The sequence below is a fragment of the Myripristis murdjan genome, chromosome 7 (assembly GCF_902150065.1).
Source record: "Myripristis murdjan chromosome 7, fMyrMur1.1, whole genome shotgun sequence".
NCBI lineage: Eukaryota > Metazoa > Chordata > Actinopteri > Holocentriformes > Holocentridae > Myripristis > Myripristis murdjan.
Window position 1 is genome coordinate 24,400,602 of NC_043986.1, and position 122,405 is coordinate 24,523,006.

Genomic DNA, 122,405 nt, shown 5'->3' on the forward strand with positions numbered 1-122,405 from the left:
TCTGCATTGCCCGGGGGCTCTGCAGCCTCGTAGCACCTGTCTGTGTTTGGAATTGGTCGAGCAGTAATGTGGATCTTTTTAGATCAGGCCGGTGTACTCCAATATCCCATCACCTCCTTTTTCTCCATATTGATCGCTCCCCCTCCTGCTCCTCCACTCGTAATCACTGGCTGGCAGTGAGGGGGAATGACAGCAGTATACCGCTTGCATTCTGCATATGGATGAGATGCAATCTGTCTGCCATCTCCAGCTGGAAGTGCTATCTGGTGGCTGCGGGGCACAGGAGGGGAAATAACTGTGTTCTGTTCAGTCACTGTTTCCTTTTAGACCAGGTCTTTTGGACAGCGCGAAGAGCTGTGCAATTCTCCTTGCACATACAGAAGCAGGTTCCTGTCGTTTAGATGAGCAGGATCCATTTGGCGTGTAGAGTTTCAGGTGACAGTCTGAGTGACCGCTGGCCTCTTAGTGTCCATCAGTGGTCTGGAGCGGACAGGGTTTCTACTCCTCAACGCTAAAGATAACACTCAAAAGTTTTCAGCGGCCAGATTACTCCTGAAACTGCAGTCCGTGCTGTCGATATTCGCACTCAAATTGGTAATCTGCAGAGAGCAGCAATGATGAAAGCGGTTTAAACTCAGATGTGACACCGCGTGTGTTCGCTGACGCAGGATCTAATGTAGTGTATCTCTCAGTTTCCAGCGAGACTGAGAGGCTTGTTAAATTAGCTTTTCTGAGGGAGCTCCATTGAAGATTCAGACTGTTTGCCATGTACATTTAAGATTCTGTCTGAGTGGCTCAGCTTCAAAAAGAAATTCAGAGCCAATTCTCAGCACACCCACCAGTCCCTGTCAAAGCCTCCCATGCTTCTCTGTTTGCCTGACAGCTTTGGAGATCTCCATCTCCCTCTCAAATGCTGATGGCATTGTGATTATGGCCTGTTCTGAGTGGCAGCATCAATTTTAAAACACTGGGGATTCAGAGCGGATGGAGATTAATTGTTCGTTTTCCCCTCGTGCTAGCTTTCCCTCACATTTTCGGTTTCTTGCGATTTCGGATTTGTGGCGTCTCATTGATGTCAAGACAAGAATCTCTTGATAATGTTACAACAGAGCTTTTCTCAATTGGTTTCCACAACATTGCCATTCGTTTTTTATAATTGTTGAGTGATAAAATAAAGTTTAATTAGTTGTCCTAAACCCGGCATCTTATTCAGGGATATATGTGGATGTTTTTCCTCTGTGCATCACGTTATTTGGAGTGAAACCACTTGAAAGACTCCAGACAGTCCACCCTGAGAGATGTACAACCACGGTGCTGCCTCTGTTGTGCCTGTGTTGTGCTGTGTTGTGCTTTGCTGTCTTGCAAAACTTCCAAAATCCCAGCCAGAACAGAGAGGAGCTTTTGGGATGTGTGTTATTAAAGTAAAAGGATTGACAGTTATTCACATCTAAACGGGACAGCCCTCATGGCTAGTTAGAAACACGCTGTCAACCCTGATGGATTCTGATGTTTTTGTTTTATCCCCTCGCCTCGTCCTCTCCCTCACCGACTCTCCGTCTCTCATTCCCCCCCTCGCACGTCCTCCACCGGCACCCCAAATGTTCTCTCTCCCACCATCTGACAGCCACAATCCAAGCGAGACACAAGTGTAACTTCTGTTTCATCGAGTTATAAATTAGCGCTGATGCTTGCTTATAATAAGCTTTCACAGTTTGGTTCAGACTAGGCCATCGCATTATCCGCACATTAGTTTAGTAAAAACTCATGGCAGGCGGCGCTTCTGCAAAACAGTGCAAGCAGGAACCGTGGCTATGCATAAAGCAAGTTCAAGATGTTTTCACAAGCGAGGTTATCTTGTTACTAGTGGGTAAGTGGGTAGGGGGAGCATGTCAATGTGTGTCAGTGGGCTCCAATCTGCAGCTAGAGGGGGGGTTATCAGCCATATCTTCTCCACAGAACAAAGCACTCCTTCCCTTTGATGGCAGTCCTAAGTTAGGAAACATGATTAAAGTGCTCTAGTTTCTGCTAATCCTCTAAGGGGAAACTTGATAAATCTACTCAGCACTAAAAAGGACATAGAATGGGACGGAGGCAAAAAAGATAAAAGAGGATGGAAATAGTGCTTTTAGGATTGTGTCTTGTCACTCATTCTTTACACGTGAAAAGTCAATAACCAAAGGATGCATGTGGCACGCTAATTAACGGAGGAGCAAGTTCAATCAAATGTTTTCAACAGCCCATCCACATAGCCTCCTCCTGAATTGTTTCGTCTTCACTGTCGAGGGGATGAAAAGAGAGATGACACACATCACATCTCTCCTTTATATTTTCAGATCCACAGTAAATGTCTTTCATGGAAACTGAAGCGCTGTTCTTTGCAATCACCATCCTCATCCCGCTTCTCAACTCCAATAATCCCCCGCTCTTTTCCTGCACCTGAAGCTGCTTGGGGCTGTTTCCGACTGACATTTTGCATCGCGCTCCAGCTCCAAACTCTTCTGTGCCTGTTTCTCACCCCTTTCCAAAGTGGGCTAATTATTTATGTTGTGGCTAAGCAGATGTCTTTTGTTGCAGGATTTGCCTGTTACATAATGAAGATAATCTCCCGCATCTGAGTGGCATTCAGCATGATGAGGTACACCTGCCGGCTCCCAAATCACAAAGGTACTGGCGTGAACGTGATGTAAGACAAGGTGCACGGCGGTTCACTTTAAAATGCTGCATTTGTGGTTCAGAGGTGAAAGAAGCAGGATGGCAAGCCCAATTACATATAGTTGGGATGTATTACATCATCTGTGTTTATGCCCCTGCTCCCTGAGATGATGTATCATTTCTTGCTCTTGTCACCCAGTACGATATTAAACTCCATAAATGTCAGTGGTTTTTAATGTACATTGGTGCTCTCCCAGGTGTGCACTGCCATAACTGGCAGGACTTTGCATTTGAGCTATTCATCTCCATTTAGTCTCAATCCAACCCTACTCGATGAGCAGAGGAAACAAATGGGCCCATTTTAGCGGTAATGGATTTTAGAGCTGACTGTCTGTAAACCTCAGAGAATGTCGTCCGAATTATGAGATGAGACAAGTATTAAACGGGCTCTTCTGTCCTCTACAACTAGGATCTATGACTTATTTGCTGTCCCAGCTAATGGTTCACTTTGTCTCAGTTTTGTAGGCTGCCATGACAATTGACTCTTGAGTGCTGTTTTTTGTATAATCGAAGTAGTCTGAACTCAAGAGTCTAGTTCAATCATTCGGCATACTCATTATCCTGTGGATCTATACTCCTGTGCCGCACTGATAAGACTGGTATCTGCTCCAGTGCCCGGTGGTATCTAATGCACTGATCAACAATGCTGTTACTGTGAAAAGCTGCTATAAATCACATAATCCCTGACTGCAAAAACAATGCAACTCTGAACGAGGAATCACAGGGGTTCTTAACTTTAATTCCCTGTGTCCATTGATTTAAAAAAATATGAAAGAAAAAAGGCAGTTTCGGAGTATAGCACTAATTGTTTTCTAAAATTTCAAAGTCATAATTCAGTCTATGCCTCTGAGCCAATCATTCCATCTTTGCCAAACGCTGAGCCAGCCTGTGCATATTTTACACATGCTGGCTGTCCCAGATTCACGAAAAAGCCTCCTGGCCTATGCCATGTCAAAGAATTATGGAGAAAAATTGAGAAAAATAAAGTGCATGCATCTCCGCGGGGCTGGAGGACAGAGAAAGGGAGCGGCAGCAGAAAGCGTCTGTTTGAGAGGCTGAATGGCTCTTTGGTTTTGAGAGGAGAGAAGCACAGGAGAAGCAGGTCACGTTTCCTCTCAGCTTCTGTCATGCCTCAGAGGTTCCTGGCAAGCCGCTGAACTTGAACAACTGAGTCACCTGGCCGCCAAGAGTCAGAGCCATGACCATACAGAGAAGTAGTGGGCCAAGAAGATACAGACTTTACCTCATTTTATCTCTCTCTGGCCGTGTTCCTCTCCTCCATTCCAGCTGCAGCACAGCCTGCACCAGACTGCACACGTAGACCGTCCACAAATAAAGCCATTCATGATTGTGCTGCCTTTAGTACATTCATAATTACAAAAAAAGTTGTAGAGGTTTAATTCCCAGACATTACACTTTACAGGATGGGCTTATTATGACCAAAGAAGGAAGAGGGGGAATTATCAGCATGCCTGCACTGTATGTGTTGTTTTTGCAACCCGCATGCTTTAATGATCAAATGCCCCCTAGTGGTTTGATGAGGTCATCGACAGATGAAATCCCCTGTTACCTTCTTTCAAAAACCACTTCTTCATCAAGAAAACTCCACATCAGTTTTTGTCCTATCTGTTAAAAATGCATTCATATTCAAATAAAGAGATAAAAACATATCACAAAACTGATCACCGCACCAACCTTTACTGTTTGTGCGCCGCCCCCAATACTTCAGATCTATGTCAAAGGCATTCATGTAAATGTCATTCTTCAAATGAAGGTGAGATCTGGAAAATAATGGATGTTGTTGTCCTGGTTTTATGAGGCAATCCCCTCTCCCTTTAAAAAAAAAAAAAAACAACAACTACTATACAACATGCTTTGTCTTCCCAGCCACAAAACACAGTCCCCCGGGGGGCTCTGTCCAGGGAATGCTCACATTATGTGTGCGCCAGAATTGATACTACGGAGCATCACACACTCAAAAACAAGGACATTTCCCCATTCCTTTGGAAAAATTAAGGCTCTGTCCAAAATGTGTTAGTTACAAGTAAAGACATTTTGAATTTGTGTATGCTTGGACTGTCTCACTAAGCTGTCTGCCATCATAATTTTTTCATTGTCCCATGCCTTTGTAACCAATGAGCATATGGAGAACTCTGGATCAGCCATGTCAGGTGATATACCCTGACACTCCCTAAAGAGGCCTTGTGATGGCAGAACAATGAGAGCCCGCCTTTATGTAACCAACCCTTTAAAATCAGAGCCATGAAAGCCAAGAAATACATCAATCACACAAGACGCTGACACACCCTTCATCACAGAGCAGCGGGGCCGGGCAGAGAAACCCGAGATCCCCCTAAAGTAGGCCATCAACTATTCATTCTGTTGTGATGCGCCTAGTCCTATCAGGTGTGACGCAGTCTGTTACAGATTTCACTTGGCCGGGTGCAGTCCCCGCTTTGCCTTACAGTAATCAGTGCTGAATTTGGCAGGGCTCGTCCTTCCACCGTGCTGGTGAGGAGGAAGGAGTCGAGCAGCGCCTCCCAGCCATTACAGAGATTGCTCTGAGGGAAGACTGGCTCCATGCATATTTCATGAAGGTATTCCACTTTTGGGATAATTCATCAGCTGTTCTACTAAGGCTGGTGCGAGGCAAACAGAGCGGCCGTGGTATCTAGACCAAGAGCAACACTCCATATCATTAAGGATTGCTGTACCTTTTAAAAAATTAATCAAAGCGCTGAATTTTTTTTTTTTTAATTATCTGAGAAGTTGCAGCATGTTTCCCTGTTAATGACTCCACTGACTTGATGCAGACGTAAATACTGCACGAAAGCGGACTCTCAAAGCAAACTATCTGTGCAGACAGCTTGTGTAATCTGTTGTTAATGTCTCCACTCTGAAGCGGAGAACAGTGACAAGCTTCCAAGCTGTGATATTGGCACTGCGAATGCAAACAGTGACATCAGCCATGAAATTGGATGAAAACAGCCACGAGACTGAATTGTTAGTGCTTTATTATATAAAACAAGGAAAAGCACACATGTCACGGCATCGTTTTACACACTCACAATTTCAGTCTGTTTTGCTTCATTCTGTGCGTTCACTCAGCTCTCAAACTTCAAGGTGCTTTATGCATAGTGCTTAATAACACTACTAGTCCATAAATAAACCACATTAAATTGGCAGTGATCATAAACTTATTAATTAAACTTTCCTCTGGGGGGCAAGGACGTGTGCAGACTTACTGAGGCGCAGCTGTGGCCCAAAAAGGACACCTCCTCCAAACACACACACACACACACACACACACACACACACACACACACACACACACACACAAACACACACACACATTAATTATATAAAATCTACTCCTTTTCCACTATTGTCTGTGGTAATATTACATTTTAATATTGCACTCAGTATTTTAGTATTGCTACTGTGTGAGCATTATATGCCAGAATTTGGATTTAGTGAAGCATCGCAGTTGTAAATTGACCCAAAATGTGGCCGTGTGTCTATGCAGAAGAATTCAATCTATGTGCAGACTTGTCCTAAGGAAAACGTGAAAATATAAATCAATAAAATTCAAAGCATCTTATATGTCATTTACTGGTCTTTCTATCCCTGATTTACCTTGTGGTCCTGAGGGTTGCAGTGATCGTAATCCAAGAGAGAGAATGTAGGGATTATGGAAGAACAGGGGAGGAGAGTCAGAAATAGGCCAAAAAAGGCAATATAACAGGGGAAAGGAAGGACTTCCTGAGGCAGCAGTAATCTCAGTGTTCATTTGACAGAGATATAAGTTGGCTGTTAAATGATAAGAAGTCTTTCTACTGATGTCAAAAGTGCACTGAATGTTCATAGGATTCTTGAAATTGCAACTTTAATCATTACCACCAAAGGGCTATATTCCCTGCTATATTCCCTGTCTGAATTTCTGAAGAAATTGAGTCTCTGTTAGACCCATGCATGTGCTTAGTCAGACTATTTTCTTTATTAGGCTAATAATCATGTGTGATATCCTCCAGCATCAGGTTGTTAAAAAAAAACATGCAATTTAATATCAAGAGTTCTCAGTCGTAGGTGGCAGGTTGCCGCCCTGAATCTTTTTCATTCTGACTTTTATTTCTTCATGAGGCTTTGTGAGTTTGACTTTGAAAAATATTAGCAGCAATATGGCACATCAGCTACATGTAACGGAAATTTATCACCTATTTTTCCATGCTGTGAGAAGGCATTGTGGGTTAGTCCATTAACTGTCTCAAAAAAACAGTTAAACAGTTCATCTATAAGTGAAGATAAATATTCAAGCTTGAAAGTTTAGTATGATAAAATAAAATCAAATGTGCACAAATGGTAAAAAGGAAATAGATAAAACAAGAAATGCTACATTGAAACAGGGAACCTCTGGTCCCCGAGTTTGAAGGGTACCGATATGTTTCACGTTCAGGGTCAGAGTGGTGTCTGGTCTGAGAAACACTGTGTTCTAATTCTTGGTGCACCTGCTGTAGTAGCTGAATATGGTGTTGTCTATCCAACTGCGGAACTTGGACACAGCCGTGTAGACTCCAGGATACCGAGCATCAGCGCAACCTTTTCCCCAGGACACCAAGCCATAGACCCGGCCCTCACATACTAGTGGACCACCGGAGTCCCCCTGGAACAGCAGGACAAGGGAGTCAGAGAGCCTGCAAGGCTTTATACTAAAATCAGTATTACTGACTAATAATAAGCTTGCACCATAGAATTTCAGTTTCTATGATTTGCATATGCAATGAATCTGCCTTTTATACTCATAAATACACTTAAAAAGTAGAATTTTAGGAAAGAGATTGTTTTAGAAGTACTATGAAAAAAGTAGTATTTAAGTACAGGAAGCTGATAAAACATGTGTACATAGACATTTAAATAACAGCTTATAGGAAGGAATATGTCAGTTTCTGGGAGGTATCCAACAGAGCCTGACTAACAGCAATGTGGGGCAACTATATCCATAGCTCACATAATAACTATGGTATACAGTCACTGCAATGGTAAAGGGACTAAGCATTTAAGATCTGAGTGAAAGAAGTTTAGGGGTTTTTCAATCACACCTGAAAAGTCACTGCAATCCACATAGTTAAAATAATAATAATAATAAATAAAAAGAAGAAAAGCATCATATCCTGAAGCAGAACAAACAACTTTACATATGAACAGGCCATGGCCTTACCCTACAGGCATCCTTTCCACCAGCACTATAACCGGCACAGAGCATGTTGGCTGTGATGTTGCCATTGAAGGAGTCAGTGCCATTGCATTTCTCTGTGGAGACGATGGGGAGCTTGACTGTTTGGAGAGAGGAGGGGATCTGGCCTCCACTGGAGCTTGTGAATCCCCAGCCTGACACCCGACACACTCTACCCTCCGCTAGGGAGGCGCCCTGCCTGGGCAGCGGGACAGTGGTCACGTAACTGTTGAGGTAAACTGGGGCCCTGAGCTGCAGAGATGCACAGCAAAGTGACGGCAGTTTTTACCCACATCAACAACATCAGACAAACAACTGCAACAAAACCAGTTTGTCCAGTTATTACAATGTGTGCTGACATCTTTTTGAGTACTGTACCTTTATAAGCATGATATCATTGTTGTTGGTGATGCTGTTGTACTGAGGATGTGGTATCAAAAGATGGGGGATGAAGAATTGCTCTGTCCCCTCATATCTGCTCAGAGAGAAGTCACCAGCCACGATTACCATTTCATTTACCCTGAGGATGACAGAAGGAAATAGCAGTCACTGTGGATATAATAATTTAAAGTTTAAAATAGAAACATTTCAGTTTAGGTCATTTTAAAGGCAGAATGAGTAGTTTTCCTTAAAAAAAAAAAAAAAAAAAAAAAGTATAAATGAAGACAAAATTCATCCCTCTCAGTCATCACTTATGAGCCACTAGAAGTGTGTGTTGGTGTGTGTATTTGCAGAGACCCTGCCCTCTGCCAGGATTTTCTTGCTGTGCTGAGATCAGGTCTCTTCTGGGCATCAGCCTTTGGGCAGCAGGTGTGCAGCTTCCAGCCAATAACAGTGCACAGTGCCAGATCAGTAGCACCACATCCAAAAGGAAGCTACGAAAACCGTGAAAGTCGAAACGTCAAGTGGAGAAAGCTCGTTCCACAGCGAGAGTGAATCTGGGGTTGGCTTTCACCCGCTGGCGGGCACTGAGGGGGAGGATGAGGATGAAGAGCAACACACTGTTGGCCTGTTTCCTGTTGGACAGGTAGGTGCCAGCTTGCCAAAACGAAAACTGGCCCCCGGCGGTTACCTTAGCCAGGCACAAGGGCCAGCTTTGAATGTTGTGTTTTCCAAATCCCTACAGACAAATCTTACTCATTCTGCCTTTAATCTTATTATCAAAAGTACGATAACTGAAGCTGCAGATACATTAGACTCTTTTAATGCCATAAATATTACGATTCCTTCACATTTTCCTTGAAAAGGCCTCAGAAGCAGCATTTGTACCACTGATCTATAATATCCTAAAGATATTATATACTATAGGTACACTATACGACACAATAAGATATACTTTATTTTCCCCATAGGAAAATTGGTCTTAGACTTAAATGCTGCACACATGATACATGACATCGTCTTATGATATAACTGCCTCCATAGTGGTTGTAAGAAAAAACGATATATAAACACAGCAACACATGCTGTTGCACATCACAACCACAAATTACACATATTACACACACAGATAAGATAAGGGCCAGCAACATATCACACAACTTCTTGCATCATACCATGAATTTATATATGATAGATATAGATCAGGGATTTATGCCAGGGGTTTTCAAAGTCTGACACTTTGGCCGTCACCTGGAACAAAGCTTGAGGGTATCCCTCTTAGCGTAGATCGATTCCTGAGTATCTGTGGGATCATATAGCAGCTACTTGATCCCACATTCATCCAACAATTGAGCTAAGATAGTCTTATATTGCTGCTTGACATAACTTTGAGCTGCACACAAATACATGACAAAGGCTGACTCTGTGTTCATAAATTTACCCAGAACTATCTATGAACTATCTCTTTAACTGAATGACAGAAATTGAGGCAGCGCGGTGCCTTTTGATAACTAATAGATTAGAAGTTTATTAGCAATTCTTCATGAAATGCTTTTTTTTTATACCCTCTGTCTCTGAGCCTGCCTCCCACTTTGAAAATCTCTGATTTATAGCATCATGGGAGACAAAATTAAAATTACATTTTGCGTTATCAGATTCTTCTAATGCAGGACACATCACATTTATTCAGTGATGGAGGAAATTCTGAGATACATCCAACATTTAAGTGAAGAATATTCATATACAAAAATCCACCTGAACAACAAAATTATATAATTAAACAGCAATACATATTATGAAAGTGTGCTCAGTGATTAATGTCCATCTTAGTGGAAGTAGACAACATCGACTGGTCTGTATCCAATATTTAATAAAAGGCCAATATCAATTGACTGATACATCAGTTTAAGCCCAATTGAATGAAAAAGAAACCCCATGCATTCAGATCACTAATATTGAATATCCAGTCATTTTGTTCATAGGATTGCTTCCTTCTAGGCAATGTTGTTTCTGTTTTGCACTCTGTATGAGTGTATGTCGACAATTAGCCCTGAGGCCATCAGACGCCTGAGTCAGATTCCTGTGCCACTGAGCCCCACACACAATGACTCTCATTGTGAGCTGTGCACCTGTATCATTTTCATGTACTTTCTCTCAGCCTTGATAAGTTACAGAATTGACAATATGATATGGCTTGATGACCTCCTGGATCTGCTAATGACACCCTACGTATACACACTTTCGTGCTGTGTTGTCAATTTGAGGTCACCTAATGTCAGTGGGCCTATTATTGTTGCCTACTGCTTCCTTAAAGTTTATATGGATAGTGTTCTACAAACAAAGCTTACAGTAAATCAGGATGAGTAAAAGGATAAAGAGTATATTGGGTGTGCTCCAACGCAGGTGTGACTTAGCATCTTTTATCAACCCTACATCAAATCTGAGCTTGTGACTGAGCCCAGATAATATATTATTTTTTTTATAATAACACTCAAAGCAAATTTTAACTCACCCCATATTACAATGTGCTGCTGTGAGTACCCAGTATTTGTTTACCAAAGAGCCCCCACAGAAGTGCTGACCCATGGTTTTCTGTATTGACACAATGTACTTGATAGAGTGTGGAGCCGGTGTGTATCCCCCCACTATACGGCCCTGCTGCATCAGCTGTTGACCTGGGACACACAGAGAGAGTAAAATAACAAATGAGACTGGATTTGATCTTGGAGGAACACATGCAGTCGGCCATATGTTTTTTTTTTTTTTGCACAAACCACACAGGGCCGACACACTGACAAATTGCAATGTTATTACTGCCGTGGCAAGCAGCAGCATAAGCACAACACAAGTCATAAAGAAAGCACCAGAGGACTTTGCCGCACAGATGCGCCTTGCTTTACAGATCAATAAAAAACAATCTCCGGGGTAGATGGGATCACAGTGAGAATCAGTCTGCCTCAACTGTGGCTATCATCATCGGGCTGATGTTAACACAGAGCTGGGGGATGACAAACTGATCTGACTTTGCTTTCTGTTCTCTAAGGAGCAGCATGTGTCCAAGATAGATTTCCTTAGGGTTAACCCTTTATTAGAGGACTAGATGATTGGTTATGCTCACAATCAAAAGAGACATTTGAGAGTATCTAGAGTGAGTGAATGCTTTGAAACATCCTGATTATGGGGCCCTAAAGATGAGATGTGAGCTTGGATTGGATTTCTGCAGCCCCCATCACACCTGAGAGGTGAATCAACGTATGAAACTATAGAGTGACTGAGAAAAAACCCTCCATTACCGTCTCAGATATAGATCCTTTGCTATAATTAGCAGCTGTGGTTTGTGTGAAGGGATAAAAGGTAATTCTATACAATACACACTGCATCTCTTGGGTGTGTATGGAATCAATGAACACAGTGAGGGGCATTTAAAAGCATTATGCAACAGTCTATTGAATCTACTTTTGATCCTCATGGGGCTGAAAGGCTATGAAATTAAAATTTCGCCACAGGGTGTTCTTTGCAGTAACTGGATATGCATTTTATATGCACTGAACATGGAAAAATGATAGTTCAGAAAGTAATTTAATTATGTATTCAGGGTAGAAATCTTGTTTTTCTGACATTAACTGGAATAATCTGACAATGACGTGAGATAACATCTCTTGTTACAATAGAAAGTGAATAAATTTGATCTGGATATTGTCACTTTTTGCAAAACAAGCAAAAACAGTGTTGTATACAAGAGAGCTCATCCCACTACATTAGAATTTTTTTTTACTTGTTGCAGTCAAAGTAAGACTCAATACTACGTTATATAACTTATTCAGCTGAAATATTTTTGCAGTGCATTCAACCATTATGAATGGTTTTGAGTAGCCTACAGCCTGTAGCGGAGTCTCCACTGAAAATTAGCAGCCATATTCAGACCCGGATTCTAGACCTGCTCGACATGTTTATCAGACTCTCATTTTTCATTTTATCTCTGTCATAACTGCAGTTCATAAAAGGGGGTGTTGGCCACAATTACTTATTGTTATTAGCTCTCATGTGTTGTTGCTGAGGTTTCAAATTCTGTTTTTCATTGACTTTTAATTTCTAAGGGCCTCTCTTTATCTAGTTTCTATTCTACTTTGCCATTATGGGAGTTTTACTGGAATTCTCAGTGTGATTTAATCTATTATTGATTATGTGCTATTTAACTTTTTTACAAAAAGCAACAATAGCCAGATCCTCCTTTAAGTTATTCTCAACTTTTCATAACACATAAAATATGTAATTGGTGATTTATATATCCCCCAATACCCTCTGTCCTTATCGCTGTGCTTGTGTGATTCATGATTCGAGGCAAACAAGATGCTCCGTCATGTCCGAATAAAATTGGCCCTGAGTCAACAAGAGCAACACTATTTTGTCAAAAGACCATCTCAAGGGAGAAGCAGCAGTGACTACTATAGAGCACCGCCAGTGGGGATGTTTTTAAGAGTTCATGGAAGGAATAATAATCACAAACTTTTTGGACGCACACTCACTGTGAATAACGAGCAAACACTACATCACTGTATATTAGAGTGCTGGATTTTGTCATGTTCTGATTATAACAATAAAAAGCTGAGACAGCAGTAAACATCAGTAAACATCCTCAGTCTGTTGCCAGTTGCAGTTTACAGTTCTAGTTAAAACCTCAACAAACAGGTGTCTTGACTTAGTTGCTCTGCTGTCACACAAAACCCTGTCCTGCATGCATAAATAAGCTTTAAAATGCAGATAGCGAGGGAAGGTTACTTACAGCTCACAGCCAGGACTTCCAGCAGTATACACAGTAGCAGAGAGGGCAGATCCATGGTGAGACAATGGGACGAGCAGTTTACACTGAGCGAGACCTTACCTGTGTGCTACGGTCGTCTAATTTTAAGAGGAAGGCATCTCCCCCAGCACTCTCGGGTTTCTTATAGTTCTAATTTCCGTTTCCATGGTCACCTTCTCGTCCTGAAACAATACATAATTGAGGCTTGCACAGCACACCCCCTTGCCTCACCACTTCCTTGACCTTAGTTTTACTGTACTTTGTTTGTTGGTCATATCATAATCCAGGATATTGTCGGTGTATTTACTGTCATATAAAAGGTAAGCGATACACTGTGCTTACTTGAGCTGTGGTAGAACTATAATTCAAGTCCTTCCCTTGTAGAGTTTTATTATATAACCACTCTGGTGTACTATGATATGATATGACCAATATTTGGCATGGATCACCAGATCCAGTGTATTATAAATGGGCCTCTGTCACACTAAGTAATAAAGAAAAGATATGGAAAGGGTCTCAGCAGCTTTTTATCATGGTCCCCGTCTCTCCTCATTGATTTTACCAGAGAGGATAAATGAGGCTTTTTTGACTGATGAGCAGCTGCACTTGTATCAGATCTGGTCGGGACGTAGCCGCTTCACATCTATTCTCAGGCTGGGTGTCATTAAAAATGGAGCATGGCTCTGGCAGGTCTCATCAGTGCCACTGTCCCTCTGTGGACTTCCTGACCTCAGCTGGCTAATGGCCCTCTCTGCGCCTGATACGGCGAGCGAGCTCATCTCTCTGTAGCTGTCTCATACCCCCGGGTGCTGACCATTGCCTTTTTTCCACATGACCCGCTCCTCAGTCCCAGCGCTGTCATCACTGCACATGGCCGGCGCCTCCCCGGCTCTCACATTCCTCTGTCTGGCACTCGAGTGAAAAGTCGATGTATATCAGACACTTCGGGCTCTGACCCCTGAACTCTCCTCTTTGTTTCAATACATTGATTAACTCTGAGATTTAAGGACAATTAAAAATAGAAGGAGTCCCTCTTTAAGTGGGACTTCTGCAGAGAGAGGCCTGATGTGAATCCTTTTGGGGCTGGCCTCAGAGAGATGTCTTAAAATACACCAGGAGGACTCTTTAATCTGGATTTAAGTGTCCTCCACCAGCAGCCCTTGATTTGTTACTTCTGTAATTATAGGCTATCATAGGTTTCCTCAGTAGCCTGAAATGTACTTGACATACAAATAGTCCACTCTGTGTTGTTTCATTGTGAATGGCATACACTATGCACACTAATCCCATAAATGTATAGACATTAGATAGATATTTTTAAGTCACTTAAAAAAAAAAAATTAGTCATGATTCTGTAAAACAGATTTTTTCCTTAGATAGGCTTAGGAAATGAGAACATCCTGGGATAATCTTGGTTTACTCTTTCTGATCAGAGATAGCGCTAAGCCTCATCACTGTTATTCTCCAGCAGCTGCAACAGTTAATTAAATGAGCATTCAATTTGCTACCAGTGGATCATTTTTAATCAGTTTACAGGTGGAAAAAAAAAATGCGAGAGTGTGGGTTTCTGGCTTAACAGACCACAGCTCAACTTATGGAGTTATGTTGGTAACTTTAGTATGTGGGTATCCAGATCCATCAGGGGGCTCAATAAGAAGCAGTAATGACTGAAGGTTCAGTTTCAAGTCCAGTCTTTCTATGATCTGGTGCAGTGATTAAACATAAATGTATGTAGGTAGGTGTGGGTTATAAATCATTCACGGATACATTTGGAAATTTGAAGGAAGGAGACAGAAGAGGAAGGAGTGTATGGACTGAATGAATGGCATGAAATACAGATATGATGGACCTTTCAGAAGAATAACAGAGGGGGAATGCTGAACAACCTCCAGTCTTAAAAGGTTGGGAGTTATCGCTGCATCTCCAGCATGTTCAATAACTCTCTGGTTAAATCTGCTTGAGTTAACCAGCATGAACAAAACCTTGTTTCAAACTAAGACTAAGACTGATTTTCAACCCAAACTTAAACATGTTGCAATTGCTCACAAGACTGCCATTGTTTTAGCCAATTAGTCTTATTTCTTGCAAATTTTACCTTGTTCAATATCAAATAGTAACCACTGTATGCTTATGAGGAACAAATTTCAGTAATGCACTAAATAAATGAATAAATGAATAAATTATGCCACATACGTGTAGTAACTTTGTCCATGAAGTTTAATCACAATATAATTATTATACTGTCCCTCATCTCCTTCATGTTTATGTTTTATCTAATATCCTTGAAGCTACACAATTTTTGAATTTTGACATTTTATGAAATTTTGTGAATCAATTATGGACTTCACTCCACCACTGAATACTGAAGCCATATTAACTTTAGGTATATCTAGCCAATAAATGGCATGACTTGGTGAGGTGATGTAATAACATTGTATAACTCACTCACTGCAGGTGTGGTACAATAGGAGCATGGTGTGGGTACAGCAGATGAGCCACTGGTCTGCAGTATCATAGGGAACAACAGTGAAACCTATTCGTCTGACCCTGAGAAGTCAAGTAACCTGACACTTTCCAGGCAGGAAGACATCAAAGTGACCTGAATCTATTCCTGTCAAAAGTCATTTGACACTAATGTACGCAGACTGTAAAACCTCATCAACATACTCTCACCATTTTTTTTAGGTCAGCCTCACACACAACGCAAAAATACACAAAGGCAGAGACGGAAAGCTTTGGATATACAGTTGAGAAGCACACGCAAAATACAAAACACCGGGAACACCTTCCTTTTGCACAATCTACATTTTAATTGTCTCTGAACTTAAATTCTGACTTGGCTGGTTCCCTTATTTACGTCTCCTCCTTTGTGACTGCAATCGATTTAAGAAGAAGAAGAAACTAGCAGTGGCGTAAAGATTACCACAAATTGCAACTCAGGTAGAAGCAATGTTGCTTTGCTGATATTTTACTTACATCGGTATAAGTATTAGTAGAAGTACTGCAGAAAGTAAAAAGTAGCACATTTGAAATGTACTGGGAGTAAAAGTTGCTGAGCCATTTTTTCGATATGGTAACTGTATTAGATGTGATCTTTTCCATGCAGTTTTGAAGGGAGGAGAGTACACACTTCAAGCTACATTCTTTTAAAGGGGCAATATAATAGACTGCTGAGGGTTGATTGAAGTGAGAACCCTTTAGTCTGATAAATGTGGAATAATCATATAATATGACAGCTGAGTCCATAGTTATTCCACATTTTTGAGTCTAAATGGAAGAGCAGAATAGAAGAAATAGAAATAGAAGCAGGTTCCTCCTCTCATCTTAGCTGACTGAGCTTTTATTGTGAAAGGTTCCACAAGATGTCATTGATCACTTGTTCTCTATAATGGATCTGATTTAAAATGTAGTGAAGTACTATACTCAACCAAAATGCATTAAATTAATAATAAATTAAAAAAAAAAAAAAAAATACAATATAAGTACACATAAAAGAAACTCAGTTACAGTAACATGAGTAAATGTTACTAGCTACTTCCACCTCTGGAAACTAGTACGTGAAAAGGGCTTTGTCATAGACTCACATGATCACTATGTAATGAAAAATACATAAGTAAGTGTCCTTGTATTTTTTTCCAGTCGCTCACTGATTAATATCAGTCATCAGTAGTAATGGTTGTGGTTTTTTGTTGTGCATTGGTAAATTGTGGGCCAACATCTCAGCATGACGTCTTTCTGAGCTGTGAGGTATAGTTAAATGTAGCATTATAAAGAAAAAAAGGGTACGTGTATTGTCCAGCAAGAGCTTTACATAGAAGGCCAATCACAAAACTGAAGGGAAATGCTGTTCTTTTGCTGTAAAACATCGAGCTGACTTCCTCAAAAAAAAGCCATCGCAAGCTACCGTCATCACAGCAGCAACGCCACGGCCCATCACTCCAACCCCTTATTTTGCTTGTGATGAGGTGTTCAATTTCCAGCTAACTTCACGTCCCAAGGTGCAGGTAGAGAAGTAAAGCCTAGAAACTCACATAATATGAGAGGACACCATTGCTTTGTCATGTACTAGGTCAGTTTCATTGTTGTGCTGTGGGATAGCCCCAGCAGAAAACTGGACAACAGTGTCAACAAAAGGAATAGGCAAGGATACAATTACACTATAAAAGGAAAGGAAGGACAGTTTTGGTCCCACCAGTTGGAGATATCCCATAAGTCACTGTGTGTTTGGGGTTTTATGGTGAGTACTGACTAAACTTAACTCTTTTCATTTGCATTAAATAATTAATAACCCTAACTAGTGATAAGTAATTCTCTTTGGTCTTTGTTGGATTGATATGATCCAGTAATTCAGCTATTGTTATAACAATTTTGCAGCTATTTAAAGTCATCTTGATTAGTTGCAAAATCCTTGAACATTAGCTTTAACTGTAAAATACCATTAGCTGTCATTGGATAGTCCACTAAACAGTGTGGATATCTCTGTGTTAGGACGTGTTCGTATTCCATTTCACACAAGGTAATCTGAGAAATCAATTGTTTTGGCAAAGCTATGAATCTGTAATCAGCTGGTATCATTCATTTTTCCACATTACAGGTGAAAAATAAAAAAGTAAAATGATTCAGCTGGTAAGGTTTTCCATGTTGCTACTTTTGGCTCGTTCAGTAACAGGTAAGCTTAAGCATGCTTTTTATCCCAAACTGAAAGCTTTGAGTTCACAGATTTGGTTTAGATTGCTGAGGAAAAAAAGCAAAGCAATGTCCAGTGTTTGCGTTTTTGTGTGATTTTATGAGAAACACAACTTTTACTGATTGGATAACAAAGTCACTAAGCTGGTAAGTAGTTTCTCTATAGCACAGCCACTAAAGCAAGAGAAAGCAACAAATTCACACTAGTACAGGTGTTCTTGAAAACAATGTCATAGGATACCATGATATTGGATATGAAAACATGTCAAAAGGGTTTTTACAGAGCATGACAGCAAACTGAAATGTACAAGGTGTGGGACATGAAACAAAAGGTTTAGTGTATGTGTCGTGGTCTTTTTTTTTCACACATCCTCCATCTCAAACCACTGTCAATTTAATGAATACTATTTAAACAAAAGTCATACATTGTAGATTTTTGTCTTATGTAGCTCATGGGGGATTCTGGGTAACATTCTGTAGACTAAGCCCCCAAAAAAGCTCACATAAAACTGGGGGCAGTCCATGTGCCTGATGCACAGCATGTCCCCGCTGTTCTACAGAGACATTTGCAAAGAGGATTATCGGGGGCCAGGAGGTTCAGCGATACTCCATCAAATACCAAGCCTCCCTGCAGGATAACAACAGGGACCACTACTGTGGAGGAACTCTGGTCCACCCACAGTGGGTGGTGTCTGCTGCCCACTGCTGGAGGCCGTAAGTACTGACACTGGATGCAACATGCACTGGGTAAAAAATGCTATGTGCAAGGATTTTTACCCAGAGTTATGAGTGTGTCTCAGAGAGAGACAGGGAAAAGGAGATCTGTCATGGCTTTCCAACTGAAAACTGCACTGTATATAGCAAATGTGTAACAAATTTGTACGAAATCCTATAAGGATGAGGTGTCATAAGCATCATACTTGTTCTTACAGGAGTTCTCTGATGAGAGTGGTGTTGAGTGAACACAACCTAGCCGTAAACGAGGGTTTTGAGCAGGTCTTCAATGTCTCCAGGATATTTGTCCACAACTATAACTACAAAACATTCAACAATGACATCATGCTCATCAAGGTAGGCGAACACTGAGTAGAAATATTGGGTACGGTTGATGCACCACTACTGCACAAACAACACACCCATTTGATTCAAATTGCACATGTAATCCCGCGATGTGGTTGGTTGGTGACTTGGTTGGCATCTGGAAGCTTGATGTCCTGTGCTTTGGTTTGTGTTGCAGCTGAGTGAGCCGGCACAGCTCAATGCCAACGTCCAGCCGGCCATGCTGCCTGATGACAATACCCCTGAGCTCATGACTGACACCTGCACAGTGAGCGGCTGGGGTGTGACACAGATCTACAGTTACTACCTCTCCCCTGTGCTACGTGCTGTGGACGTGCAAATCATCCCCTACTGCTACTATTACTACTGGGGCAGGATCAGTAATAACATGCTGTGTGCTGGATCCCGACTAGGTGGCAAAGACTCCTGCCAGGTACAGACAGGACACATAAAAATAGTTTGTGTATGATCAGTCTGATTAATTATGCACAACCACATGCTGTCCTGTCAGTGACATTAAAAATTCAATGTGATGCAGCAAATACTGCCATCCCACAATTAAAATGCGATATAAGATTCAACACAGGAATAGCAGGAATCTCGCAGGAGCACCAAAAGGATCTTGTTTGTTCATCACCAGTCTTTTCTCTTTGTGCTCCACAGGGCGACTCAGGTGGTCCCCTCATCTGCAACGGCCATTTCGAGGGCATCGTCTCATGGGGTATCAGCTGTGCCAACCCATACTTCCCCGGGGTCTACACTAAAGTGAGGAACTACGTCAAGTGGATCGACTGGATTATCGAAAATCACTAATCCTAAACAGTCAGTGGCACCCTGGCAGAGCGGCTGGCAGAGAGGGGCTTACTGATTCATTCTTTTAGGTTGCTCCTGAAAACACACTTTGCTAAATTTGTACTCCTTCCATTTCTTTTTGTCTTTTGTATCAATATGTAAATGTTATGTTGTTGTCATCTTTATAGTAGTCTGAGGTGATTTCTGATTTCTGCTGCAGAGGTACAAACAAGGCCAGCGGCATCATTCAAACCTAACTCTTGCTTAGGCAAATCCTATGATCTCCCTGTTTTCTGTGTAATGCTTCATGTTATGTTAATTTTACTTACTGTACTTACTGTATAGTTTAGTGATGATTTCTCAAACTGTTGAGGAAGGCTTGGAGCCGGAGTTGAAAGTCATCTCTAGGTTCAGGCGTTCTGGAAATATGTTAATATGTTTATAATTCAAACTGCTCATTGCTTCATAAGAATTAATATTTGTTCTGATGTTTAGGGACAATGTATACATCTTAGAGGGAAAGTGCTACAGAAATAAAGCCATCTTTATTGTTATGATTAGTAGCTGCAACATTGTTAACTGCTGAAGTTGAGGAGCACCAAGGTAAAAAGACAAGTACCTGCATCTCTCTGCACCCACTTTTATTATTCTGAGTGTAAAAAAAAACCCTCCATATGGAATGAGCCTATGAAGAGGTCAAAGCTGAAGAGCAATCGTAAGAAGTAGCTTGTTGGCCAGAAATGGCAACTACGGGATGAACCACATCTACCAGGAAATTGGCTTTCCTTGCTTGGGATGCTAGTGAGGCCTTTACAGAAATCACGTTAGTAAATCATGTTGGACAAATGATCTGTCGAATGCCAGTGTAAAGACAGGACCCATGTACTTTATATGGCTATTATATAAAGAAAATGACAGGTGATGTTTTATTTTTTTAATCTTGCCCAAGCACTGAATGAGTCAATTATTCTTCACTGATTAAATACAAGAATAACATTCATGACAACCAGTAGTGTGCACAGACTTTTCTGTGGGTAAGGTGGGAGGAGGAAGGTTGGGAGGGTGGTGTTCAGTCATAAGAAGAAGAAGAAGAAGAAGAAGAAGAAGAAGAAGAAGAAGAAGACTTGTACAAATATGTTTTCTCAGTCACTGAAATGTGTAAATTAAATGCAAATAGTGACTTGTTCTGTAGGTTTACCTCAGGCAAGCACATACATATCACTCATCAGACAATGCAACACAGTCTCTCTAAAAACTGTGAAACTAACGAACTAGCTAACCTGGTGGAGACTCGGTAAGTCTATCCATTAAATATAATGACGCTTGTGCAGCCAAATAGGGCCCCCAGTCATTCTGAGCCGAGTAACAGCAGAGTAATTCAACTATTTACCGCTATGAGTTTTGCAGCAGACGTCTCACACACACACACACACACACACACATGCACACACGCACCATTTCAAGTGTGTAACAAGAGACCCTCAAATATGTCCTGTGATCTGCAGATATGTATCTGAATCTGCAAATAGGCCTATGTACTGGGATTTGTAAACGTATACTCATATTTGCAAATTTGTGCAGATTTGTAAATAGCTTATATATGCAGCCTTGAAATTATAGAGTACAAAGCTCATGCCTCATTTAACTTGGTTTTGCAATGTGGCATCAAGCTATTTGTGAATTTCTTTCCTTCTTCTGGTGCATTCAAATTTGTATTGAAATTTGTGTGTGTAGAGCTGTGTAGCGACACCCGAACAGGAGTGGGAGCTGATGGCTGGTGGACAGGCCTCTGAGTAATATTAAGAGCAGTAAACTATGCAAAAGATTTTGGTCCACTCTCACTGGGCATACATGTACTTGTATCTGAAAAAAAAAGAAACAAAGTCTTTCTGAGCCATTTCACAGAGCAGTTTTACGTTTAGATCAAGTTAAACACTTACAAATACAGAAACAAAAGAGTGATAGTTTTATGCTGTTATTATTATTCATTGCTTACCCATGGTTCACTGTCATTCTGGGGATAGACACCATGGTTCACTGGAAATCTGGGGATAGACACCACTTCACAAATTACAGACCTGTTTCTTTACTTCCACAATTCTCCAAAATTTTAGAAAAGTTATTCAATAACAGATTAGAAATTCATATATAAATATAAATTACTCTCTGACAGTCAATACAGTTTTAGATCAAACAGCTCAACATCACTGGCTTTAATTGAATCAATTGAGGAAATTACAAACGCTATAGACCATAAACGGCATGCAGTTGGAGTATTCATTGACCTCAAAAAAGCTTTCGACACAATCAATCACAATGTTTTAATCAAAAAACTGGGACGGTATGGGATTTGGGGTTTAGTTTTGCACTGGGTGAAAAGTTACTTACATGGCAGGAAACAATTTGTGAAGCTGGCAGAATTCATCATCATGCTTGGACATTGCTTGTGGAGTCCCCCAGGTGTCAGTATTGGGACCAAAATTATTTACTTTGTATATAAATGATATTTGCAATGTATCAAAAATACTGAAGTTAGTATTATTTGCAGATGATACCAGTATCTTTTTTTCTGGGGGTGATTTACAAGGGCTTCTTGAAATGATAGCTTCAGAACTGTGTAAATTAAAAAAAGGGGTTTGACAGAAATAAATCATCATTAAACTTAAGTAAAACTAAAATCATGTTATTTGTCACTGTAAAAGAAACAGTCAATTGCAGATACAGATAGATGGTGTCGACATTGAAAGAGTCTATGAAAACAAGTTTCATGGTGTGATAATACATGATAAAATAAGCTGGAAATCTCACATAAAACATCTACAAAATAAACTATCAAGAAGCATTTTAATACTGAGCAAGGCAAAACACATTCTGGACCACAAATCACTCCACATTCTCTACTGTTCACTGGTCTTACCATATTTAAATTACTGTGTCGAAGTTTGGGGCAACACTTATAAATGTACACTAAAACCACTATCCATACAGCAAAAAAGAGCCATAAGAATAGTTTACAATACCGGTTATAGAGAGAGCACACAAATCCACTATTCTTGAAATCAAAAGCATTAAAACTCACTGACCTGGTTCACTTTCAAACAGCACAAATAATATATAAAGCAATAAATAACTCACAGCCTGGAAACATCCAAATATTGTTTTTTAATAGACAGGGAGTGATCATTTCAGGGGAGAGTTAAATTTAAAACATCCGCATGTACGTACAACCTTGAAAAGCTTTTGTGTTTCTGTGTGTGGAGTGAAGCGGTGGAACAGACTTAATTGGGAGCTAAAGCAATGCCCAAGCATGATCCAGTTCAAACAGCGGTACAAACATATGGTTTTCATGGGGTACAGAGAGGAAGAAGGGTTGTGACAATCACCAGGTGTTCTCACAGATTATTTATTTATTTATTTATGTCTATTTTGCTTTGTTATTTCTTTTGTTTATTCACATTATTTATTTTTACTATGGGTAAAGTAAACTGAAGTAAACTGATACAGTAGTTACCGAGTAGTGGAGAAGGGATAGAATTTAAATAAGCATATGCTTCTTTCTACTCCTTTTTGGACATGTTTTGTTGTTTCAACTATTCTGTATTGTTTGTTTTTTTTGCATTGTGTTTTTTTTTTTTTCACACGTTCAAAATAAAGCCTTCATTCATTCATTCATTCATTCATTCATTCATTCATTGCAACTACCAAGCGACAGCCCCCAGGGTTGAAAAATGAAGTCAATGCAAAAGTGCCATAAACTGCAGTTGGTTGAATGTCCGCTTGAGGCTGGCCCCAGAAGCAAATCAGAACAATAATGTTCCTGCAGCTCCAGGGTCACATTTCTAGGACTACGGCATTTGTCTTTGCGATGAGAGGAAATGGGCTTTCTCGCTTTCATGGCAATGGAAAATTTAAGTTCGTTGAAAATTTTGGGGACAATTAAAGCTTCTATGGCTTCTATGGCTGACATCCACCTTGAACACATCACGTCACATCGACTGCCTTCCTAGGGCCCTGAAATTGCAGCCTCCTCTACTGCAGGAGGATGCTACTCAGTCACTCATTTATTTCCTTATTTGGCATTTCTGCTTTATTTGATAGTTACAGTAAAGAGAGACAGGAAAGGCAGGGGAGAGAGAGGGGACGCCATGTAGCAAAGGTCAGACTGGAACCCAGGCCAGGAGGACCCAGTCTCAGTAAGTGGTTTGCTCTCTACCATGTGAGCCACCGGGACGCCCCTCCTCAGTTTCCCATTTAAAGTATATTAAGCATTAAAGTTATGGATAACCAAGGGTGTGTCAATCTAGACTGGCAGGTTGGACATGTCACTCTTACAACAAAAATGACCTTAACCAGAATATTGACCCGAATCAGAATATGGTGTACATGTAAACGTATTACTTGTAAACCACCCAACTTTATGAGGCCATGGGAGAGCCCACAGTGCTAAGACACAAGATTCCCCTCCGACTGCCTTTCCGATTGTTCCGAAGTGTATCCAGCCGTATCTACTCACATCAAACGCCTTTGATATCATCGTGGGTATGTAACAATTGCTCACATTATTGTGTATGTTTGCAGATGAGTATTTTTGACTTAACATTGATTAGGTATATTTTATTGTATTTGTTTGTTTCAGTTTCACCTTCCTTTGATGTTGTTAAACCTGTGGACTGGAAACTACTGTCTTCAGAGTCATGGGGCTCTAGTTTCACAGACCAGGCAAGGAGGGGGCACAGTGCACCTGCGCTTCGCCAACTGGGTGTGGCCAGGTTGATTTTGCAAGTTTGGTACGTCGTGCACGCTGGCGCAAGTACTCCGCCGTTCCTCCTACTGGCGGAAGGGAGGAGAGAAGGCATGAAGTGGGTTTGACACAGCTGATTCACTTTAAACCAATCAAATGAGCCCCTGTCCTCGCCTTTAAAATGCGCTGCGCGAAGGCATAATGAATGTTTACACAATTGACATGGAGGAGGAGAGAAGCAGCAACACACACTCAGAACAATGAGGCCAGTCTTGGCTGCTGGAGTGTTGCTAGAGCTACCTGCCATCCATCCATCCATCCATGCATCAATCCTTACATTCGTCTTCCTCAGTCCCCTGTCTTTCCATTACCTACCTGCCTCGCATCTCTCTTTTTCCAGCTCTGTCACCGTCTGTTAGTTATTAATTTTTACAAGCAAATAAAAAATTTAACTGTGAAGCCCCCATTTTTAATGAATGTTTTTACCTCAAAGGATAATTCTTGCCATCTTCATATAAATACATGTTTGTTTTGCAACTTTTGACTCCATCACTTACGCGCACCTCGGTCTGCCAAACTACCAAACTGAGCGCGCCTCGGGTTGCGCTTCTCGAAACTAGTTCTGCAGGGAGTTCGCCTCCCTGCACCACCCCGCGCTGTGCCGGGAAACTAGAACCCTTAATGTCAAGGAGGAGTTTATCTAACTGTCAAGATATATAAGGCAACAACAACATATACCGAGGGCAGTATAGTGTGTCTTCTATTGACTGCCTTTTTTGTAAGATTTTGATTTGATTCCCCTTAATAGACTGTATTTATTTTGAGGAATAATTGCCCACTCAGAACTCATTGCACTCCTAACATACCTCAAAGTTTTTTTTGTTTTGTTTTGTTTTGTTTTGTTTTGTTTTGTTTTTTCAGGACAAGTTTTCTCTTCGCCAGTATTAGGGTTCACGTCCTGGGTTTTGAGTTGTTTTTGCTGCTTATTTTTGCTATAAACTGTGAGCCTGTGAACGCCTTTGTAAGGAAGGGTTTGAAATCAACTTAAACCGCGAGTTTCAGCCTGTCTAAACAAGACCACGTATGACACAGCTGCGGGGGCAGACACCAACCAGTGACCAGCGTCTCCTGAAAAACACGACTGTATCATCTTCTCATTCTCTGCCTTCACCTCTCTCACTCTCCCTCCCTGAAACGCCAACAAAGAGATCCAGTAAGGCTAAACTAAAATAGCTGAAAATGGCAAACCTGAACACTGGTGAGCGTTTGGTCTCTGAAGCAGCCACAGAAGCCAGGAAGCTCCCAACTGAGTCAGACAACTGGATCAAGCCTCTTCTTCACAAATCCCAGAAGGCCAAAGAGTTTGCTTACTGTCCTTACAGCAAATTCAGGGTAGGAGCAGCCCTTGTGGCACACGATGGAACAGTTTTCACAGGTACAGCACATTTCTGATTGTTCAATAATCGTAATCAGAATTAATTATGCAAGTACACACTGTTTACGCAATTCAAATATGCTAGAAATGCATGTATTTCCAGTTTATTTTGTTAAAAACAAAAAAATAGAACAACAGTTTAACTATTTTACCAAAAAAAAAAAAAAAAAAAAATACCATTGCTTATTTAGGCTCAGTGTGATAAAGCAAAACAGACTCACATGTTGATTCTGCTGTTGAAGACACTTTCAACACTGCACATTATGCGCAGTGTTGAAAGTGTTTTGGGCCACTAGGGACTACCTCCTAACCTCTTTTCTTATTGTTAACAGGCTGCAATGTGGAAAACGCATGCTACAACCTTGGTCTGTGTGCAGAGCGGACAGCCATAACCAAGGCTGTGTCTGAGGGATACAGGAGTTTTAAGGCTATAGCCATTGCCAGGTACTTTATCCATCACCTCTTGCCAGCATGCTTGTAGGTTACAGTAAATATTCTCTGATCAGTGTGTCTAGACATTTTTCTCTGCTTTCTCCATGAAACTTAATCCACAATATAATTTAGACACTGACACTAATCAGCTTCTTGCTATTTTTGCTGTTGCCTGGTGATAGGATCACAGTGTCAGTGAAGAAACAGATTTGATCGTGGATAGAATGGACTATCCTAAAAAAAAAAAAAAAAAAAAACATGACTCATCTGATTTTGGGTGTTAATTTGACAAGCTTGACATTTTGTCGGTGCTTGCTGCTGCTTAATGAGAGAGAACATGCTGTGGCATTAAAAAGTGTCACCTCTTGCAGTGACATGGAGGAGGAGTTCATCTCTACTTGCGGTGGTTGCCGACAGTTTATGAGAGAGGTAATGTAACCTGGGATTTATTCATCTGTTTTATTTCTTCTACATCTTGTCAGAAATGCTCAAGCCTGTAGAAATAACAAAAACCCTCTTATAAGACCATAAACACACACCCGCATACATACTGAATTTTGCCTTTTGCCTCTTTCCCTTCAGTTTAGTGGTAAGTGGTCTGTTTTCATGACCAAGCCGGATGGTTCCTACATCGACATGTTGGTGGAGGATCTGCTGCCAGTGTCATTTTGCACTGATGACCTGAAGAAAAAGAAAGCCTCCAGTGGATCAACATGAGGTACTGTCCAAAAAGGTACTGATTAAAAGCCATATGACGATGATGATTTAAATCAGTGTTTTCTAAAACAGTATTATAATGAACAAACTGGTAGACCTATTTTATTTATTTGAAGCTAAGCCAGTGAAAAAATGTTACACGAATGACTTTTGTAGTTTCACTTTCCACAGTTAGATACAAAATCATATCCAACAAAAACCCTGACAAATATACAAGGATGTGCACATTTTGACCTTTTTATCTTGCAGCCTGTGCATATCTAAATGACAGTGATGAAAAACACTGCTGACCCTTACAAATAACATAAAAAAAATTCCTCTCCTTTTAAAATCATGTATGAAGATCATGTATGAAAATTAAACTATCAGCATAATTTAATGTGCATGGATTTAGATTTAGAAGCCTCTTCTATGTGTATCACTAATGTGTAACCATACACCTATTACTGTTTCAGAGTTACAGATGACTTTGTGCATCTTGTTCAACTAACAGCTGGCGAGCAGAGGCATTTCTCTCCAAAATAACAGTGGCTAGATAACCTGGTAGATACTTTCTTGGCTTGTAATTCATTCAGTTTTTACATGTTTGTACTGCAGTTATTATGCATTTGTTCCCTGATCATGCAAACAATAGCCAGTAGCAACTAAATTTTCAGCATATATTATCATATATTATCATTCACTCATATTATATTCAGTTACATAAAACACTGTATCCATGCTATCTCTGGCCAATAGCCAATTCTGTATATATTAGCATGAATATTCTGAAAATATTATTAAATATTGAATATTCTGTAAAACTCCAACGAGGAGAGTCTGGCTCCTAAGCTGCAGGTTGAATAAACAGTCCAACAGCAATTCTTGTCCTGAGTTTTTCTTGAAAAGATGTGATGATCGTGAATTCCTTTTCTTCTTTCTCTGGTAGTAATATAACCAATCCTGAGCCATAACACTTTTATCTTTTTTCTTTCTTTCTTTCTTTTCATTAAATTACCAAAGGGTATGTGATGGCCATGGCCACACACGGTAACATTGCCCCACAACACCACACTTTTTCACCATATTAGTTCAGTTTAGTTTCATTACTTTGTTACTTGCACAGGTTTATTTCATTTGCAGTCAAACATACTTAAATAATTAACATCACACTGTCTGATTTAGAATTTGTTTATTTGCTTTAGCTTTACATTGTTTAAATGGAGTGCACACATTTTTACAGTGTAGAGTTAGACAGCAATCATTTGTTCTATTAATCTGTTCTTTGTTTGAGTTACCATGCTGCTTGGAAGGTCTCTGGCTGCTGAGGAAAAGGCATGGCTATGGGTGGAGAGCTGTTAAATACTGGAGCCAGGTGATTGGACTCATCCACTGCTGCAAATGTCATGGGGGGATTTCAGAGTTTAGTTAGGTTTCTTTGTGTTCAGTATAGTTTATGTTAATTGTGTTGACCCCATGTATGTTATTTGGTTTGGCAAAGCCACTATATAGGTTCCCTTGTGCGTCATTGTGTTAGGTCAGTTCGTTCAGTTCACATCTTGTTTAGTTGCTGTTATACTGAGTTCAGTTATGTTTTTTGACCTCTTTTATAGGCCTATTTTGTAAAAATTTGCTTGTGATTAAGTTTGCTTTCAGGGTGAATAAAAGTCAGTTTTCATTTAAAACTCCTGTTTCCTCAGGAACTCCTGTTTCCTTCAGTAGAGGCCAGGATTTTTTTCCCCTAATTTTTTGGATTTTTCTTTGATTTTCTTTCTTTGCTGCTCCCCCAACAAAAAAAAAAAAAAAAAAAAAAAAAAAAAAAAGAAAGAAAAAAAGAAAATGCAGCGTGGAGGAAAAAGTGGAAGGAAACCAGGAGGGCAGGGTTAGGGTTAGGGTTAGGGTTAGGCAGACAGCCCAGAAGGTGCAAGCCAGTGATGAGGAGCAAGGCAATGGAGCTTTTGAAGGGTAAAAAGCACTGAGGGTGAAGGTAAGGAGCCGACCCTGTCACAGCTGGTTGCCATTCTCCAGAGTCATATGGGGCAGCAGGAGGCCAGGGAGGCAAAGCGGGAGGAGGACACTGCGAGACAGGAACAACGGTTTAAAGCATTTCAACACCAGTTTCAGCTGTTGCAGTAAGAGGTGCAGGCCCGAACCTCTCCCCAACCAGATCCTCTGCTAGCAGATTCTGAGCCGTCAGACCTGGAGGGTCTACCAGCTATGCACCAGCCTCAGGCCCAAGCTGCGCCCATCACCATGACTGCCATTCCAGCCATGGCCTCAGCAGGTCGGTTTCGCTCACATTATGAGCCCAGACTGGAAAAATTAACTGATAATGATGACATTGAACACTTTCTCATTACCTTTGAAGGCATTGCTGTAGCATGCCAGTGGCAGAAATCAGACTGGGTTTTTCATTTAATACCGTTGTTGACTGGCAAGGCTAGAAGTGCTTATGTGCATATGGACACTGATGACTCTCTTGACTATGACCAGGTAAAAGCTGCCATTCTTTCCAAGTATGACATTAACACTGAGACCTACAGGCAGAGATTCCTCTCCCTAGAGGTCAATCCTGATGAAAGCCCCAAGGAGTTGCATGCAAGGCTCAAGGAGCTTTATGGGAAGTGGATCCAGCCAAAAGGTAAAACCACCTATGAAATTGGGGAAATGATCATATTGGAGCAATATTTGAGAATGCTTTCCCCTGAGCTTCAGGTGTGGATTTGAGAGCATGATCCAGGTTCAGCAATGGAGGCTGCTAAGCTGGCTGACGTCTTTGTGGCTGCTCGGAAGAGGGGACAACCCTGGAACTACAACTCATGGAAAACCACCAAGGACAGCCATAAATTAGCTCAACAGCCCCATCAGAGACCAGTGGCCGGTGGGGGTAAGCCACCCATGTGGGAAAACCAGCCAGCCAGTATGCCATCAAAACCCTCTGGTAAAAAGCCAATTTGCTATCTCTGTGGAGTAGAAGGTCATACAAAACCTATGTGCCCTAAAAATTCAGCTAAGATAACACAAATGTGCTTTGTACCACACCCTCATGTTGAGCCAGAGCTTAAGAATGACCAGCCTATTAGAACTGCACAGATTGAAGTTAATGGAACTAGTCTCAAGGCTCTAATTGATACTGGGAGTGATCAGACTCTTGTGCACAGGACATTTATACCACCCAACGTTGTCAATATCAGAGACACCATCCCAATCTGCTGTGTACATGGAGATGAGAAGAGTTATTCAACAGCTGACATGTACATAAAAGTAGAGGGGCAAACTTACCTCTTGAACGTTGGGGTTGCTGATAACTTGCCTTATCCGGCCATACTGGGGCGAAACCTCCCAGTGCTCTTTGATTTGTTGGAGCCAGAACAAGGCCGAAAGTGTAATGTGGCTGTCACCAGAGCGCAGGCCAAACAACCCAACCCAGTGAGTACTCTGAGACCCTCAGTGCCCTGCCCTTCTACAATGCTGAGTTGGAGACTACACCCGGGAAGTCTCGGAAAACCCGCAGACAGAGGAAGCAGGAGAAATTCCAACACACAGTTGTGAGACCACCAACCAATACTGAGCCAGAGTTACCTTTAGGTTTTCAAATGCCTGCCAATATCACTGATATGCAGAAAACTGATCCGTCTTTAGCATCTCTTTTTCAGAGGGCCAAGGGGAAGGAGTCAGGAGCTGAGCCGGACTTCAATGGAGAGGAGTACATTCTGCAAAACGGCATGCTGTATCGTCAACAGGAGTCAATGTTGCAGCCAGTGGTTCCCCAAGCAGCTAGAGACACCATACTCACCTTGGGGCACTCGGTTCCCTGGGCTGGCCACCTGGGTAAGCATAAAACCACAGCTCGCATTAGACAGCATTTCCACTGGCCTGGTCTGCGCAGAGATGTTGCTCAGTTCTGTCGAAGTTGCCCTCAGTGCCAAATGACATCTGCTAAAATACCCTCCAGAGCTCCACTCCAATCACTACCCATCATTGGCACCCCATTTGAACAGCTTGGGATGGACATTGTTGGGCCTGTTGAGAGAGGCAAGGCGGGGAACCGTTATATGCTTGTTATAACAGATTATGCCACAAAGTACCCAGAGGTCTTTCCGCTGAAATCCATAAAAGCAAAATCAGTTGCTTTCTGTTTGGTATAGTTCTTTGCCAGAGTGGGCTTCCCTCATGAAATATTGACAGATCAAGGAACTAACTTCATGTCCACTCTGCTGAAACAGGTGTACCAGTTGCTTGGCATTAGGAGCTTGAGGACCACACCGTATCATCCCCAAACTGATGGACTGACAGAGCGCTTCAATCAGACCCTGAAGCAGATGCTTCGGAAGTTTGTGAACAACAGTGGTACGGACTGGGATCAGTGGCTGCCATATATCCTCTTTGCATATAGGGAAGTACCCCAAGCCTCCACTGGTTTCTCTCCCTTTGAACTTTTGTATGGGTATGAAGTATGAGGGCCTCTCTCACTGCTGAGAGAGATCTGGGAGGGAGACAGAGAGAGGGGGCAATCTGTTAACATTGTATCTTATATTGTCTAGATGAGAGACCGATTGGAGAGAATGAGTGAGCTCGCCCAAGTACACATGGCGGAGGCACAGCAACAGCAGAAGGCCTGGTACGATCAGGCAGCCCGGCAGAGATCCTTCAACCCCGGACAGAAAGTGCTGGTGCTCCTCCCCAGTGATAACAACAAGCTGTTGGCACAGTGGCAAGGACCATTTGAGATCGTGAAGAAATTTGGGCCTACCACATACCAGGTGTCAACCCCAGGGCAACCACGCTCCAGTAGAGTGCTGCATATAAATCTCCTGAAGGAGTGGGTGCAGCGACCTGAGAGGAAGGCAGAAGTGATGCTCATCAGAGAGGTGCTAGAGGAAGAGGAAGTGGAAGAGCAGTACTTACCTCCTGCTGGTACTCCAGTAGATCTTGACCTCAGCCATCTCTCCGAGGACAAACAGCTTCAAGTGAGATCAATCTGCAATTCTGGAGTATTTTCAGAAAATCCTGGGAGAACAAATATTGTTGAACATGACATTGTTGTGAGAGAAGGTGCTTCTGTGAGACGACTCAGTAACAGGATTCCAGAACGACTGCTGGTCTCACTGAAAAAGGAGGTGGTCCTGATGCTGTCCCTGGGGATCATCAAGACGTCGGAAAGCGAGTGGTGTAACCCAGTGGTCCTGGTGCCAAAGAAGGATGGCAGCATCAGGTTCTGCATTGACTTCAGGTACCTGAACTCAATTTCTCTGTTTGATTCCTACCCAACACCAAGAATTGATGACCTGCTTGAATGGTTGGGAAAGGCAAAATACTTGACCACACTAGATTTGTACAAGGGTTACTGGCAGGTTCCACTCACTGAGCGGGCAAAGGAGCTGACAGCCTACAGGACACCATGGGGGCTCTTCCAGTTCAGGATCCTACCATTTGGGCTGCACTGCTCCGGCAACCTTCCAGAGGCTCATGGATGAGGTACTTTGGGGTCTCTCTGGTTTTGCCGCAGCATATTTGGATGACATTGTCATTTGAAGCGCCACCTGGGAGGAGCACCTGGAACATCTCCACACTGTGTTGGATTGTCTCCACTCTGCCGGGCTGACCGTGAACCCATCAAAGTGCGTCTTTGCAGCCGCAGAGACGGAGTACCTGGTCCACGTCATCGGGAATGGGGTGATACAGCCGCAGGTCAACAAGATCCAGGCCATTGAGGCATGTCCCTTACCACAAACCAGGAAGCAACTCAAATCCTTCCTGGGCATGGCGGGCTTCTATCACCGCTTCATTCCACGGTTCTCTGCCAGGGCAGCTCTACTCACAGACCTGATGGGATCCCGGTGTCCCAATCAGGTCCAGTGGACAGAGGAGTCAGTGGCGGCTTTGCTTGACATCCAGCAGTCACTGAGTAAGAAACCTGTTTTGTACAGTCCAAATTTTGATGAACATTTTATTCTGCAAACTGATGCTTACGACAGGGGACTGGGAGCAGTGCTTCTCCAGGGACCACAAGACTATCGCCATCCAGTTGCCTACATCAGCTGGAAGCTGTTCCCCAGGGAGGTTCGGTATTCAACGGTGGAGAAGGAGGCACTGGCCATCAAGTGGGCCCTGGACTCTTTCTGGTACTACCTCTTGGGTAGAGAGTTTACCCTGGAGACAGACCACAAAGCGCTTCAGTGGATGGAAAGGATGAAGGATACCAAGGGAAGAATCACCCGGTGGTACCTGGCCCTGCAGCCATTCCGCTTCAGCATTCAGCACATCTCAGGCAGGGACAACCTAACAGCTGACTATTGCCCCTTTTCCACTAGTACCTACTCAGCTCGACTCAGCTCGACTCGGCTCGACTCTACTCGGTTTAAGAGCTTTTCCATTAGGTGGTAGTACCTGCTAGCAGGTCCCATTTTAGCACCTACTCAGCCGGTGTTCCAAGCGAGCTGAGTCGAGCTGAGTCGAGCTGAAAATGTGACGTTAACGCCGTGCAGGCAACTGATTGTACAGGGAGTGACGAGAGCGACTCCTGCACGAAAAAAAAACCCGACATTAAAAAAAAAAAAAAAAAAAACGGCAACAGCGGCCGTGCACATTGATCGTCAGTGAAGTTGTCAAAGTCGGAAAATGGCAAGCACACCGCTACCGCAGTCAAATAAAGACGTGGAGACTTTTCTGAGCTTGGTGGCGGCCCAAAGAATCCAGAGGGAGCTGGACGGTGCGCCGCCTTGCTAACGACTCCACCCACGGCGAGGTGCTACTCAACTGTAATGGAAAACCACCTAAACCGTGTCAAGGCAAGTAGAGTCAAGCCGAGTCGAGCCGAGTCAAGCCGAGTAGATACTAATGGAAAAGGGCCATATCTCTCTCGCTGTTCCAGCGAGAGTCCTTGAAGAGGGGGAGTATGTGATGGCCACGACCACACAGGGTAACATTGCCCCGCAACACCACACTTTTTCACCATATTAGTTCAGTTTAGTTCCATTACTTTGTTACTTGCACAGGTTTATTTCATTTGCAGTCAAACATACTTAAATAATTAACGTCACAGAATGTTTATTTGCTTTAGCTTTACATTGTTTAAATGGAGTGCACACATTTTTACAGTGTAGAGTTAGTCAGCATTTGTTCTATTAATCTGTTCTTTGTTTGAGTTACCATGCTGCTTGGAAGGTCTCTGGCTGCTGAGGAAAAGGCGTGGCTATGGGTGGAGAGCTGTTAAATACTGGAGCCAGGTGATTGGACTCATCCACTGCTGCAAATGTCATGGGGGGGTTTCAGGGTTTAGTTAGGTTTCTTTGTGTTCAGTATAGTTTATGTTAATTGTGTTGACCCCTTGTGTGTTATTTGGTTTGGCCAAGCCACTATATAGGTTCCCTTGTGTGTCATTGTGTTAGGTCAGTTCGTTCAGTTCACATCTTGTTTAGTTGCTGTTATACTGAGTTCAGTTATGTTTTTTTGACCTCTTTTATAGGCCTATTTTGTAAAAATGTGCTTGTGATTAAGTTTGCTTTTGGGGTGAATAAAAGCCAGTTTTCATTTAAAACTCCTGTTTCCTCATTGCCTTACTGCTTGGTCCCTGACAAGGTACATCTCCAGACATATGATAGTTGGCTATAACAGAAGTCCCGGTTTCCAGCTGTCTCACAAAAACTTAAAAACGTCTGATAAAACCACACAGTTATCTGACTAGAAAATAACACTTGTGACTAGAGTTCTCATCGGGCCTGAAAATTAAGACCCTACCCTAACTGGGCCCTACTGGGCCAGCCCGAGGCCCTACCCTACCCTACTAATTAGCCGAACTTTAGGCCCAACAGCCCAATAAAGCCCGAAAAAAAAAAGAAAGGAGAGGGGAAAAAAAGATTCGCCATTATTTAGCAGCTCCGGTGGCTCAAATTCTAGAAGCAGTGAGAGAACGGACATAATAGTTGGTGAAAGGCAGCTTCACATTGTTCAGTTGTTCATAAAACATGCTAAGTTAGTAAAGTTACTGTAGTTCTGCACAAAATAGTTTAATTCAGCACTAAACTGTTATCCCCCTTCTTCTCTCTCTCTCTCTCCTTCTGCTTCATGCCTGCGTCATTTATATTTCGTCCTTCTACGGCGACAGTAAAATCTTTTGTAGATTGTAGATTTTGTAGATTGAATGGCTAAATTGGTGGAGAAATTGGCCACTCTGTCACTGTCTGATTTATGACTCTGCTGAGTCTGCCAGCACAGGATACTGCTGCAACTCTGTCTCTCACTTGTTCGCGCTGCGCTCGCGCAGCTGCCTGTCTGTCTGTCACTGAAAGTTTAGCCTCCAAATCCAATCCAGTCTCTCACTCTCTCCACCAGTCACATAAAAGTGAAACGCCATAATCAATAACACAACACATAATTATATTTTTTATATTAAAAAAAAACAAACTTTTTTTCCCCCACAGAACCAGAACCTGAAGCCCTACCCTACCCGACCAATTCACATACATTTTAGGCCCTACCCTACCCGAAAATGTCGGGTAGGGTCGGGTAGGGTCAGGTTCGGGCAGAATTTGAGGACTAATTGTGACTTCGCTACAATCAAAATATGATGTTCTGAATGGCATCGAGCTACAACAGTGTGGTCCATGAGCAAAGCTCATGATTCATTTAAGTATCGGTTCTTTTTTGTAATGGATTTTTTGATTTCTGAATTGATTAAAAAAACAAAAATCACAATAAATTGTAATATTGAATCACAGTGCTTAAGTACTTAAAGACATAAATACTTGATGTGCATTGTTTTTGGAAATATGATTCATTATTTACAGTCTCTAGAGGTATATGATTCGACTTTTTTCCATGGTCTGGCATTAAAAAAGGATACAAAATCATAACAAATGGCATCGAATTGCAATACTTGTAGAATCACAATACATAGTGAATCAGCATCAAAGTATTGTGATGATATTAATTCGGGAGATATTGTCCCAGCCCTGTTTTCTATATGCTGTGCAAAATTCATACCTGACTGTTCCTCTCAGGTGCAACTTTGAGAGGAAGCTTGAGATGAGAGATCACTTTCTCAGCTTCATGGACAAGATGTTCAAAAATGGCCATGCTGAGTTAGCTCCTCCGATCAGTGATGAAGAGGAATGCTGGTACTTGCCAACATTCGGCGTCTACCATCCAAGGCAACCTAAGAAAATCTGAGTAGTGTTCGATTCTAGTGCCCAATACAAAGGTGTATCACTCAACAATGTACTCTTAACAGGGCCTGATCTGAACAACGGACTACTTGGGGTGCTTATTCGCTTAAGGAAATAAGCAACTGCCTTTACGGCAGACATAGAACAGATGTTATATTGTTTTCTAGTGAGAGAAGAAGACGTGAACTTCCTATGGTTCCTTTGGTTCCAAGACAACGACCCCTCCAAAGACATCGTGGAATATCGTATGAGGGTCCACGTCTTTGGCAATGGCCCTTCACCTGCAGTGGCTATTCATGGCTTACAGCAATCTGTTCAGAGCAGCGAGTTCCACGTTGACCCTGATGTCAAGCACTTTGTGATGCATGACTTCTATGTGGATGATGGTCTGACGTCCCTACCTACAGTGGAAGCTGCAGTCAGCTTACTAAAAAGGACACAAGATGTTCTTGCCAAATCAAACCTGAGGCTGCATAAGATTGCCGCAAACAACAAAGAGGTCATAGAAGCCTTTCCGTCCAAAGATCATGCAAGTGATCTCAAAGACTTGGACCTTGAAGCGGATGCTCTCCCAATGCAACGCAGTCTGGGACTCAATTGGAACCTTCAAACAGACTGCTTCCTTTTCAGTGTCTCTGATGAGATCAAACCTTACACTAGGCGAGGTGTCTTATTCAGTCATTAATGTCATTAATAGCCTCTATGACCCCCTTGGCTTTGTAGCGCCGGTCACAATCATTATCTGAAGACATGGCAGATGTCTGGACATCATGGAGAACTTCTCTGTCTTAGCTGTGTAACATTTCTATCCCCAGACCCTATGCTCAGACTTCACCTTCAGCAGCAGTCAGAAGAGAGCTGTGCGTCTTTTCTCATGCGTCAACCAAAGCTATCGCCGCAGTGGCATATCTAAAGCTTACAGACGCTACTGGGGTAATTCATGTAGGGTTTGTAATGGGTAAGCAAGCTTGCCCCCCGTCCTGAGCACACAATTCCAAGATTGGACCTTTGCGCAGCAGTGCTTTGCGTCGAGTTAGCAGAGTTAGGGTCCTATCTTGTGCCACCCGCTACCCGTTGCCACTACCCGCTACCCATGAATTGCGCATTTAGCAGCTTCCGCTATCCCTAAATGGTATCTTGCGCCCACGCTACCCGCTATACATTATGCCGACTCCATTATTTGCGCCTGGAGGTGTGTCTGTGGGCGTGTTTTATGCGCTTTCCCTACAATTGCTATCTTGACCACACACTTTAGGGAAAGCAGATAGCGAGTGCTCGCATGCGCCAGATAGCGCAGCCTGCTCTTAAAGGTAATGGCACCTGGCACACTGATTGGTTTAAATGGCGTAACGCCCATACCACACCTATGCATAATGTAACGGGTAGCGCAAGTGTTTTACGGATACGACAGGTGCACAAGATAGCAACTTTTGCGGGGGAACACCTCTTGTGCAATGCTAAATCCCCAAATAACGGGTTTAGGGACTCTGGCGCAAGATAGGGCCCCTAGTCTCAGCAGAACTGGACCTGGCTTGGTGCCATAACCTACTACACAGACAGTAAGGTGGTTATATTTGAAATGAAAGCAGGAGCTTTTATGTTTATGTCAGTAACCGGGTACTGTGCATCCGACGGTCCTCCCATCCAGACCAGTGGCATTATGTGCCAACGGACCAGAACCCAGCAGATCATGCAGCACGTTCTGTTGCTGCACAGCAGTTAAAGGATACCAACTGGCTGAATGGACCTGCATTTCTGTCCACACCAGAACCAAGCATCTCTGAGAGCCCTTACAACCTTGCTGATCCGAGTTCAGACCCAGACGTCCAACCTCTAGTGTCAACTTTAAGCCCTGTCACTCTAGGCAGCTTGGTTCCCAACGATTCACCAGGTTCTCTTCTTGGAAGTCACTACACCGAGCTATTACTCATCTCCTACACATAGCCCGTCTTTTCAAGACAACTCAGAAGAACAGCTCTTGTAAGAGCTGGCACTACTGCAAAGCAGAAATCACAACTGAGGAATCTGATCAAGCTTCAGCAGTCATCATCCGAGCGATACAAGAAGAAGTGTATAGTCAAGAGATCAAATCGTATCCAAAAGCACGAGAAGATACTCAGAAGTAGTCCTCTCAAAAATCTGGACCCATTTATCGACACACAGGACCTTCTACGAGTTGGAGGTCCTCTCCACCATTCCAGCCGTGATCAGAGTGAGAAAACTCCTTTGATTATCCCTGGTAAACACCATGTTGCTACTTTAATCATCAGACACCACCATGAGCTGATCCACCATCAAGGACGTCACTTTACAGAAGGTGCCATCCGTTCAGCTGGCTTTTGGATAGTTGGTGGGAAAAGAAAAGTGAGCAGCACCATCCATCAATGCATACCCCGCAGATGGCTCAGAGCTCCACTAAGCATCCAAAAAATGGCCAGCCTTCCAGCAGATCGTCTTTCAACAGACCCACCCTTTACGAATGTTGAGCTAGACGTGTTCGGCCCATGGAACGTCACTTCACGTCGAACCAGAGGGCACTGGGCTGTAATCTTTACTTGTTTGAGCGTAAGAGCCGTTCATATTGAAGTAATTGAATCCCTTGACACATCCAGCTTTGCTAATGCACTAAGGCGTTTTATTGCTGTGCGCAGGCCAGTCTAACACATTTGTTCAGACCGTGGCACTAACTTTGTTGGCGTTTCAAAGGAGTTGAAGATACTTTCGAACATCAGCAACACAGCTGTAAAGATTTATCTAGCAGACAAATGTTGCACTTGGACCTTTAGTCCTCCACATGCATTCCATTTCGGGGGGACATGGGAAAGAATGATTGGCCTCACAAGAAGAATTCTAGACACTATGTTCCTCCAGCTGAAAGACAAACTTACCTATGAAGTTCTGGTTACCTTCATGGCAGAAGTTGCTGCCATTATCAACACCAGACCTCTTGTTCCTATAACCACTGATCCTGACGATTCCTTTGTGCTCTCACCTGCTGCTCTTCTCACACAGAAGGTGAACAACGTTCCCGCTCCTGCAGGTGACTTTGGAACTTTGGACCTCTACAAGAGTTAGTGGCGGCAGGTTCAGCACCTGTCCAACACCTTCTGGGACAGATGGCGGAAACAATTCCTCCCAACACTACAACTACGCAAAAAGTGGCAGTCCATTCGCCCAAACATCACACCAGGAATTGTTGTTCTCCTCAAGGACAGGCAAGTAGCGAGAAATGAATGGCCTCTTGGACTCATAACTCAGACATTCCCTAGCGAAGATGGGAGGGTGCGCCAAGTCGAGGTCAAGATTATTAAACCAGAAGGGACTACTCTATTCTGTAGACCTATCACAGAAATAGTGCTTCTTCTCCCCCCAAATGCTAAGTAAGCACAGTGTCATAGATGTATGTAGTGATGTGTAAACACCCCAGGCAGGGAGTGTTTAGTTACAACATGTTGAATATTTATGAGTGCTGTTTTTATTTTGTTTAATGTTGACACAATTCTGTATTTTCTGTAATTTGGTTGTGGTCACTTTAAGAAATAGAGTTTATCAGTAGTCATGTGACCAGTAGTATACCCTGTGATAACCTTTAACCAGGAAATAGAAGAGTCCAGCACAAGAGAGTCCAGCACATGGCTGTATCTAGAGAGCCCAGAGAGGCTGTTATTGTATTTGAGTGTATCCAGCCGTATCTACTCACATCAAACACCTTTCATAGCATCGTGGGTATGTAACAATTGCTAACATTATTGTGTATGTTTGCAGATGAGTATTTTTGACTTAACATTGATTAGATATATTTTATTGTATTTGTTTGTTTGACTTTCACCTTCCTTTGATGTTATTAAACCTGTGGACTGGAAACTACTGTCTTCAGAGTCTTAATGTCAAGGAGGATTTTATCTAACGGTCAAGACATATAAGGCAACAGCAACATATATATTTACATATATACATTTTTGTTTTGTTTTTTTCTTCACCAATATTACGGTTCACATCCTGGGTTTTGAGTTGTTTTGCTGCTTGTTTTTGCTATAAACTGTGAGAATTCAACTTAAGCCGCATTGTTGTGTTGCCATGATCACAGTGCATGTCATCACAAGAGCAAAACAGGCCAAGGAATGTACTTCTTAGACCCACTCAAAACTCATTACGCACGTTACAGTTACTCTGAAGAGTTTCAGCCTGTCTAAACAAGACCACATGTGACACAGCAGCGGGGGCAGGCACCAACCAGCGACCAGCATCTCCTGAAAAACACAATTGTATCTCGTCTTCTCATTCTCTGCCTTTGCCTCTCTCACTCTCCCTCCCTGAAACGCCAACAAAGAGATCCAGTAAGGCTAAACTAAAATAGCTGAAAATGGCAAACCTGAACACTGGTGAGCGTTTGGTCTCTGAAGCAGCCACAGAAGCCAGGAAGCTCCCAACTGAGTCAGACAACTGGATCAAGCCTCTTCTTCACAAATCCCAGAAGGCCAAAGAGTTTGCTTACTGTCCTTACAGCAAATTCAGGGTAGGAGCAGCCCTTGTGGCACACGATGGAACAGTTTTCACAGGTACAGCACATTTCTGATTGTTCAATAATCGTAATCAGAATTAATTATGCAAGTATACACTGTTTATGTAATTCAAATATGCTAGAAACGCATGCATTTCCAGTTTATTTTGTTAAAAACAAAAAATAGAAAAACAGTTTTACTATTTTACCAAAAAAAATAAATAAATACCATTGCTTATTTAGGCTCAGTGTGATAAAGCAAAACAGACTCACATGTTGATTCTGCTGTTGAAGACACTTTCAACACTGCACATTATGCGCAGTGTTGAAAGTGTTTTGGGCCACTAGGGACTACCTCCTAACCTCTTTTTTCTTATTGTTAACAGGCTGCAATGTGGAAAACGCATGCAACAACCTTGGTCTGTGTGCAGAGCGGACAGCCATAACCAAGGCTGTGTCTGAGGGATACAGGAGTTTTAAGGCTATAGCCATCGCCAGGTACTTTATCCATCACCTCTTGCCAGCATGCTTGTAGGTTAAGGTAAATATTCTCTGATCAGTGCGTCTAGACATTTTTCTCTGCTTTCTCCATGAAACTTAATCCACAATATAATTTAGACACTGACACTAATCAGCTTCTTGCTATTTTTGCTGTTGCCTGGTGATAGGATCACAGTGTCAGTGAAGAAACAGATTTGATTGTGGATAGAATGGACTATCCTATAAAAAAAAAAAAAAAAAAAAAAAAACATGACTCATCTGATTTTGGGTGTTAACTTGACAAGCTTGACATTTTGTTGGCGCTTGCTGCTGCTTAATGAGAGAGAACATGCTGTGGCATTAAAGAGTGTCACCTCTTGCAGTGACATGGAGGAGGAGTTCATCTCTCCTTGCGGTGGTTGCCGACAGTTTATGAGAGAGGTAATGTAACCTGGGATTTATTCATCTGATTTATTTCTTCTATATCCTGTCAGAAATGCTCAAGCCTGTAGAAATAACAAAAACCCTCTTATAAGACCATAAACACACACCCGCATACATACTGAATTTTGCCTTTTGCCTCTTTCCCTTCAGTTTGGTGTTAAGTGGTCTGTCTTCATGACCAAGCCGGATGGCTCCTACATGGACATGTTGGTGGAGGATCTGCTGCCAGTGTCATTTGGCCCTGATGACCTGAAGAAAAAGAAAGCCTCCAGTGAATAGAGTGGATCAACATGAGGTACTGTCAGTGGCGTAGCTGGCTGGTTAATGCGGGGGGGCGGGACCTTGTAGTGGGCCTATCAGGAATAAGATGCTATACAAAGTGTTTTATTGTTAATATTTGGCCTATTATTATTATTATTATTATTATTATTATATTATCATTGTTATTATAATGTTGTTGTTGTTGTAAGGAGTCAAAGAAGCTTGTAGTGTTATTTCAACACCATGGCAGTGCCATGGATTTATCGGATGAGTGAACTGCTGATATTTTGCAAAACAACACTTTAGCCTTGGCCAACTGTAGTCTATTTCAGCACCATGGTTATTGCCATGGATTTTACAAATAATTTATGGTACTTTTTGATGGTTAAATCATAATACAGCCACATCAATTCACACAATCAAGCAAAGCCACATACGCCTAATCAATCCACACAAAACGTAGGCCTAACGTACAAGCGACAACAGCCTATTTCAGCACCGTGGTCAGCGCCATGGATTTACCAAATAATGTGATGGTTGAATGAATCATCATAAAGCCACACAGCCTTCCACACAACCAAGACACACAGCCTAATCAATGCAAGCAGAGCAAAGTAGACCTAACTGCGAGCGACAGCGACAATACCAACACAAATTAAGGAAACACGGTGGTAGACAGATTTTGCTAGACAGATTTATGACAACTTTAAGCCAATAATATGAAACAAGTTACTCACCAATGGTGTCTTCAGCGTAGATTATTACTACTATCCTCCTCATCGCTACCACTAGCATCATCCTCAGCGATACGCATGCTAACATTAGCAACATGCTGTGTCCCACAACTTTTGGTAAGGTTAGCGGGGCGAGCATCCAGCTGGCCAGGGGTCCGTTTCCCAAAGCAGGTTTAGTGAAAACTCGGAGTCTGTTAACCCTGAAATGAGGGAAACCCTGAGTTTTCCGTTTCACAAAGGGGGGTAAGTCAAAGCAGAGACAGATAGGTAACTCTAGCCTGTTTCACAAAGGGAGGTAAGTCAAAGCAGAGAAAGAGGGGTAACTCTAGCCTGTTTCACAGAGGGAGGGAACTGAAGCTCTCAGTCAGTTACCGCAGTAACAGACTCCATGAAACTAACCTGGTCGGGACCAGGGTTTTCTCATGAAACCTCGAGTTTCTCTCTGTGTCCGCCCTCTTTCAGCCACACACCGTATTTAACTTCCTCATTCATTCAGTCAGCAGGCGAGTTTGGGCGTGGCATATTAGTTCTGCCGTCTGTTATTTAAAAAAAAAAAAAAAAAACAGTCAGTAGGCCTTTATTAGAAGTCCATTAGTAGTTAGGTGGCGATTTTTTTCACGAACATGGCATGTCCTTTCGACAACGATCCCGTGGATGAAGGTGCAGTGTTACTGCGCAGAGAATTAAATATTCGTCGGGAGATGGTTATAAGACCGCGCATGATTGAACAATGTTTTTATATTTCATCTTAAGCTGCTGCCAAGTGCGCTTCTCCCCCGCGGGTTGCACCTAAATGAAATAAATGAATAGGCTACCATTTAAGCAGTTTCCCCCTGTAATATTATTGTGATTGCACCGGACGACATTTAAACATAAGCATTGACCCGAGCAGCAGTGTTCTCCCACGCCGTCTCCCTCTCATTTGCCGCTGCAGCTGTGTTGCACTTTAAAAAATAATAATAATAAAAACTTGTTCAAACTCACTGTATGAATGAAACGCAGCCCGACGCTTCCTCGTTGCCATGGTGACTCGTCAAATCGGGGCTCCACTGTCTTTTTATACCTGTGGTGCACGTGCTTAACTCCAGGTGAAACTACTCAGAGTTGATCAAACTAACTCAAATCAGCTGTTCTGGAACCGAAAAATCAGTTTCCTATCTCAGAGTAGATCAACTCAGAGTTCAGGGTAAGACTCGGAGTTTGTTGAAACTGCTTTGTGAAACGGACCCCAGATGTTGAAGCAGAGGGTTGAGTTGTGAAGCACACAAGGCCACTAGGTTCCTCTTCCTTTGTTTCTCCTTGATCTTTTGCCATCCCGACTTTTTCCCCATTTAAGCATTGAACGCAATCGGACGCTAGCGGGACCGTCAGCAAACTTCAGACTTCGATCAAATCAAAATGATGCATCATGTATGCAAGGAAGTAACATTACAGTAGGCTAGGAGTGACATTTGACAGCCAATCACCTCCCCCCTTACTAGTTTGAAGTTTGGTGTGGTAACGTAAGTTAATGTTGTCTTTTCACTTTTTGATTTTAAACAAAAAATGTAGCCTAAATTTTAATTTATTTTTTTAATTTCAACTGTAATTTAATTTTATTAGCATATGGAAACAAATAGCCTACATAGGCTACAGAGAGGTTAGAATCGAGCGCTGCTGGTGACAGGGGGCCGGGTAGTCTCATGCAAGAATCGGCCCAGCCAGCCAGCCAGCGCGTTGACAGACTAGCGGCACGGGGGAGGGGGCCTGTTAAAGTGGTACTGCGACGGGCTGAATTGACAGATGACGGCCGATTGCTGCAACCACAGCAAATCTGTTTGTGAGGCAAACAGATTGCAGCAGTGTGGTTGCAGCAATCGGCCGTCAAGAGCCCCCTTGTCAGGGGGCCTATCATGAGCTGGGGCCTGGGGCGCGCGGCCCCCCTGCCCCCCCCTCCAGCTACGCTACAGGGTACTGTCCAAAAAGGTACTGATTAAAAGCCATATGATGATGATGATTTAAATCAGAGTTTTCTAAAACGGTACCATAATGAACAAACTGGTGGACCTATTTCATTTATTTGAAGCTAAGCCAGTGAAAGAATGCTACACGAATGACTTTTGTAGTGTCACTTTCCACAGTTAGATACAAAATCATATCCAACAAAAACCCTGACAAATATACAGGGATGTGCACATTTTGACCTTTTTAGTCATCTTGCAGCCTGTGCATATCTACATGACAGCGATTAACATTAATATAACATTAACGACTAACATAACATTACAAACATTAAAAAAAAGTCCTCTCCTTTTAAAATCACGTATGAAGATCATGTATGAAAATTAAACTATCAGCATAATTTCATGTGCATGGATTTAGATGACTGTAAAAGCCTTTTCTGTGTGTATCGCTAATGTGTAATCATACACCTATTACTGTTTCAGAGTTACAGACAACTTTGTGCATCTTGTTCAACTACCACGAGCAGAGGCATTTCTCTCCAAAATAACACTGGCTAGATAACCTGGTAGATACTTTCTTGGCTTGTAATTCATAGTTTTTACATGTTTGTACTGCAGTTATTGCATTTGTTCCCTGATCATGCAACCAATAGCCAGTAGCAACTGAATTTTCAGCATATACTATCATATCATTCACTCATATTATATTCAGTTATATAAAACACTGTATCCATGCTATATCTGGCCAATTCACTATATATTAGCATGATCATGAATATTCTGTAAAACTCCAATGAGGAGAATCTGGCTCCTAAACTGCAGGTTGAATAAACAGTCCAACAGCAATTCTTGTTGTGAGTTTTTCTTGAAAAGATGTGATCATCATGAATTCCTTTTCTTCTTTCTCTTCTAGTAATATCACCAATCCTGAGCCATAACACTTTTATCTTTTTTCTTTCTCTCATTTTGTTAAATTACCAAAGGGTACATCTCCAGACATGATAGTTGGCTTTAACAGCAGTCCCAGTTTCCAGCTGTCTCACAAAAACTTAAAAATGTCTGATAAAACCACACAGTTATCTGACTAGAAATAACACTTATTGTGACTTCCCTACAATCAAAATATGCCACTGTAAAAGAATACCAAAGAAGCCTGAACTTGGAGCACAATGAACCTGAAACCTGAATGTGAAGACGAAGATCATATTGGTGTAATGCTGTGAGGACGGGGGCAGGTGGAGGAACATGAAGAAACAGCAAGTCTGATGTTCTGAATGGCATCGAGCTACAACCGTGTGGCCCATGAGCAAAGCACAGTTACACAAGATGGTATGGAGCTGTGCACACAGAGGACGTCCAGCCTCAGTTTGTACCAGACTTTACAGGAATGTTGGTGTTGGTGTGACTCGGGATAACCCAAATTGATTAAAAAAAACAAAAATCACAATAAACTGTAATATTGAATCACAGTGCTTAAGTACTTAAATACGTAAATACTTGATATGCATTGTTTTTGGAAATATGATTCATGATTTACAGTCTCTATGATGTGATGGTATTAATTCGGGAGATACTATGCCAGCCTTATCTTCTAAGCGTTCCACCGATCTGATCGGCTATATCGGGTTGGCCGATATTTTGCATTTTATGCAATTTGTGTGATCGGCTGTAATGTCTTAGTTCGCCGATCCGATCAATGACGTCATTGTCGTGTTGAAACTTTTTGCAAATGCTCCCGTTGCATTGTTTTATCTGTTTCATTTACTCCGAAGAAGTTCCACACTACCACCACGTCAGTTTTGAGCCCTGTCACCATGTGACGGACAATAAAGTTTTTTGAATCTGGAATCATTCGCTGTCGGATTCAAACAAACATGTCGGTGGTGTGGGACTTATTCCAAGTGTCTGAGACAGATAAAACTCAAGCTATTTGCAATCTGTGCACTGCAGTACCTCTGTCAGTTTGGGGCATGGCAAAGATTGTTAAACGTTGGCAAAAATGCTTGAGAATATTTTTGTTGATACTCAGTAAACTGTACATAAGTATATACAGTAAATAAACAGGTTATTTAAATAGACATATTGCTCCCTGATGTGATTGGATCGGTGACCGGTATTTAAACTCACTGATCGGTGATACGTAGGTCCCAAAAATCCTGATCGTGTAAAGCCTACTATTTTCTATACGCTGTGCAAAATTCATAATAGACTGTAAATTAAAATACTGCATTTGGTTAATTTCTGGTGATTCACTGAATCATAAATAACGCCCAAGTTGTTTTAAGAAGATTTTATTGTATATATGTGTTAAGGTTCATTGTGTGTTCTATGTAATGTAGCACTTCACAACACAGCAGGATTGTAAGAACAACCATTGTTTCACCAAGCCAATGATTTCTTTAGAAGCAGTTACATAGTGAACATCGATTCGTATTGTCATGAGATCACCATTGTCAGATTTCATAATTCACAAAGTGAATTCAAAAGGTATTACTGTGGATATTACAATTGAAATGTTATCTAAATGGCTTCACGGTTACTTTATAGTGTGATATCCAATCAAACTTTTTTTTTTTTTAGTGTGCACGCGTAACTTCACATACAACATCACTTAACAAGACAAGAGCCTTTACATTTTCCCACTATCATGAAGAGTGTTTGTCGTACAAATTAAAAAAAAAATCACAAAACATTGCACTGACCTTGTGTGTTCTCCAGCGACGCTGCTAAACAGCGTCTTTGGTAGTCTACAAAGCACTCTTGAATGCTACTCCATGTCAGACACATGCAACCTTAAGAATAACTTCAGGATTGTAAAAATAACAGGAAGTGACATTCTCCTCTGAAAACCACCTGCTTTTGACCTGCATTGAAATGTATGGTTTTGTTCAACATACTAAACATATAAATATAATGAAGCCAAAGGCCGGTTCATAGGCTGAACTGACACGGCGACATCTGAAGACCGGTTTCAGAACACAAAGACACATCAGCCTACAGTACAGTAGCTTACTTTCTCCATTGGTATCTATAATACAGCTAACATACATACAATACATTCATAAATGAAACATACAACAACTTCACTTGAGTCCATCTCACAACGTGTTGACATATTAAAATTTTAAAATAATAAAACTCAAAATATAGGCATGAATAAGTAAAATGAGAGTGTTCTGTGTGGGTGTGGATGTATTTTTTTAAGCCTCATGTACAAACTGTAAAACAATTATTCTGATGACAATGATATAAGGTTTCTAACAATAATTTAAAAAATCTCCACCATGATAAAGAGCAGCATAACAGTTAATGCGAAAGAATAAAGTTCCAGTTTCTCCTCGGTACACATATCTCATTCAATAGATTCCAAAACTTGGCTTGACACATTAAAACTCGTACAACGTAATGCTGCTGTTATTGTACGCAGCATGAGAAAAATCCAAAACTGAAAGAGTTAAGGAAAATGACTGACCATAAATAATGTTAATACATTCTGTGATTACTTTGTCATACATTCTTTTACAAAATAATCGCAGCGTGTTTTGAAAACAAGAGTCGGACAATAAACTACGGTAAAAGTCAAGTTGAAAACAAATCCTGTACCACAGTCACCTGTGATGAGCCCTAGTCTCGGTCTCCATTTGGTCTTCATGCAAGGCTACAGCGCCGGATTCTAGTGGTTCCACCTCAGTCAGCCGCCCGTCCTCACAGGTAGGGGTACTGGTTGAGTTTTCGCTGGTAGTTAGCATTGGATCGGTGGAAAGTTTGTCCTCCCAGCTGCTGCGGCTGCTGCTGCTGTTGCTGCTGTTGTTGGTGGTGGTGGCTGTACTGTCCCGGAGCAGGACCCGCCAGGGCCAAGCTGCTGTTCTTCTGGAGCAGCCCCAGGGAGGAGTAAGCACCACTGGCTCTACTGTGGCGGGACGAGCCCCCTTGCATCTGGTCCACGGCTTGGGACACAGAAGCCAGGGCGGCGGACGCCGGGTAGGCATACAGGTTCGGGGTGGAGCTGAAGAGAGAGGTCTCATGAAGCCGGTAGGACGAGTGGGAGGAGACAGGAGGGGGGTATGTCGGCTGCCTCCTCAGGGTACTACTGCTTCCTGTTTGGTCGTGTGATGATGACATCACAGACTGTTGCACCTGAAAGAGCAGAGAACATCAGCCTGGTTAAACCCATACACATTCACTATGGACTTCAAACAAGCCTTCTTACAAAATTTCTGAAAACTACACACACAGATGTCTTAGGCACAGTACCAGCTATTTTCTGAACTGTCACCTGGCTCAGGTTAAGAGGCTGAGATCTGCTGGATGCAGCCCGCGGATGCCGTTCGGTGCTGGAATCTCCTGACCGACTGGACTGCTGAGCTGACACCCTCTTTGACTTTCCAGAGCCACTTGTAGCTTGATCTGCTATTGCACAAGCAGAACACTGTCAGCATTTAGAGCAGTATAGATCACAGTAGTTGCAGCTGAGGTGAAGGATGGAGAATGGGTCAGCAACATTTCAGTTAAAAGCTTTTCCTTGTAAGTTGGGCACTGAGCTTATGAATGGTGCACCTATCATTATGGATGGCTTGTCTTTGAGATGTAGTGTCATAACAGTAGATTATAATGGAGTCACTTTGGTTGTGAGATGTAACAAAAACCACTCATCTACAACACATTCAATAGATGGATACTGATATTGTTAACGACAAGAAGGCACTTAGTAGACTGTAGACCTCTTCCAAGGTCACAGCTGGAAGTTACACCTCTGTTTGCTATGCTCCACTCTCTTTTTGTAATGCTTTTGTCAAACGACATGGCCCTTTTGGTCAATCAGCTCAGAGAGACGGTCAGTGTCACCCATGACCAACAATCTCCGCTGGAATTCATCATGTTACGATGAATTTTCCAAATGACCTTTATTCAGAGTCATTTTCTAGACCTGAAAGCTGAGTGTGCACCTGGTGCTGCCGGGGCCTTGTGAGTTGTATTTTCCCCAGGCTGGCTCTTCACCGACGGCATGATGATGGCCAGAGACTTGATGGGCTGTGAGCTGGCCTTCGGGCTCAGAGGGCTGCTGGTTGACGAGTCCGAGTCATGGGAGTCGTGCACCGTCACACAGCTAATCACATTGGTCCGCTGGCTCGTTCCAGAGCTGCGAGAGGGGAAAAGGGAAGAGGAAACGTTACTTTCAGGTACTCTGGATACAAAGATTTCACAGCTGCTTGACCATTTTTATGTACTCTCTAATTTGACCCCTAGGGGAAGTATTGTTTTAGTATTGTTTACTGTAAGTCAGTGAAAGTCTGTCTGTTATGTTCATCTTTGCTATAAATGGGAACTTTACTCAAAAGGAAAACTTTCTTGGACATTAATTTGATTGTTCTTTGTCTTTGTTGACAGAAATTGTGAGGCCGGTACAGCTCTAGCATTCACTGGATACTGGCTCATGCATAAATGCTATTCAATGTTTTATGTGTACACATGGTCAAGTTTCAAACCTCATATCTGACAATGGAACAAATTTTATTGGAGTGGAAAGAGAACTGAGAGAAGCTCTCAAAAACCTGGATCAGAGCAAAATACAAATTGCTGTGGCCCAAAAAGGAAGTAGGGTGTAAATTCAACCCCCTGGTGGCTCTCATTATAGTAGAACACGGGGACAAATCATCCGTGTTATGAGAAAAGTGTTGTGCTCCATCCTCCGACACCAGTCTTTGGATGATGAAAGTTTTCATACCATTTTTTGTGAGATCGTAGAAATTTTTAACAGCCATCCCATCAAAAAACGTTTTGATGACTATCATGACCTCTCAAGTACTTTCACCAAATAACATCATACTGTTCAAGTTCAAGCCTCTACTTCCTACCGGACTCTTTGAGGACTGTGATTCATACATCAAACAGAGATGGAAACAAGTTCAATATCTCTCAGACCTATTGTGGAGGTTGAGGTTGAGAGGCTGAGTCTGCTCAATTCAACTAAAAACGAGGACAGGCTTCTCTGAAAGACCTGTCTGGTGTCTGGACCTGAATGGTGGTAAAGACCAGATCACAACATTGGTTATGTGCAAGCAACCTCTGGCAATGAAGAAGTAAGATTCACACATACATACTCGTGTTTAATTTTTGTCTCCTTTCATTACTTAATTTGGTATTTATAAGTGCACACCAACACAAATAGGAGCCAGTGTGTAGAAGCCATTTTTATGTACTTTATGTATTTGGCCACTAGGGGAAGTATTGTTTTTCTTTTGTGTAATGATAAACATCTGAGCATCAGGTGTATAAATTAGAGCAGGTAAGATCAGCATGAGTTGTTATGTGGTAGAAGGCACATAGTCCTTAATGAGCTGTAAGCTGTAGGCATAAGAGAGTGTAAGTCTGCCTGTTATATTCATCGTTACAATAAATGAGAACATCACCGAAAGGGAAAACCTCTTTTGGACATTTAATTTTGTTGTTCTTTGTCTCCAATGGATACATGCCAGGAACCTTCCATACAACCTGCCAAAGTCATGACAACAACAATCTTGTTTCTCAGTTTCAAAATGTCCCAGACGGTCTAAATTACAGTTGTTGCCTATGTTAGAGTGGAAATGTGCTCACCAGGCAGCTGGGAACTTCCTGTCATCTTCATCCTCTGAGTCACTGTGAATGGTGATTATGCTGACAGCAGGACTAGGGGTGTCGGAGATGACGATGGGCTGAGACTGGTCGCCAGCCAAGGTGGGAGAGTTGTGCACCACAGTGGTAGCTGACTGCAGCGATGACACAGGCCTGAAGGAGAACAGCACCCACAGGTGTTTAGTCACTACTACATTACAAATACAAAAGCTATTGGAATATTTTAGGTGATACGTCAGAGAGAGATGGGAGAGTGCAATGGGAAAATGGACAGAGAAGCCAACAGAACCAGGCTACAATTTCATTACTTTGCATTTAGTTTTCTTTGCTGTTGTGTTTTACCTGAGAGAATCACACAGTGTACAGATGTGAATGTATGGAACCTGACATGATACCTCGCTCTGCTGTCAGCATGACGAGCCTTGGATCTCTTGCCCTGTTGGGATCTAGAGTGAGCTGCTCCTGAGTTGTGGCTTTGGGAGGAGACATGCCGGCCCGCACCAGACTCCTGCTGGCTGAGGCTATCATACTGGCTGCCATGACGACCCCTAGGGAAGGAAAAAAACACTAATTCACCCTGAATGTACTGACATTATCTGTTGATTGACCACGCGTCCTCAAGCTGCATTGAAAAGGACTAACATCAAAAGGCAGTTCCATTTAACCCATCAGACAGAGCTCACCTCCAGCTGGACGTCTGCTGGCTGTCAGAGATGGGGGCACCCATGGGTGAGTCAGGAACTACAGCCTGCCCAGGATTATGGATGGCCATTCCTGGCATCTGCTGCCATGTGGACGGGATGAGGATCTGCTGAGTGCCTGCTGGCCAGCCCTGCTGTACGCATGCATAGACACACACACAAAGGATTTCTTTTTGTTGTTGTTGTTGTTTTTTTTTTTTAACAAAGACTGGATTTCACTTGATTCCATTTCCTGAATTTGACATTTTAGGAGCAAGTCACCCAAACATGAAAATTTTGTAATTATCTAGTCATTCCCAAGCCAGCAATGCCATTTCCATGCCAAAAATGTAAAAAAAAAAAAATCACAACAAAATTACTCAAAAATTAAACAAAATTACAAAATTACTACTTTTGTATAGGGTTATCCAAATCTTTAGAAGCCAAGCAATGGCACCTAAGTGGAGAAGAACTATTATCTAGTACAAATCTTATAGCCTTTGATAACAAAAACAGGATGTGGATCATGTAACAGGAATTATATGGAGTAGTTTTTCATTTTTTGACTAAAAAGCAGCATCCATTGATTTCAGCTGTTTTGGAGAGAGCTGCTAGCTATCTTTCCGTGCTGACAAAGACGCTTCACCTGTATTTCAAATGACAGGAAGGTGAGTAGATAACGACAAAGTTTTCATTCTTGGTTAAACTGTTCCTTTAAACTTCAGCAGTGAAACTATGAAAATGTAATGCAAAGAATGCAGGGTAAGTCATGATCAGGCTGACCATGGCAGAGCACAAGCTGGCGACACAGAGTACAGCGCTGAAAGGTAAGAGCACATGCCGTTTGTAGATATCCACAAAAGCTCGCTGTCTAACATTGTCATACATGAAAACCAAAAGACATCCAGCATGCCTTGAAATCTGTAAAAGGCATCAAGTACACAGTAGCATGTACACTTAAGATTTCAGAATCAGCAGTGACACATTAATAGGCTCGCTCAACAACACTCAAGATGATGCCACATGGCCACCACCTGGTTCTTGGTTGCAAAGCTATTCCTGTGCAGAGAGAAATGCTTTAGTTGCTGCTGAGTAGGAAATGTGCCAGAATAGGTTCTCAGAGAGGCAGAAATAAACAACACTTCATTCAGGCTCTCAAGCATCCAATACCAAGCAAACATGCTGTGGAGTCCTCAATCCTGAGGAACAGAGAGAGCATCCAGTTACAAGTCAGCCAACCTGAAACTGAAAGGAATCTGTTAGTTTGAGATAAGAACAGGGAAGAAGTTAAGGTGCCGAAGCTGGTCTCTCTGCTGCAATGATAAATAGTGACAGATACTGAATTTTTAACACAATAATTGCAGAAAAGGTTCTCAAAGCTTTTACAAATGTTTGCATGCAATAGAAAATTAATCTACACTAATCTACACTGCCTTTGCTTTTGAGACCTGCATCAAAACAAATAATCAGAGATGCAGAGTTAATCTTAATATAATACCATATAACTACAGGTTATGTTTTAAGTCTTTACTCTTTAAGAGCCTGCATGTAAACACTCTCTTCTTTGGAATGGAGAAAAACAGAGACACAAGGAGCTGCAAGCAAAAAGCGCAGACCAGACTGGTGAGTTGCACATGCGTCCCATGCCCTGGTGCACACCCCTGAAATAAGTGACATATAGAAGGACAGAGAAGAAGAGGGTAAAAAAAAAAATGAAACCAGTGTAGCAGATGACATGATGGTATTTTACCAGCATGGAGGCATTTTGATCCAGTAAGCTGCCAGGGCTTCCAGCCCCACAGCCCAGTGCCAGAGGGACCGAGCCTAAGGGTGGCATTCCTGCCACTGGGGCAAACAGGCTGGCTACCATCAGGGGGTTGAAGGATGCCTAGGAAGAAGTGTAAGGGGAGGGAGGAAGGAGTGGAGGTCTTAGATAACCAAACTGGTAGATGCAGGTTGAGAGATGATGTTTGGAACAATCCTGCTCCACAATCTACTGAATCCCAAAGAAGAAAGAGGCAGTTAACATGTGGTGGCTGATACATTTGCTATGGAGCAGATCACGCTGGATGTTCAAATTTCCAGTGAGTGAAAGGATTTACAGATGACACAACATACCCTCTGGTGGCCATACTGGAGGTCCACAACTCCTGGGCAACACTAACTGTGCTTTTACACAAATTACTGCACAGCATCACCAGACACAACGGACACGGTTAACTGATTAAGAGTACTTTTTAATACTAGGAACCAATCACAGATTCATTTGACGGATTTTGTGTTTGTTCACATCAGTGTTAGATTGTTAATAGTAGTATCAAGTTTGCCATCACCATCTTGTTGTTAACCAGTCTGATCTGCATGCCAGCAAAGCTCAAAGTAATAATAGCTAGTGATCTCGTGTTAACAATAACAACCTGCTACCTGTAGTGCTTTGAACTCAAGAGAAACTAGGACCAGAGTGGCAGAGGCTGAAAATAGTACAGTTTACTGTGTCATGGTGGCCTAAATTTAGGGACAAAGCTTCATTATCACACTATCTACTTATGACACTACTGAAATCATCTACATCCACAACAAACTTTTTAGGGCAGGGGTGTCAAACTGGTGTCATGGAGGGCCGAGAGGCTGCAGGTTTTCATTCCAACTGAAAACTCCACCAGGTGATTTCACTGATTGGTTCCTCCTCTCTGCTTGAAGGTGAGGTAATCAGTGAAATCACCTGGTGGTGCACCAGTTTGACACCCCTGTTTTAGAGAATCTCCTTTTTTATTTTGGCCCAGTTGTTAGCAATTTAGTCATTATTTGTGCATTGTGTCCAATTGGCCATTTTCACAGCAGCCAGTTTGAAATTAAATGAGCTAAAATGGAACAGAACCTTAATTAATGTTATTAGTAACACCTGTGTGTGCCCTGCTGTTCATGTCAAAATAGCTGCTGTGAGAAACTATAATCTATAATCCAGTGGCCCTCCGTAAGAGCAGCAGCTGTGGTTGCCAGGTGATTTGTAATCCAACTGCAAAGACTTTATACACCATGACAAGTGCAGTTACCAAAATTTTTGCTATAATTTCAATATGCATAGAGAGCATGCAGAGCAAGAAATGCCTTTTCATGTATGACAGTAAATCCACAACATACATAACCAAGCACATGTGCAAATTCAAACGCACACACATACATCATGCAGTGGGTCCTACCTGTGCCAGCATGCCAGGCTGAATGTGGAGAGGCTGGGAGGACTGGTTCTGCGGAACTAAGGGCACCGAGTTGTCCATCCTCACTGGGTAGCCAGAGTGCTTATTGGACGTTTGAAGACCTGCAGGGAAGAGATCGAGGCAGGGTGCATTGTGTCAAATATGCAAGTATAAATACAGGGGAGTGTGAAATGCTCAACATCACAGAATTGGGATTCTGATTTTAGCTGAATCAAGGCAAGGCAAGTTTCTGTCTTTTGTCTGTCCTGACTGTGAAAGACACTGATTTATGAAAGTGCTAAAGTAATAAACGTCTGGCTCTGGCTAGACGGCGGAAATAGCTTTCTTTCCCTTTCAGGCAGCGCTAAACCAAGACCTTGTGTGCTCACCCTGGATGGTGGGTGGGCAAACGATGAGTGTTTGCTGGAAGGGCTCAGTCTGGGCACAAAGCTGGGTGGGTCTGGTCTGCAGGGGCACACTCTGCTGGGCCAGACCAGGGATGTTTATGGTGGCCTGCTGGTAGAGGCCAGGCTGGTAGTTCAGCAGTGGGACGTTACTGCTCAGGGACAGGGACTGACCGCCTGTAGAGGCCATCTGGAAGAGACACCATTCAGACAGCAGGACACCACATTACACTGTGCTTAAGAAGTGGAAAAAGTCATTCGGTCAGGCTGATAAGCTGGCAAATCTTTTTCTACCTGGTTGTGCTGGTTTAGTTGGCTGCTGAAAGTTACAGTGAGGTTGGTGGCTGCGCTGGGGGTGTTGTTACTGGCAAACAAATTTTTGCCATTCTCAAAGGCGCTACATCTGCGTTTGCATATATCCATATTTTGAAAGCAGGACTTCACACTGTTAAAGGAGAACCATGGTCAAAATATAAGCATAATGTTGCAAGACAGGAGCACATGTAAATAAACTGTGATGCTAAACCCTAGGTGTGTGAACCATGACTAATCATCATCATTGCTGTAGTTTCAGACAAATTAAAAATGCTGCATCTTAGGCTGATCATCTCTCAAAAGCCTCTACAGTTAAGCATCAGCTGCTTACTGTGAGCTGTGAGGGAAGTGCAGCAGGTGGGTCATGGTGACAAACGGGTGGTTGAGGGTCTTCATGGGCGTGATGCGCTTGTCTGCGTCCAGCGTCAGCATCTTCTTCAGCAGGTCTATGAACTCCCGCCGGTCAGCCTTCTCTGCCAGGATGTCCGTCCCCTCTAGGCTTGTCATGTTCACCTGCAGCCGGACAAAAAGTCGATGATATCAAACAGGTGAGAGAGTAATCTGCACTACAGCAATGTGTGAGAGGCCCCAGTACACCAAGAGATGCTAACCACACACTGATGAGTTCATCAAAATGCTTATTTGCCTATGAATATATATGGAAATGTTTGGAACTGAGCTACAACTTGTCTCCCCAAAAGGAGATTTAAAAAAACAAATAAACATGAGGATCAATTTTACTGCTTAGAAGTAAGTGGCAGGATGTAACTTAAAATGGAACGGTGACCTCCTCACCTGCATCATATCATCTAGACAGTTGAAGATGTATTTCCTTGCCTCCTTTGACTTAATTCCCATCTCTGCCTCATGCTCTGCAGGTGTCTGCAGAAGAAAATAAATAAATACAGCAAGACCTCATTACAGAGTTGCGGGCTTCTGTCAGTGGATCACAGAAATGAGGCGGTGTTGATTTTGTTGGCGCATCCTTGAAAAGTCACCTACTTTGAGTCTCCAGAGAGGATAGCTTGAATCGGGGCCTCTGTTGAAAAAGCGGCTGGTCTTTGTTCCTGCACTCAGCAAATACTCTGCAGGAAGACCCTGTGTCTGGGAAATATAGCGAATCTACCAGAGCCAAGGACACATAACATTAATTGTCAGTTGCTGGTACATGGCAAATGTAAGCCTTGTGACTTAGGCCTTATACTCACTGGCAGTTCAGAGCATTTTATAAATGACTGAAGCTTCTCAAAGCAGCAAAGTCCATTCTGGTAGTTGTGACAACATTTTATTTTCAACCATCTACAGCCTGATTTTGACAAAGGATTTAAACATTAATCCCTTAATCCCATCACAGTCTTACCCAAACGGCATGAAAAGAATGGATAACTGAGCACACACTAAAAAAATTATTTAAATCAGTGCAGAATTTTTGACCCACATTATAGTGAACTCTGAATACCTCCTGATGACTGTCACACCTTGTGAATATGTGAAGTCACAAGGAGGAAAAATCTGTAACTAAAACATCTGCAACACAAATGTTTTAAAACCTTGGGTTTATGTGTACGTGTCCTTACCTGGATACAATAAATAACAATTATGTAAATTCTATTGAGATGCAAATAAATGCCAATATGCTGAATGGCATCCTTTGTCTAGCTACAGGTATGGGAGATGGTGAGGCAGCCTGACCTGATCGTACTCTGAGGCACCAGGATAGAGCGGCCATCCCAAGAACAGTTCAGCGATGACACATCCTAAAGACCACATGTCGATCGCTTCGCAGAAAGGAAGGCCCAGAATGATCTCTGGCGCTCTGCAAACACATCAAATTTGACTGATGACAAGACTGCAGCAGTGAACTACATGTGAACTGAGTGTTTTGAATAGTGTTTTTAATCGCACCCACCTGTAGTACCGTGACTGCAGATAGGTGGAGCAAACGGCTTTGGACACGTGGCTGGCTGAGCCAAAATCAATGACTTTCACCCTGTACGGCTGCCTCAGAGGGTCCACCAGCATAATGTTTTCAGGCTTCAGGTCGGCATGGATCAAGCCCAAGCTTTTCAGCTTCATCAGCGCCGTGGCTACCTGCTGCAGCACGGGCCGTATGGACTTGAGCAGCAGGGGGCTGAACTTGCTGTGCTTCAGGAAGTCGTAAAGGTTCTGCTCCAGCATCTCGAACACAAGGCACGTGTGGTTCTTATGCTGGAAACACTCGTACGAACGGACAAAGTTGAATTCATCGGCGTTCTCTGTGCTAAGCCTGCTCAGAATGCTCACCTGCAGGGGGGAGAGAGAAGATGGCAGACATAAGTGTGTCATTAGATCAGGCTTAGTCATTCTTGATGTGTATGATTTCACTAATAATGTAAAAAAAAAAAAAAAAAAAAACAACACTAACAATTTTAATCAATGCAGCAGCTTCGTGTCTGCATTTGTTATAAGCATAAAATGTGATACAGCTTACACCGTGTTAATTAAGTGTACTGTGCTAATTCTGTTTTAATAAAGTATAATGGTAACTGTGAATAGTTTGAATCAGTTTGTCACCTGATTCATCCTATAATAGGTTGTATATTTCATCATTCTATCATGGTCTTATGCAGTAAGTTGTACTTTTTTTTTAATACATTTTCAGTCAGTTCTGTGGAGTACTGCAATGATGATACAAATCGTACTGTGACAGGTTCTGTCACATGTGCTCTTTGCCAATACCCAGCCTTATAACCAAACCCCTGGTATTATTATTCTTTAGCGATGCATGATATTGGATTTTTTGCCTATATTTGATGGGCTGATATCCAACCCTTTTGGCCGACTGGTGATACTGATACCAATAATGCACATATTTTTTTCCACCTAATTGCAGAGAACATCAAGTCTTAATTCCTGTGGAATTAACAGATTATTATGCCTACTCTTATTGTGAAGGCCCATTGGCTGATGCAGACATAAAATACAATACTTTTCAAAACATGCATGTTCACTGGGCACAATAGTAAATATTTCAACTTAGGTTATGTAAAACACAACTTATTTATTCTAATATATTCTTTCAATCAAAACTGTTAGATTGATTCTCCTGGTTTGGATGATGCTGTTCCCGAGACAGCCCGTCAACAGCCACAACCAGGGCCAATTTGACCTATTTCACATCCCCGCATGTCATTCTGGCAGAAATTTCCATTTCAGGCTGATACCATCATTTCATTTTAAAGCCAATATCAGCTGATACTAATGACATACTGATGTTATCGAGCATCCCTATTATTCTTCTCTTTTTTGTGACCACTTTTGAGATATTTTTTTTACAGGTACTAACATAAAGCACAGGTTTTATCAATGCTATTATCATAAATTATCATACATAACATAATCACATTCACCCTCAACAATATCTTCATGTAGTTCAGAATCATTTTTATTTTTTATGTATTGTTGTTCTCACAACTCACTTCTATTTGACCTTGCCGAGCATACGAGGGATGGTTCTTCAAGATTTTAATTGCCACTATCTCGTTTGTGCCACGCTTCCAGCATTTTGCCACCTGGCCAAAGGTGCCACGACCCAGGAACTCCAGCACCTCGTAGCTGTTGGACACCGAGCACAGGATCTCATGCTGCACCAGCTGGTAGTCCCCCTCGCTGTGGGAGTTGCTGCTCTTGGTGGTGGACGTGGAATGTGCTATGGACTGTGCTGTGGTGGTTCCCCCTCCGCCTCCGGTGCGGTTCGACACCACGGGGGCTGACAGTTCCTCCAGTATCTGCACGCTGTCGCTGCTGTCCACCTCCTCGCTCTTCCTCTTCAAGCTGTACTGCTTGTGGTAGAGGTCACACGGCTGCGAGGAGGACTCCGCATCCTTGACGCGACGGCTGGAGGAGGAGGAGGAGGACGACGACGAGGGCGGCCCGCGGAGGCTGCCTGTGCTGTCTGCCGCCCGCACCACCGTCTGCTCCCGGGAGCCCGCTGTGGGCGGGTGCACCTGGTTGGAGTTGTACACCGGGTTGAAGTTGGACCCAGATGTGGAGGGGGCAGATCCCTGATTGGGGCTCTGTTGGTAGTAAGCATTGTCTCCCAGCTGGTTGGTGACATCCCAGGCAGGGTTCTCCACCTTGAGCCTCTTTGAACGAGAGTAGGCACTGGAGGACACAGAGGGGGAGGAGAACACCTGGAGCTGGCTGGCCATGTCTGTGAACGAGGTTCGAGATGATTAACAGTGATGGACAAAGCATCTCACTCTGCAGAGATGAGAGACAATAACGTGATGCTGACAAGAGGCTTCCTGCATAGCTTAGCTGGCTACTAACCAGCTGATGAAGACGTTGATGTTAAAGTCTGATTCCCTGCACACAAGTTACACACCGACAACATTAATCAACGACAGTACCTGTGTTTGATGACTGAATGTGCCGTCGTCGAGTTGACATTTAAGGCCTCATCATCTTGTCGAGCAGCTCCTCTGTCTTGTGCTGCAGCCGACCAGCTGGGCTGCTAGCTGCGCACCGCGGCTCCCTGCCCTGCCGGGGGACGACGAAGCTAACAGTCGAGCTAGCTACAAACATACGCGTCACATCTGGCTTCAGCCCGGGACGACATGGCGTTTCTAGCTGCGGAATCCACGCGTGTGCATACTGTCACCCGGGATGTCAGATATCGTCAAAACGAGCTCTGTCTCCCGGGCAGCCCATCCTCTGTCTGTCTGGACTGGAAATCACGAACCGTACTGTATACTGTACTTCCTACCCTGCCTACGTCAAAAGGAGACGTGACCGACGTCGACGGGCGACGTAAACGTGGTGGCAGCCGCGAGAAAATCAAAGATCGTTTATGTTTCATACTACGAGGCACTCGCTATTGAAAAGATCACTCGGACTTTTTTTTGGTCTGCAAAAGTGGAGCCTCTGTCACATCTCATAATATAATATAATATAATATAATGGTGACATTATTACTGTTATTAGTTTTTTTTTTTGTATATACTTTATTCTGTCTCTCTGTCTGCAACAAATATTACCTTTTATCATTCAGTTGATATTATCTTTAACATTTATGCATCTGAATGGGCACCATGTCATTGCAACTTACCAGTGGATTTTCACCAGTGTCAAATTTTGTGTGTGTGTGTGTGTGTGTGTGTGTGTGTGTGTGTGTGTGTGTGTGTGTGTGTGTGTGTGTGTGTGTGTGTGTCCATGTGTGTTGAAGGTCCTTGAAATGTCTGAAATTAAATTATCGAACTTTTCTTTGCACGGCCTGTCCACTCTTACATTAATATAGAACCACAGGCTACAATATGCAGCCCCTCAGTCCAGTTGAACTTCATGCACTTTGATTAATGTAATTTGGTTTCTTTTCTGATTTGTAGTTTACAGACATTTAATCAGCTGCTGTATGTTCAAGTATGTTGTTTTTGCCAGCTTTTTGCAAGTATTGCAAAGTAAAATTTGGCTTTCTGAAATCTGCAGATAGCTAGTTTCTATGGGTGGGCATAAGTATATCATCACACCAACATGAACCATGTCCTTATTCAAACATGCCCTTGATTCAGAGAAAGTTATGATACTAAACTGGCTGAAAAATGTCTCCGATTTTTATGGTATAACTCATAATTTCATTTTATTATGCCTATATCAAGTGAATATTTATTGCCTTCCACAGTTACAGGACATAAAAGAAAAGTTAATATGGTAGAGAGGTTTCAGTGGATCTACATGATTCTTTGTCGATTAAATTCACAAGAAACAATGACATTAAAATCCATCACATCCACCGGTCAATAATAAAACTTTTTTTTTTTTCATCTGATAATGTTCATCTTGCCATGAGATTATTCCATCTGTCTCTGAATCAGACAGTTAAGCGTGATACTAGACAGCTTTCTTTTTTCCAGTCTCAAGTTTCAACACAAGAGGGCATCACAGTCTCAGCTGAGGCAGGGAAGCTGCAGTAAGTTGTCCTGTCTGGTGTCAAACTCATGTGAACATGATGGGACGACTCCCCCATAAGGTGTAAACAGAGACCATCTTTATTTTCACTCCCAACAGGCAGACATCTGTCATCAGTATTCCTGTTCAAAATAGCATTTCATTCAGATATATTAGCATTTGTGCTTCTACAGCATGTATACAGCAATATAAGCACTGCAATTCATAGTGGTACAGCAAAGTACATTTAAACAAAACATTATAAAGACTATACCAGCATAGTCAATGCAAAAAAATCATCTTCCATAACAAAAGAAACTGACCATCAAGAGAAATAACACTGCGATTACATTATGTTGAAATGGTGGTGTTGATAAGTAATGATGATATGGCAGTCTCTGTCCATACAGTATAACAGTTGAGCTTTTTGTAGATAGGCTGTAGCTGAATTCAAGTTTGAGTATGAAATATATTGGAATAAAATGCATGCATTACACATACAGACAGATGAAAAAACAAAACAAAACAAAACATTTCACCTATGAAACATATAATTCCTTCAATCGATCAGATGCACTCATCAGAATAAAGACACTGATCACAGCAAATGATTGATGCCTGATGCCGCAAGCATCAGACACAAAGGAAACAAACAACTGGTAAGTGCTTGGGGTTTTATCAGAGGACATCTAACACCGTAAAAAAAAAAAATACTATATATATATATATACATAAGTACAAAAGAGGACAAGGCCAGCCAGTCCTCGTAAAACAAAATCATATCACAAAATAAATGGTTCATCTGAGAACAGCACAAGACTCTTGCAGATATGTAAGGCAGCAATCTGAGACAAGAGTTCATCACTGATCATTTCGAACAACAGCATCACTTAGATTTTAGGATGTATGTCATGATTTCTTCACTTTCCACTCAATGCACTTTGCAGTCGTGTTTGTGTCGGTTTCTCTTTGGAATAAAAGAGGCTGGGTGGCATTACAGGACAGGACATTTCTGATGGCGGTACAATGCCTTTCCATCTAAAATCCACTGAGTTGCATGCTACATGTTGTCACTCACTGCTATTAGGTTTCACCCACATAGTGCAAAGCATTGACAGAAGTGGTTTTTCACCTTTACACTGAAAGGACTTTCTGTGTTGGAAATGGTGGAAACACTAGAGCAAAGGATCCTGGATGGTTTTGAATTGATCCCCTCAGGCTTAACAGGGAAAGTGGCCGCTGCACTTTTCAAGTATAATCTCGTTGCACTCCGGGTGTTTCGTGGACTACCTGAAGGAGTGTCGGAAGTGCACGCTCCTACGCTTCAGCTTCTCTGGGTTGTGGGACGCCATGTGGGAAAACTCCCGGAAGATGTCAAGGTATGTGGAGTCTCCTGATGAGGAAGACAACAGGACAGTGTGAAAACGGTGGACACATCACAGAACGTTTTGATCAAGGCCTGAAACTCAAAAAAATGTGTAACTTGGGGTTTGTGGAAGCTTGGCACAAATCTTTGAAATTACACTGAAAACTTCTTTAATGTGAAAGATAAGAATACAGCCAACTAAGACAAGAGAAAGCAGCCCTGGGTACAAAAAAAAAAAAAAAAAAAAAACACCTCATGAATGCACGGGAAAAAACAGACTAAGGCACCATGACGCTTTGCTCTTTATAGTTTCCAAATTCTGAGGCTTTACTTTTCCCGCGGCCATGGCAACCGCTGAATCTATGGCCATAACAAAGGCAGTTGAACTCTTTTGTGTCCCTTGAGAGCTCCCAGGCCTAACTAATTAAAAATGGGAATGAACATTCCAGTCATTCACTGTGTGTGAGAGAGATCAATGAGACTGAGCACAAGCCTTCCAGTAGTTTTCTGTTTTCCTTGCATCAAAGAAGCCGAAAGATTATAACGTTACTAATGCTCAAGTCCGTTCAACCACAGTGGAAAAGATATTAATCTGAAACTTGAATATCCAAAAAAAAAAAAAAAAAATTCCATGCATATTCACAGGCAGGTCATTCATATTCTGTCCTGCACAGTTAATGTGTTATAAGGTCATGCTGTGAATATCAGAGATTTAGTGTGCCAGCAGTGAGTGAAGACAGAAGTTTTGTTAATGTGGTTAGTGCAGACGAAAAGGGAAAGAACAGGAAAGCAAGGAAGCAGAGGGAGAAGTTAGCCTTTAATCACATCTTCCATTTATTTTCATTTTAGAAGACATCGGGATAAGTCACTGAACAAAAAGCTGATTCAAACCAAACACAGGTTAAGTGTTAATATGCAACACGTATACTCAGAGACAAAGGTTCTCTTACAATATTCAAAGAAACTGTAAAGATAACAGTCAGAAACATAAAAAATACAGGCATGTTCATAGTTGTATGTTAGAAGCAAGCAGATGACGTGTTAGCTTTTAGTTTATATATACACAACAGTCAGCTTGTTGACCTATTGACTGATACAGACACACTGTACAACACATAATGCTTCACTGGCTTCAAATCTCAGTTTGTTTGTTGCTCAAAACCTTCATCCAATATAATCTGCTTTCTGTTGACTTTTGTATAGTTGTTAACATTGTGGGTGACAATGTTCCTCCCCCAGCCACCACACCATGTACTGCATCATATAAGAAAAGGCCGGAATGAGAAAAACTGTATATTTAACGTAAGTAATCATACAACAGTCTTTTATTCAAATATAAAAGTGCTTTGAATGTGTCACTGACAAGCAGGACAAGAGGGGAGAAAATTTAAGAGGGCTGCTCTTCCAAGCCACATCTCTGGCATAAAATCTCAACCTGTGTGCATGTCCTATTTGACCAAAAAAAAAAAAAAAATACAGACTTCAGTCTGATGTCTAGATTCGTGGCCTTCTCTGAAAAAGGGAATGGTAAAGTACTTAGTGAGAGATGCTGCCTTTAAATCCCTCTGAAAAACTGTCTGTGGTCTTTGGCTTGAACTAATCCTAAACAGTCTGTAGCATCTGTAAAAGACAAGCAATACCTTGAAGAAAGGGTAATTTAATATTCAAGTTTAGGCTAATTTTGGCTTGGGTACATCATGTAAACAGCACGGTGGTCAGTTACATAAGTGTCTCTTCCATAATTGTACTGACAGCATGACCAATTTTCTCAGTGTGATGCCCTGGATCAATCCCAAGAGATCTAACCATTTAATTCGACTGAACCACAGCCTTTATACCGATTTTATAGAAAAACAGTCTCCCATTTATATCCTCTGAACACAATATTATCATGACACTCCACATACAACATGTTTACACTGGCCACGGTTATGGTTATGGACAAGATCGATAAATATAATCTGATTTGTCTACAAGAAGCAATGGCTGCATGTTGTGTTCACTGTCATCAATCTGACACTCCGTCTTTGCACCAGCCATTGGGAATCAATGGGAAAGGAGCACTCAGTCAATTTGCATATATTTCTGTCGGACCAAGGACCACAGATAGCGGCTCGTGAATGTCATTCCATGCACAGTTCTCATGATTTGGCAGTATATAATATGGTTTTTAACATTATTCAACGATAATAAATGTCAAATATTCACATACACTGGGTACAGAAGTAAACAAAAGCAACAGGGCTTAAAAAGACCCAGGCAACAGCCACCCATGCACTATTGGACTGGAAAACCAAAGACAAATCTAATATAGGCCTAGTCATGATACATCTGATTACCATAAACAAATGTTCTCAACAAACATTTTAACATACAAATACCATATATACAGAAATACATGTTCGTTTAATGTGGGGTTTTTTTTATATCAAAAATGTCACTCTTCCACTGCAGTGTGCACTGCATATTAACCCCCTGTGGTTTAACACTCATCAAATTATGGAACAGTGGTTGTCTTTCTCACGATGAGAATATAATACTGGCGCTATGTGTGTGTGAGTGTGTGTGTGTCTGTGAGTGCTCAGCAAAATAAAATCTAACAAAATATATCCAGCTTTAAAAAAATACCATCTGCATTGTTGATAAACATAATACAAAAATTACAGAGTATCTGTATTCAAATGATCATTGCACTATTGCTCTGGGCATTCCATCATAAATAAGAGCAAAACAAAAGCGTTTCAACCTATCTTATCAAATGAAATTACCATGACGTAACAGCAAAAAAGAAAAAACCAAATCATTGTTGGTAGGAAAAGTGCATATTTTTTGCTTTTAATTACACATAAAAGCTTTACTTTAGTCTCGATCAAGACAAATACAGAGTAATGATACTTCCTCTGTGATCACTTACTCTCGATCACAGTTATCACAGTTTATCCTTTGTAACTGACAGATTCATGAATCCCCCTCCGAACACACACCTAATGTCATAAAACAGGCTTGATTGACAAACGACGGACCTTAACCTAATTCTAAACCCTGTAGATGAGCTGCGCCACCCTGTACTAGTCAGTTTGGTATCCTTCCATACTCTGATTTGACAAAAACTCATACACTGCAGTCGACGGCTTGATCAAATTGAGCCTGAGACTGCTGGAACGCTGAATGTGGAAATCTGAATCGATGACTGAGATGAGTCGTGGCAGGTCTTTGGTTCAGAGCACCCTGTATCCTCTTGGATACTGCAAACCAGCACCCTCTAACAACTCCAATTAAAGGGCAAGGTTGGTCCCTAATTCATTGCTGATGACTTTGTCTGACTTTTGATTGCTTTAGACTGGCGATGGCTACCCCAAGAAGAGACCATCGCGTTATAACCCTGTAAGAATGAACAACATGAATTCTGTCTTGGCAGTGAATTGTCATGTCTTCAGTAATAGGGCTCATCAGCACTTCAGAAACGTACTTAATACTGTATGCTCATGTTTCTGTACACTGATTTTTTTTGGCAGTTGTTATGCAAAGTCAGCTTTACATATCTGACATCATTAAAAGGAACTTAGCGTTGAGTTCTCATGTAATCCTGAGACGGGAGCTGACTGCTGGCAGACTCTGGGACATCATCTAGAGTCAACAGGCTGTGCTGGGTTGAGGAACACTGGAATAATTCGGTGAACACTGGAATTATTCTGATTTGTTTTGTAGTTTTCTTTAGACAAGACGCTAATCTGGTGGTGAAAACGGATGTAACACTTGAAGGATCCCCAACAGGTCCATCCGGTTCAGAGGTTTGTGGTTTGTCTACTGGCACCCCCTGCACTGCTTTTAAACTGTTAGTATGACCTGACCAGACCTGATTTCGAGACTGAGACCTCCTCTAGCACTCAGCTATGTTGAGACAGATAAACTCCTGTATGCATTTCTTATACTGCTGCTCAGTGGGGCTGCTGGTGGGGTATTGACCTGGCTGGCCGAAGGGTCCCTCAGACTCCCGCATCTCTTCATTCATCCTGGCAAGTCGCAGCCTGAAGAAAAGGAAGGGAGAGGAAACAAGAAGAAAGAGAAAGAAAAGCAGCAAGATGTTAAATACATGCATTAAAAACTAGCGACTGAATCAATAAAAAGTCTACGGAAAGCAAACATAGGTAAACATACAGTGTGACAATATCTGCGTTGGCTTGCTGTACAGCTATACTCAGTGGATCCTGGCCATCCTCATCCCCGTCATTCTGTGTCGCCCCCCTTTTGAGGAATAAACACACCTGCCTGGAAAGAACATGCAAACACCAGGGAAATGGCATCAGATAACAGAATCCAACTTTAAAAGACCTACACCTCATATTACAGCTCATTCTGAAACAAAGGACACACTGAGTGTGGCTTCGGTAAAGTAAATTATACTGAGCTGGGAGCTGCGTGAGAAGTGCTTAGAAATGCAACACCAGCAGGTAAGATTATGTCTATTTTATGGTGGCAATGAGAGAGGCACATTGGCAGCACAAAACATTGGGAGAATAGTATTTTGTGTCATGTCTCACCCTGTATGTCCCAGATAGGTAGCATGATGCAGCGGGCCCCTCCCTCTTGCGTCTCTTTGGTTGACATCAGCAGCATTTTGAAGCAGGAACTCACAGGCTATCAGTGAGCCCTGGAAGAAAGTAACAACACCAATTGCAAAGGTCAGCATAGCAACATAACAGCATCTTAGTTGTAAAAACATACCAGGTCCTGATTGTCCCTGTGTCCCAACTATGTCCCAATGCCATGAATATAGGTTACATGGGTCGATTCTGATTGATTTTTCTTGTGAATGGCCAATAAAAAATCTAGTTGTTGATTGAAATGATGTATTTTAATTAAACTTCTAGCTTAAAATAGTAAAGCAAGCTTTCAAACACAGCACTTTGTTTAACAGGCTGCTCTCATGGGTGCATGACATAGCTGGCCTATCCATGTGCAAATAATTGAGAGGCTTCATCCAAACATAGTAAGTACACATTCGTCTGTGCTTGATTTGCTTGATGTGTGGTGCTAAGTCAACTATAACACATGAAAAGTTTCCCTTACTGCACATTCATAAGCTCTGCCTTCTGTCCAATACATTACACTGGCTCTAATCTATGAATATATGCTGTAAAATTTGAAGCACAAAGTCAGAAATTAACTTTTGATGCCAGATGGATGTCAGGCCAGTGCTGCTAATGTCCTGCTAGTTGCCACAAACTTACATTACACATTATGTACATATGTGAAGCATGTCAGGGAGGGCATACTGCATATTTTGTATCACAGAAGCATGACTTTGGCACTTTTTTGTTGCTTCCAGAGCAATTATGGACTACACCCATGCTGTTCAATTGACTGACTCACTCCAATCACAGCCTGAATGAGTGGCGTCTTTCCTTCATCCTCCTCATTGACGGAGTTGACGTCGGCGCCGTGGGCCAGTGCTTCGGCCATGACGGGCAGGTTGCGGGCCTTGGAGGCTTTGTAGAGCAGTGTGCCAGGATGAAGTTCCCTCACATCCTCTGGGTCCGACGTCTCTGGCTCGGCCTCCAGCTCAGCCTCGCCACTCGAGTCTTCAGACACCTCGCACTCTGAGGGGATGCCAGGAAGGAAGATTACATAGCAGCACACAGGACACAACAAGGACATAATGGATCTAATGTCACATTAGGGCTGAGCGACAAGGACAAAATCAAACACCATGATATCTGTGAACCAATACCTTGATATTGATATTGTGGTAATATTGTAGGGATTAAAGCTTTCATAAGATATTGACACACAAGAGATATGTACAGGGTTACAGCTGCAACCTTGTATTAAAATACAGAAAACACTCATGGTATATTATGATATCCAAAATCCCAGATGATATATTGTCTGATATTAAAGCACTGACATTGTATTGATAAATTGCCCAGGCCATATTACATATAATATATAATATTACATATACATACAATATTACAACGCAGCTATACAGTACTATACTTATCAGTTTAATTAGATATACAATTAATTTCACTGCATCACACATCACATGTATTGAACTCACCTTCCTCTGTGACGCTGTCCACCACTGAGCCAAACACCAGTATGTCGGTGCTGCCGTCTGTGCTGCCACCCAGCCCGCTGTCGCTGCTCAGGCCTGCCGGACCGGGAGACGCCAGAACATGGACACATTAGTTCCAGCTGTTTATGGCTTATCGGTATTGTCAAAAGACTCACACGTGCAAAAAAACAACAACATGAAAACAAATGCATCTTATCCACATTGTGTTTGTCTTTTAACTGGTTGAGTAACTGGTGATATGTGTGAGTAACTTGCTGTGGTCTGGATGGGCATAAACAACAGCGAGTGAGGTGTCATTTTGTGGGACGGAGTGTCATAATAGTGAGTCACTTACTTCGGGGCCCAGATCCTGTATCAAAATAGGAGAAGAGAGAGTCCAGCTCATCTGGGCAAAACAGGGAATCTCTTCGGAATTTAGCAGCTGCTGTGAAACAAACACACAACACACAGATTAAGCAATAAGAGGTGAAGCCTCATATTGGCCCAGATCAAATGAAATGAAACAATCCAAATATGACAAGAAAGTTCCCTTCTGCATTGATATAAATCAGGACAGAGGTAGTACTTGATGAGAGGGTGGCCGGGGAGGCACTTCCAGGGTCTTGTCGGTATCTCCGCCGCGTCTTGGGTACCGTGGTGGCACTATTGTGTCTCCGACACTTCTTTACACTCCACCGCCGCTCCGACTTCCTCTCGCCGTTGATGAGTATCTCTGTGGAGCCCAGCTTCTTCAGGAATTTCTTCTCTACATACTTTGCCTTAATCCAGGCCTCCTTTTCCTGCCTGCATGTGAACCATGGGAGAAAAATCATGCTGAGTCAATGGTAAATCAAGAAACAAGATTTCACCGAGTAAATATTTAAGTAAATAAGTAAAATATTTAATCTGCATTTGAGGATATGTCTCTGTATTTTATCGGCTTACTATGGATTCCTACCTTGAACTGGACGGTAATGGTTTCTTCAGACCCTGTTCTTGGTATGAGCCTTCATAGATGTGGTTGATGACACTGTTTCCAAGCTCACACATTAACTGCAATGAATAACAGACAACATACTTCATATTAGGGCCTCCACACTAAAACTACAGACAGGATCTCACTTAATATGGATATCGGATTTACAAGAGTTTAGTAAGTGTCATCTTCATTTGGTAGGATGCAGCCAGGACATACCTTTAGTAGCTCTGGTTCCCATGAGTCTAATGTGAGAGAGCGCACCTTAGAGCAGTGAACTCCTAGACTCCTGAAACAGAATATTTAAAATGTCTGAAAATCAAACATTGACTGTAGTTGACTGCATGCTCTTAATGTCCATACTTTGTTCTGTAGCTGCTGAATTGAATGGTTAAAGTATAAGAACATTGCGTTGCTATGACTATATGGCGACAGATGGAGGCTCATACAAAGAAAAAGAACTGTATCCTCGGGACATCAGGAAGCTCCACAAATGTTTCATATACTACAGGTTTGTATAGTGACATGGTATGAATAGCAGTTGGGGCCTAAAATCACATGAGTGTTATCCCCAAGGTAACGGGAGAAGCTGCTCCTAATGTCATGCAAATCACGGAGTTCCACCAATGAACTGTCTGGTATCCAGGCAACAGCAGCACATTTGAGCAAAAAAAAAAAAAAAAAACATGGATAGTGTGTTTCCCCCGTCTTTGTTGTCCATTCTAACAAGAGGCCTTGTCTGAGCTCACTGGGAGAAGACGAGCCCAAAAGGGAGCATGAATATTCAACAGGTGGGCCGGACATGGATCGAGTTTGCGATTACATAAGCACTCATAATCGGCAACTTTCAAATAAACACAATTCCTAGAGGAAAACTTTCCCATCGGGGGCTTGAAAACTATCTTCGGTGATGCAATAGTGTGATGTAACACAACAGGGAGCACAGTGCACTGGCCTGGATTACAATAGGATGCATTCAGCTGCAGCATGATACCTTTATTCAACAACATTACATCATGGCTATATTCAACAGTTCCTCCCAGTGAATTAAACTATTCAACAGCTTGTTCAGTGAGTGTAGTATTTCAGTGCTGGAGGCTCATTTATCCCTGTCCCACCAAATGAGATCTCTCAATCAAAGCCAGACTGATCCAATAAGCAGCAGATGCCGCTTTAATCCCTTCACCCATGTGTGCCGCAGAACGTGCTCTGTGGCTTTAAGGTATGGCCAAGGTAACGGATGGCTGGCAATGCTTCCTCTCTTTAAAGCCAGAACCCTCGCAGCACATGGTTAGCAACATGGTCTGTGAGAACTGAGCACCCCTTGATGCATTAACCATTAGAGCCATTGTCATGTGGCTTTCTATTTCAAATTAACCGGGAGAGGAAAGCACTTTGAAACCACTTTTTGCATGGCCATCAGCGAATCAGTCCCCTCTCGTGAATCAAAGTCCTGGTTTCCAGTTAGACACCAGCGTTGAGAGAAATGTACCTATGGATGCCAGAGCACTCGATGCACAGCAGGATGCCCAGGTTGATGGAGGCCCAGCGAGGGTCAGCCTGGCCGCAGTCACAGCACTGCTCGTTTCCTGGCAGACACTGGATCCGCTGCAGGATGGTCTCCCCTCGGACGCTGCGCTCCCGCGGTTCACTGGCTGAGTCGATGCTGCTGGTGGACGGGGAGGCTGTTCTGTCGAGACGCTAAACACAACCAAGGAGAGATACATCGGGAGTTACATGGTAAAATATCACATCTGTGTGTGTGTTTTGTAATTTCAAGACCAAGTAGGGCTGGAAGTTACCTCGATGTAATAAGTGTCGGGGCTCTCTCTGTAGGCTGAGGCAATGCTAGCTTGAACGGCCTGGATCCAGGCTTGCCTAAGCTTCTCAGATTCAGCCTGAAGCATACAGCTCCTGTAGGATGGACAAACAATCAAGTGTCCTCAAATCATGATCTACTTCCATACAGTGCTGCATTATCTAATAACTCTGTATCACTATGAGACAACCAGCTATTATATACTGTACCCCTTTATTATATGTAAATGGTTTTTGCTGTTTTTCTATTAAAAAAAAATACTTCAGCCAATATCATGTTATACTTGTATGACATAACTCAAAGTGTTAGGAAAGAAAATTATTACAAAGAATAATTAAAATGGAGGTAAAGCAACTATGTCACTGTAGCAATGACATTGCCTTACTTTGAAGGGGAGACGACCTCAAAGCAGAACCTCCTCTCGATGTCTTCGCACGGCTTAACAGAGCACAGCCTGAGGTCCTCCACCACAACTGTCAGAGAATCCTGGTGACACACAAAAACCCGTCTTAGTCAACCGCCTTGTCAATGATCCTATTCAACAGGTAGAAGACAGCAGTTTGACCTCGATAAGATCTTAAGCTTCAGATCATCTGGCGATATTAAACAATCAAGGAAGACACAGTGTCTTTGTGTTTCAGCACACATACCGTAGATATTAAGTTAAGGAATGATGACCTAGAAACCACACAGGCCTAGCTGTTTGCCGGCTCCAGATGGAGCTCTCAGATATGTGGACACATCCCTTCACTGCTAATGCAGGGCAGACTGACAGACTCACAGAGGCCGAGCAAGTGAGTGATGGTGCCTTCCAGCAAAGGCGATCACCATATCTTTAAAAGCAGCAGCATTCTCACTTTCCTTCAACATTCAACACTCCCATTAAAGCTGCACTTAACCTCTTCAGACCCATTTCCCCCCCGGGGACGCTGATAGCTGGAGGATATAGGGACTTGCCTTGAGCTTCTTCTGATAGACCAGCTGACTATTTTGTATGGAGAACCATCGTCTAGAGGGAGAGAGAGAGAGAGAGAGAGAGGGAGAGAGAGAGAGAGAGAGAGAGAGAGAGATGAATAAAACATATGTTTTAGATGGATATCCTTCCACAGTAATGGTCAGTGCACAAAGGTGAGCTAATGTCACACTAGATACCAGTGATCAGGAGTAAGTAAAAGCATCACTGAGTGAAATGGGCTTTCTTGCTTGCAATGCAATATCCTGACCATGTGAGGGGAATTCATTACATTGCTTCGCATCACAACCACCCTAACCCTGACACAGAGGGAGAGAAATGGAGCGATATATATGCCATAGAGAAAGTAAAAGAAATAGCCTCAACTGAATGTTTGTGGTACAATATATCTCTTCAACAGATGTTTTATACAATGCAAAAATGACTACAAATCACCTTCTTACACTTGCCTGCCTCTAAAGCAAATATGTGACAGCATACTATTTCTGTAAGTGCAAAGACAGCTTCCAGCTATGTTACCTGTTCCAGGTCTTGAAGGCATTGCTGGCCCTTTTGAAAAGGTAGCCCTCCATTACTACACCATTAGGAGCATCCACGTTGAACTCTGCCTTAGAGTCGTCATAGGAGAAGTCCTGGTAGAGATAAGAAAGGGAGACACACCACCCCAAATTGATCAGAGAGGGACGAGAGTGTTGTGATGATGGCTGATTGAAAATTACAGGCTGTTGCATCTGTTAGTAATTACTTTTCCATTTTTGCATTGAGGATACTGGTATATGTGTGCGATTCCTATGCCAGTAGCAGTCGGTGTGCATTGTACTGTACATACTGTCTGTAAACTGACCAAAACGTCATAAATGGGGCATTCATGTAGAAACAGTCACGTGTTAGTCTATGTACTGCATGCATACGAGCTGCATGCTATCTGGCTGTGCAATTCACTGAGGCATTTACTAACTCGTCACAGCTATGACTTGTGACGCAAATTATTACATAAACAGGGTCTGAGTCAAATGAAATCACCCTCTAACCTTTTCATAGCTCAAAAAATGACACCTAACACTTTAATGCTGGCCAACAGAAAGTGGCAGGGCACTATTAAGGGCTTAAGGCGTAGCTATGGCGCAAGTTGGTTATCGCTTAATTAAAGGGTTCTTGGAAAGCACACAAGTATTCATTTGAAATGTGTTTGATATGATGGAACAGAAGCACTACAGTTTATGTTCTCAGACTTGAATGCAAGTAAACAAGATATTAAAACTGATGTAATATCCACTGGGTACAGAACATTAACTTAGCCACAATTGAGTTTCAGCATTGCATGCATGCAGCCCTTGTGGAAAGCCCAGACCCAGTCTTCCCACTGGAGTCAAGTAAGACTCCATGCTTCAATACAAAGACGCAAAAATGTACCACAAGCATTTGAAAATGCCAACCGGGGCAACGTATATACAAACTGATTGTCACTAACTCTCCTCTTTCATAACAAAATGCAAATACATGTAGCAGGTCTGAGCACACTATCAACTATTGACTACGTGTCTGAAAAACAGAGCAACTTCTTTCTCTGCACCTATCTCCATTTTAACATATGTGTATGAATACACATGCATGACTGGGCAATACACCCTGCAGAAATTCACAAATGTTATGACAACAGCAAGAGCGAGTGAAACAGAGAGTAAAAGGGAAGTGAGCCAGAAGGAGGCAAAGATAGCAAACTTTCTATGAAAGCCCCTAACACTGCTATGTTCACGTGTCTCCAAGCTAATCTATACCTCCTCTGGAAAACCTAGGAATCCACTTCAAGCAAACAAGAGATCATTTTAGTCAAAAGTTGGTTATTATTGTATCTATCAAACAATATGCACTGAAGTCACAGCAAAACCAAAACAATGCATATTAACCCACCAAATCGTCTTCCCACCGCCAAAAGATCTTCATTTTCAAACGTTTAGTGTATTCCAGCAGCATTGAAAACCTCAAAAAAGGCATAAAGGAATTTTTTTAAAAAAGCAAACAGAAAGTATTCCTGAAAGAGAGAGAGAGCTCTGGAGACCCGGAGGACCCACAGACCCACAGGCTCCACTCTCTGGAAGCTGTGGCTCTCACAGTGAATGGCAACGCTCATGCAGTGGAGTGCATAATTCCAACGCTGACATGTGCGCTCTCCACTACAGCCACCTGCCCGCTGCCTTGTGAGGCTCGGGATTAAAACTAATTACCATACAGCTGCCGATGTATCCCTGGCTGGACGCTATGGAAGAATAGAGCTGCACTACTGTAGCTGCTCTTGACCCAGAGACATGCAGACTGCTGTGACACTTCAGCGTCCGGGGCTGCTTCAGTTTTACTACTCCCTAAACACACCCACCCTTGATCAAGATCCAGGCGATTCAGTCCACTGTTGACCTGAACAGATCTATCTGGCAAGTTGCCCAGTGCACTATGCGAATACTCGTGAGGGCTTGAACTGTTGTCTTCATTGCCAGCAGCTCGACTAACAAATGCATTCCTTGCACTGAATCAATTCCACAAGAAATCACCAATGAACACGATGCATCTTACCTCGACAGACACCTTTATAGTTGGACTATCAGATATCACAAACACAGGGAGGCAACGGTACTGAACAAGCTGTGCACTGGGTGGTACCCTTCTATCTCTCAAACCCACAACAAAGACCATCTATTTTTAATGATCCTCAGATGGAAACTGCACATCGGTGAATTATTGAACAAGCGGGGAAACAGAGAATTCTGAATGTTTGGTACAAACAAGCAAACTGGGTAGCTCTGACGGAGCAGCTGTCAGAAAAAAAAGTGCGTAACACATTATATTAGATTATACAGGCAACATGTCCTGATGCTGCGTACACCTGGTGCTGTGTGCAGGTCAACCCGCAGGCCATGCTGCAGGGTTCACGACCGCCACATGCCCGGCCCAGTTGGGAGCACTGATTACCCCGGCTACTGTGTACGCGTTTACGTATTGTCTTTAGATCTCCTCCTGTCGCTTACTACTCCTAAAGTGTAAGCGGTCATCTGTTCAGCACTGGCCTGATGCCTTCATTTCATCCTGCCGTACTTACTTTCCTGCCGTCTGCTTAGCCTTCCACATGTTATCCTCAACCCACCTGCTTCACTCAGATATCACTGCAAATTAAGTCACCAGATGCCACAACACCTTGCAGGTCTTTGCAAATGCTATCCTGTGACTGAATGAAAATGCAAGGCCATGTGATAATTTTTTTTTTTCGCTCTGCTCCAACAAAAATATTCAGAACCCAGCCTATGTGGTGGCCAGACAGAGAAGGCCAGGCCAGAGAACATGCTGGAATTAAAACATCAGACTTATTCAGGATGTTCAGGGGAGACAGTGACTCTACAGCAGATCTATGGTCACCAGTGTGCCCTGATGTAAGAAAACTCCACAGTCTCCCCTCTGTTCTGGACAGTTCCCTCTAGACATCTCAAAACAAAAGCTTTCTCTGATTTGTTGCAGAACAAAACAGATTTCAATGACTCCTCTAATGAGAATGACGAAAGTAACGATATTCAAAGAGAGAGGCCTACTAACTTCTAGGACCGTTGAGAATGAGAATTTCTTGGTGGAACAGCTGGAACACAATGAAGGGTACCTGTCATTTTAGTGTAAAATGAGTTTGATCCAGTACCTTCAACTGTAAGAAAATTACAGCTGCAATGTTCATTTAGGTATTCATATTTAAGTATTGTAAGTATTCATCTTATCCTACTTGTGGTTTATGTTAGTTACACTCCGTATGTTTCTTTTTCTATGTTTCCTTATCTTCAGTTATATACATATTGTACATTTAATAAGCTATATGCCACTTTTGTGTATTACATTCTGTTTATTTTATTTCATGCTTTGTTGTCTGATGCAGTGTCTTTAAGCTGAACAGCATGATACAAGCAAATAAATGATTGTTATTTTATTAAAGTATGCATCTCATTGACTTCTAAAAATAAACCCAGTGACCTATTATGGCTAAAAAAAAAAAAAAAAAAAGGTGCTGTACTGGAGATGTAAACTTAGAAATATGTAATGGTAACTAGACAGCCGAGTTTGCTGTGGACAGGACTTCTCCATTAAACCTGCAGTTAAAAATGAATGGCCTTGGCATTTAGATGCTTTCTCCGCACTGTGTACCCAGCCAGCTACAGTGACAGTCCAGGGTGGGAGCACTTTAACGGCCTTTCTGCTCCCCTGGTTTTTGCTTGTACTGTGTGGGCTGCGCCTTTGTCCCAAGTAAGTTTACACAAGGCTTATTGCACATGCTCAATGAAATCAGGAGGGGAAAAAAACGGCATCAAATAGAATGAACAGAATGTGTAAATTCAGACTTTCAAGGGGGAAACAGTTCCTTGAGGGAAAGAGAAAAGACAGAAAAAGTAGGCCAGATGGAGATAAAAGATAGTGGAGAACCAAAGAAAATTAATGCAATATAAAATAAAAATCTAAAGGAAATCTAACAGCTCACATCTAAAGGCTGCATCCCATCCCTACTAATAAGACTCTATTATCTAATACGATTGATCCAAAGGGGGAAAAAAAATGTTGATTGAAAAAACAGGTGAAACAGCAGACAGTTTTTACCCAGGCCATTCAAACTAAGTTCAGTGTTTCTGATTGTTTTGTATAAATTATTCAGGATATACTGCAGCTTGCCCCAAGGGCTCTCTGACTCTTAACTACAGCTTAAGAAAACTTCAAAGGGGTTTGCTAATGTTCTGTACTCCACTGTGGGCTAAGCTGCATGTTCTCAACTCACAGACGTAAAGACGAGTTTGACGAAAAATTAAAAAAATAAAATGAGAAAAGTGGGGAGGCACTCACCTGCATCAGGGTCTGAGAGAGCAGATGGCAGCGAGGAGAGCGCACAAACGGAAGAAAAAGAGAATACAGTGTTAAAGCCTGCAAAACATATTGCCTATACAGCAGAGCACTTCAGAGGGGATAATACAATAAGCTTTAAGTGTGACTGTACCTTTAAAACACCCATCTGACACCGCAACATTTCTATAATGCAAATTTCACATGTATTCAAACTGGACTGGACTTTGCAAATTTACTAACACAAATCCATTGATACAGGATGGTGTATGAATGTGCATCGAACAGCTCTGGCAAAAGCGGATCAATAAGTGGCGGCCCCACATGTGACCTGGCCCTTCCCTGTGGCTCCGTCCAGAGCCCGGAGGCAGAGCGCTGACCAGAGCTGCATGCCTGTCTGACAGATGGCCACTGATCCTGGGGTACAAAGAAGCCAGATAGTGGCCCAGTGAAAAATAAAGGTTTCTGAATTATTTAGTGTGGAGATGCCAGGCACAGAGTGTACCCTACATTTATAGGTTTCTTTATTTGGACATCTAAGGGCTTATTTGTATCCAAAGTGTCAGAAAAGAGGCGAGGCTATGTTTCGTTACGTTTACTAAATGTCTGAAATATGAAGTGGTGGATTCACAAAAAAAAGGACCCCAACTAGAAATCCAAATTCAAAACAGTCAACAAACCATAGGGTCAGCATTTTACTGGACCCAGAGTGAGGCTCTTACACTCAGTGTGCTGATCATTGCTATCCAGAGCAGACAACAATGGGATTAACATCTCTTCAAAACACTTAATTCCACCTGATTTAACACTTAAGTCAATGCCTGGCCTTTGTGAGGGAGATTAATCAAACACTCCCCAGTTCCCCAGCTCTAATCCCCCAGTCAAACAGAAGCGCTGGGCCAGGTGGCAGACAGGAACTTGGAGGGGTGTTAGGAAGGCATTCATATTCTACCAGAACAGTACAAACCTGCCAACATACAGGAAGATGGGAAGATGCTAAAGGAAAGTGCATATGTGCATGTGCTTTCTCAACTGTCTAAGACTATTACAGTGAATCTATTAAAAAGGGAACTCACCCTCTGTTGTATAGTTGCGTGTTTATGCTCCATGTCCCTCTTCTCCATGGCTGAATCAATCACCAGCTGATCCAGCTGCAAATATGTGGACGCACACATGATCAAAAAGAAGCTCTCTGTTTAGGAGGAGATGTTCAACCAAAGATGTGTCCAATGAAACTCTTCATTGTGAGGAAAAACAGCTCTAACATAACGGCAATGTGAGCGCTAATGATTCTGAGGGGCAGACTGCAATACATGAGACTACGGCTAAGCCTGCAATGACTTGTTACGTCAGCATTTGCTAATGAAGCATCGACTTGGTGTTCTCTCAGCGCTCAAACCACTGTGCAAAACATGTTAGCCCTCAGTAACATGTGGCACAACATGTGCATCTGTTAATTATGGCTACAATATTGACACTTAGCTCTAATCAAGGCTTTTTTTTTTACAGTGATATATGCATTTATGCAGAGGATTGACTTCATTACAGTCAAATAAACATCAAATGAAAAATCCATGTATCAATGATGCAATAGCTCTCATGTCGATAGTTCTCCCGACGACCAATCCATTTTCAATCAGGCTGTGGAGCCTGGGGGGCAAGACGCCGAGCAGATGATGGAGCACATGCTGACTAGTGGACTGCTTTGCTCACCTCAGCAGCCAGTTTCTTCATGTACGGGTCAATCTCATCCAGGAGGTTGTAGCCTTGCTGGAACAACGAGTACTGGGCATGCATGAATGACAGCATCTGGTTGAGACAGAGGCAGTGGTTTTGTAACATTAACATCGCCAATGACATTATGATATTATGACATGTGACCGCCACTGAGATGACGCTCTTTTGCATGGAGCATTACTCAAGATATGTATGTAGAACAGGGTTGGACAATATAGACAAAATCAAATATCCCAATATACTTAACTAATACCATGATATTGATATTGAGGAGATACTGCAGGGACTATTGGTGCTTTCATAAAATATTTACACAAGAGATTTTTGGTCAACAATCATTAATAATGTGAATATAATGACCAATCAGGTAAAGACAAATAATAGAACAGCTAGAACACTCCAAGAAAGGACAACGCTTATGCCATCATGACATTAAGATATCCAAAATCCCAGATTATATCAGTCTCATATTATGATATTGAAACATGTCGCCCAATCCTAATGTAGAATATGTCATACAGAGGTATGTGTTTTTAGTGAGTGATACACTTGTTTGTCTCTCTGTGTTGGTGGCGAGGCAAAGATACTTACAGCATCTAGGATCTCAAATTTCTTCTTAGCCTGGAGGACGTTGATCTGCAGAAAAAGAGAAAAAATTGTTACAGTAGGGAAAACTCTCAAAGAAAGTGACTGGAATTATAAAAACAGTTTTATTTTTTTATTTTGTTGATGGAAGACATATCAGTACACCATATACTGAGACACTATGTATTGAGATATCTCCCTCTAGTGGACAATATGTTCTTTTTCTAGCTGTCATCCACCAAGCCTGATTTGATTAAACGCCATGCTGATGTACACAGCCCCCATGAATGGAGACAATTTATACATCATTCTAATGTAACTGCTGTTGTGTATGTATGAACAATGTACGGCCCTCATGGCATTTTATGATTGAAAGCTTCGTGCATTGTGTGTCTTAACTGATGCAAACCTAAATGACATCTTACGCTACATTTGAGAGGTCACTTATACATATGGCGCATTCTCCGTCGCCATGACCTTTTCTGCCTTGAGACGCTTTCAATTAAGAACTGAAAGGGTACGATCTTTGCGGGCAGTGAGAGAAGACCGCCAGCAGACACAATGAAGAATGCAAAAGGGGGCACGGCCATTTCAACGATCACACTGAATCAGTGTCTTTGTTCTTGCAGGCAGTCATGTGGAGGAGGGCGCAACTTGTGGGCAAAATAAACCCATGCTGCTACAAGAATAGACCGAAAACCTGAAAGCAGATGACAGACAGAGGCACTACTCAAGGCCTTAGGGCCACATTGCGGTCAATCACTGTCTCCACTGGTAAGATTAGACTGTCTGGCTGTTTATGTCTTTGTCATTGACATTATAGACATCAATATCTTGGATTATAATCTCAAACAAGTCGATCATAAGATGACTCAAGATTTCTAGTGTAAATCTACTGCAAATTGGGGAAAAAACAGCAGATTGCAGGCTTGATCTTGATCTAACCTGCAGCACGTAGTCCAGAGCGAGGTGTCGGAAGCACTTGCGGGTGATGCTGAGCGTGCTGGTGGCTTCCTCCACCTCGTGAGGCTTGTTCCTTGGTGCCTGGGCATTCTTCACCTGGGCGATCTCCATATCCTCACGCACCCGGTCAAAGTGCTTCTTGGTCTCCTTGAACTTACGTACATCCCTTGTAGACAGATAGAGACAGGTGGAATTTGAGTGAGACTACCACCAAAGTCATTGAAGGGATACAGGTGGTACAAAAACCTACCTTAACTAGACTGTTCATGATATGTCTGAGGCAACGCATCTGGGCTACAAAAAAAGTTGTTCCCTCTTTAATATTTAAAAACACCAAAAAGATTTGTAAGGGGGTAACGTTAAAAAATAAATAACTAATAAGGCTGTCAATCTGCCTTTTAAAAGGTTCTGGAAGCTGTCTTTTTCCACCTGTGTTGAATTTTTCATAGAGCCAGAGTTTGCTGCGATACCTTGCTGAAGCGGCACATCGTAAACTCTTGTGTTTACTCACTCTTTCACAAAGTTGTGCAACTGCTGCTTGACAGACCTCTGAGCTTGATCGAAGAGTATCTGAAAGATGAAACACAAAGTTCACCTGGAGTTCAGAGCAGTCATATATATATTATATATATATATATATATATATATAATATATATATATATATATATATATATATATATATATATATATATATATTATATGCTCCAAGCTTTTGCAGTATTGCTAGAATAATGTTCAAACTCTTTATTACCCTGTAAAAAATAGTAATAATAAGAGACAAGACCTTATATGGGAGGGATTAATTTAAATTTGGGGTAGATTTGATTTAAAGGGGGTAAAAATCTTTACTCATTAATGTGATGGTAAAAACAACCAATACATAAAACATGTAGACTACATTTTAAAAAACATTTTAAAACTCACTGTGCCACCCAATATCATATTGCATATAATACTACTATAGAGGGAAAACATCAGCATGCCACTGCTAAAATTTTGGCCAACAGAGGGCGATAAAGCACAGCAATTGCATATGACACATGCAAATGATGAAGAATTATCCCCTCATGCCTACTGAAATGAATGGATGAAGAATGCCTCTCAGGTTCACATACCCACAATAACATACAAACACTACAACATGCTGCCTATTTTACATTCAGGACCGCCCTCCCATCTCTCTGCCTCTGAGGACGTCCTCAGTGATTGCTCCTGCCATGCTGCTGCTGCTGCTGCTGCAGCTAAATAGGTCACTTGGGCAGAGAGGGAGGGAGAAAGTGAGCGAGGAAGCCAAAGAGAGGAGAGAGAGGGAGGGGAGGAAGCTTTTGGTACAACGTGACAACACTGCAGAGTCTGCATCCAACACAGGGTGCAAACCCACGAAGACAAACTGTCAGAGCCCTGGCTTTAATGCAGGAGCCATAACTGCAGAGAGCAGTAAGACTGGTTAAGAGTTATGCATCCATTCCCTGGCTGAGTAACTGGATATGCAACTGTGTATGAGTCCAAATTAGAAGATTTGAGTTTGGATGACCCTGTGAAACAAGGCTTATGGATGTTTTAACTCTGGGATTACAAGAGCTGATGAGAAGTATGACACTTCCTCTATTGTTGCCAGCATGGTCAGTGCACAGCTTAGGGGTTTAGTTTCATACAGAAAGCACATTGCAACCAGAAAACCACACAAAAAATGCTTTGTCACAAAATATCTCACATGCTAAAAAAACAAAACAAAACAAAATTGAAACCTGCCACACATTTAAAACTTACTATTGACTGTTTCGTTAAGTTATTGACAGTGATGAGGGCTTTCTCTGATAAAATGCCGTTGACATGGAAGTAGTCAACTTCTTTGTGTTGCTTTGATGGTAAGTTTAGGCAACCATTTTACTGCTCTATAAACTCCACCGGTTCCAAATAAGGCCAAGTGTGAGAGTGGACCTACAGAGTTCAGTCCTTCCTTCCTGTTAGATGCCTCGTGGCTCTGCCATCGCGGCAGAAACCCGCTGCTGCACTTGATTAACGAACAAAGGAATTCCTCCAACAGCACACAAGAGTCTGTCTCATCCAGCCCACTGTAAACACGCTAATACGAGTGCCAACCTTTCTATTGCAAGAAAACATATTGCTTCATGTGGCTAAGTTTCCAAAGGCTTCTGGGACTGCAGTCAAACAATTAAGTCAAACATGTTAAGGGGCGGCCTGCCGACCACCCTCCGTCACTGTAAATCACAAGAGCCTCCTGACACAGGCAAAGAGGAGGAAGCGGCCAGGTCCGACTGTGCGTGTGTGGTCAGCTTGTTAGCCTGAATGCCATTTAACAAGCCCCTAAAAAACCGCAAGTGAGGATTAGAATCTCACTCCATCGAGGGGAGCTTGCAAACACGTGGACAGCCAAAACAGAAATCAGCAGGGCAGGAGTGTGTGCTGGTCATAAACACTCGGGTGTGAGTTTAGGCCGGGGCGGTCTCAAGAGATGAGAGGAGGAGGGACGTAGCGCAGGAGACTCGCGGTGAGGTCTGAGGTGGATGGTGGCTCCGTGCAAAACCACAGTCTTTAAGCGGACAAGTAAACAAGCACACCTCCATGTTGTGAGCGTGTGTGTTGAGGAGTTTCCTGGCCCTGGTGGTTGTGCAGCTTGAAGCATTCCTGAGCTGCTTTGCGGCGGCGATTGTGGTCAGAGATACTCTGCATTAATTGAGCCAAGATGCCACAGGTGCTCTCTGTGCTGTAACTGCAGACTCAGGAGAGATCAAACCATCTCCAAGCAAATAAAACTCTGCTGCAATTAAAATTTTTGCACAATGTGCAGCTTTTTCAAGTAACATTAAATCAAATCAAATGAAAAGAATATATAGGAAAATTATATTAACACTCTGTGTCTGTGGGCCTGTGTGCATCATGTATAAATACCGCTGTTTACCGGAATTGGGCTTTTCAGTGATGTTTTGAGGCGTGCATCATCTCTTGTATGTGTGTCAAATGTGGTGTGGGCAGTGAGCTGGGTTGTGGAAGTCATAGAATGGCAGGAAGCAGTAAGAAACCAAAGTACAGACCGGGTCCCTTCAAAAACACTGGTAAACGTCACCATGGCTTTTTTTTTTGTTTGTTTGTTTTGGAGATTGCCAGTGCTTGCCGTGAGCTGTCACGAGTGCTGGGGTGTGATCTCACCCAACTGAGGAGCAGGAGGGCAGGATTCACAAGCCACTGCCTCAAGGAGCAAACCTGCTTCTCGTAGCTTTGAACTCTACACTATGCTGACTGGGATCACATCTATCTATCTCATCTCCCGCATTGTGTCAACATACGGTGTGGATTTGGAATGCAGTCCAACAAAGACACACTGTCAAAACACATTTTAAAGAAGAAAACAGTGTCTGACACAGATTTCCTAAATGACCTGATATCAGGGCTTAGGAATGAGGCGGCAGCACGTTTACAATGAGCTACTATGTCGACTGTATCTGCTGCACTGTTAATTTTCCTCTCGTTACACGGGCATGTTGAGACAGGGAATGATGTAATGTAATCAATCAAGCAATTATTCCAAGCCGTCGCTGTGCTGCTCGCTGTATTACAGGAAGCCTCCTACTTAAGTAGCCCAGTCACTTAAAACATAAAATGTTAAAGTTAGGTAAGAAAAAACAATTTTAACCTTTATTATTACTGCATTTATTGTTGGATGAGCGTTTCTGATTCACTTACCCAACCCACATATTACCCAGCAGGACCTACTGGGCTTTGAATCACTGAACTTCACTGCCTCTCTACGTCATATGCTTTACCATATCTTAAATCAAAAGGGAATTTAGCAAGGTCCAATATATTTATGGAACAATGTGTGACAACTAATAGAGCTGCAGGCAATCATATATAATCCCTTATCTATTCACCAAAAATTTGTCTAACAGAAAGTATTTGTAATTTACAGCAGCAACAATATGTCCAGGCTAATAATTGCAGGACTTTGCTTCACTGTGTAAGCAATGCTTATGGTGGTAATGCTAGACAGAACTGCCTCCCAACTGTGCATTGCTTTGTTTCCCAGTTTCTAAATATAACCAAGAGACACCAAGAGTGTTGGCATCTCACATGGGAATTCACTCATGCTGTGTCTACATACAGTCCCATTCAATTGTGTCAATATCCAGAGAGTCCTAGGTAGTTGATGCTTATTTTAACCCTAATTCCATCCATGTACATGTTCACTCCCCAGCTATAGCTACCCATATTCCCATCATCCTCTACTGATCCTGGAACCGAATGCAAATACTGTTGAAAAACTGCTTTAATGCATTAAGACTTGGCAAAGTCAAATGTAAGTCACTCTTTGCGTCTCTGCCACAGTCTCCCCTCATTTCTAATGGATGTTCAGAGAGTCAAACACGTGTCAATAATTTATTGAGTATTCATATGGAGTTTCATGCTTGAATTAAACAGAGACTGTTAAATGTTGGCCTGATTCCGCTGATGTTTCTGGCCATTTAGGAGAAAGCAAAATCTATTGTGAAATCCCTGGAACTGCAAAGACATGCAGTCTCAGAGCGTAAGTAAAAGGAGCTATACTTGGCTTGCAGTTGACATCCATGCAAACAGAGGCTGTTTGTTCTATTGTGTGGTATTGGACTGGCAAGAGAACCAAGCTATCAGGAAATGAAAGAAAGTGAAGGCCAGGACTCTTTTCTTTTCTACTTTTCTTGGACGTGTGTGCTTGCTTGTTTGAGCACACATCTACGTACATGCCTCAACATTTGTGTATGTTTGACGGCTACGGCCGGTGAATGCATGAGGGTGCGACTGTGTTGAGGGCAGTGGGCTCTCAGCAGCCCCATTTGCACGAGCCCGTTTAATATTCTGGAGTGCCTGCTGCATAGGGTGGGCACAGTGGCAGCTGCACTGCAAAACACACACAGAGTGGGACATCCATCACAAGTTGTAGATATAACCATATTCATTTCTTATTCATTAGAGCACTGTGGGAATCCCTGAGGTACAGGAGGGCTACATAGTTAACTGCACATGCTGTCATACTTGATAAAAAAAGAAGGCATGAAAGATGTCAACGCTAAATTTTACTGCTTCAGTTGATGAAACTACACAGTCAAACCCTTTAACATCAGGCAGTGCCAGTATCTTCACTCTCATGTGCATTAAGGTCACATCATTGATAATACTATCACTATTTCTCTCAAGTCTTTAATCTCAGGGCAATGCGTCTTATCACTTCAATATCACACACATTACTTATGAAGCTCCCTGATCTGCTCTGCCTCCACATCAAAGTAACAAAGAAAACCTCTGAGAGCCAACTGTATTAATGTCCAGTCAGGCTCTTGGCTCTAATGGACTGGCGGGAAGGGAGAAAGAGGCTGAACATCCCAGCTGAGCTTACAGTGGACAGGCCAGCTGGTCCCAGGCCAACCCGCGCTCTCTTATGGTCTCTAAAGTGTGGCATACTGACAGTGCCAGACAGCCGGACAAACAGAGAATCGGTCAGTCAGACATGCATGCTGACAGATTGACAGGCAGGCAGGCAGATGGCCAGAGGGACAGAGAGCTAAATGCCCCGTGTTTGACTGAAACGGGCTGGCGGTGGAAAATAAGAAGAGGAAAATCACTCACAATCACCCAAAATGTTATAACTATATACAAACACAAGGGCCAAAACAGCCAAACCATTGATATGAAACACTTTCGATGTACCATAGGTCAGTGGTATTCCAAAATTTCATGTTAAGGACCTCCCAATAGACCCACTTGAGACCACAGACCACCCATTTCATATCATTTTTGCCAGGAGCCCATATGGATTTGATGAACTGTTTAGAACTGATATGTGGATTTAGTACTGAATTGCAAAAAACTATGAATAGAAATGTTGCTGAAAGTGAAGTGTATAAGGGCCATTTGTACACATTTTAGTTTCTAGACAATTAAATTAGAATGAGATTAAACTCTAATTACAAATGTTATATTTATGACCCAAACTGCTGATTTGTAGCTGTCAAGAAACTCAGTGGTGCGCGGCAAAAATTTGGCAAAAGCTACTTGGCTGGATGTCATCAGTCTTGTTGTTTAGTATGCCAAAAGAAACTGATGAAGGATTGATGAAGATGCTCCCCCCCTCCTCCTCCTCCTCCTCCTCCTCCTTCCCTTCCTGTAAATTGCCCTGCCTGACTGCCGCCTCGCCTTCCATCTGCCTTTTGGCTCTGAAGTCGTAGACTGTGACTACGGCTTCCTGTCAGCTGACTCCTGCACAAGAACAAACTACTGTACAACTGCAGTGTATAAACACACACGCAATCAGGTCATGCACAGTCAATCATACAAATGCATTTACACATAAAAACACATCGACCCAGACATACACGCCTGCTCATATATAACAGAAACTACAGCCATACGTGACTTGTCAGGGTCAGTCGGGGCCATTACTGTCCTACAACTAAAGCTAATCCACACTTGCCTCACTGACCCTGGCCATTAACCCTCCATTTGTAATGCTGACCTTTCACTCCACCAATAGATCTGGGGGGGGAGGGAGGGTGATTTGCGATGACACATCTTTGTTGTGGTTTCAAAAGGAATGCGATGCACACACGCTCTGCTCTTTAAAGCATCATGAAGCACGCAAAGGGTTCGAGCTAATGGACTTCAAACGACCCCGGAGAGGGAGAGGGAGAGGCGGTCAGGAGCCTTAAAGAAGTGGAGGGGAATCAGCACGGCAGTAACGCAAACAAGCTCTGTTTTATGTCAGTGGATCCATCTGCATGGCAAACGCCCCAAAACCCAAGTATTTAACAATGAAAATATTGCCTCTTGTTAGTCAGGGCGAGGTTTTCTGGAACCTGATCCATGGGTGCATGTAGACAGGATGCTCGGAAAATCCTAATCTCCATGTTAACCAGTCAATATTCAGTGTTAAAAAATAATGTTTTTCCTTGAAACAAATGGAAAAAAACCTGCCAGTTGGCATGTGTTTCCACTGCAGTTTCCGGAATTTGTCTGGAAACGAGTATGTTGAAACAGGGCAGAATGAGGCACATCAGCCCACCAGTATCAAGAAAATGACACATTGGAAACAAGTGGGATTATCTCATCCCACTGGCAGGCCTTTTTCACTTGTTTTAAGAAAAACAAGACTGAATATGAGACTAAATGGCCTGTTAAGATGGAGATTCATTTGCGGTGTGACTACCAAGCACTCTTGAAAACAGAAAATGTTACGGCCCTTCAGCTATCTGCCATGTCACTCGTTGAAAAGAACTTATTTGTCGATGTATGCGATGACATGAGCCATTCACCTGTAAACCGGTTCAGGAGGCCAGAATCAGTGTCTCTGAGATGTGATGCAGTTCTGGCTGACAGGTACTGATGGTTACATTGTGAGCCCACACACACCAGAAGCACAGTGACAGAGACAGATTCAGTCATGTGCAAGACGCACTCCATGTGGAATAATTTCAAACACAGACCAGCCTGACCCTTGGTATTGTACTAAGGAGGATAAAGGGCCCCAGTGAGGCTTAAATGCCAGTCCATGTTAGCATTTCAAGATGGGATGATATCATTGTGCTGGTCTCCATAGACGTGGCTTACTCTGTGTGGAGCATATGGGGACAGTCTGGGGAACAGGCCGACTTACCATGTGGTAGTTGACGATTTCCTGGAGGCTTTCCCCGCACTTTTCCAGGCACTCCTGCAAAGAAAATAACACACAATAGTTTCAGCATATTGTATTCCAGGGCCCTTTAACTAGATAATACCGTGAGATAAAGAACTATTCTTGTAACTGCTTCTGTAATTACACCTGAGGATAAAGAAAGTAAATAAAAGCTATGATGAATGGGTCTGAGGGCTGATTTTATTTGACTTCAAGAAATGAAGTTAAAGCTGGTTAATGTGGCCGAGGTGTATTTTTATACTCCGGAGGGCTTTTCCCTTAAATTTTGTACGGGAAACGGGGACTATAATTGCAGATCTGATTCAGATTTTTTTTTTTTTTTTTTTACAATGGAAACTACAAATGTGAACAAGACTTTAACAAGCACCTTAGAATTAGTCATATGGTTGAAGCCAAGAAGGCTTTTAATAGTACTTAATGTCAGCGGCAATGAGTCTACTCCTGATGGCCAACTTTGGGGAAAAAAAAAAAAAAAATGCAGATATGCTGGTGCTGAGTAACTTTCCGGGCCTGATCTGATCCTCAGTTACTAATCCACTGGTAATCAGGTTTACTCTCTCTCTCTCTCTCTCTCTCTCTCTCTCTCTCACACACACACACACACACACACACACACACACACACACACACACACACACACACACACACACACACACACACACACACACACACAGAATTCTGAGGTTAACAGTCAGAGATCAGGAAAGCACCCTTCTGCAGAAATGAATCAAAGGGTAATTCTGCATGTTACTGTATTAATCCCTTCTGCTAAAACAACAAAGAAACCTGTAATAATCTAAAACATTACAAACAGAGGCTTAATAAATTGAATTGGACACATTCCCAACTCATCAGCGCCTCACCGAGATCATCTCATCCTTCTTGCACTGCTGGGACAGATCCCGGATCCCATTGACAAAGAGCTTGTTGGCGCTGACATACGCCTTCCCTGCTTCGATCATCCCACTGCATAGCTTCACCAGCTGGGGAGGAGAGAGAAGACACATGAAAGCACAATGTGAGCTGAATCCATAAAATCATATAAGACAGAGCGGGGCGAGACAGAAACCTCATCGGCGAGGCGCGCCATGTGACTCTCTCTGACGTAAGAAGCCATGCTTGAAGACAGCAGACGGTTGGGTTCTACAGAACATCACACGCTCAACCACAAGCCTCAAAAATTTCCCTGCTTTCAGCACATGCTAAACATTACCACACATGGACACGGACGTGTGTCGTACAGTTGCATGTTTGTTTTCGAAGGCTTCAATTATCACCTGTGGTAACAGACAGTAGTGGGTACATTCTCAGGTGGGGTCCATATGTTGCCCTGCTACATCAGCATGTGTCCAAGACACATGCAAACGCTACGCTTCATGCGATCTGAATTGAAAACAGACACTGGACTTATATCTCTACCACGGTATGTAATATGCTGCTAGTGAACATATCACAATGTAGTTTCCCTTGTTGTGAAGGTCAACTTCTGTCAGCCAAATCTGTATTGCCTGCCATGAATGCTGTTTTGTTAATAACCATTGTTTTGCTTCTGCTTTCATGAGAGGAAACTGTACTTCTTCTTCTTCTTCACTCCCCTGTGTACTCTAGCCAGGCTCTCTGTTCTGCAAAGCCCTCCTCTACAGCAAAGTCCTATTTCCTCCCAGCTGCTAACCAGACTTTGGATCAAGCTATTCTGCCCAACAGTCTAATCCCAAGAAGGAGCCCCATAGGCTTGGGAAAATGTTGAGAACAAGCTGGCAAAGCACTGGCAGTGCTGGGCATTGAGCGGGGAATCCCACCTGTTCACCCACATGGAGGAAAGGCGGGAAGATTGAGGATTAGAGGTTTGACAGTTGGGGCTGTGCTGCTGTACAATGTACTGAGTGTACTGTAACGACCATCTACATGTGTCCAAAGTTCACCCAAGTTAAAGTCACTGCAGACATAAAACAAATCCACGTGAGGTCTACAGATACTTTGCTCATGCCTAAGCCATTGGTTTTCAAGGTGGAGTCTGGGGACTGCCACGGGTTCTTTAGGGGGTTTCCAAGGGATCCTGAAGAATGGTTTAATTTCACTGTAAACCTCAAGAAACTTTTATCATACAAAAAAAGATGCATGAGTGATTATTTTAACATTATGTTTTTATCCCAGCATTCATGTCTTTTCAATGCGACTTGTGTGAAAAAAGTTGAAAATGCCCAGCCTAAGCTTAGAATATGATCACAGCACCCACAGCACCTTAGATGAACAACATAATAAGGTACAGACTTCGAATATCTTTAAAACTTACTAATGATGATTTTTGTTTCCTTAAAGAGATTAAAAGTGGTGAATAGGCGATAGGTAATACAGATCAGAGAAGCAAAGGAAATATACAGCATGCATCACAGACTTAGTAAGTTCCTTGTTCTGGCTTTTTCCCCTTACATAATCTAATTTTTGAGACCTCCGATTGGATTAGAATCCCTCACGTGGAGGACAGCAAGCAACCCCAAATCAATCCCAGAACAGTAGATATTGTGAAATCTAGATGCCATTGCTACAAAGATCATTCGAGTGACGGATGTGTCTTTGTCATCTCACATTATTGTACCTTGTGAGTTTTCTGCCTCTGAAGCATGAAACGCCACACAGCACATTGTGAAGGCAACAGAACAGATCTGCATGGTTTGCCTGGTTGCTGGTCACTGCTCATTGGCAGCCATGCTGCAGCAGAGTTTGCCAACACTGAGGACAGTAAAAGAAGAGCAGGCCGAGTGACTAATCCTGGCTCTCACTGACACGTACTGTAATTCAATGTCAAAAGGAACAGATGGACTTGTGACATGAGCATTACAGGCAGAGCATCTGGTTGCCTCATTATGGGGGTAACTGGATGCTTTGAAAGCCAGTGTAATGCATTCTAATGTTGTCAGTGAGTCTTGCCTACTGCCACGTCACATTTCAACAAACCTGAGCTGAAATGCTGAGCAACAGTGAGTGAAATTACACTGTCCAGATTAATGTGCATGCTGTCTGGAAGAAATCAGAGTATGTAGCAGCAAATAGTCACAGAAGCCTATGGGTACTTTGGATATTTTTCTGCATTTCTGCTTTTATTTGACAGTAGAGAGAGGTAGTGAGGAATAGCGGTGAAGAAAGAGGGGATAACATGCAGCAAATGGCCTGCAGTTGGATTCGAACCCAGGGTGCTGCATCAGGACTAGGTACCCAAAAATATCAAAGTCTTATAAGAGTTCCAAACAAGGGTTTAGGGATTAATCAAAGTCTGGAAAGCCTATTTCTGGGAGCTAATCTTACTGTGTAAATCACTGTTTGTAAACTGATCTCTTTACAAGGCTGTGTGGTACTTTAAAGTCACCATGAAGTGAAAAATACCCTTTGCAACGAGTTCATTCTCTATACTACAATATTTAACTATTTAACAATGAATGTCAAAGAATTTACTAATTTTCAACATTTTTACTCCAAAATCCCATTACTACTGCAGTTGGTGGTGATGTCATACTGAACCAGAAGGCATGAACAAAAATGTCAACCGATAAAAATGTGACATTTTTGAACAATTACACCCCGAACATCAGATAAAACTGTGGCTGACTGAGGTACATCAGAAACGGCTTGTGTTAAGATGATGCTACTTCCCATAAACACAAATGTAGTTCTCTAATGGCATGCCATACACTGACTGGCTTATACCTTAACATACAGTATGTTGGCACAAAAAACACCAGATTCACAAACAATTGTTAAAAAAAAAAAAAAAAAAAAAAACTTTCGTCTTAAAAATGATGTTCTTAAAAACAGTTCTTACACATCTTCGATTTCTTGTTCTGTTCTGTTATATAATAATACATGGTATTCTTGAAATGAAAGTCTTGAAACTGTTCTCTATTTTTTTCTGAACTTTTCTGAACTTTTCTTAACACTTCAACCCCTCTCAAAATCCCTACAGCAAAAAGACAAGTGTCTAATATACAATTAAACACATTTTAGAGAGTGAGGTTATAGTTCAAACTATTCACAGGTTTCCCATGTAACATTAAGATCAGTCTTATTTGGTGTAGACTGAAGCAGGCCTTTGTCTTAAATCTACTGAAAATTACCAAGAAAATTTTATAAAAATTGTATAATTACAGAAAATTTTATAATTACACTTTAGCAAAATAACAGCAACCAACATTTAAACATTTTCATCCACATACTTTCGTAAATCCTTAGTTAGATGGACTTAGTGATGAGGCACAATGGATTTTAATAAATCACATATTGTACTACCTGATAGTTATTTTAATAAATGAAAATTTAAATTTGGTCTAAGCTCAGTGGTAGTAAACCTAACGTCTATTAACCATCGTTAATTCAGGTGCTATACTGAGATGTTCATAAGTAGGAAAATTAATTAAATTTGCAAGAAATGAGACAGTTAAAAATATTGAGGAATTGCACTTAGCAGCCTTCTCATGAGAACCTCCTAAAATTTCTCCTTATGTTATTTTTTAATATCTATCATAACAATACATTTGCGAATCTGGTCCCACATCCTGAAAATGGCATGGTAGGGTCAGGTTCTACCACTGTGCTGAAAGACAATTTGCAGTGACAATTATATCAACATGTTGTAGAAAACCGTTTACACACCTAACAGGACATCCCAGACTGACAGGTAAGCAGAATAAAACAAAACAAAGCCAAAAAAACCAAGCAAGCAAAGCAGGAAAATCAAGAACATCCCACACACTGTCTACGCTTTCAGAATAAACTTTATTGCTAAGTTTCAGTCAGTGGGTCCTTGCTGCAATAAAGTTTCTTCTGCAGGTGTAGACAGTGTGTGGGTTCTTCTTGCAATTATATTAAAATGCAATGAATCAAGCTGACTTACCTTGTCTAGCTTTGCCTCAATCTCCACAACCTCTGTCTCCACCTCATCAATGTTTGCCCTGAAAAACAAAAACATGAGACCCTGGTTTATGCATTGACAGTAATACATTATGCATGACTGATAGCAGCTCCTCACCCCAAACAAGCTTTACCTATCTACAAGTCTTTTTTTAGTATGTGGAAATCATAGTCATTCTGCAATCTGGTTGCAATTTCCAGTGTCCTTCGAAAGCATGAGGATGGCTCATAAATCTGTGAGTGACAGATGGAGTTTGGTGGAGCCAAACCCCGACATGTTGAAGCAGCAACAGGCGAGAGCTTGGGTGTGCAGCCGAGGGAGTGTTAAGTGACTGAGACGCCGTCCCAGGAGCAGTTCAGCTCAATCAAAACAAAGTGACAGACAAAGTCTACCCGCAGAGAGAGAAACATGGCCGACTGCCCTATCCACCTACCCCGCCACCAACACCACCACAACCACCAACACCCCCGCCACACCCAACAGCATCTGGAGCCGGCACCTCGGGGAGAAATGTGATTTACTCTCGGCGATCGAGTGCTGGCTGACGTCTTCCTTAAAAAACACCCCTCCTTAGAGGCTGCAGCTATGAGGGCGGCCTCTTCCGACAGTCATCTGATGGCTCCATGTCAATACGAGTGGGTGGATGATGTACGGATCTCTGGTCAGAGGAGGAGATTTATCATCCCTCACCGCCTCGATATGTTATCTCTATCTGCTGCCCACCCCCACCCCCCATTCTGTGCTTCCCCCCACTCTGTGCGACCTCATGGCTTCACTGGAGTGTAAATATAATTTATATATTGCTTGTCATCGCTCCCTATACACATGCCTCCATATGAGCAGAGAGCTCTCTGCCTTTTTCTCACCACACTTAAGATGTGCTTTCCATTAGATAGAGAAGACATAATGTTGCAAATAATAGCGCTCTGTGATGAGAGTATCTGTGGCATATATCTGCCATAAGTGGCTGGCAGAATGTAAAAACTCCCTGCATCTCTTTCCCTCCCTCTCTCCCTCTCTCTCTCTCTCTTTCCCGTCATCGCCTGGCCTTGGGTGGATTAGCCCGCTTGGCTGGGCAGCAGCGGGCTCAGGGGACGGAGGATGGCACGTGCTCTGATATTACCCTCCACCCCCACAAGCGCTTACTCTCACCATCTCCTTTCAAATGAGCGGGAGGAAAATACACCAGAGGGGAAATGTCTGTCAGAAAGCTCAGACTCGTACAGAATGGAAACATCCATTACCTAAATAATCAATACCATACCACTCCACACATGTGGTGTAATGAATGTATGTTATTGTAACCTCAGCTGATCTCCTACTGAAAACTGTTCGGCTAACCACACCCAGGGATAATCTTGCAGCAGGCTGACTTACAGCATTTTCATAGCTGATGTCATTTTTGAAACAGGAGTTTTACTGTGTGATAATGCAGAGCTTAACAGTGCCCTGCTATTGAGGAGGCTTGCTGTCCTCACGCCTTTCAGCAACAGCAGCCAGACTCTGACTGCTCTTGAAATGTCTTTTTTTTTTTTTTTTTTTGCTCTAACGCGTCTATAGCACTGAGATAATCCAGCATGATTAGCAAATAGTGCAGGCCTCCATGTATTTTTAAACTTTCTGAGCCATGTAGATTGCATGGATGGTCTCTACCACCTGCAATGAAAGCGCAGTGTTACAAACACATTCACTGTATGAGAGCCATACAACCACACACTTAGCTGATGAATTAATGAATATAATGAATAATGAGTAAACTTTGCAAATAAGACGAAATACAGTGAACATTGACAATCTTAGTGTTTTTTCAAACCGAGCTGAAGCCAAAATTGCGATCCAAAACTGAAATACAAACCCGCTCTGATAAGAACACTGTTGAGTTCTGCAGGAAACCATGAGTATATGCAAATTTCTCACATGATCAAATTAAAAAAAAAAAAACAAAAAACAAAACAAAACCTGAATATCAGCCACAGGTATTTTCAGTTGAATAATACTGATATCGAATTCTGTGAGTCTTCAAAACCGATTACTGGTTAAACCCTAATAATTGCTTTAATAATCACAGGCTAGGCGCACTGGTACACCTCTTGAAAGGATTATGAATAGGGCTCAACCGCAGCTTTGGCCAGGCTTCTCCTCAGCGGCTCTGCTCCAGAAGTGAAGCTAACCCGGCCTGGCTGAGCGTGGTGAGAGCACATCGAGCTGTTAGCCTTCCAGATGTGTTTCCCTGGTGTATGGATGTTGGCTCGCGGGACAGCTGCTCCCATTGGACCCCCGGGCTCTAACCCCCACTGCCCCGTCTCACTGCGCACATGCCTCCCATAATGGATGCACACAGTGCCCAGGGCCCGTAGCCATGGCAACCAGCCCCTAAGTGGGCCGAAGAGGTCCCCGATGTGCTTGTGAGTTGACCCTTACAGAAGAGTAACTAACTACATAATAACACGAGTCACAAAAAGGCTACTGTGACCTGTGAATGATCAATGCATCATTAAAAACTCATCAAGAGATTTTATGGTCCTGAACAGCAGTAAACCTGTTTGTGGTTCACATCTCGCGGGGACATTATATACTGTGCATACAGTCATTAATGCTCGACTGTTCTAATAAAAAAAACTGAAACATCTCAATTCGCTGCACAGCACTGGTTTGGGCAGATGGAAGCTACTTGCAGCAGCTAGTTTACAGGATTAATCTGGGAGCGTTTATCTGACAGGGAACAGTGCAGTTAAGAAGCAGTGTAAAAAAAAAAAAAAAAAAAAAAACAACATAATAAACACTGAGATTGTGCTGAGCAAGCGAGCACTGCGGTGGTTTCTGGCCTGTTGACATGCTGACAGGGCGTCCAGGAGAACGGCTGAGGTGCTGGTTAGCGGAGCCAAAATCACAGAAGACCTGGGTTTCTCTTATTTCACAAGCCGCCTCACACCCTAAGCAGATTCACATGCCGCTTGACTGCGTTCTTCCGAGAGATCAGATTCAGAGACAGGAGCTATTTTGCCCTGTGAGAAGACATTTTTAGTGTCTAATTTTCCTGGGTGAAATGTGTGCTAATTTTGTTTTACACTGGCAAAATACGATCTTTAAACGCTTTGAAACCATGTGACGTTGCCTCGAATACAGAGTTCACATTTCCATCGCTGGTTACTGAGCGTGGCTTGGCTGCTGTCTATGAACTGGACGGCTGAGAGGGATGCAGCTGAGCACAGATGCCCCAGAGGGTTGTGTTTGGGAGGGCAAACCCGGGCAGAGCAGCCTGGTGGCCTGTATGAGTAATGAGCAGGTGTGAGGCTGAGGAGCGAGCCAATGCTGGGTCCAGGTACTGACCCCGAAAATACAGCCGTGGTTCCCAAACCCTGTGCCAGCTGGGGCACACCAACTAAACCCTACAGAGGGAGGGAAGCCCTCTAGAGGGGAACGAATCAGCCAATGAGCGATGCGGCGGCGTCAGTGTGCCAGCATACAAATGAGAACAGCTGTAGAGCAGCCTGTTTGCTAGCTTCAAGTGATCCTCAGTAATCAGCAGACTGTTTGATATCAATCCACTGTTTGCTCTTTCTCACACTATTCAATATCTTTAATCTCGGCTAAATTTAACACCCTGCATGGAGGGATTAATCAGTGGGGAGAATGGGCTGCCTGGGAGGCCGGAGATGGGACGGGGTGGGAGCTGGGATGCAGGAAGGGGAACAGAGGGGTTTGCGATGAGACGACCCCATCTGCCTGAGGGCTCCATTGTGACATTGCGACTTCCTGTCTGAAGAGATGACAGCAGTTTCTCATATTGATTGCTTTAGTGCCCTAATTGAGGCCGGATTGCAAGGCTGAATGGGTGAGTGGAAAAGGGGTGGGATCCCTAAGAATATTCCCTTCGGCTTCGCTGAACAGCAGCCCTGCTCGGGTTATTCTTAGCTGCGTGGCTCCTAATGCCCCCACCCTGCCAAGCTCGCCTCCCTCTCCTTGTCCTACTCCTCCTCCTCCTCCTCCCGCGCTGTGGACAGACCACTATATGAGCTAATGCAGGGTCAGGCAGGTGCCCCCAGCTATGCAATGCCAAGCACTTACCAAAATAAAAAAAATCCAACCCAGCCCATTTTGAAAGCATAAAGCCAGCTAGTCACTAAAAAAAAAAAAAAAAAAAAAATCCTACTTCTCCACTAAATGATCCACAATATAAATGCCTCATCTGTCCTCCAAACAAAAGTTTTGCACTTATCAAGTAGACGTCACTTTTTTTCATTATCCTAATAACTTAATAATAAGAATTACCCTGGCCCATAATCTGTGGTAACCCGACCCTAATGCTTTTAGGGTGCAGAGTGAGTTCAAATGTCTCCGGTAATACCCTTCCCAACATGCCTTCAAAACCCAGGCTATTGTTTCATAAGCCCAGGCTTTTACTTCCACTTGAAAGCTTAGATGTGTTCCTCATACTTAAATGGGTCTGCTGCTGCTTTCTGTTCTGAGAGAGCCCAGCCCCACTATAAACAGCGCTCACATTACTGCACCAGACGAGGAGAGTGTGCCGCTGTTGCTGCATTAACCTCAGACATTCTTCAACACACGCATCTGCACTAATGGCTTCACAGAACTGACATGTCTGCTGCAGCAATAATTACTCATTTATGCTTCAATTACAACATGCCGCGGGCTGGGGCATTAAGCCGTCGGCGGATGGATAGATTTAGTTACATGTGCTGTATGTGTAGGGTCCACCACAGGGTTAAAAAAGTCGATGTCTCAGGTGCTCACGTCAACAGCGTCAGGATATATTAGGGCAACAGAGCTCTTCTACAAGTGAGGGGGTTTCGACCTCCCCATCCCCCCTCTGATCTCCTACTGTGCCAAATACTTGTGTGTAGCCAACAGCTGAGTGGCAACCATTCACCAAACCCTGTTTCCAAGGCAATAGCCATCTACGCTCGCAGACAGACTCCCCACCCGGCCCACCCACCCATTCAGCAGATTGAATGCAGAGATCCACAGGACCACCAACACACCATACTATTTTTTCTCGGGGGCCCTGCGCGTCTGATCCCAGGCATGTCGATGAAGCCACAGTCTGGTTCAGAGTTGAGGAGAGGTACAGGACCTACTAACCTCTGGGGTCTTTCACCAACAGAGGACAAATGTTCTATTGGTAATCAGTATATTCAGTTAAGTAGGAAATTAACCGCGGAGAATAGGGTTGCATCGGCGCCACTTTTTCAATATCGATACTGACACAAGTACAATACGATCTTTCACTGTGCAGTGCAGGCTTGGACCAACAGTTGGGGTACACAGGATAAAATGATTGGCATAAAATTATTCTTTTTCCTACCACTTGAGAAATATGGGCTGATGCTTACCTAACAGACAAAATCAAGATATTACTTTTACTCCTGACATGTTACTGATTTTGAGATATCCGTCTTGTGTAAAACCTCTGTCAGTGATAATGCCTTGTATAGCGACAGTGTCACACTTTTTTTTGGACTGTCCAATGTTGATGTTCAGCTTCATATCAACTTTATATCAGTTTAACAATTGAGTCAGTGTAGATATTTGGTATCAACCCGTCCGATGTAAATACTCAGCTGAGTATCAATCATTTTGGGGGGTGCACCGATTGAATGGCCTGAGAACTGAACTGGCTGATTTTAAGTCAGATCGGCTCAGATCGATGTCTGACTATGAAGCTGAGTGTTTTGGCCGATCTCAGGCACCAGTTTTGCCAGATAGGTACGGTGGCTGAGGCTCAAGAGTTGAAAAAACTGTGGGTTGGAAGCCATTTGAATTTGAATGTTGAACAGTGTTAACAGTGTTTTAACAGTTTAACATTTCAAACAGCATGACACAGTGTTTAAACGGTGTTGCTGGATTGGGGGAAAACCACCAGCCACACCAACCTGGCAACACTGGACCAAGTGTCGCACTGGGCTGACTGGCTCTGACTGGTGCAAACATGTCTGCTGTGTGGGATTTCTACAAACTGTGGGAAGAAGAATCAAAGTTCAATGTTAGCTATTTCTTTATTGTTTTCCCCATTTGGCCAAGTTGTTATCTGTTTATTGTTTTATATGCAAACCAATAAGTTGCTCATTTAAGAACAGGTACAAACACTTTTATGTGTATGCTGTAAAAGAAAACTGGAATCGACTGGGATCAGTATCAGCATGTCGGGCTTAAAGAAAATCCACAATCAGAATCAGCCAAGAAAAAATGGAATCAGTACATTCCAAATAATATTAGTTGACTTCAGATTGAGTTTAGTTTGATATGATGATACTGTTGAATATGAGCACTGAACAGTCCAAATTAAAGGTTATTCTATGTTAGTCCTCTATCAGCATTGATAACAGTATCTGTATCTCTGCATCGCTTGAAAAAAAAAAAACAGAACTGGTGAATTTTTGTCATCTTCGGGAAAGAAACAGATACATCATTCACTCAATAAAACAAAAAATTAAAATCAGCCTGACTTCATTCATTAATGAATACTACAGCATGTGCCCGACGCTGTGCCATCTGAAAACTGCCAAGATGAATGTCAAACCACACACTCCCCAGAGGGCTCCCGGTCGAGCAGTGACTAAAGTGACAATGAGAGGCCTAACAGCTACAGCACCTGACCCGACTGACCCCTCAGTGTCAGGCCAAGAAACTGGGTCTTTCTCAGCAAAAGGGGCATATGTCTACTCTCACAGCAAAGGGAGGCCTCACAAATTACCAAGAAGGACAGAGGCAGCGGCCAAGGACGGGCTCTGCGGGTAAAGTGGCTGTTGGAAAGGACATCTCTGTCTGCATGAAAACTAATAAAAGGAAAAACAGAACCACACATATATGAAACTCAGACAGTTAATTTGAAAAGGCACCATAAATGAAGCAGGAAGCAGTGGACGAATGTACTCTATTAGGCTAATTGTACGCAGTTGATGGAATTTTGTTGTCACATGCAACATGAGGTCTCTGAACTGCAAATTAGACCGGACAGGGCGTGTCAAAATACATGTGCATGCACACTTTATACTTTCAATGATAATTTTCCCGACATTTCAATGAGTTTCAGTCAAGCAGTTCACTCATTCATTCAAATTACCTCCATTCTAAGGATTTCGAAAACCAGAATATTTGTGGATTCTGTTTTTGAATTCTTCAATAGCATTTTGTGTATTTTTGCTGAATTGTTTGATCTTTTTATTATGCATCAGGAACAGAACTGATATTTGCACTGGCAAAAATATTGCGACCATCTGTGCAATTCCATCATGGGGTTTGGATACAATCAGCGCGGGGCGGTCATCTATCATCCTTTCCTCACTCTGTCTGTCCGCCGTCTCAGAGGGAGGGGACAGGCGGGCCATCAGAGCTGTTGTGCTGGTTGTGCCAAGAGTACCCATCATGCTTTGTGCGACCTAACGCTGCCCGGCAGATGCCTGTGCAGTATTTGGCCCACCTTGTCTCACAGGCAGACTGAAATCAGCAAGGAGTCAGTCTAACAAAACCTGAACGCGTGAGTTTGACTTTGTGAAAACATACACTGCTCTATCTTCCTGCACAGAATTCCCAAAAGCACAAGCTGGGATGGGATTTCACAGGCTTATTTGCATGTGGAGCCCAGCTGAGCTCATCAAATACAAACACACGCACACATACACACACACACACACAGCCATCAGGCCGTTGCAGGACGTCTCACATCCAGAGTGTCTGGACTGGTGAAAGAAAAGGAGGGAGAGAGAGGGGAAAAGGCGGGAGAGAGGGAAAAGGAGGGGAGCTTGTTTCTGGCTGACAATACATATTCCTCTCAGGGCTGCACACCGACCTCTCCAAAATCAACACTTCTGATACATTTTTTTTTTTTTTTTTTTTTAACTGAAGGAGATATCTCGTTTGGCAGGGGATCGAGCATTCCACCTCAGATGACCAGTCTGCCTGCTGCGGCTGAACTTTTGCCCGTCTGCTTTCTGCACCTCCTCCTCCATCGCTGCCACACCCCTGCCAGCTCTCCCTGTAAGACCCTCACAGGCTCTGTGGTGCCGCGCTGTACGCCACAGACCGCAGCACATAAATCAGCGGGGCATGAGCAGCCTCAGGGCTTGACGTGTATTGCTCTTGTTTTCAGAAAGGAGCCCAAAGTGCTAAAACGCCAAGTTAAAAATGGTCAAAAACACAGTGGTGTAAAAAACAAGAGCCACCCACTGAATTTAAAAAAAGTAATATTTGACAACATTACGACCTTTAGTCGTTAAATAAAAAACAAGGGCTTGACCGATTTTGGTTTTTGAACACTGATACACTATTTTTAGGCTATTTTTTGCCAACATTAAATATTTAGAATCTTAATATTTGATCATTTTCATGCCAAAAATTGCAGGTTTTGAGTGTTTCACCCAGACTTTAATTCTTGGCGGTATGGAAAAACCTCTTGAAAGAGAAGTTAGACCACTATGGGAATCTTAAACTCTCCACTAAAACCCAAACGAATGAAATTGTCTTAGGTACATTAACAGCAGCATTTCAAGGCAGGGCAACAGGCCACTCGTATGCAGTGGTTGCAGAGACTCTGGAAAACATTTACTACCTATTTAATGAAGAATTAATTGAGAAAAGCGTATCTGAACAAAAGCTGAATAAATATAAATTGAACTGAAACTTTTATTGCAGGTTACAGACTGCTTTCATAGCTGTGCTCTATCTGCAGTGGACCACCTGATATCCTATACAAAGTATTTAATAAAAAGCCAATATTGGCCTGATACACTGGCAAAGCAATAATAGAGGAACCAATTATTTCTCTTCTCTATTCAACTGCATTTATACTATGCAGAATCTTTGTTAGAGATCATGAGGAAGAGCTTGTTAAGAGCTGCAGTGTATTTTTTTTTTTTTTTTTGTGGCATTATTTTGCATGATGGCGGATATTATTTTCTCTATGTCAGAATTGTCAGAAATGTTTGACCAGTCATTAAATAAACCTGTTGCTTCAGATTTTCATTCCAAAATGATACAGCCACCATTTGAAAACATGGTATCTACTCTTACTAATTTATAGTGGACATGAAAGTAAGGCTAAAATGTAAAACATTTAAGTCATTGCGCCTTAGTGTGCTATATATTTTAGAAGATAGAATCATCCGTCTTTTTAAATTCGTAGCCCCAGATTTCATGCGACAGTTTTCTGTCAAAATCCGGGTAGGATTCAAACATAACAAAGTTTCCTCTCTGCCGTTACAAAAGCTCCTGCTCCACAGTGTGGCTCTCAGACGGTTACTGTCTTGTTGGACCTTGAACAACATGTGTGCATATTTTCAGTCCCTCCCTTGGAGAGACACATTAGTTCTGGCACTGTCCACCAACCAACGGTTCACAGGCAGTAAAGCAGCCAGGCAGGCAGTCCCTGAGCAGAGGATAACATTCCCGTATAATCTGACCACATGAATCCCATCTTCTCAATGCGCCTATGAAGAGAGGAACAGAGACACATTCTTCAACAGAAACAACATTCAAATCAAACAAGACTCCCGTAGCCATGAGAACCTTATTCCTGCTCAGCCACTGCCAGGTTTGCTCGCCGATGCATCCAAGGAAAACTCCCAAGAACAAAACATCAGCTGGATCCAGATTTTCATTCAAACATGGCTTTTTGATTGCGCTCATTTTGACATCAATTTATGTGGTGCGAAAACCATCGAGTTAATGCAACAACAACAACAAAAAAGAGGCTCTAGAATGAAACAAGACTAAAAAATAAAAAATACCGATGATGCAATCCCTACAAAACCAATGTACCTCATTCAGAGCCTGAAATGAACTACGGGTAATAATGTTAATTGCTCTTTCACACACACACACACACACACACACACACACCTACACTTTGGCTGCCATGGCCTGAGTCCTAACCCTGCAGCAACCCTGCGAGAGTGACCTGACCCCTGGGGAGTGAGCAGCTGCCCCCGGCCCATGTCCCATCACACACACACACACACACACACACACACACACACACACACCACACACACACATATGGCTCAGGCAGCACGGAGGTACAGGAGAGGCAAGAGGTTTGCCTGCCAAAAGACAAAGTCAACAACAGTGTGTGTCTCCCCCCTTCACTTCACAGCCAGGGAATAACATGTCAGAGAGACACGGACGCTGGTTCTGAGCAAAAACAACAGCTGAGGAGGCCTTTCCCGCTCTTTTTTAAACCCACTCCATTCAAATTGTAGCCAGTTACATTTACTCGGAGAAGACAGCATGTGGGGGCTTGAATCAGCGGCACGACCGAGATGTCAGACTGATTTGGAATAGAGCAAGAGGACATAAATACGTGCGTCAAAGGCAGCGATTAATATAAGAGAAAAATCAGCAGACCGTAAAGGCCTCTTTCTGCTAAAAATAGGAAAATGGGACAGGCGCTGCCGCTTTCTTCTCTGTGGCATCACGAAGCCATCCACTGACTTGTGGAGATTCTGTGATGTCTAAATAATGAAAATAACATTGTTGCCATTTTTAACTGTCCTGGCTCAGGGCTTTGTGCAGCAGACAAATGGCAAAACATCTGGATCATCTAATTTTAGCTTCTTGATTCAGACAGACAGATTTAAGGGTACATGCCCGGAGCAAAGCCCTACTTAAAAGTTGAATATGAAAGCAGAATTCAGCTGCTGACGTCGAGAATATTGATAGACCTGTTGTCGCTGTTCAGTTTAACATTTTAACGGCGCATGCCTGAATTCCAAAATTATAACCCATAATGCCCATAATGCGGCCGAGAGTCCACGTGTTTCTCTCCTACAATATCCGAGTTGGATCTGGGAGGGTTTTCTTTCCTGTGTCAGGCTTTCCACTAATATTTCAAAGCTATAACTATGGGTCAGCTTTGGACCAGACGTCCTCTGCACAGTGTTGCCTTTCATTCTGTACTTAGGCAACTGGATACAGTTCAGTATTAAAGATACCCATATAAAAGACCCAGTGTCAGAAAGTGTCTTCATATCTGATGCTGTGAGAAAAGCAGCATTTCACTCACACAATTGGTTGTTGTTAGTCCATTGTTACTTTTAACAAGCATCTTTTCAGAGCGTTTTGAACTGTTTGCATAACCTGATAGCAGGGAGCATTATTCTGCGTGTCCCTGAGGGATCTGATTGTTAGTGGTGCCTGGCTGTCAGTCAAAGTTAGAGGACTAAACAGTGGGAGTGGTGGGCCACGACCGAGGCTTATCTGGGAATCAGCAAGGGATTTATAGCCGTGTGCCTGGAGGGCTCCTGTCCATGCTAAGCCCCTGACTGAAGGCCTGAGGAGGACAAGGGGGCAGGAGGTGATGTGCTGAGCAGGAGGGGTGGGGGTGGCCAGTGGGACAGTGGCCAGCAAGCTGCAAGAGTGGACCTGTTGCATCCTTACTGAAAGAAACCTCCGTTTAGTGCTGAATTGGAAAATCATAAAGGATAGGTTCAGTGTTTTTCAACCCGGGCCGTATTGAAATGATGATACCCATCATAAACCTGAAATTTTCAGGTGGTTGCAAATGATACTTCAAAATGTTAAATTGTTTCACAACACTGGCAGATTACGTTAGGGGTGAGACAATATGCTTATCTCCTAAATGCTATCATGATACGTGGGAGCTGGCTAGATAGTATTACGATTCTACAAGTACACAAGTATTTGGTATAATTATTTATTGTGATTTTTGTTTGCTTTTTTAACACTAGACCATGGGGAAAAGTTGAAGCATGCACCTCTAGAAATTGCACATCACGAGTCATATTTCTAAAAGCAATGTAAATCATGTACTTGAGTATTTAAGCTCTATTGCAATTCGACTTCTAAGTACTGTGATTGAATATTGTGATTTATTGTAGCTTTTGTTTTTTGAATTACATCAGCTCAGGAATAAATTAAAAAAAAAAAAAAAAGTTGCGAAACTTCAATCGATTTTTTTTCCTACCGCTAGATTTCATATTTCCATTTAAATGATTTGCTGGGCATGTCTGAAATGCTGAAAAAGGCATGTGCTTTTTCCACACATGCCTTTTCATCTCACTGTGTCAGCTGTGAGATGGCAGTGGTATGGCACCACAGACATGGACTGACAGAGAGACAAACTTCAAAACAGCTTAAAATCAGTGTTGCTCTGACAATAATAAGAGGGTTTTGAGAAGCCCCTCATGATCTCATGATCTATAAAACGCTTTAAGTCGTCTGGGTTTTATAATTCAATCTTAAAAGGTTAAACATAATGCAGCGGGGTCCCTCTCTGGTCTTCCATAAATCAATCTACAAATATTCCTGAAAGCCTTTAGAGCTACAGGATGCAGCTAGAGCTATGGTCCTAATGCATCCCCAGTCTGCAGCAGACACTTGAACCACACGACAGGAGATTTAAAAAGAGATTAGTTGTCAATAACTGATGACGGTCAGTCCAGACAAGGATCTAGCCCCACTGCTTACTTCTGTATCGTAAGAGATTATAATTAGAGAGGAAGGGAGGGAGAGAGAGAGACACAGAGAGAAGACGATTTAGGCAGCTTTTTTTTATATAAATGCAGCTTGAAACTTCAGTATCCAGCTCATACAGTGCGTTCCCAAGCAGCCATGTGCTGACCTTCCTGCTGACAGTATTTTTCTTGGTAGTTGAAGTGGAATGCAGCTGAGAAAGAGACAATGAATGGGAATCCGTCCAGCAAGCACATGTGTCATTTTGAAAATCACATACACTCTTTGATATCATCATGGGAAGCGACCTCAATGCTGTTTGCACTCTCATTTCTTTAATGGATTTAACATGCATATGAAAGGAAACTACTGGCAGAGATCATTTGCAGAGATGCAAAACAGCGGAGATAAATGTGATGCAACAGCCTGTAACTACCCCTGGCCAAATGTCACCCTGTGATCTCAGGATTACTGTATATTGACCTAAGATCTTCCTGTGTTTCTTGGCCAGTGGCAGAGGAGATGGCTAAATTTGAAATTAACAGCTCAAGAACCAGTTCAATTATAGAAAGCCTGGCAAACAATCATGGAAAATATAGATGGATCCCACTGCAGTCAGTTGATAACATTTACACTTAAGAAAAATAATCATCTCTCTGTCTTAAAGCTTTATCACACAGTGCTGAAAGTCATATGAGCTCCTGGAGGGAGATTGCATATAACAAAAGTGGTAATATTCTTAATTTTCACAGCACTTTTCAAAATACAGCCATGAGGCATTTTAACCAATGATAGAATTTAAACTGAGAGACCCAATCAGGATTAAAATGTAAAGAGCAACGGAAGGGACAGCAATAAACACAAAAGTGAGAGCATTAAAAGGGTAAGAACAATTAATAAAAGATAATTATATAACAGCAAATGCATGTTAGGTAGTTTTAACAAAGGATGATAAAAAAAAGGTGATAACGAATAAGATAAAAAAAAAAATACCAATTTGAAAATGACAATTTATAATGAATTCAATGACACTCATTTGAGTAAACTTTATCCTGATTTGAAAATGTCACTGATAATACTGATTTGATTCTGACTTTTTTTTTTTTTTTTTTTTTTTTTTTTTTAAATTATGCAGATGTACTTGTCCTTGTGCAGATCATTCAAAGGTCCCTTTGGGAAAACGCTTTCAGACTTGCCTTTGAGCTGCCATCAGTGCTCAGGTTCAGGTTAAAAGATTTGATCACTGTATCGTTGTATAATCTGGCACTGGTTAGGGAGGACGTCTTTAATATTGACTGCAATTAGGCTTTTTGACAAACCAGCTGGGTGTTGGTCGGCCCCATGCATAATGCAGTGCCAGCTCCCTCCATCCCCCATCAATGTTGGGGGCTACGCAATTAGGCCACCATAGCCCATGGGGGAATGGCACTCCAGACAGAGAGCAGAGCCGGCCAACAAAGGCCGTCATGTAGAGAAAGTGTGACATAAATTAGCCCGTTCAGCACAACAATGCTTTGTAGCATTGCGCCATTCCAGCATTAGCAACCATTTGCAGTTTGCAAATGCGTCCCGTGCATCAGCGCCAAATGGACTGTAACAAGTTGTGTGTTTGTTATTATACAGGACGCGAGAGGATGTGTGAGACGTCACAACACTATTGTAAGAGCCGGGTGGGATGCTGCTGACCGGCTACGGGGTGAAACGGGAGAAAGTCTGACAGACCAGAGAAAGGTCAGGACATGAAACAGCCCCGCTGGCGGTACAGGTTTATGTTAACACAGGGTGGTCCGTGATGATTCCAGCATGCAAAAATGTCAATGAAGATATTCAGGGTGAGGGAGAAGAGAGAGTAGAACACACACATGCACACACACACAGCGAAGGGCTGTGAGAATTGGCCGGGACAATGTTCCATTGAAGGGAGGAAGACAATGAAGCCTACAGACATGGTGCTTCTCGCAGTCTTTTTTTTTTTTTTTTTCCACCAGGCTGCCTGGGTGAATGGGTGCAGAAAAGAGCGCTGGTCACAGTAAGCCAATCCTACATCTTAACACCCTGACATTTTGGGGAAACAGCTGAATTCCCTCAGTGAAAAACCCCTCCCGCTCACAGCCATGATGTGTCCGGCGGTGGTGGGGCTGAGCTGGGAGTCTTCCCGGCATTTTTGTGGGCTAAACATGCAGCTTGGCTTGCACTAGAAAGACATACCAGACGTGTGAAGCATTCAGCCCTTTCCTGTCTGAAAACTTGGGAGATGGAACTTGCAGAAACAACAGTGCAAACAACAGAGCCCTTCCAATATGAATTATGAAGACAATCCATTCATTTTGAGCGCGCCTTGAAACATGAATGCAGTAACTGAAAGTCTGCCGTTTCAACATTTGATCCAACAAAATTAAGTGTGCACCGAAATGTGCTGAATTTGGAGATGCAGTCTAAACAGCAGATTCATGGTTTACATTAGTGTGTGGAGCCAATGCCCATTCACATTACCCACCCATACATCATGTGAATGTCTCAACGTCATGGGGAGTTTACCCGGCAGACGGAGAGACAGTCAGAGATAACAGGAGAGGTGCTGGATCCTGTCACTTCCTCCTGCCTTTCCCGCAGGTGTTTCCTCTGGGCTGAAGTCAGCATCATGCCCCTGACGTCAATCCCTGGCTCTGTTCCATGACCCCTTCCCATCAATCTCTGGACCAGGACGTTGACGAACCCCCTGTGTCAAGCAACAGAGACCGACCCAGACCCTGCAACTGTCAGCAAGGAAGCATAACAAAGACACAAAGGAGGCAAATACTGAGATGATTTACTCGCCGCACATCAACAGCCACTACTAATCTTTCTACGGTCCTGAGATGGCATTTTTATTATGTAAAGTATGCAAATTTGTGCTAAAATAGTTCTAATGGCTCTGCTTTGAGAATATTGCATAATGTTAAGCTCCGGCTGTGAGCTTACAGAATGTGAGAGAAATCCAGCAGCAGGATGATGGCAGAAAAATCAACCTTGACACTTGACGCACAAAACAGTGACAGGGTGCAATGAGGCATGGGATAGCTGCCTCTCCTCGGTTAACAATGCTGAAAAATGGCATTGGAAATGACCCTCTTGAGAATTACAGTTAGTTCTGCCAGACGTGGAATGAAGGAGCGCAGAGCGGAAATATACAAACAGAATTGCAAGAGGAAGAAGTCGAGGGAAAAAAAAGAACTGCAGCCACGGCTCACTGAATTTTTCACCAGACCACAATCTCCAGACAAACCTCAACAACTGTCAGAAAACAAAGTATGACGAGTTAAGAGGAATTCAGAATTCAGCCTCATTTATCTATCAAGCCTGTGCGGCATGATGTTAAAATGACACAGTCCACACATTTTTTTCAGAGATAAAAATGGCAAATTGAGAGAAAGCAGCCCCTGCAGATGTTTTCAGAGCATTTACTGGTACAAATCTACTACGAGGCAATGTTGGTCGGGATATATGATGCACCCGGATCTGGAGACAGGTTTATATTGTGACTCAGCCAGAGATGGGCTGGGTGTCAAAACGAGGCAGTAACCTCATCACGAGACGTCTCTCTGGGCTTTTTGGCCTTTACTCATAACAGACTTTTAATATTTAAGCAGGCTGACGCATTTCCTGACCCATCCCCGGACCCAGCCATGACCAGGAAGTCTGCCCCCGCTCACAGGGGAAAGCAGAGAGGAGGGAAAGGGAGAGGGAGAGAGGGAGAGAGAGACAGGGAGAGAGGGACAGTCCAAATCAAAAACAGATGCTCGTCTTGGTTACATGGGTGATTCAGCATTTCAAAACCGAGCGGACTCACAGCCCAGAGCTTGTGGAGCCGAACCCGAGACCCATCTAATCCTGTTGTTTCATACTTCCTGGGCAACGGCTCCTGATAACAATTTCCATTTATGCTACTAATTTCCCAGAGTAACTTCTACGGTTGAAATCTCTTCTTCAATCAACAGCTTCATCCTAGTTTCTGACCCATGGGACGATAAATATAGTGGAAGGGTGATGTTGACACACCTGGAAACTAACCTGCCACTTTCCCCATGGGAGTACAGTTCTTGGAGCAGCCCGGTCATCAGGGGAGACATTTCAGAGACATGACATTAAACAGCGAAATCTGTTAGTCATAACTCTCTTGTCAAACCAAGCAGCCACTCTTCTGTTTTTCTGTTCTTTTTCAACAGGGACTCTCAAAGTTTTGATGACTTGCAGGGCCAATTTAGGGACCCGACATACTGGACTGAGGGCTGCCCGAGAAAAAAAAAAAAAAAAAAGAACACAAAATAATTCCAAAACAAATGTTTTCAAGACATGCCAGTTGTGAATCATGTGAGAAATGTGTGTTGTGTTTTTTGGAGGAGAAAAAATCCATTGGCCATTTGTAGATGTTTTAATGACAAAGGTCGTGCATGTCTACAATTTATGCTTTGGAAATAGTTTGCAGCCAGTAATGTAAAAAATACACAATTTGTAGTTAGTGAGGCTAAAACAGATAAAACAGAATGTGTCCTACATTTTATGATTAGTATCATAATGGCATTTTATGTTTAACTCCTTGTGCCTTGCATTCACCTGCTTGCAGATTAGGGACATCACTTTATACGGTCTGTGAAGTACAGTGAAGTAAGCGTAAAACACATCTTGTGAGTTCACATCTCACGAGATGCCTGGTTGCCATGCAGCTACTTCTAACTAAACAATTTAGCTCACGGGGGGCAGTTTTACCATTTACAGAGTATTTCATCATGTCACCTCCTTGACTCATTGCTGGCCACCAGAAAGGTTCCCAAGGGCCGTCACTGACCCGTAGGCCACACTCTGAGAATGCCTGATCTTCAACAAACCAGTTAAATCCCACAAGCCTCTATAGAAGCTCGTTAAGTACAACCAACGACAGGTCATCTCACCCAGTCTAGGGTCTGTGGGTCTGCAACAAATGACTTACAGCAACAAGGCCGTATAGCCCAGCCCAGTCATTGTCTGACAGGCAAGGACGCTTCCTCACGTGCTGCTGCTGTCCTCTTCCTCTAAGCTGGGAAGCAATCCTTTATAACAGCATGTGTCCTCCAGCACAGGCTACACTCAGTACAGCTGAGATGCAATGATGGGAGATGCAATAAGATTAATGTAGGCGTAATGTGGTCAGGAAATTGTTTTTTTTTTTTTTTTTTTTTTTTTCCAATTAGTGCTTTATCTTCAATGTAAAGCGTGGCTGATGAAATACTGACCGAGATGAAGAAGATGCAGCGCCACTAATGAGAAAACATCATGCAGATTAAACTGATTTCTAAAACCTGAAGCTCAAACCTGTGCATGATATTTTTAGGTCATGCACTTGAGAGAGGTGATTCAAATGGTTTATAACAATGCAGGCTATTGAAGCAATTAATTTGATTTGAAAGCCGCAAAAAGTGACTGTTCAGAGGAGGGAGGAACTGAGCAACTGCAATGCTGTCTCGTTCTATTACACTGAGCTTTCCTGTAGTAAATCTGAAAGCTCTGGTGTATGGATAATCCACCAGGAACATTAGTCAGACTATTTATATTAACTCAGAATTATAGTCCATTTGACAAGGCATAGCCAGCAGTCCTCCATGGAGTCACGTTGCAGCCCAGGCTTAACTCCCTCTGCACGGGTCAGCAAGGGTTGAAGGTGCACAGATGATACTAATCCAAATACTAGGGATTCCAGCAACCTGTTGTTAGCTACGCTCTGGTACTCAATTCGATCTTGACTAACGTTGCACTGAATCTAAATTTTCTAGCCAACATGCTTACTACCATCAGATGCCTGTGAAACAAATACGCCAATGTTTCCAGATGTCCCAATGTGCTCTCTCTGGAAGATATTCTGCTTTATGACCCCACGGGCAAAACACATGATTGGGTCTGTCTCTAGGCGAAATTGGAGCCCTTCTGATACATATCGAGGGGAAAGTGGATTTTCTCTTCCAAACATTATGAGACATCTGATATCTGAACCCCATACAGAATTGAGATCAGATGTTTGGTCTAGATTACCAAAAATCCAATCTGCTAGGGACAACAAAATGCTGACTTCAGAGTAATTTTATTGAACCATGCCATGAAGAAAGACTAAAGGCTTAGATTATCAGAGTTTAAAAATCCATTCAGCACCCTCCAGTGTGTTATGCTGCATTTGTTGGTCCAGCTTTTGTTTTCTATCTCCCCAGCCTCACATTAGTCATGATTGGTTTAATTCACTGTGGGCTGTGATTGGAATACTAATGCCAGTTTACTACAACTCATCCATCATTTAAGGCTCAGGACATTGCCATATGCTGATTCAAAGTCTGAGACACAGCATGCGCAACCTGTGGCAATACCGGATGGCTGGGTTGAAAGGGAGACAACCTCAATTGAGCTGAATGACAGTCATGTGGATTGGCTATTAGATTTCATTGCACTTAATAAACTGTTCACACTCTGGCCGGTTGTGCGCTGAAGGAAGCGGGAGAGCAGGTCTTCTGTTTGCGCTGGCAAAAACCCCAGGTCTTTTGTCACCTCTTTGGATGTCCTATAGAAGTAGCTTAGCACAGTGTTCAGAATGCAACACCCTGCTTTGCATGGCTCTTTGTGTGTGCAGTGTGTGAAACGTCTTGCTATTCATTAAAATGAAATGAGAGGGAGAGCCAGGGCTCATGCAGCGAGTTCCCCTCCAACACAAAAGGCTCAGGGATGACATCATCCCTGCATCCCAAAGCATTTCAGGGTTTAATCTCCACCAATCTTGGAACCCTATCGCTATCGTCTGATGACGATTTCGCCTCTAGGGACAACAGCCAATATTTCAGGGCTTCCGGTGTAGCTACTTCCGTTCCTGTCAAGGGTCAAATATTTCTCCCCATAATACACAAACTTTGATACTTTTTGTCAATGTTTTGGGTCCAGATAACATTTCAACCAATGAGGTGCATCTCCTTCAGCTGTTTAACCAAAATGTCGCTATCATTACACCAACTATGTACTCACTTCTCCACCAATTCCCTACATAGCTGTACTAAATTCAAGTCCATGCGCTGCAGCTGCAGAGTTGACTTGCTTGTTTCCTGAAGTCTACCCTAGAGCCTTGTCTTTAATAATCAATCCGAGGCGACCTTCCAACAGCTGCCCTACATTGCTTTGGAGGGCTCCTGGTGAGCTCCGAGGCTCCAACTGGCAAAAGCCCTTCATCTTGTCTCATTTTGAAAAGATGAAAGGTTTTTTCTTTCACTTACGATGGTACTAATGGTGCTGTGCCTTCTCGGTGAGGGGCGAACTATGCTGCGCGGCTTGTGGTTTAAAAAACATTGCATTAGGTCAGTTTGCATTCCCTCACATCAAGGTGACAGCAGGGTGACACCAGTCGGACATTTATCTTCCAGGTGTGACACCTTGCCTCTCTGGGATTGAGCAGAGGAATGTGGGCTAATCCCTGATTAAGACACGTTGCCATCAAACTGCACACTGCTGACTTAATCCCTGTCGCTTTCATTACCTGGAGTTGTTAGCTCCAGTACACACAGAGCTCAATGACACCCTTGAACAAGATGGTGAAAATGCCTGCAGGCCAGCTCTATTGAGCTCTCTCAATCATGAAATCAAGGACATGGGTGAAAAATTAAAATAGCAGAATAAACTCACATGGGTGGGAGGGATGGTAGCAGAATGTGCAGTTCAGCGCGTCTGATGTGGTAATCACAGGCAGTGATCATTAAAAAAGATGCAAGAGAGGACACAGTACCATTTTTGTGTGTTTCAGACCTTATCTAAAAATATGCATCCATTACAAGAGATGCTTCAAAGAGCTCACACTCTAACACACTGAATACAGTTGGTACGTAGTGCATTGTACTAGCCTGCTGTAGGTATCAGCGGCAGTTGCTGCTGCACTCGAAGACGGATGTGACAGTGGCCAGCTTGATGTCAGAGAACTGTTTTTCCAGTTACTATAATGTGTGTGTCCCCCACCCTTGCTGGCCAAAGTCACAGTCTTGGGAGGAACACCCTTGGCTGAACAGAAGGTCCACTGACATAGATTCAAAATGGAAAGAGGTCAGTATGAAATAGAGCAGAAGCAACAAGACCACACAGCAGAAATCCCTTCTAGCTCCATGCATCTGGAGAAGCAGATCTTCCAGGAGGACAACAAATATCCTCCAACCGCCCAAAAAACAAAACACAGCACGCTCAGCAGGACTGTTTTGTCAAAACCATGAACTGAAAGGACCCTGATGCTTGGAATTTGGCACGACTCCTTGCTTACATTGCAGGGGAGATAATCTTAGTGCCATTATGAATTTACCGTACTGTATATGCATTTGCTGTGCACCCTACCATGTATACAACTGTCAGGAGCAGGAATCAACCCCAGCCTGAATTCACAATGGGGGTCCCAATTCAGCAATAAGCATGTTTCTGTAAATATGGATTAAATATGAGATCACTTTAAGTAAACGGATATCTTGAAATGGCAAGACTCCCACTTGAAACCAACTGAGTATATACTTTCCACTTCAAAACTGATATCTTGAAGACATGCAAAACAATGTAGAGGGAGCAAAAACAAAGCTCAAACTGATTGTAAAATTGTGTCCAATCCATGTTTTATTTGGCTAGGGCCTGCGATGGACAGAAAACCCTTTCATTTTTAACCTCTGCAGCATATCTTTTATCTAATCAAAGGCTAGTTGGATGCATATGACCTGAGGAAAACGGTCATAAATAAAATCGAGGGATGTATTAATCACAGACAGAGCTAGAGTTACAGTTTCGGTATTTTTAACTGAGTTTTGTTTGTATATTTAAGATCATTTATTGGGAACAAGACCCAGAGATGCTTCGCTTTACAAACAGTTTATCCAGCAGCCAGGGATTTTTTTTCATCTCTCACAGAGCAAGAGTTTACGCCACATGCTCTGCATTCCTCCGTAGCAGGCATCTCCTGGAATCTGACATGCCCCCCTTGTCATCTGACTTTGGGTCACAAATCCATCCATCCAGTCGCTCTCTCACAGGCGCTGCAGACACACAAGCAATAAGCGCCACAGGTCACTGGCCCTGGATTCCCTGCCTGTCCAGGCCATCTTCTGCCAGGGAAGGCTCCCTATGAGTCAATGACATGCCCATCAGCATGAAGGCAGCCTCACATCAGCACCCCGCCCCCAGCTGTTCACATGGAAGGAAAGGAAGGATCATCGGGGCTCACTGCCCTGGGCCATTCAGATTCAATGAAAAGAGTCTGTCTCTCAGCGGAAGCAAGGCTGTTTCTGGACAATAGTCATATTCTGCTGAAGGACTGTTAGGGCACAAGGACGGATCATCAAGGACGCCACAAGTCCTGCCAAACAGCAAAGAGGGCGTGAGCAGACTACCCTCTCAAGCTTGGCACAGATACCAGAAGCATTCACGGCGGTTTTTGCTCATCTTCAGAGTGTATTTAAGTGCAACATAAAACCTCGAGGCTGGGAAATAAAGGTCAGGCAGTAAACGATGGCCTGACCATCGCAGTGTCCATGAAGTGAATCATCTTTAGATGTGGCTGCACTGAAGTTATCATCATTTTAGCTAATTTTAAAACAAATAACTCATATGAGCTATCACATGAGACTCTGATTCGTAACCAAGTGCGACCACTTGCAATATTATCCTCTAACAGTATGTTGAGTGTGACCTCAAATTAACATGTCAGTGGGGAGAAACCAGCGCAAATGTTACATGTTGCCAATGTTGTGCTGGAGCAAACACAAACACACAAATTCCTGTGGCCGTGTAATCATTACGGACCACTTTCTCAAACCAGATGTGGAGAGCATCATTGGTTGCAATCACACATCTGTCCGAGTTGGCGTATCCATAGAGACTAAACACAGAATACACATACAGGAAGGAAAACCGAACAGGCACAATCTGTCCAAGTGATTTTTGGGCCCTGGAGTGGTCAGTTCATTCACCAGATTGTTTGCCATCTCCAACACAAATTACACGGCAAACGGAAAGTGCTACAACAGCATTATGCCGCAACAGCTTGAAAGGGGAGAAGAAGATGGCAGCGATAGAACCATACACCGAATGTTTTTCAATTTTATTGCATGTTTTGGCCAGAACGCTCAATGGTGAATCGTCCAGCAGTCTAAGCTTACAGTAAGTACAGTGAAAACACGCCACATGCGAGAGGTAATCATGAAGAATTGATTTCCTGCATGGCGTTACACGTGCAGGAAGTGGTGTGTCATGCAAATACAGAACTAAATGTGAAAAGCCTTGATTTTCCTATTCCGGGCCTGCTTCCTTCCAGCTATCCACCTCCAGGGTTGTTACATAACATTTGCACTGCTTATAGCTCCACAAAGAAGCTATTTGAATGCTCTCTCAAAACCTCATTACAGGCTTCAGTGGCTGGAAGAATATGTTTTTACTTTGTCCCTTCGGTGTCCGCTCTAGTCATTTAAACATCCTTGACACTGGATAAGGCTCTCACCTCTTGACATAAACTAGAGGAATGCTCACAATAGCTTTATATAGAACACAGGAACATCTCTCCCCAAGTGGGCCTTTGATCCTCTTCAGCCGGCGAAATAGCTGCAGCCAAACAGTTCATGTGTGGAGCCTTATTTTCATTCCACATTCACAGCCCTGGCCAGATAAGAGATAGCTGGACTGAAGTTCATGAAAGCACAGAGGAAGGGATCTGTGAGCTCTCGATAACAAATTAGGTAGCTGTTAACAGTGTTGTCTCGCTGTAACCTTGCCATTTAGCACACAGAACATGGAAGGAGAAGGTTTTGTGTAAATACCCCTCACTCAGCGCTTCCCGAGATGTGCCTTTCTCCAGCCCAGATGGCAGTCATTAAGGTGCTGCTGCCAAGTCTGGAAGTCTTTGATTTGGAGCAAAGATTCTATCTCTGAGAGCGCTGCACACACACATACATGCACACAAACAAATACACACACATATATGTAAAAAGACCCAGGCAAGCAGGCAGTGAGACACCCCACACAGCCTGAGAGGCTCTTGGCTCCTGGTCTGGGGAAGAGATGTGGGTGTAGAGGAATTCCTGCCTTATTTATCTAACCTTTGGTGCTATGCGTGCACAGCAGTCCGAGTGCGAGGCGGTGCATGCATGGAACCCTTCAGTTTCCTCTGATCCGGCGCTCAGTGACACTGTTTGAACTGACTCCTTTGTGGGCATTTCAGTGTCATGTGAGCACTTCATTAAAAAGGGAAGTCAATTCAAAGGTAAGAGGAATTCCTGTCATGAAGCATTTCCTCCAGTGAGCTTTCCTTGTGTGACTGTGGTGTCTTATTACAGGTTACAGTCAACTGGCCTCTCTTCAAACAGATGGACACCATCATCACTGCTATTTGAAATCCCATCACCACAGCAACAGGAAGAGGCTATGAAATTTTTGACAATCTGAGGGCCACCATATATTTTCTGATTGATTCCACCTCCTGCCTCAAGATGCTGCACACATGCAGAAGGCCTTCATCCCTTTAAGACACGCTTTCCCCTCTGAAGACGCTCTCCATTAAGTGGCTTAGTCAGAGTCCATGTGATAACTCATATGGCTGCTACTCATCCTCATGCCCACTGTAAATAATGGCTGACTTGAGGATGCTGCGAAAATGCTGCTGCGTCCAAATCTGACTGATATGTCTAATTAGCGTTGTTGTAATTCAAACACCAAACATCCAATTAACGCGGTAATTACTGCCAGTTAGATATGAGCGCGATCCATATTGTCGCAATGTATTCCAACACACAACATAACATTATGCAAGGAATTCAACACGATATGACTGAGATCATTGCAGTCTCATTTGCAGCGACTACTTGCTGTGTGATCGTAGTACTATCGTATCACCACGAAGATAAAAAAAAAAATGTCATGCTGATGTGCGCAACAGTTCAACGGGAATTTTAGGATACGGAGTTACACATGCCCACGAAACTGCGCTTACCTAAACCGGGGTGAATCTTTAATACAGTCTTCAAAATCCACCGTCATCTTGGGCTGGAATGAAGTTTTGCGCGATTAAAATGCGGATTTCATCTCCTGGGCAGAGTGAAGCAGAGATGTAAGTATCCGATTGAGCGCCGTCCGTCTCCGAGCTGCTGCCACAGCGCTCACTGCGTCCTGCTCTGCTGGCTCCGGCGCTGCTTCTGCCAGCGACCCACTGATGCCTTCAAGGGATTTTTCCTGAGCTCGTACTTTTGAGATGTCATGTTGTGAACCCGGCTTGACGCGCATTTGGGGGGAAATGATGCCGCATTCACACGATATGGGTGTGTAGTTTACTTTTGCAAGCAACGACTTGGATGTGTGGAAGAAGTTTTCAGTCACTACTGTGTCTTATTTTGCGATCACCTGTTTATATTTAGCCTAATAGTCATGTATACAGCGAGTCATACTCCGCTGTGGTCAAAAATGGCTTTATCGTGTGTAGTATATCTGAAATGGATTTAAGGACAATTTACACTTAACTGAACACATTCCCTCGGCGACATTAGACTTCAGCAGATCAAGGAAATCAGACTCCCAAATAGTACGGACGAGGAGAGTAATATTTATTTTTCCCATATGACATGAATACAGAATAATAACAAAGTCAGGGGTGTCGATTTCTGTATTATGCTGTATTTACAATTTCGTTCATGTGCGCTGAACGTGTAGTAACCTCAAGTTTTCCGATAGCACTTGAAAGCAGCGCATGCGTAATAGTCCGCTGCATGAAAATTAGTAAGGCACTGACGTCACATGCCACATCGTTTGAATGAATAGCAAATCCATTTCATATGAGTATATTGCTATTGCAGTTGTATGAAAAATGATTTCCTCTTGTCACTGTTGAAAAGAGATCAAGCCATTCTGTATACAAAACAGCAGAGGTTTGTCGTTGTCTGTGTTTACACCACTAGAATTTTGTTAAGTGCTGATTATTGTACGGTCTTTTATATTTTCTGTTATTCTGTACATTTTCACTAAATATGGAGAACAAAATTAGTTGCCACCAAATACAAATGATGATAGAGTAATATGTGCGGACATTTTACATTTGGGGGACATAATTACAACCTGGTGGCTCTCATTCCCTCCTCATATTGAGCCACCATCAATGTCAAACACAAGAAAGTGTGATCGGTAAATGTAAGGTGTGACACACTGAAACCAACAATGGAATTCCCCCCAAAATCCATTTGATTTGCAGTCCTACCGCTTTCCAGTGAAGCTGTTAAATGACATTTCAAATGCATCTATTTCTCCAGCAGCATCTAATATAGAGGCTATTATTAATTCACAGGAAGTGGGAAAACCATGAGAGAGTGTGCCTGCTTGGGATTCCACTGCAGTTTTTTTTTTTTTTTTTTTTTATAGTTCATTGTTCTTTGTTATGCCGAAACTGAAAAGCCCTGATGGGAAATGATCTCACTCTCTCTCAGCTGAGGTGTCTTGACTACACACCACCACTCACTGGCAAACCAGTTTGTCTGACATAGTCATTTGCAAAGTGCTTTGTGATGACTATTTGTGTTTATTTCATTAATGCTGAAAATCAGATATCATTTCCATTTCCATTTCCAACTTCTAACGTAACACTTTATGTGACAGTTTGTGCTCACAGTTTATAAAACCAGGGCCACCAGCTTTATGGACGAAGCTGGAAGCTCTTTATGGACCCCGCCAGTGGAAGCAGATGCTGCTGAGCTTAATAGACTCCACTGTTAGAACATCTACTCCTCTCCCCACCCATGGGTGACTGTTCTTTTACGTAAATGTCCTTTACTGCTTTAGGGGCTAAAATTAGACAAGCTCAAATTAACAGAGATAACTCTGTCTTTTGACTCTTTGTCTCTTTCTCTCACATGCACTCCCTCTCTCTCTTTGCCCTATCCCCGGTTCCCTTTTCCAAATCTGAGATCAAAGCAATTACTGCTTCTTTATGAAACTGATGACTCAGCAGTCGGCTGATCTGAAAGTGCACATTGGTGGAGAAAATTAAAAGAAAACGTGGGTGCAGGAAGGGAATATGGACTTTTCTGGATTTTACTACAGCAGCAGTTGAGCTTATCATGCAAAAATTAGGAAAACGCAACTATAACATCTACTGTATATAGCCACCATGGCTCGTTGCAGTTGCCACTCCTTGGCAGCAGTGGCTGTGGGACTGACTGTACTGTGTGATGACAACGTCCCTTTATCAGCTTTAGGATTTGGGAAGGTAATCAGTAACCTCTTTGAGGCAGATTATCATCCATGGGATGAACTGGCTGGTGTTTGATTGTAATCACTTCAGATTATATAAAGTGGGTTCTTGTCTCAGGCAGACTGGTTATGATATCAGTAATGGATTGCTCATGACCCCGTCTCCTGCTGCCGTTGTTTCCGACACAGTAGCTGCATGGCATCAACCAGGGGCAGAGATGGAGGCTTTCATGCCTTTGTGTTGCGGGTGTGAAGAGCGGAAGAGCTGTCGACTCCCATTTTTGCTCCGGTGAAAGGCCCTCTCATGGCAGACATAAGCGCTACTGCAGTGTGGAGCAGGGAGAGATGTGTGGGTCTCTGGGAGGGTGACCTACTTTTGCTCCCCGCTCTCCGAGTATCCCATTCTCCCCTCTTTGGTCTTGTGGAGGGAGCTGCGACTTGCACAACTGAGCACACAGCTTGTAACGTTATTCCTTCTGACTGCAGGTGCACGGCTTTACAAGGCACTACCAAAGAGGCAAATATAGTTGCTGCATGAGTGTTCTGTATTATGCATGCATACAGTATGTGTTCCCATTGCTGCATCACTTCAATATTTATCTTCTTAGTTTTAGTTTTTTTTTTTTTAGATGTAGATGACTATAAAACTACAGCATTCCAGCCATTAGAAGTGACAACATAATTTGTTATTAACCTCAGAGAGATTAATGTGATTGGGATCATTTGATACCATGCATTTCAAGAATAATAATAATATCCACTACCTTTTTTTTGTATGGCTGAGAGCATCTTTAGAGGGCATATCCATTTTTTGCCTGCAGGTCCTGGACACCTGGAGCACAAATGAATACTTTCTACAACTAAACTGGGGTGTTTTTTATTGTTTTGCCGCTGATATACAGGATCCACAAGAGTACAGTCATTCCTCACTGTCTGTTTGGCAATAGTCATAAATAATCTGGTTAAATTTGTCTTTTTGGAAGCATTAAAATGGTAGTAATTTTACAACAACACAACATGTGCCTTTTGGTATTAACACTTGCATGGGTCCCACTCAAAGGCTTTTGACACATGACCTGTCTAAATATGAAATTCACAACACCAGAAGCAGATTGCACTCATGCTAACATCGGAGATGACTTATTCAGCAGCCTTGCCAATGCAGATTAGCTGATATCTCAGGCAGACTGCTTCACTCCCTTTGCAGCGGAGAACATTGCTCCTGGGTGTGATATGCCTCCCAGCAGCACCTCCTCTACATCACTGCCACTGCAGTGAAAACTTGTAACTCCACTTTTGGGAATTTTCATGTTGCTGCTTGAGCCGAAGGTTATCTATGGGTGGAGCCGGTTTCGTGATCTAGGTAACCCACTCAAAACCTGTGATAGAACTTCACAAATCATTAAACAATGCTATTTTTCTAAGATCCTGACGAGGTAAGATGTCATTCATCAGAAAAAAAACCTGAGGGCAAAAACATGTCAAGACCAATTCCTTTAGAGACTGACTTATCAGGTTTTAGTTTTATTTCTCAGGTGTGAGATGAAGATATGCATAGGAACTCCACATAAAATTAATCCACAACAGACTGTATTCATAGATGTGATTTTAGGTATATCATAAGCACAACAGCTCAGCACAACAGGATGTCAGTCTTTGAGGAAGTAGGAATAAATAGGCTTCTCTCTCAGGAGTCGTGAGTTTTGACCTTGGCTCCATTGTGCTTTAATCGTGTTATGGTAAGCCTAATTGCTTAAGGAGTCACAGACTGACAGCCCCTTGGCTTGGACAAAGTCTTTATCCACTGGAGGGTTTTTTTTCAAAGTCTGCAGTGGGCTACATGCTGTTTCTGTCACTGAAAAAGTGACAGCCTCCCAGGGTGGTTAGGGTGAGTGGGGGGACAGGGTCAGCGACAGAACAGCTGGAACAGAAACAAAGGAAAGTGCTTTGTAGGAAGTCAATTTCATCGTGTCAGCCAGTATCAAATATTCAGAGGCCTAAAAGCAATTGAAAGCATCACCGCCAAGTATGTATTGACTATGGACATCAACGAAAAACAGGCTCAGTGAGAGCTTGGCTCCCTGCATGGAGACAGTATGAAAACTGACATCATTACAAAAACAAAGCAGATGATTTCATTACGGGGGGAAACTAGCCCTAGTCCATCACCAGTTATCACTGATGGAGCATTTAG

General features: G+C 42.6%; 6 protein-coding genes and 1 long non-coding RNA gene across 18 annotated transcripts; 4 read left to right on the forward strand and 3 right to left on the reverse strand.

Moving 5' to 3' along the window:
* Nucleotides 1-7,201: 7,201 nt before the first annotated feature.
* LOC115362106 (trypsin) lies at nt 7,202-13,161 on the reverse strand. The gene is made up of 5 exons (XM_030055895.1): nt 13,107-13,161; nt 10,836-10,998; nt 8,321-8,462; nt 7,928-8,194; nt 7,202-7,372 (listed from the first exon to the last, which is right to left on the reverse strand). The coding sequence occupies exons 1-5, from the start codon at nt 13,159-13,161 to the stop codon at nt 7,202-7,204; spliced, it is 798 nt and encodes a 265-aa protein (XP_029911755.1).
* A 4,577-nt stretch (nt 13,162-17,738) lies between these two features.
* LOC115362014 (trypsin) lies at nt 17,739-19,682 on the forward strand. Its single transcript, XM_030055772.1, has 5 exons — nt 17,739-17,793; nt 18,371-18,524; nt 18,743-18,881; nt 19,048-19,302; nt 19,533-19,682. The coding sequence occupies exons 1-5, from the start codon at nt 17,739-17,741 to the stop codon at nt 19,680-19,682; spliced, it is 753 nt and encodes a 250-aa protein (XP_029911632.1).
* A 5,899-nt stretch (nt 19,683-25,581) lies between these two features.
* On the forward strand, nt 25,582-45,041 carry LOC115362725 (cytidine deaminase-like). 3 transcript variants are annotated; one of them, XM_030056784.1, is made up of 5 exons: nt 25,582-25,837; nt 26,170-26,281; nt 26,641-26,698; nt 26,852-27,002; nt 44,979-45,041. In XM_030056784.1, the coding sequence occupies exons 1-4, from the start codon at nt 25,642-25,644 to the stop codon at nt 26,984-26,986; spliced, it is 501 nt and encodes a 166-aa protein (XP_029912644.1). In that variant the 5' UTR covers nt 25,582-25,641; the 3' UTR covers nt 26,987-27,002; nt 44,979-45,041. The 3 variants fall into 3 exon arrangements, with proteins under 3 accessions (XP_029912644.1, XP_029912642.1, XP_029912643.1); XM_030056782.1 differs by lacking the exon at nt 44,979-45,041 and adding an exon at nt 44,518-44,675; XM_030056783.1 differs by lacking the exon at nt 44,979-45,041 and having other exon boundaries at nt 26,852-27,160.
* On the forward strand, nt 39,760-45,045 carry LOC115362726 (cytidine deaminase-like). Of its 3 annotated transcripts, XM_030056787.1 has the most exons (7): nt 39,760-39,858; nt 40,463-40,691; nt 41,020-41,131; nt 41,497-41,554; nt 41,708-41,852; nt 44,503-44,517; nt 44,979-45,014. In XM_030056787.1, the coding sequence occupies exons 2-5, from the start codon at nt 40,496-40,498 to the stop codon at nt 41,834-41,836; spliced, it is 495 nt and encodes a 164-aa protein (XP_029912647.1). In that variant the 5' UTR covers nt 39,760-39,858; nt 40,463-40,495; the 3' UTR covers nt 41,837-41,852; nt 44,503-44,517; nt 44,979-45,014. The 3 variants fall into 3 exon arrangements, with proteins under 3 accessions (XP_029912647.1, XP_029912646.1, XP_029912645.1); XM_030056786.1 differs by lacking the exon at nt 44,503-44,517 and having other exon boundaries at nt 44,979-45,045; XM_030056785.1 differs by lacking the exon at nt 44,979-45,014 and having other exon boundaries at nt 44,503-44,675.
* A 1,726-nt stretch (nt 45,046-46,771) lies between these two features.
* hipk1a (homeodomain interacting protein kinase 1a) lies at nt 46,772-60,415 on the reverse strand. 5 transcript variants are annotated; one of them, XM_030056145.1, is made up of 17 exons: nt 60,095-60,415; nt 59,162-59,895; nt 57,613-57,986; nt 57,396-57,519; nt 56,706-56,825; nt 56,499-56,585; nt 56,035-56,216; nt 55,683-55,833; nt 55,374-55,578; nt 54,988-55,106; nt 53,538-53,675; nt 51,791-51,942; nt 51,503-51,655; nt 51,090-51,260; nt 49,442-49,635; nt 48,772-48,902; nt 46,772-48,632 (listed from the first exon to the last, which is right to left on the reverse strand). In XM_030056145.1, exons 1-17 carry the CDS (start codon nt 60,132-60,134, stop codon nt 48,201-48,203), a joined length of 3,507 nt encoding a protein of 1,168 aa, XP_029912005.1. In that variant the 5' UTR covers nt 60,135-60,415; the 3' UTR covers nt 46,772-48,200. The 5 variants fall into 5 exon arrangements, with proteins under 5 accessions (XP_029912005.1, XP_029912004.1, XP_029912008.1 ...); XM_030056144.1 differs by having other exon boundaries at nt 48,772-48,905; XM_030056148.1 differs by lacking the exon at nt 53,538-53,675 and having other exon boundaries at nt 48,772-48,905; nt 51,791-51,939.
* Nucleotides 54,711-58,151, forward strand: LOC115362286 (uncharacterized). Its single transcript, XR_003928485.1, has 3 exons — nt 54,711-54,787; nt 55,957-56,251; nt 57,363-58,151. It is a non-coding gene; the product is annotated as an uncharacterized LOC115362286 (long non-coding RNA).
* A 1,314-nt stretch (nt 60,416-61,729) lies between the features above and the next one.
* On the reverse strand, nt 61,730-118,130 carry acap3a (ArfGAP with coiled-coil, ankyrin repeat and PH domains 3a). Of its 4 annotated transcripts, none has more exons than XM_030055702.1 (25): nt 117,969-118,130; nt 93,536-93,593; nt 89,514-89,633; nt 88,612-88,665; nt 81,477-81,535; nt 80,948-81,131; nt 80,009-80,053; nt 79,394-79,489; nt 78,757-78,831; nt 77,684-77,695; nt 73,343-73,455; nt 72,808-72,859; nt 72,236-72,336; nt 71,834-71,945; nt 71,524-71,732; nt 70,251-70,320; nt 70,014-70,108; nt 69,642-69,859; nt 69,411-69,497; nt 69,059-69,160; nt 68,368-68,594; nt 67,536-67,645; nt 67,153-67,263; nt 66,961-67,022; nt 61,730-63,021 (listed from the first exon to the last, which is right to left on the reverse strand). In XM_030055702.1, exons 1-25 carry the CDS (start codon nt 118,013-118,015, stop codon nt 62,915-62,917), a joined length of 2,526 nt encoding a protein of 841 aa, XP_029911562.1. In that variant the 5' UTR covers nt 118,016-118,130; the 3' UTR covers nt 61,730-62,914. The 4 variants fall into 4 exon arrangements, with proteins under 4 accessions (XP_029911562.1, XP_029911563.1, XP_029911561.1 ...); XM_030055703.1 differs by having other exon boundaries at nt 69,059-69,151; nt 69,411-69,500; XM_030055701.1 differs by having other exon boundaries at nt 69,411-69,500.
* Nucleotides 118,131-122,405: the final 4,275 nt, after the last annotated feature.

What these genes read in the sequence shown, in the direction of transcription:
- acap3a (XM_030055701.1), bottom strand. Translation starts at nt 118,015, where the DNA reads ATGACGGTGGATTTTGAAGACTGTATTAAAGATTCACCCCGGTTTAG. An exon ending in GAGTGCTCTGGCATCCATAG is followed by an intron (nt 70,321 to 71,523) that starts GTACATTTCTCT and finishes ATTCTGTTTCAG; the next exon opens with GAGTCTAGGAGTTCACTGCT. An exon ending in CCATTACCGTCCAGTTCAAG is followed by an intron (nt 69,860 to 70,013) that starts GTAGGAATCCAT and finishes GTTCACATGCAG; the next exon opens with GCAGGAAAAGGAGGCCTGGA.
- LOC115362726 (XM_030056786.1), top strand. Translation starts at nt 40,496, where the DNA reads ATGGCAAACCTGAACACTGGTGAGCGTTTGGTCTCTGAAGCAGCCACA. An exon ending in CGATGGAACAGTTTTCACAG is followed by an intron (nt 40,692 to 41,019) that starts GTACAGCACATT and finishes TATTGTTAACAG; the next exon opens with GCTGCAATGTGGAAAACGCA. An exon ending in GCCGACAGTTTATGAGAGAG is followed by an intron (nt 41,555 to 41,707) that starts GTAATGTAACCT and finishes CTTTCCCTTCAG; the next exon opens with TTTGGTGTTAAGTGGTCTGT.
- LOC115362725 (XM_030056784.1), top strand. Translation starts at nt 25,642, where the DNA reads ATGGCAAACCTGAACACTGGTGAGCGTTTGGTCTCTGAAGCAGCCACA. An exon ending in CGATGGAACAGTTTTCACAG is followed by an intron (nt 25,838 to 26,169) that starts GTACAGCACATT and finishes TATTGTTAACAG; the next exon opens with GCTGCAATGTGGAAAACGCA. An exon ending in GCCGACAGTTTATGAGAGAG is followed by an intron (nt 26,699 to 26,851) that starts GTAATGTAACCT and finishes CTTTCCCTTCAG; the next exon opens with TTTAGTGGTAAGTGGTCTGT.
- LOC115362014 (XM_030055772.1), top strand. Translation starts at nt 17,739, where the DNA reads ATGATTCAGCTGGTAAGGTTTTCCATGTTGCTACTTTTGGCTCGTTCA. An exon ending in TTTGGCTCGTTCAGTAACAG is followed by an intron (nt 17,794 to 18,370) that starts GTAAGCTTAAGC and finishes GCTGTTCTACAG; the next exon opens with AGACATTTGCAAAGAGGATT. An exon ending in GCTGCCCACTGCTGGAGGCC is followed by an intron (nt 18,525 to 18,742) that starts GTAAGTACTGAC and finishes TTGTTCTTACAG; the next exon opens with GAGTTCTCTGATGAGAGTGG.
- LOC115362106 (XM_030055895.1), bottom strand. Translation starts at nt 13,161, where the DNA reads ATGGATCTGCCCTCTCTGCTACTGTGTATACTGCTGGAAGTCCTGGCT. An exon ending in GCAGCACATTGTAATATGGG is followed by an intron (nt 8,463 to 10,835) that starts GTGAGTTAAAAT and finishes TGTCATCCTCAG; the next exon opens with GGTAAATGAAATGGTAATCG. An exon ending in GTGGAAAGGATGCCTGTAGG is followed by an intron (nt 7,373 to 7,927) that starts GTAAGGCCATGG and finishes CTGCTGTTCCAG; the next exon opens with GGGGACTCCGGTGGTCCACT.
- hipk1a (XM_030056144.1), bottom strand. Translation starts at nt 60,134, where the DNA reads ATGTCAACTCGACGACGGCACATTCAGTCATCAAACACAG. An exon ending in GTCTAGATGATATGATGCAG is followed by an intron (nt 56,217 to 56,498) that starts GTGAGGAGGTCA and finishes GTCCGGCTGCAG; the next exon opens with GTGAACATGACAAGCCTAGA. An exon ending in TTGCCCACCCACCATCCAGG is followed by an intron (nt 55,107 to 55,373) that starts GTGAGCACACAA and finishes TCTTCCCTGCAG; the next exon opens with GTCTTCAAACGTCCAATAAG.